Below are 144,179 nucleotides of genomic sequence, written 5' to 3' on the forward strand. Positions count from 1 at the left end.
AATGTCCCTCTCTTATCACCTTTTATCTTCTTCAAGTTATCATTTAGTTCATCCTTCAACAATTCACACACATCTATTTTTGCATCATTATTGGCCATTTCATAAGCATTATTAATGCAAAGACTAGAAATTGAACTAAGTCTATTTGCATGTGTAGTCATGTAACCTAAAATCATACTTATGAATCTCACATTGATGTCCTTCATGTCATTCACTCTCAGAGATCTACTATCAAATGTTTCTCCGGTTAAGGTCATGACTTTATTATTAGGAACCTTCTTAGTTTTGTCAGGTCTGCTCCTAGTTGAGGGTAAACCTATCACTGCTCTAATTGCTTGCCGAGTGAATTTGTAGACTGAATCTAACCAAAGAAATTATCCATGTGCCCTACTTAGGAAAATTCTCACTACTTCCTCCCGAAATTGAGGGATGTTCAAGATTTCCATAAAACCTAAAGTTTCACTAACTTTATGCTCGGGTTTGACATTTCCATTTTCATCACAAATTAAGGTTTTAAACATCTTTAAAACTTCCTCAGAACCTAATTCTTCAATATTGTAGTGAATATATATCCTAGGGTCTTCAACATAAGCTACACCTTTAAGAATCTTTGAAAATGCACCTATGGAATCATCTTGCTTAGCTATCTCGAGAATAATTTTGTAGGTCCCAGGGACAACTGAGAGGAGGGGGGTGAATCATTTGTCTAGTAAATTCAAACCAAAATCTTATTAACCAACTTAATGCTTAATACCGGTAAGATAGTTAATTCTGTCGGTAAACAGTGTTAACAAGGAATGTTGTACCGGAAAGAATTAATGCATGAAACATAAGCACAAAGTCAACCACAACACATGACACAAATATTTGTATGTGGAAACCCTGTAAGGGGAAAAAACATGGTGGGAAACCTTACCCACAATCAGATGATACTACTGCAGATAGTAAGTGTACAAAGAGGGGTCTGCACATGCAGAAAGGCCAACAGCCTAGAGCTCACTGCCCAAACACAAATGGGAGTCACACTAACTACAGTTGGATGGTTAAATCCAATGAGAATGTACTGCACAAAATAGCATCTTCATATGCTTGATTCAGTACCGGTGTAATGCTGATATGCTTCTACAAAAACCTAACTTCACCTTCAAATGATGTCTTCATGTATATCTCTGCTTGATCTCACATATATCCTTCCTTAAATCTTTTTTGCATTCCACATTTGATCTTACAAATAAGATATTATATTTATACCATACCCTAAGACCAATTTTAGTAGGTCGGCTCTACAAGATATTACAATAAAACATTTTAGAAATAATACAATATCCAATGCAATAACCGATTGAACATGTCAGCTTAATGCTTTTATAACAATAATAAATCATCTCCATAGCATGCCATGCTGATTTGGAAAAGATAAACCTGCCGATGTAACCCTAGATAACCTTGACCTATTTGCCAGTAAAAGTAAATATGCAAATAAGAATATACCAATGATATTACTTCAAGGAAAAGTGTCCACATGATGTCTTCGACATTACCAAGTGTCTTCCATGTCATTGCAAGTACCGATGAACATTATATCCTGCCGGTTAACCATATACCAGTGATTGTTTGAACAGTTTACTGATTGCCGGTGAATGTTGCTGGATCTCCAAAGTAGGTGTATTTAGCAGGTGTTGACATCAATGACAAAACCATACCAAAATACCAACAATCTCTCCCTTTGGCATTGATGGCAACACAAGATGGAAAAACCATCAAAGTGCCAAAATAGAAATGCCAAGTACAAAAACCAATTCTCCCCTTGGGAGTAATATGTGTTTATACAAAGATTTATTTACAATACCAATCTCTCCTCAAAAAGATAATGCATTTTTCCATATATTTTTCCTTAATGTTTTTCCATATATCTGTCCCCCTTTGACATCAAATGCCAAAGTCACAAAAAGGTCAAGTTCATACAAAATACCAACCAATTCAATATAACAACTACTCCCCCTGAGAAGTAGCTTCCTCATCAAATACCAGAATAAAAGATTTGTCCATTTAATTCTGCCGGTTGATGACAATCATCAACTATCTAAGTCTTTACCGGTGGAGGTAAGACTCTGAGCTGATCTCTGAGATACTCAAAAGTTTCCTTAGGGAAAGGTTTTGTAAAAATATCTACAAGTTGTTCTTTAGTATTCACATAAACCAGTTTTATTTCCTTTTCTTCAACTTTTTCCCTTAGAAAATTCAGTTTGATAGAAACATGTTTTGTTTTAGAATGTAGTACTAGATTCTTAGATATATCAATTGCTACAGTGTTATCACAATATATAGTAATAGGTTCCTTGCATTTTACCTTTATGTCTTTCAACATTTGCTTAAGCCAAAGTACCTGTGTACAGTTTGTTGTTGCTGCAACATATTTTGATTCTGCTGTTGATAAAGATGTACAACTCTGTTTCTTACTTAACCAAGAAACTAATCTCTTTCCAAGAAATAATTCTCCTCCAGTGGTGCTCTTTCTATCATCCACATCTCCTACCCAATTTGCATCTGTGTATGCATATAGATCAAAAATTTTGTTTTTAGGATACCATAATCCAAGATTTGTTATGCCTTGTAAGTACCGGAAAATCCTTTTTGCTGCTGATTCATGATTTTCCTTGGGATTACTCTGAAATCTAGAAACTATACATACTGCATTCATAATATCAGGTCTGGTTTGTGTCAAATATAGTAAACCTCCTATCATAGATTTGTATCTAGTTGGATTAACAGTTGTAGATTCATCCCTTTGAGATAATTTGTCATTTGTAGTCATAGGTGTGCTTACCAGTTTAGAGTTCTCCATCCCAAATTTCTTGAGTAGTTCTTTCAAGTACTTAGATTGACTCAAAAATATGCCTTTATCAGTCTGTAAAATCTGCAATCCTAAAAAGAATTTTATTTCTCCAATCATAGACATTTCAAATTCATGCTACATTTTAAGAGAAAATTCTTTGCATAATCCATCTTCTCCTCCAAAGATTATATCATCAACAAATACTTCCATAATCAAAATGTCATCATTAGTTACTTTGTAATATAAATTGCTATCTGCATTTCCTTTAGTAAAACCAATTTTTAAAAGATACTTCTCCAATCTTGCATACCAGGCTCTTGGAGCTTGTTTTAGTCCATACAGAGCTTTTCTTAATCTGCAAACTATATCATTGTTATCTGTCAAAGAAAATCCACCAAGTTGTTCAATATAGACTTCCTCTTCAAGATCTCCATTCAAAAATGCACATTTAATATCCATTCGATAAACTTTGTAATCCTTGTGAGCTGCAAAGGCCAAGAATAATCTAACTGCCTCAACTCTAGCTACCAGTGCAAAGGTTTCATTGTAATCAACTCCTTTATGAGAATATCCCTTACACACTAGTCTTGCTTTATTCCTGACAACCTTACCATCTTCATTGAGTTTGTTTCTAAATACCCATTTGGTTCCAATTACATTTTTATTTTCAGGTCGGGGAACTAATGTCCAAGTACTATTTTTCTCAATTTGTCCTAATTCTTCTTCCATAGCTTTAATCCAAAATTTATCTTCACACGCCTCATTGATAGATAATGGTTCAATTTGAGAAATAAGACATACTTCTTCATTTTCCAATCTTCCTCTTGTCATGACTCCTTTAAATTTGCTTCCAATTATCTGATCTTCAGAATGATTCAGTCTTACATATCAGGGTGTCTTAGTCTATTGTTGTTCTTCAATTACTATAGTATCCTTTGATGATACCGGAGTAACTGGATCATCATTCTGTACCAGTGGATTTACTGTTGGTTCATTTGTCATAATTTCTGTTACCGGTTCAGAGTCTATATACCTTGAAGTTCCTCTGAACTGTTCATCAATCTTTACATTTGTACTCTCAACAATTTTCTGTAATCTTTTATTAAAGCATCTATAAGCTTTACTCTTAGATGAATAACCAAGAAATATTCCTTCATCACTTCTAGGATCAAACTTGCCAATATACTCATCTCTTCTAATATAACATTTACTTCCAAAAATTCTGAAATACTTAAGAGTAGGAGTATTACCAAACCATAGTTCATGAGGGGTCTTACTGGTTTCACCTTTGATGTGATCTTTGTTGAATGTATAGATAGTAGTGCTTACTGCCTCTCTCCAATACACATGTGGTAGATTTGCTTCTGATAACATACTTCTTGCTGCATCCAAAATAGTTCTATTTTTCCTTTCAACAACTCCATTCTGTTGTGGTGTCCGAGGTGCTGATAACTGTCTTTTGATTCCATTTACTTCATAGAATGTATTAAAATCTCTAGATGTGAATTCTCCTCCTTGATCTGATCTTCAACATTTAATTTTTTTACTGGTTTCATTTTCAACCATTTCTTTGAATAGTTTGAACTTCACAAGTGCTTCTGATTTTTCCCTGAGAAAAGTAACCCAACACATTCTAGAATAATCATCAATAATTAGCATGAAATATCTATCACCTTGTAAGCTTTTAGTTCTAGCCGGACCACATAAATCAATGTGAATTAAATCAAGAGCATTATTGGATTTTTCTGGAATACTTTTGAAACTAGTTCTAACTTGTTTTCCAAATTGACATTCCTTGCAAATTGTATTATGAGGTTTCATAATTTTAGGTAGATCTCTAACTGCCTTAGAAGTATTGATTTTTACCATGCAATCAAAATTTACATGACATAGTCTTTTATGCCATAGCCAACTTTCATCTATATGTGCAATTAAGCATGCCTTTTCACTGTTATTCAAATGAAAGATATTACCTCTAGTCTGATTACCGGTTGCAATTTCCAAACCAGATCTATTCATGATTTTGCATTTTCCATTTTTAAATTGTAACTGAAAACCTTTCTCAACTAATTGACCAACACTTAAAAGATTATGTTTTAATCTTTCAACATAGTAAACATTGTCAGTGTTATGTTTACCATCAAGAGATATTGAACCCTTACCTTTGATTGAACAGGCTTTGTCATCTCCGAATCTTACTAAACCTCCATTGTATTCTTGAAAGTTCAAGAATTTGCCTTTGTCTCCAGTCATGTGATGTGAGCATCCTGAGTCAATTATCCATTCATCCTTTGATTCAACTTTAGCTACTAGGGCTTGTTCTATCGGTTGAGCAATAGGTACCGATTGATCTTTTGTTATAGCAACAAAGACCCATCCGTTGTCTGCTCGATCCTCATCAGAATCATCAATCACACCTTCATCAACAATGTAACAAGATTTATCTTTGTTTTCCTTAAATCTATATCTCTGATATTCAGGATTAGGTTTGTATGTCCTTCTAGCTTCTTCTCTTAGTATAGCATGTCTATCAGGGCATCTTGAAGCCATATGACCAATCTTATTGCAGTTGAAACATTTAAAGGGTGCTTTACCTTCATACTTACTTCCAATTGGACCTTTTGGCATTTTTCTTGCAAATAGTGCATCAAGTTCTTCAAGCTCTTCATTCTCCTTCCTGGTTTCTTCAAGTTCTCTTGCATAGAAGGCTCTCCAGTCTGATTTATCAAAATATGGAGCAGATGATGCTGATGCTTTGAAGGCCAAATTAGTTTTTATAGTAGCAACAAGACCAAATTCCTCAATTTCAAAAGCTGAAAGTTTTCCAATCAATATATCCCTAGTTACTAATGTATTAGGCATTGTTCTCAACTCATTAATAGCAATAACCTTCATTTTATATGCCAGTGGCAAACCTCTTAAGATTTTTGAAACAATCTCATCTTCACTCAAGGTTCCTCCACAACATTTGATACTTAAAACAATTTCATTTACTCTTTCCATAAAAGCAGAAATTCTTTCATCTTCCATTTTCAGATGTTCATACCTGACTCGGAAGCTTTCAAGTTTTGCAATTTTGACTGTGGAATCCCCTTCATTTAGTGTTTCCAAATGATCCCAAATATCTTTTGTAGTAGATCTATCTGATAATCCCATGATTTGTTGATCTGATAATGCGCTCAAAAGTGCTTCTCTTGCTTTGCAATCATTTTTTTCGTCTTTAGCTAAAGTAATAGGAGCAGGCTGACTAGCTACAGCAGCAGTATAACCATTCTTAGTAACTTCCCAGATGTCTTTACCAATGCAATTCAGATGTGTCTCCATTCTCATTTTCCATATTCCATAGTTGGTTCCATCAAGTTTAGGACTATCCTTTCTGAAATAATTAGTAGACATTGGATCTCCTCAAGTTGTTAAACTTCTGCAAAAAAAGAGGACTAGGCTCTAATACCAATTGTAGGTCTCGAAGACAACTGAGAGGGGGGAGGTGAATTAGTTGTCTAATAAATTCAAACCAAAATCTTATTAACCAACTTAATGCTTAATACCGATAAGATAGTTAATTGTGCCGGTAAACAATGTTAACAGGAAATGCTGTACCGGTAAGAATTAATGCATGAAACATAAGCACAAAGTCAACCACAACACATGACACAAATATTTGTACGTGGAAACCCTATAAGGGGAAAAACCACGGTGGGAAACCTTACCCACAATCAGATGATACTATTGCAGATAGTAAGTGTACAAAGAGGGGTCTGCACATGCAGAAAGGCCAACAGCCTAGAGCTCACTGCCCAAACACAAATGGGAGTCACACTGACTACAGTTGGATGGTTAAATCCAATGAGAATGTACTACACAAAATAGCATCTTCATATGCTGGATTCAGTATCGGTGTAATGCTGATATGCTACTACGAAAGCCTAACTTCACCTTCAAATGATGTCTTCGTGTATATCTCTACTTGATCTCACATATATCCTTCCTTAAATCTTTTTCGCATTCCACATTTGATCTTACAAATAAGATCTTACATTTATACCATACCCTAAGACCAATTTTAGTAGGTCGGCTCTACAAGATATTACAATAAAACATTTTACAAATAATACAATATCCGATGCAATAACCGATTGAACATGTTGGCTTAATGTTTTTATAACAATAATAAATCATCTCCATAGCATGCCATGCTGATCTGGAAAAGATAAACTTGCCAGTGTAACCCTAGATAACCTGGACCTATTTGCCGGGAAAAGCAAATATGCAAATAAGAATATACCAATGATATTACTTCAAGGAAAAGTGTCCACATGATGTCTTCGACATTACCAAGTGTCTTCCATGTCATTGCAGGTACTGGTGAACATTATATCCTGCCAGTTAACCATATACCTATGATTGTTTGAACAATTTACTGATTGCTGATGAATGTTGTTGGATCTCCAAAGTAGGTGTATTTAGCAGGTGTTGACATCAATGACAAAACCATACCAAAATACCAGCAAATTTTAAATACAGGCCTACGGTATTTTATATTTTCCACAATAGTAGGGTTTGCAATAAATTCAGGAGCAGAAGAGGAAGCCATATGAAAAATACCTTAAGTTGCTTGATAATGTTTGAGTGCTTGAAAGAAATTTCTTAACTTCTTTGCCTTGAATGCCTTCGCTCAGATTTTGTGCTCTCTACTAATTTGAATGTTTGGTGAATCAAAAATTAAAGAAAACCGATGATTTATAATGAAATTTCTTTCAACAACTGCATTAAATGCTCGCTAGTTGAATTGAAAACTTAACACATCTGCCAGTAAAGAAGAAATCTATCTTCTCACCATCAACCGAAGGTAATCTACATATTATTCAACTTGCTACAATACCTCCAAAGGGTTACTTCTCAGTGGGATGAAGAATCTCCTACCGGTGGAGTAATACTATGTTCTACCGGTGAAGGAATAGTCTCATCAACATTGTGATCTATCTTTCTAATCTATTGTTTTGAAAATTCTTGCTTTACCTCATCAACCTTTTCTTTTCCTTTCAAACTCGGCCCTTTATTATTTGCGGGTGAAGTCTTGCTTCTACAAAATGTTGCAATATGTCCAATTTTGTTACAATCATAACAAGTCACATTATTCTTCTAAATAGCCTTTCCATATCCTATACCGGTTTGTGCTCTGTATTGATTAGATAAGTGCCCAAATCTTCCACAAACTTAACATCCTACATTCATTCTATAGTTTTCTGAATTATGACCAACTTTGTTGCATTTGGAACGTTGACCGGTGGGTGCATTAATGTTATGGTTATTTTTAGATCTACACTAATTTTCTCTATGACCATACTTGTTACAGTTAAAGAATTTCTAATTAAAATTGTAAGCATTAGGTTGTCTTACCGGTTTACTGTGATCATGATTGTTTACAGTATCAAAAATTTCACCAACTTCAAATCCAAGTCCATTAGTATCTCCATTAGGTTTCTGACTTTTTCAGCATATCATCAATTTCTTCTGAACTTTTCTTGAATTTCTCTTTGTGCTGATTTGCAGTAGCCAACTCATTTTCTAGAATTCCCATTTGTCTCGTAAGTTTAGTTTTATCACGTTGCATGTGAATCTGATATATCTTTAACATATCATTTTCATGATTGAGTTTTAGATTTTCATTTCTAGCATCATTGAGTCTTCTAGTCAAATCATCTTCATTCTTCTTCTTGTCTTCAATGTCTTTACAAAATCTCATACTCATATCTTGCATTTCATTCCTCATAGTAAGGTTTTCTTGTCTCATCTTGTTCACAAGTTCATTAAGAGTTTCCTTTTCATCATTATCATTATGTATCTTCTCATGAAGTTCTTTTCTTTTATTTCGAGCAATAGTAAGATTCTCTTGAAGTCCTTGAATGAATTCCTATGTAGTCCTTAGATCATTTTCAAGTTTGATATTCTTTAACTTCTCTGAATCATAGTCTACAAGAGCTCTTTCCAATTGCTTTCTTAAGTTCTCCATCTGTACCACTGTCAGAATCTTCCTCAAGCTGTTAGGCTTTTGAAAATAGAGGACCAGACTCTGATACCAATTGTTAGGGTTAATGATAGTCCCAAAGATACTAAGAGGGGGGTGTATTAGTATCTAACTAGTTAGCATAATATTTAACCTTATTAAGTATTTTGCATTCCAAAACAGTGTACCGGTAAATAAGAATTAATGCAATAAATGTGAACAATAAAGACAACATAGAAAACACACCATAACACAAGATGTTTAACGATAAAACCTGGTGTGGGAAAAACCTCAGTGGGATTTGTGACCCATAATATTTACTCACTGGCCAATGAATAAATATTACTTACAATGAGGGGCTTGCACATGCAGGAAGGCCAACTGCCTAGAGCTCACTACTCAATCTACAAAATAGAAGTCTCACTGACTTATAAAATGGATTTATAAAAATTCAATACAATGTATTGCTTCAAATCAACATCAACTATGTCAGGTTTAGTACTGGTTTAAGCTATCCTTCTACCATTCTTACACACACACACACACACACAAAATGACCTATAAGATCTGATACATATATATGAGTCTTTTATAATATGCCTTGTCGGATTTACAAAAGATAATTATAATTAAATACAACAATCAAAATTGTATTCCCTATCGGCTAGAGTGTCGGTATGCATTGTAGTCATTGCCGGTAAAGTGTCTATCGGTGTATGTAGATGTCTATGTCAGTGTTGGTGCCTACCGGTGGCTTTACCAGATGAATGCCACGTGGTTGCCAGAAGGTTGTCATTAATGACAACACCATCATTTCTCATTAGAGTATAGAATGCCAACAACATACAGGAATGAACTTTCTCTAATACCACTGATCTAAATTATGGATTTGGATGAAAATACCTAAGTGAGAACCAATGGTATTGTGGATTCACTTACACAAACAAGATAAACACATAATTGAAGCGAGCCAAAAAGTAGTTAATTCTATTTGAAAATCCAACATATAACAATTTATGGGATTCCAAGGGTCACCAAAACCCCTTGAGAATTGAAACTCAACATTCATATTTGTTTATTACATAATAAAACAAAAAACTACGAAATTTTCAAAAAATTATATCAAATTTTGTCCTAACTTTTACTAGACCTAACTTTCTACTCAGGGATCAAAATTGCAAGCCGTTTAACTCGTTGGAAAGGTCTCCAAGAGTTGGAGGTGAAGTCCTATAAGATTTTTCTTATGGAAACACTCTAAAGGACTGACCAAAGTTTCAAGGGCTGAAAATGCCCCGAAGGCCTTAAAAAATCCCAATTACTAACATGTAGAAAAACTAGAAAAAAATATGAAAGTATTTTTTCAATATTTCAAAATTATTTCTGATCAACAAGCTAGGAAGTTCTCAACTTCAAAGTACAAGTCTGACACAAATTTGGTAGCACTTCATTGCAAATATTCATGGATACCAAAACAAGAGCCTAACACTCTTATTTATAACCTTGGTGTCTCCAAATTCTAATTCACATTTTCCCCAAATGGATGCCAAACCCAAGTGCAAGATCATTTTACATTAATTTGAAATTTGCATTTCATTTCCTCTTTCTTCCCAAATCGACCTTCATAAAGTAGAAAATATACATTATTAAAAATGTCAATAAAATATAATGGGGCATCCAAGATGAATAAGAGAAGTATATTATAAAATTAACTTATTTCTCCATAAGGTGTCCATCTTGCCTAATTAATATTTCACTTTATAAAATATTTTTCCTCAACAATAAATCGTCTGAACCTTGTGACATAAAATAATACTTTATCACCTCAAGTCATCCCCTTAAGTAATAACTATAAATACATAAGTCTTAAGCCTAGGCCAAGTGGAGCATTAAAAAAAATATTAAAAAATACTTTTCAAAAGTGTTGAACAACTTCCATAGTAAGCTAAAGGCCAGAAATATTGAAAACTGCATTGCCATAAATAGCCTTTGAACTAGACCACTGAAACTTGGAAAAAATATCACTACCAAAAATAGTACTTGCTAAAAATAACATACTAATAAAAATAGTAAGTGTGTCCAAATATATTTTAACCACATTCTGAGTAGTCGTCACAACTTACTAAAAATAGTATGTCTGGAAAAGCCTTTAGATCCAGTTGCATGTCACACCATCTCAAAGCTCTCTGAAAAACCCACAAGAATGAGCTATCATCGCCTCCACTTACTAAATATAGTAATTATACCAAACTCCATTGATTGCTACACATGTACCATCATTGTGAATCTTTTCTGAAAACCTAGAAGGAATTCAAAATCAAAACTATAAAACTCCAACATGCAAGCCACCAAAATTACCAAAACATCCTCCTAGAAAAATAGGAAGCCCAAATTTTGCCCCTGACTGACCAATGGGTCTTGGGATTGGCCAATAATCCCCAAAACAAACTAGAGTGGAAAAGGGGACATTACAATTTGCTCTTCCCAAAATTGCTTGTCCTCAAGCAATGCCACCACAAATCTAAAAAAATGTAAATTGATCCACACCAACACAAATATGATCGCAGGGTCCCATGTTTATCTTAGGAAGAACCCACCATGCCGATGGTGTGCCACTCTGATCACATTAGTGAAAACATCATGCTAAAACTACATTAACATCCCTTATAACTCCAAAATGTTACCATCCATGTTACTCAAACTGAAAAATCTTGAAGGGCTAATATCAATATTATGTAGCATCTCATGCCCATAAATCTCTTTCTAATCAATATCAACAATGCCACTATCTATCACAAGCCTAGGAAATAGGAAATAAAGTCTACTCAACTTACAATCAAACTCCACAACATATCTCCTGAAGGTATCAAGTAGAGCCATGACTGTAAATGTGACTTCTCCAAATCTCCTTGCAAGGAGGAGAACAATCCTTTGCAAGAGCTCAACAAAATCATCCCCATAACTCCATATGAATCTACTAGGCCTCAATTTAATTATTCTAATAAAACCATGGAGACTTCTTAAAACTCTTACAATTCCCACTCCAAGCATTTCAGAATGATGAACCAAAGAAAGAAAAGGTTTGTTGTCTCAATCATAAGTAGAAGAGAGGTGATAAGGATAGCCACTAGTTAGAGCTTGAACACTTCCCATACACAGATACTGATTACCCCAACTCTCCATACCTCTCATCTAAGACCTTAAACCTATCCTACTAGGAGATTGTGAAGTCTAAATAAGAGTACACTAGCAGCCCACCAAATCTGAAATGATTGACTTGAGATCTGATCCTAGAAAAATCAACATCCAAGAAGATGAACAGTTGCTGCAACATAGGAAATCATCATCCAAAACAACACATCTTCTTACATCCAAGGTTGGAAATATCCTCTCTAGTGACTCCAAATCCACACAGAACCATCCTTTTCTTAGAATATCTTTCCACTCCACTAGTTGATGAGAAAATGAAAACATCAAATGGCTGGTATACAAGGGAACAACACCATCAAGACTTAAAATTTGTTCCTTATCCCTCCAAAGATCCTTCTTTCCACATGTAATAGGTTATCAAGCATGCAATCACCATGTTCTGGTCCTTCTTTCTCCCCTACTTCATGAATAACAAGTCTGAAATGTTCACTCCTTGTTGTTGCAATGAAACCATGGACAACTACTAAACTATGTTTAGACAACACCTTGATACCAAAGATGTTGAAATTTTTCTGATTCAATACTTCCCAAGTGGAGTCTTCATCCTCAAACCCACTTATGCATTTAGTCTCAAGTAGCCTCAGAAGATTACTATTCAGAAAACCTGACACATCCTCATGGTCTGACATCACATCATCCATACACTAGAAACCATAGTCAGTCTCATGTTCGATCACTTCACCACATGTTTTTGTTGGCAACAATGCAACAAACTGAGGGGGTGGGGTGAATCAGTTTGCACAAAAACTTACTACAACTTAAGCCTCAAAGCAAATTTGATAATTAATAGTTAAAGCTTGAAACAAGACCACATTAATAACACACATAACACTAAGATTTTTGACGTGGAAAACCCAGTTAAGGAAAAAAACATGGTGGGAACCTACCCACAATGATAGAATACCTTGTTAGGAGTAAATGTGAATATTACGATGGGGAATGCACATGCATTCAGGCACACTACCTAGAGCTCACTGCTCAAAATAAGAAACTGAGAAAGACAACAACCTTAAAGGAAGGCTCACTACCTTAAAATAAGTCTCACTGGCTTACAAAAATATTTGGACTACAATCTAGATCACATGAATTGTGAAAATAGCATCTCCATATGCTTGAGTACAATTTTGGTTAAGCACACGGTCTTCCCTACAACATTTATCTTCTCCTTCACACTTTTGAAAGATCAAATCACTTGTTTGCACATAAAACTTGATCAGACACTTGCAGCTATAATGCAAACACTCACAGACATACATCTTCCATGATTATTACATTTATTTATACAAACCCTCAACCCATGAAATTGAGGTCAGCTAAACCCTCAATACAAATAACAAAATAATATCCTCACATGCTACAATAATACATGTGGACCAAAACAATATCGGCTAAGACATAGTCTGGACCCAAATGAATACCGCAAACACGCAACACCTCCAACGATTATACCTCAATCATCCACAACACGCTACAACCACCAAGAATATCATATAACACAAAGAACATCACCAGACAAGGAAAATATTCAATAACGCACACAATAATCAATGTGTACCACCAATACACATAGAACATGATCTAAAGACATTCACAAGCAACGTGGATTGCATCACAACAACCACAACAATTCAGATTACAAGAATCATCATCATCTCTCTACCAGAGCTCAAGAACATCATAACATAATTGACTATCAACCTGAAAGATTTTCTTGTGGATTTCCAAATCATTAACCAATCAAGCTAAGGACACGCATCAATGTTCAGAGCACATCCCACACATCCACAACTAAAGATATAGCAATTTCGGAGCAATACAGAGTACAAAACAAAATACCGAATAACACGAACAAACATCCCCAATACTAGATCTCATATCTCAATCATAACATCATGTGGACCTTTGCAAATGGGAATGAACCATCTATAGACAACATACCAGAAACCTTTAAACCACATCAGCTCAACTACAATACACAAGCTAAACCAACTCATCCAATCAAACTGCAATACTGGAATACACAGAAGAATATATTAACAAAACTTTCTAACAATCTCCTCATCAACAATCTCTACATATGTTGACATCAATGACAACATATCAACCAATACCCAACAATATCCCCCTTTGGCATTGCTGACAACATACGAATGTAAAAAACAATAAATGCAAAGGATCATCTCCCCCTAAGATAAATAAGTGAAATCATAGATCTCTGATACACTACTTCTCTCCCCTAAAATTGCTTCAAGGTTTTTCACATGCTTCTCTCTCCCTTTGACATCAATGACAAAGGCTCAGAAATCAGAATTCTGAACTCTAAACCACCAACATTGACACTGACTACTCCCTCTAAGTAGTAGTTGCACTCACCAATCCAGAGCATAAAATATCTATGTGAAGTTCACCAGACTTATGCAAATCCATGCACCTTAGTTCTCATCAGGAGGGGAAATTACCCCTAACTTATCTCTGAGATAATCAAAAGTATTTTTAGGTAAAGGCTTCGTAAAGATATCTACGATCCATTCCTTTGTAGATACATACTCCAATATGACTTCTTTCTCATTCACCTTCTCTCTCAAGAAATGAAACTTGATTGATATATGCTTTGTCTTGGAATGAAACATCAGATTCTTTGAGATATTGATAGCACTTAAATTATCATAGTATATACCAATAGGGTCATCATAAATAACTCTTATATCTTTCAACATCTTCTTCATCTAAATTACTTGAGTACAATTGCAAGCAACAACAATGTATTCAACTTCTACAATAGACAAGGAAAGAGAATTCTACTTCTTACTTTACCAAGAGACCAACTTATTTCCCAAAAAGAATGCACCACCTCTAGTAATTTTCTAATCATCAACACTACTTGCCCAATTAACATCTATAAAGGCACTCAAAGTAAAGTCATCATTCTTACAATACCATAAACCAAAATCAACTGTCCTTTTCAAATATCTGAAGACCCTTTTTATAGCAGTAACATGAGATTCTAATGTATTTTTCTTTGGAATTTTTTTCATCCCAATGATGAATCATGGAATCTGATTCGAAATGTTGATGGAAAAAAAAACACACAATCGAATCCAGAAAAATACATTAGAATACAAAATGGATTGTGGAAATCTAATAGCTTTAAACATGAGATTCCTTAGAATCAACTTAAAATCTAGCAACATGACACACAACAGTCATTATATCAAGTCTAGTCTAAGTCAAATACAACAAACCACCAATCATAAATTTATATCTAGTCTAATTAGCTTTCGAAGAATCATCATCTTTTTTAGCTTACATTCGGTCACCATAGGTGTACCAGTAGATTTAAAATCTTCAAGACGAAATTTCTTTAACAATTCCTTCACATATTTAGACTGAGATATGACAATACCTTTTTCCAACTTAGTAATTTGCAATCCTGGAAAGAATTTAATTTTACCAATCATAGACATCTCAAATTCATTCTGCATTTCTTTAGCAAATTTCTTACATAGACAATCATTTCCTCCAAATATAGTGTCATCAAAAAAAACTTCAATAATCAAAATGTTATCCTGACCAATCTTGAAAAAAAAATTACTGTCAGCAGTACCTTTATTGAATCCAAGCTTCATCAAATATTTATCCAATCTCTCGTACCAAGCTCTAAGGGCTTTCTTCAATCAACACAATGCTTTCTTCAACTGGCAAACCATGTCCTTACCGTCAGTCAGCTGAAATCCATCCGGTTGCTCAATGTAGACTTCTTCTTCCAATTCACCATTAAGAAACGTTGATTTGACATCCATCTGATAAACCTTGTGTATATGGTGAAAATGGATAACAATGATAATCAATATTGAAAGACTAAAATGGATTCAACCACTAAACCCTAGCCTAACAATGAACAAAGATCCACCATAACATATGAAGATAACCTAAAACAATGCAAAATAACTCTAAATCATAAAGATTATACCATCACATGTCCAATAGGGTTTTGATCTCCATTCTTCCTATCTCCATTGATCTTGCTTGATATACTTGCTCTCAGATTTTTTTGTATGCACAAGAGCTCAACAAAGAACGGAATGTGGTTGCAAGTGGAATTGTAGTGTAGTCAATTGATCAAGTAGTTAGGCATGTCTCATTAGGGTTTGACAATGAAGAAAGCATCTCCTTAAATAGAAGACACAATAAGAAATGTAGGGTTAAGATTGAGAGGTGTAAAAAGAGAGGTCGGCTAGGATTAGAGGGTAGGTAAAAGAAATACCAAAATAATGAAAGAGGTAGGTAGTGTATGAATTAAGAGATGAATGACATGTGTCATGTGTAGAAAAAGATAATGAATTAATTAAATAAATAAAGATTTATTTAATTAATAGAAGAAGTAGGATAATTAAATAAATAAAATATTTATTTAATTTAGGAAAGGGATAATTTAAATAAATAAATGTATTTATTTAAATGAGAAACAAGGCTAGAAGAGGATAAATGAATTAATTAAATAAATAAATAATTATTTAATTAATAGAGGAATTAGGCTTAGATAATTAAATAAATAAAATATTTATTTAATTAGACATGACAATTTTGAGTGTCTACATTTTGCCCCTCTTTGAGACAATGCGGCTTGTCGCGTTGTTTCAAAGAAGATAAGATGAACTGATACAAAGTTGCCCCAGTATGGGAATGATATGCCCCCTCGAGAGATTGGATGAAAAAGTCTGGAAAGAATGCAAACAATCTCTCGATAAGAAAGAAAGGCCAGAATGGAATGACAGGATAAAGTGACAAAGTCACGGGATGAGAAAGACTGACTCGGGAAATGAAGGCCAGGGCTAGGATAGGCTATAAGATAGACCACGGGGGAAAAGACATCCTCATTGTCATCCACACCCTTAGAAGATCACAGTGCAGAGCGAGAAAAGAGCAGCAGCAGTCAGCAGCGATGGCATTCATTCATAGATTCGACCGTGTCCGCCGATTCCAGAGGCCAGCAGATGCAGGAGAGCCGGTAAGTACCCGAAAACCTCCTCGTACTTTCACGCATTTCGAGTTTTGTCATAAATGCATGTTTAGGAGCAATAAATGCGCTAGGAATAGGATATTTAAAAAGTGCAAAAATGCGCAACCGCATCTGTGTCAGCGCCAGGCGCGTCTGTGTCCAACAGGCGCGTCTGTGTCGAGTCCAGGCGCGTCTGTGCCTGGAACCGCGTTTGTGCTGAATGCGGACGCATTTGTGAAATGTAGCAGCGTCTGTGCTTTTTAGTAGCGTTTATGTCATGTAGGGACGTCTGTGTTCCCTGGTCACGTTTGTGCATGGCATAGGCACGTTTGTGTTCATAAAACACGTCTGGGTTGCAGAAGCACGTTTGTGCAGTCTATAAGCGCGTTTATGAGTTAAAAGCGCGTGTGTGTTGTAAAAGTGCGTTTGTGTGTTTAAATGCATGGTTGTAGTCTTTTAGGTCAAATCGGCAGTTCTGTGATGAACATACGCTGTCGATTGGATAAGCTGCTGAGAGGATACACTCAAGCAGGTCCTCAAGGAAGATTAGGATAGATCCAGGCACTTTGTGATGAACAGGGAGCACCAAGATAGGCAGCACTTTGTGATGAACAGGGAGTGCGAATGTGAGTGACACTTTGTGATGAACAGGGAATGTCACACACCTAGTACTTTGTGATGAACAGGGAGCACTACTAGGATAGATAGCAACACTTTGTGATGAACAGTGAGTGTCACTAGGATAGATAACCAGATGCATTTAGGTAGCAAGTAGCATTTTGTGATAAACAGTGAATGCCACAATAACTGACATGATTTGATTTGCTTGACTGCAAGAGTATTTGCCGATGTTAGAGTCACGGAAGAGATTCCCGTCTACTCAGAGACTGCGACCAGAGTTGTCTATTCAGGACCGGATTTCTATTGAGGAGATGGGTCTGACACATGTTCTCTATGTGCCTGAGTTTCGGGCAAACATGGGGCTGCTGACTGCATTAGCGGAGAGATGGCACTCGGAGACGTGCACGTTTCACCTACCGATGGGTGAGATGACAGTGACATTAGAGGATGTATATAGGATTTTGCGGATCCCTATTGATGGAGAGCTGATTCCTTATGACCGAGATGGTGACAGGGAGGCATTACGACGGGTTTTCCAGGATCCTGAGTTGGAGATGCGAGCAGGTCATGTAGCCTGGGACACCATGACTGCCATAGGTTTAGCATTGCCGGCAGTGATTGGAGGAGCGATCAGTGGTTACTTGTGTCCAGACAGGGCCACCCGAGGATTGGCAGTGGGCTGGGGAGGGGCCTTGGAGACGCTGATGGCAGAGCACACTAGGTATGCATGGGGGCCATGTGTCTTGGCACATTTGTATTATGAGCTGCATCAGTTTGTGTACCACGGATCAGTGGGTTTGGGCTGCGGCGTGACTCTCTTGCAGGTGTGGGCTTATGAGCACCTTCCCATCACACGGCCCATTCATTTCAGAGGCAGAGGACAGGGATAGAGTTTCGTGCACCTTTATGACATGATCACATCCCAGCCTCGGATTGGGAGATTGGAGCATTGGAGGCGAGTCATTGATGATATAGACATGGTCATCTGGAGGCCGTACCTGGGGTGCGAGGAGTGGGAGGACGATGCCTTGGAGCTACCATATGTGTTTAGGAGCAGGTATCTGATGGGGCAGACGCCCTATATTCTAGAGAGGCAGCTAGTAGACAGGGTGTACGGGCAGTTCGGGCGGATTCAGCGGATGCCACGAGGCTTGGGCATGTATGCCCGGACGGTCAGAGATTAGGTGCAGTTTGGCCCACTGTTATCATATGATCAGGCAGTGACGCAGCTAGCAAAGATGATGCCGATGCCATGGGACATGTGGCCAGAGGTAGATGATGCAGGGATGGACGCAGAGTACTCTGCGTATTGGGCAGAGCATCCATTTCCCAGATTGACAGATCCGGCAGAGCCACTGGATGGAGAGGGTGGAGGAGATGATGATGATGGAGGAGGGGATGGAGGTAGGGGTCGGCGGAGGCGGAGGGGAGTGGTAGGAGAGAGGTGAGTGGCACCTCGGAGGGAGGGAGGACAGGAGAGAGTAGCTCCGGTGGTGAGAGGATGGGGTGGACTGCCCCTACAGGTGCCAGCAGCACAGGGTCCTAGACAGGGACCGAGATAGGTGCAGGCAGAGGGACAGAGACAGGTGCAGCCACAGGTACCTATACAGGCACAGGGACAGGTGCAGGCAGAGGTTGAGGGACAGGCACCTGTAGGGGAGGAGCCACAGGCGGAGGTAGAGAGCGGAGACTCTGAGGAGGATGAGGTGGTGAGGCTGCGGGAGATCTGCCAGGGCCAGGCAGATGAGATTGAGGATTTGGTGCGGGAGAGGAACCACCTCAGGATCAGGGTCTGAGACACAGAGCGGGAGAGGGATCAGGCCATCCAGAGATACACAGAGGCCGAGACAGCTCTGAGGGCAGGTAGGCAGGCAGCAGAGGATGCAGGGGCAGGCTACGCATATGTTTTGCGAGCCGGAGAGGAGATCGCCTACTGGAGGGATCTATACTATGCAGCCGTGCCAGCAGATCAGCGGGCTAGGAGCTTCCATAGATCGTCGCGCACAGCGACGGCTACGGGAGGGAGTCGCAGGAGACAGGCATCCAGCGGTGGGGTCATGGGGCCTCCACCACCACCAGAGAGACAGGGGGATCCCGGGGCGGGTCCTTCTATAGCTCAGACTCCGTCGAGGCTAGGCGGCTCCGAGGGAGGGAGTTCCTCATAGCTATAGTGGGCTCCCATTGTATCAGTATATGTATCATTGTTGTATTGTAGACACCTGCGGGTGATTCTTTTGTAGCCATATGATTCTTTTGACATCATTGTATCATGACACTTTTTTGATTATATATGAGAGATGATCCATTTTTTTGCGGCAGCTATATGCATGTGTACCTTATGTGATGAAATGTTCGTATGTGATACATGTTTTATGATATGGATGTTTATATGATGCAATGCAATATATTTTTGTTCTTTTATGTTTTATATGTGATGCATGATGCAAATGTGAATGTATGTAATGCAAATGAATATGATAATGCAAATGATTATTTACATAATGAAAATGTGAGATGTGCTAACATGTGTTGTATGCAGGATGTGATGCAATTGTGATATCTATATGTATGTATGAAATGCTTATATGTGGTGATGCAGGTGTAACTACATGAAATGCACATGTTTTTGGTGTGTCATTATACTCAGTCATGTGATAGCGGGCTACACGGACTTGAGAAGGATGATGGAAGTCAATCAAGAAAGGGGGATGGAAGACAGAAGATATGAACGTGAAAGAGCTTCTTGTGCGTTATCATCATTGAGCTTTATTATGGCAAGATAGATTATGACAATCGAGGCATATGTTCGACCCAGAAAGTCATTGTACCTGTTTGCATGGAGATAAGATAGTCACAAACAAGGAATGCCCCGGTTCATACTAGACTCACAGTGTCCTCATATCCTTGGACAAGTCATAGCATTACTAAAAGACAATCCACAGATAGCAAATGCAAATAGGTGACGATACCCCATCCTCGCCTTTCTAGTCAAAGACATCCTGGAAAAGCTAAAAGACATATCACCAAAAAGATAAAATCAAAAGAAAACTAAGACTCGACACCAACATCCACTGTAGTCCTCAAGTTTAGTGTCTCTTGTCACTTGTATAAGTCTTATTTTGATTGTGGTCACAATGTTCACTTTCACAAAAAGGATAGATAGCACTGAACCATAATGTTGTCTGAGTCTGTTGAAAGATTTGATTTTGTTGAAGCTCATTGTTGCTGCTGTGTCTCCTTTGAAACTGACTAAACACATGAAACTGATATTTTATTGCGGAGAAGATGGAACTTTATTGCGGATCTGTGATGCAAATGCTGCTTTATTGCGGATTGTGCGTGGATAGACTGAAGAAAGCTGGAAGAAACTGTACTCCTCGAATCATGTGATGTTCTCAGTTCCACACCCATTACTAGACGTAGGAATTGGCCGTAGTCACAGATAGGATCTGATTTATTATGGATGGAAAAGGGAGTGAAAAGGGAGGGTTATGGATGGCTAACCAATCTTAGGTAGATCAATAACAAGCCATGATGGGAATGGGTAAGTTTATTGTGAGTGAATAGGTTGTGAGTGTGTGCAAAGTGAAAGGATGAAAGAGAATCCTGAAGGAGGGAGGAGCAAAGTCTCTACGCATGGCGCTGGTGACCCAGTTTTCACCATGGTACTTGCCCAGGGTGCCACCGAAGTGGTTTTCACCGTTGGACGAAATTATTTCTCTTTACTTTTTTCGATTTTTCAATTTTTTTGTGTCACAAGGCGCCTGTTTGCCAGGTTTTCACCAAGTAACGATTTTTTTGTTTTATAATTTTTTTTTGTATTTTTGAAAATTTTTGATTTTTTTTTTTTTTTGAATTAGGATGCTCTGAAAATCTTATGTGTAGAACCTGCGAAGGTGCATGTTGTTGATAGGATCCTCCAAGGGTTCACCTTCTGTAGTTGAGAGCTGATATGCCCCAGATCCATATGCTGCTGTGATGATGTAAGGACCAAGCCAGTTGGGTTCAAATTTGCCCTTCTTATCTCTGTCTTGTTGATTCTTGGGGTTCTCTCTGAGGACTAAGTCACCTACCTCAAATGTGCGAGGCTTGACCTTGTGATTGTAACTGCGACTCATTCGTTGTTGGTAAGCCTTGAAATGATTAAAAGCAGTGTGTCTTCGTTCCTCCAGCAGTTCTAGTTCTTGTAAGCGAGAGACCCTGTAGTCTTCCTCGTTGATTATGTTTCTCAAGGAGACCCGTAAAGAAGGTAGCTCGACCTCAATAGGCAAGATGGCTTCAGCGCCGTAGACAAGTGAGTAGGGTGTAGCTCCTATAGGTGTGCGGACACTGGTACGATAGACCCAAAGTGCGGGATTGAGTTGGACATGCCAGTTACGGCCAGCGTCGTCGACTGTCTTTTTAAGGATTTTGAGAATTGTTTTATTAGACGCCTCAGCTTGGCCATTACCTTGGGGGTAGTATGGTGTGGAGAAATGGTGAGAGATATGGAAGCGCTCACAGAGTTCGCAAACATCCTGGTTCTTGAAAGGACGCCCGTTATCGGTGATAATGGAAGTAGGAATCCCGTATCGGCAAATGATGTAGTTCAGGATGAAAGTAGCGATTTGTTTCCCAGTAACTTGTGTGAGAGGCACAGCTTCAATCCACTTTGTGAAATACTCTGTGGCTGTGATAATGAATTTATGTCCATTGGAAGAAGGAGGGTGAATCTTGCCTATGAGATCGAGTCCCCACTGACAAAAGGGCCAAGGAGATGCAAGTGGCTGTAGTTCTTGTGCTGGTGCATGTATAAGGTCTCCATGAATTTGACACTGCTTACACTTCTTGACAAACTGATATGCATCTTTTTCCATAGTAGGCCAGTAGTATCCAGTTCTGATGAGTTTCTTGGCCAAGTTAGGACCACTAGTATGCGGACCACATATCCCTTCGTGCACTTCTCGTAACGCAATCTGAGCTTCGTCACTCTCTAAACATCTAAGGAGGGTGCCATCTAGACCTCGTCGGTATAGGATATCAGCTAGGATAACGTATCGGGAGGATTGGCGAATGAAAGTGTGGCGTTGGTTGTTCGATAGATTGGGAGGTAAGATATTGTCGCGAAGGTATGTGAATATGGAACCATATAACTGGGATTCAGGACCAACAACACATATCATTTCCATAGGAGTGATCTCATATGACGGAATCAGCAGGTTGTCAACCAGGAACTCATAGCAGGTCTCATTTTGCGGTAGATCAATGAGCGAAGCAATTGTAGCCATGGCATCAGCAGTGCGATTCTGTTCTCTTGGTATCTGCTCAAACTCTATCTTTGCAAAGTGCTATTTTAGATCATCTACCAGTTGTTTAAAGGCATTAGCTTTTCATCTTTTGTTTGATAATCATCAGTTGCTTGACGGATGACAAGTTGAGAATCCCCAAAAACACGAAGTTCTTGGATCTTCCACTGAACTGCAATTCTTAGCCCCGTTGTTAATGCCTCATATTCCGCTATATTGTTGGTGCAAGGAAATGATAAGCGGTATGACTTTGGTATAGAATCGCCTTGAGGATTTATAAAGAGTATACCCGCTCCTGCTCCATGCTGTGTGTATGAGCCATCAAAGTATAGTTGCCATGGCTTTGCAGGTGATATCGTTAGAATGGACTCATCTGGAAATTCTGACTGTAGAGGAACATCATCTATCATGGGAGCATCTGCCAGTTGATCTGCGATGGCTTGTCCTTTTATGGCTTTTCTGTCCACGTATTCAATGTCGAATTCACTCAAAATCATTACCCACTTGGCCAGTCGCCCAGTAAGTGTAGCTTTGTTGAGAAGATATTTTAGTGGATCAATTCTGGCAATCAACTTAGTCTTGTGAGTGAGCATGTAATGTCATAATTTTTGTGAAGCAAAGACCACAGCGAGACATGCACGCTCAATAGGTGTGTAGTTCAGCTCATATCCCACCAATGTGCGACTGATATAGTAAACTACTTTTTCCTTGCCGTCAGGTATTTGTTGTGCTAGGAGTGCCCCCAGTGCTGTTGGAGTAGCTGATATGTAAAGTAGCAATGGTTGATCTGGAATTGGTGGCATCAAAACTGGCAGGTTCAAAAGATAGTCCTTGAGTGCCTGAAAAGCCTGTTGACAGTTCTCGTCCCATTTGAACTTAATGTTTTTGTGTAGCAGGTGCTGGAAAGGATTGCACTTATCTGCAAGTTGTGCTATAAATCTTCGTATGGACTGGAGTCTCCCTTGTAAAGACCGAAGTTGACTGATATTCTTGGGTGGCGGCATGTCCAAGATAGCCTTGACTTTTGCTGGATCAGCTTCTATTCCTCTTTTAGACACAATGAATCCTAGGAGCTTCCCGGAGGTTACTCCAAAGACACATTTCTTTGGGTTTAATCTTACCTTGTATTTTTCCAGCCTATCAAAAGCAACTGAAAGTATGTCCAAGTGTGTATTTCTGTCTATTGATTTAACCAAAAGGTCGTCAACATAATCTTCCACCGTTACATGCATGAGATCATGGAAGATAGTAGTCATAGCTCGTTGATACGTGGCACCTGCATTTTTCAGCCCAAAGGGCATGACATTCCAGCAGAAGGTTCCCCATGGACAAGTAAATGATGTTTTATGTTGATCTTCAGGTGCAATCCTGATCTGATTATATCCAGAGAATCCGTCCATTAAAGATAACATCTCATGGCCTGCTGTGAGATCAACAATTAAATCAATGTTTGGTAATGGGAAATCGTCCTTCGGACAAGCCTTGTTGATATCCCTGAAGTCTGTACATATTCGGATGCTGCGATCTGGTTTGCTAACAGGTACTAAGTTGGAAATCCATTCGGGATAATCAATTGGGCGTATGAATCCAACATCCAGTAATTTCTCCAGCTCTGCCTTGACTAATAATGCCACTTGTGGGTGCATTTTCCTCAATTTCTGTTTTACTGGTTTTGCCCCAGGTTTGACTGTTAAATGATGCATTACTAAATCCGGATCCAGTCCAGGCATATCAGCATAAGACCATGCGAAGTTGATTTGTCATTCCTTAAAGAAGCCTATGAATTTTGCTCTCTCGGCCTCTGTCAATGATTGAGCCAAAAATATGTTGTGTGGAACCTCTGCTGTACCAATGTTTGTCTTTATAGTCTCCTCTACCAACATGGATGATTTTTCCTCGTATGATGCTGGGAGAATGTCAAGCCTTCCATCTTCGGGCGCCTCAGAGAGGTTTTCACCCTCAGATACATCCTTTCTTTTTACTTTTTTAGAGTCAGATAGCGCCACAATGTGGTTTTCGCCATAAGACCCTTGTTTTGTTTTTATTTTCACATTTTTGCGACTAGAAGGCCCGACACCCTCACCAAAGTATGCCATGTTATTCAGCTCTATGGCGTATCCTGCTTTATGGTCTCCAAGAGGAAAATCATCGCGAATGCCAAGATAATCGACAATAGCTTTGTCATTTTGAAATGTATCAAGCTGTGCTGGTCCATCTTGATCCCAGTCAATGAGTTGGGGGTGAACGAGGGGGAGGTCTTTAGTGTTTTCAGAGTTCACAAGGCTAATAGTGAAGATGTGGTTGTATTCAGGTATGTCAAGATAGTCATCGAGGTCGTCAATGGCACTCTCCTCATCAGTTTCGATCGTGAGTGAGTCCAAATTATCATCACTAGTAGCACCCTCAGGGACAGGTGTCCTCATCCTATGTGATCTTGACCTAGGGCCTTGAAACGAAGCTTGTGCGGGATCCTTATGGGTCGGTTCTTGACCAACTCTGAATTTCTTGTAAAACTCCTCCTCCTCTGTAGGTTCCTCGGGCTCTCTAAATGTCTCGTTGAGCTCATAGTCGCTGGAGGATTTGTCTGAACCCCATTCCCATTCGTTGGAATCTGTAGAATAGTCATCTTCTTGTTGAACTTCAGCCACTTTGACTCGCCATATCTATTTTGTTCTTTTATTGTGAATCTTGGGATTTAGAAAACCAAGCCCCTTGGAGCGTTCCCTTCGTGTAGTTAGCTCAGGTTGTAAAGGCTCCATGACACCTTCTTTGCGTAGTCCAAGAGGGCTTTTTCCATCATACCCAAATCTTTGTAGAATTTTGAAACCTTTGCCATAGTTCTCACAAGGTATTATAATTTGATCATGTGTATCCTCTTCAGCGTCCTTATATAGCATTTTATATAAATTTTCTTCCTCTAGTTCACCCCATTTTTGAAAGACGGTAGGATCCCATTTGAGTAGCATGATGGAGATTTGTTTATTAGGATGTGGCCTCCCATATTCCTTGGGGGAATTCATGACTTGTCGTAAGAACATTGTTTGATTCAGAGTGTATTCTCCCATGCCTTTGTCTTGAAACTTGGCTCTAAGTTCACCTTGTTTGGATGTCGAGGGCTTTAATGACTCAGGATCAATATATGCTGAAGAAGGAGTAGCCTCACGATTGCTGGGAATGATAGTCTCAGTATGTGATCTCAAGTTATTGCAATATATGAATGGATTTGGATCACCATTGACCGTTACCTCGACTCCATTATGAGGAAATTTAATGCATTGGTGGTATGTTGATGGGACTGCCCTCATTTCATGAATCCACGGACGTCCTAGCAATATGTTATACGTGAGGTCTAGATCCAGGACTTGACAAACCACATCCTTTGTGACTGGTCCTATTCTTAATGGTAAGATGACCGTGCCCTTGGACGAACGCTCTTCACCATCATAAGCCTTAATAGTGATTTGGTTTGTAGAATTTACAGCTTTGTCAGAATATCCCAATTGTCTGATGGTGCTCAATGTACAAACATTGAGACTTGCTCCTCCATCTATCAGGACTCGTTTTATTCAGTGTTTATGTATGCAGGCTTCAATATGTAGAGGTGCATTATGAGGCTGACTTATGGAGGCGTCATCGGCTTCTGTGAATGTGAGGGAGTGTGGAACGGATAGGTATCCCACCATGGCTTGAAACTGGTCCACGTTTAGATCAGTAGGGACAACAGTGTCTCTCAAGATTTTGTCAAGGATGGCTTTATGTGCAAGGGATATACGTAAGAGCTCAAGAATAGAGATGAGTGCAGGTGTCTTCCCTAGTTGTTCTACAAGATCGTACTCAGGCTTGGTAGATAAAGGATTGGTATTCTTAGTGGAGGCACCTGGCAATGTAATCTTACCTCGACGGGTTGTAACATGACATTCGGAGGTAGCTTCGGATGAAGATCCCACACCCTTTAGGACAATTTTAGGTCGCTGAGGAGGATTCTCAAGATTTTTATTTTTGATAGTAATGGTAGAGATATGATTGTCCATTGAGATGTGATTGATGGTAGAATCATAATTGTAAGGTGCTCTAGTGTAATTGGCTTGATCATCTGTGACTTTGCCTTTTCCTTTGTCATGTTTTGGGAATGGTTCCTTAAACACCTCATGCTCTTGATTAGATGAATGTCCCTCAATCTCAATATCTCCTCTGTCAATGAGATCTTGTACAATGTTTTTCAATCGATGGCAATTACTTGTCTTATGACCCTTGCTCTTATGAAATTCGCAAAACTCATCATCATTCCACCAATTCGGTTTGACCTTTGGTTCATATGGAGGAAAATCTGGGACCGTGATCACTTTGTTTGCTACAAGCTTTTTGAATACTGATTCAAGTGGTTCTCCCAATGGAGTGTACTTCCTTCGTGGTTTAGCAGCCGTTTGATTGTTCACTTGATTGTTGGTAGAACTTGATCCAGAAAAGATGAACTTTGGTCTTACTGTGTTGGCATCAACAACACCATCATTAACCGTGTTCTTGTTCTTGTTCCAAAATTTTGGTTTGTCCTTTCCTTTGAAGTCCTCTTTGTTTTCTTTGAATAGCTTGATAACTCCTTGTTCAATTAAGACCTTTTCTGTTGCTAGGCCCTTTTCAATAACATCCTTGAATGTAGACAAACAAGCTTTTCTGAGATCATAGCCAATAGCCTTGTTAACATTTTGTGTGAACATCTCCACCATTTGTTTTTGCGGGATTTCGCAAGAGCATCTGCTAGCTAAGTTTCTCCATCTTTGTAAAAATGTTGCGAAAGATTCTCCTTCCTTTTGTTTAGTATTGCACAAGGTAGTAACTAAGACATCTGTTTCAATGTTGTAAGAGAAATGCTGAATGAATGCTTCTGCCAAGTCGCCCCATGACTTAATACCGGGAGGTAATTGAGAAAACCATTCCATAGCTTGATCACCTAAGCTCTGTGGGAACAACCTCATCAAGTATGTTTCTTCTGCCGCTACCTCAATGCAAGCTGTGAAGAATTGTCTTATGTGTGCTTTGGGGTCTCCTCTCCCTCTATATTTGTCAAATTTTGGTGTTACAAAGTGCAGAGGAAACGGAGGCATTGGAATACTCTTATCAAATGGATAAGGGCAGATATCTCTCATAGTATATGTGGGTTTTGATGTGCCCATGTCTTCCACTTTCTTTTGTAGATCTCTAATTTGTTGCTCCAAATTATTTTTGGGAGGAGATTGATTTCTTGTAGCATACCCCATGTTTGTAACACCCATTTGAGGAGGAGCTTGTTGCATGTATGGATGATACTGATCGTAAACATGTCCATATGGAGGTCTATATTGTTGCGACATGTATGGAGCACTTGGCATAACTTCTTGTTGAGGGACCCCATATCTGTTTGGTGTATATAAACCATATTCAATAGGCCTTTCATTTTCCATTGTGTTGCCCCCAATTTTGGCATGAGGTCTCCTTGTGTCAAAATTTTGAGGAAGTCCTTGAGTATCCACTTGTCTTGGTTGACCCATATCTTGAGCATGTGTTTGAGCATAGGGCCTCCATGATGGTCTTTGAGTGTAAGTATCATACATTTGAGCTTGTGTATGTGGGATTGCTGGTTTTTGAAGCAAAACTGATGGTGACTCCAGCATCATATTATTTGGTCCTCCACTATTAGGTTGAGTTTGTTGTGAAGGTCTACTTTCCATAAGTTGAGATAAGGCAAAATCATGTGGTATTTTGGTGCCACTTTGTGCCATCATGTTTAGGAAATATTGACGATCTCTCCTCATTATCTCTTCAACCAATCTATTGAATTGAGGATCCATTATAGATTCTTGTATGTCTGCTGATAGTATTGAAGAATTGTCAACTGTGTCATTGTGTGTAGCATTGTGTATAGTGTTTGCGCTTTCCATATTTGGATTGTGTCTATAAACATTCATGTCTGGTAATGTAGTGTGCTCAGGATTGTAGAAGACATCATTGTCATACTCATAAGAACTCATGTTTGCGGATTCTTGAGCTTCTTTAGCTATTCTCCTAGACTTTTGAAGGCGGGTTTCAACCATGAACTAGATGTTTGGCAATATGTGAGAGACTAGACGAAAATGACAAGAGTATGGAAGACCAAGAGTTGTATGGAGTGTAAATGAATCTGAGGTGTACTTGCAATGTCCAAAGTGTAAGACCAAGTATGTAAGTAGTAGAGTAGGTGTGACTTCCAAAGAGAGGATAGTTTCTCTTGATGAGGTAAGCTGACCTTGACTCTAAGTAAGACCAAATGAGACCCAAAGGTAAGAAACCTTGATGAGGGACCACTTAGCAAAGTGTAGTTGTATGTAGTGTGTTGACAAAGTATGATGAGGACAAGCAAGTGACCTTTTGACTCAAGTTTAGACAAGTATGAATGTAAAAGGAGATGTGAAGCAATGATGGACTATGTGAGACCTTAGAACAGGCTGAATGCTAGATGAAATCTAAAGAGACAACCTAGGAAGCTCAAGTATGCCGAAACTGATTTTCTTTGTTTGTTTGACTGTTAAAATTTTCAAATCTTGACACAGACGCCTCTGTATACTTCACATACGCGGTTTTAAGACACAGACGCCACTCTGTTTAACGCAGACGTGATTCTGAGATTATCCTGTTGATGTTTGCTGGGACTGTAATAGTTTTTGCAATTGTGGACACAGACGCGCCTGTATACTTCACAGACGCGATTCCCCGACACAGACGTGTCTCTGTTGGACACAGACGCTGATAAAAACACAGACGCTATTTTGTACTTCACAGACGCGTTCATCCGACACAGACGCGGTTTGAACAGACACAGACACGTTTCTATAACCTTCGTGCAATCTTTCCTATCTGTGAAGTTGTTTTGTTGTGACCAAATCTGATTGTTTGACTGTTTTTCGTGACAAAAGGACACAGTGTTGATGACTCAATGTTTGCTAGTGTTTAGACTCCAAAATGACTCCAAGAAAGTGTGTTGTTTGATGTAAAAAGTTCTTGCATACACTTGAAGACACAAAAGACACAATGTTTTGCTGTTTGGTCTTGATTGTTTGAATGTTTATCATAAGTCAAGCACAATTCTTATGGCTGGCCAAGACAATAGTTGTTGATCCCACATGGGGTTTTACCCCCGAGGCTACGCTATTCAGAGGGGATACTTAGATGCTTGACCTCACTGGCTCCACCCTCGGCACTCACTTCTCGGGTCAGTCAAGCATCAGTCCCCATGAAAACTCCCCATGGCGAACTTTGTATCTCTACTAAGAACCGTATGTGTGTGGGCCGCTACCAGAGGTCCGACCTCCTGCCCCAACAACTAGAAGGATTTGGGCCTCTAAAACAAAATGGTGCTAGTAAGGGCATCCGCTCGTGTGGCCATACATGCGGCACTTTCAGCTCTGTAAATACAGAAGGCTCCCAGTCGGTAGGGGTTATGCCCTACAAATGATCAAATAAATTTGATCAAACGGGTTTATGGGGAGACATAGTGTCGGTATGAACTAATCAGCACACGTTATTCATAGTTTTCACCATGAATACATTTGATTATAGTGGTTTGGATGAGGTGGGTTTTCCTTGCTACCACTTGGGTCGTTCTCTTCTCACTAGTAGTCCTAATGACCACACGGGAAGACAGGCCCTCTAAAGAGTAAACAAAAAGAGCCTATTGCTCAAGACACAAAAGACAATGATTCAATTTTAGTGCACCAATTGAAGTGTTTGCTAAGCTATAAAAACAAGGCACACAATAAAAATTACAAAACCCTAGCTAAGGCCCTGCAACAAAATTGTTAGTAGTTTGGATTGTTTCAAATGATAACCCCTTCCTGCAAGCACACAAGTTAGGTAAATTTTTAGAAAACCCAAAAAAAAGACTTTGTGAAAAGGGGCCTTCAACAAAAATGTATTTGCCTCCAAAGCAAGCTGCACAAACCAGGTTAGCTAGATCTGCAAAGGTTAGCCGAAAATCAACTAGATCTGAAACCCTAAGTACAAAATCCGAAAACCCGAATCAAAAAAATTGAAAAATTTGCAAAATAGAATGCACAGACGCTGTTATACCAGACACAGACGCGTCTGTCTGACACAGACGCGGTTCTGTGATTCACAGACGCGGCCACAGAACACAGATGCTTCTTTCTGCTACAGACGCGATAAGATGATGCACAGACGCACTTCGGAATCACAGACGCGACTTTCAGAAACCTGCAAAAATAGAAAATGACAGAAACACAGACGCGATCCAAGATATTGCAGACGCCTCTGAAATACAAAAGCGCGATCCGAACACTCGCAGACGCAGAAAAAACCTAAAATGTCGTCGAAATCGTCCGATCTGCAACTTCAAAAATGCAAAATCTGCAACAAAAATGTTAAATGCAAAGGGACAAGAGTCCCACCGGGCATGCCAAAATGTATATGGTGAAAATGGATAACAATGATAATCAATATTGAAAGACTAAAATGGATTCAACCACTAAACCCTAGCCTAACAATGAACAAAGATCCACCATAACATATGAAGATAACCTAAAACAATGCAAAATAACTCAAAATCATAAAGATTATACCATCACATGTCCAATAGGGTTTTGATCTCCATTCTTCCTATCTCCATTGATCTTACTTGATATACTTGCTCTCAGATTTTTTTGTATGCATAAGAGCTCAACAAAGAACGGAATGTGGTTGCAAGTGGAATTGTAGTGTAGTCAATTGATCAAGTAGTTAGGCATGTCTCATTAGGGTTTGACAATGAAGAAAGCATCTCCTTAAATAGAAGACACAATAAGAAATGTAGGGTTAAGATTGAGAGGTGTAAAAAGAGAGGTCGGCTAGGATTAGAGGGTAGGTAAAAGAAATACCAAAATAATGAAAGAGGTAGGTAGTGTATGAATTAAGAGATGAATGACATGTGTCATGTGTAGAAAAAGATAATGAATTAATTAAATAAATAAAGATTTATTTAATTAATAGAAGAAGTAGGATAATTAAATAAATAAAATATTTATTTAATTTAGGAAAGGGATAATTTAAATAAATAAATGTATTTATTTAAATGAGAAACAAGGCTAGAAGAGGATAAATGAATTAATTAAATAAATAAAAATTTATTTAATTAATAGAGGAATTAGGCTTAGATAATTAAATAAATAAAATATTTATTTAATTAGACATGACAATTTTGAGTGTCTACACCTTGAAATCTTTGTGAGCAACATAGGTAATAAATAAACTAACAGCTTCAATTCTAGCTATTGGAGCAAACATCTCCTCATAATCAATTTCTTCCATATGTGAATAACCCTTACAAACAAGTCTAGCTTTATTTTGGACAACTTCACCCTGTTCATTCAACTTATTCTAGAATACCCATTTAGTTCCAATTACATTTTTATAATTAGGTCTAGGAACAAGAATCCACGTATTATTTTTCTCAATTTGATTCAATTCTTCTTCCATGGCTTTGTTAAGACCCGGAGGCAACTTAGAGGGGGGGGGTGAATCAGTTGTCTATTAATATCAACCCAAATATAACTTAATCAAACTTGATGCTTAATGCTGGTTAACCAAACTTAGTGTTGGTTGACAGATTAGCAGTTAATATTAATATCGGTGAAACTCAATGCATGAAACAGAAAGAGAAACAACATCCACAACACATAACACAGAGATTTGTACATGGAAACCCTATAAGGGGAAAAACCATAGTGGGAAACCTTACCCAACATTAAATGATACTACTGCAGATAGTATGTGTATACAAATGGGGTCTGCACATACAAAAAGGCCAACCACCTAGAGCTCACTACTCAATCACAAAATAGGAGTCACACTGGCTACAATTGGATGGTTAAATCCAATGATAATGTACTACTCAAAGTAGCATCTCCAATGTTAGATTCAGTATCAGTTAAACTCTGATAATCACCTTCAAACCTTACTTAAACCTTCTCTATGGTCTGCTCATATGATCTTCAATATTCGCACATACCATGTTACAAAACCATATACCATATACCATTGTCTTCCTATTACATCATCTCACAAATGAGATATTATATATGTACCAAAACCTAAGACCAAATGTGTAGGTCAGCTTACTAAGAATATTACAATTAAATCAATTATAAATAAGTCAAGATGTGATGCATCATGTCAGCTCAATACATTGACAACAATACCCAATTAATAAATCATCTCCATAACATGTCGTGCTGATCTAGAATAGATAATGCATGTCGGTTCATAACCTAGACTAATTTGCCGGTAACAACAAATATGTTAACCTGATTAGATCAATAACCAAAATATCAAAACCAACTATCCAAACCATGTCTTCGACATAACCAAGTGATCTCCAGATGATAACAAGTCATCCTCAGTGTCGATGAACAATATAACCTGTTAGTGAACAATATAACCTGTCAATGAACAATATAACCTATCGGTGAACAATATAACCTGTTGGTGAACAATATATCGGTGGCTGTCCATAAGTCACTGAACTTTCCAGTGAACATAATATATCGGTTCAACATAACCAAAGCTCTCCAGAAGGATAAGTGTTGACATCAATGACAAAACTAATGCAACACATCCATAATACCAACAATCTCCCCATTTGGCATTGATGGCAACACAATATGGAAAAATAGAATGCCAAAAACCAAAGACCAACAATCTCCAGAATAGATCAATACCAGAAATCAAGATACAAATGCAGAGAGTATATATCTCTCCCCAATGAATAATCTCTCCCCATAGGATAATGTTTCCTAAATACAAGGTTTTTCCATAGATATCTCTCCCCCTTTGACATTAAATGCCAAAGCAATACAAATACTAGAACATACAACCAACTCAATTACAATAACCAATTGTTATAACCAACTACTTCCCCTAAGAAGTAGCTCTCCTCCATCAAAACCGGAAAAAAGGTTTCCCTGTTAATTCTATCGATTTGATGCAAATCATCAACTGTCTAAGTCTCTACTGGTGAGGGTATTACACCAAGATTCTCTCTAAGATATTCAAAAGTTTCCTTCGGCAAGGGCTTAGTAAAGATATCTTCAATCTACTCTTTAGTATTCACATAAACCAATCTCCCTTCTTTTGCTTCAACATTCTCTTTTAGAAAATTATATTTGATAGAAACATGTTTAGTTTTAGAGTGAAATACCAGATTCTTTGATATATCAATTGCTACCAAATTATCACAATAAATGATTATAGGTTCTTTGCATTTTACCTTTATGTCCTTCAACATTTGCTTAATCCATAATACCTGAGTACAATTAGTTGTTGCTGCAACATATTCTGATTCTGATGTTGATAATGATGTACAACTTTGTTTCTTGCTTAGCCATGAAATCAATCTGCTACCAGAATACCCCACTGATGGTGTTCTTTCTATCATCTACATCTACTGCCCAATTTGCATTAGTGTATGCACATAAATCAAAATTTTCATCTTTAGGATACCATAAACCAAGATTTGTTGTGCCTTGTAGATACCAGAAAATCCTTTTCACTGTCGATTCATGATTTTCTTTAGGATTACTCTGAAATCTTGAAACAATACATACTGCATTTATTTTATCAAGTCTTGTTTTTGTCAAATATAGTAAACCTCCAATCATAGATTTGTATCTTGTCAGATTAATAGGAGTTGAATCATCCTTCAATGTCAATTCATTAGTTGTAGTCATAGGAGTACTTACCGGTTTAGAGTTTTCCATACCAAATTTCTTCAATACTTCCTTCAAGTACTTTGTTTGACATATGAATATACCTTTATCAGTTTGTGAAATCTGCAATCCTAAAAAGAATTTTATCTCCCCAATCATAAACATTTCAAATTCTTCCTGCATACACAATCCATCTCCTCCTCCAAAAATGATATCGTCAACAAAAACTTCAATAACCAAGATGTCTTCATTAGCCAATTTGAAATAGAAGTTGCTGTCAGCATTACCTTTAGTGTAGCCAAGCTTCAAAAGATATTTTTCCAATCTAGCATACCAAGCTCTAGGAGCTTGCTTCAATCCATAAAAGGATTTCCTTAATTTGAAAACCATATCTTTATCATTTGTCAATGAAAATCCATCAAGTTGTTTAATGTAAACTTCCTCTTCAAGATCACCATTTAGAAATGCACATTTTATATGCATCTGATATACTTTATAGTTCTTGTGAGTTGCATATGCAAGAAATAATTTGGCTGCCTCAATTCTGGCTACCGGTGCAAAGGTTTCATTGTAGTCAATTCCCTCTTTTTGTGAATATACTTTACACACTAATATTGCTTTGTTTCTGATTACCTTACCATCTTCATTAAGTTTATTTCTGAATACCCATTTAGTTCCAATTACATTTTTGTCTTTAGGCTAGGGAACTAATATCCATGTACTGTTCTTTTCAATTTGTTTTAATTCATCTTCCATAGCTATAATCCAATGTTTGTCTTCACATGCCTCAATAACACATGCTGGTTCAATTTGAGAAATTAAACATACATCTTTATTTTTCAGTCTTCCTCTTGTCATAACACCTTGATACTTATTCCCAATTATCTGACTTTTAGAGTGATTCAGTCTTACATACTCGTGTGTGTTCACTTGCTCCTGTTTTTCAGCCACTGTGAAATTCTCTGATGATGCCGGTGTGACTAGATCCATATTCTATACCGGTGCACTTTGTATAGGTTCATTTATGATCATCTCAACTACCAGTTCAGAATCCATAGACCTTGAATTTCCTCTAAATTATTTTTTAATCTTAAGATTAACACTCTCAATGATTTTTTGCAATCTTTTATTAAAACATCTATATGCCTTGCTCTTAGATGAATAACCAAGAAATATTCCTTCATCACTTCTAGGATCAAATTTACCAACATACTCATCTCTCCTAATATAGCATTTGCTTCCAAATATTCTAAAATATTTAAGAGTAGGAGTATTACCAAACCATAGTTCATAAGGGGTCTTATCGGTTTCATCTTTGATGTTAACTCTATTGAAAGTGTAAACTACTGTATTCACTGCTTCTCTCTAGTACACATGAGGTAGATTTGCTTCCAATATCATGCTTTTAGCTGCATCCAGAATAGTTATGTTCTTCCTTTCCACAACTCCATTCTGCTGAGGTGTCCAAGGTGCTGATAGTTGTATTTTGATTCCATTCACTTCATAGAATGTATTAAACTCCTTAGATGTAAATTCACCTCCTTGATCTGATCCCAAACATTTGATTTTCTTACCAGTTTCATTCTCTACCATTGCCTTGAATAGTTTGAATTTCCCAAAAGCTTTTGATTTCTCCTTCAAAAAAGTAACCCAACACATTCTAGAATAATCATCAACGATTAGCATAAAGTATCTATCTCCCTATAGACTTCTTGTTCTTGCCGGACCACACAAGTCAGTATGGATTAAATCAAGAACATTATTGAATTTTTCATAAATACTTTTAAAAGTTGTTCTAACTTGCTTTCACATTTGACATTCCTTACATACCGGATTATGAGGTTTCACAATCTTAGGTAAATCCCGTACTGCCTTAGATGAACTAATATTTACATTGCAATCAAAATTCACACAACAAAGTCTTTTATGCCATAACCAACTTTCATCAATATGTGCAATCAAGCATGTCTTTTCATTGTTATTCAAATGAAAGATAGTATCTCTAGTCTGATTACCGGTTGCAATCTCCAAACCAGTTTTGTTCATGATTTTGCATTTACCATTCTTGAACTATAACTGAAATCCATTTTCAACTAATTGACCAACACTCAAAAGATTATGCTTCAAACCTTCAACATAATAAACATTGTCAGTATTATTCTTACCATCAAAAGATATAGTGTCTTTTCCTTTGATCAAACAAGCTTTATCATCCCCAAATCTTACTAGACCTCCACTATATTCTTGAAAAGATAAGAATTTACTTTTATCACCAGTCATATGATGTGAACATCTGAAATCTATAATCCATTCATCCTTTTCTTCAATTTTAGCTGTAGGGTCTGCTCTACCGGTGGAATAGTAGGTATCGATTGATCTTCTTTTATTGCAACAAAATCCCATCCATTGTCTGTCGATTCTTCAATAGAATCATCAGTAGCTCCTTCATCAGCATAGTAACATGATTTGTCTATATTCTTCTTAAATTTGTATCTCTGATATTCAGGGTTAGGCTTATATGTTCTTTTAGCTTCTTCCCTTAATCTTGCATGTCTATCAGAACATCTAGATGCCATATGACCAAATTTATTACAGTTAAAACATTTAAATGGTGCTTTACCTGTTGGTATTTTGGTATGGTTTTGTAATTGATGTCAATAGCTACTAAAACACTAACACTTTGGAGATCTAGCAATAGTCACCGGCAAGCAAGTAACTATTGCACAGTTACTGGTATATGGTACACCGGCAAGATATAATGATCACCGGCACCTGGAATGTTATGAAAGATACTTGGTAATGTTGAAGACATCATCTGGACATCTTGTCCTTGAGTTTTGTTCATTGGTATATTCATAGTTGCATATTTGTTGTTACCGACAAATAGGTCTAGGGTTACACTGGCAAGTTTATCTTTTCCAAATCAACATGGCACGCTATGGAGATGATTAATAATTGTTGCAAATGCATTAAGCTGACATGTTCAATCGGTTATTGCATCAGATATTATATTGTTTGTAAAATGTTTTTATTGTAATATCTTGTAGAGCTGACCTACTAAAATTGGTCTTAGGTTATGGTATAAATGTAAGATCTTATTTGTAAGATCAAACATGGAATGCGAAAAAGGATTGTGTGAAGGTATATGTGAGATTAAGTAGAGCTATACACGAAAACATCATTTGAAGGTGAAGCTAGGTTTTTGTGAAAGCATATCAGCATTACACCGGTACTGAATCTAGCATATGAAGATGCTATTTTGTGCAATACATTCTTATTGGATTTAACCATCCAACTGTAGTCAGTGTGACTCCCATTTTGTGATTGAGCAGTTAGCTCTAGGATGTTGGCCTTTTGGCATGTGCAGACCCCATTTATGTACACTTACTATCTGCAGTAGTATCATCTTATTGTGGTTAAGGTTTCCCACCATGTTTTTTCCCCTTACAGGGTTTCCACGTACAAATATTGGTGTTATGTGTTGTGGATGACTTTGTGTTTATGTTTCATGCATTAATCTTTACCGGTATAGCAATTAACTATTAACATTGTCTACCGACATACTTAAATGGTTTATCAGTATTAAGCATTAAGTTGATTAAGTTGTTTTTGGTTTGAATTTATTGGACAAATGATTCACCCCCCCCCCCTCTCAGTTGTCACCTGGACCTAACAATTGGTATTAGAGCCTAGTCCTCTTTTTGCAGAAGTTTAACAACTTGAGGAGATCTAATGTCTACTAACTATTTCAGGAAGGACAGTCCTAAAATTGATGGAACCAACTATGGCATATGGAAGATCAGAATGGAGAGACATCTAAATTGCATTGGAAAAGATATCTAGGAAGTTACAAACAATAGTTATACTGCTAATGTACCTGGTCAGCCCAATCCAGCTAACTTGACAAAAGATGAGGAAAATGATTGCAAAGCAAGAGAAGCACTTTTGAGCACATTATCAGATAACCAAATCATGGGATTATCATATAGGTCTACTTCTAAAGCTATTTGGGATCATTTGGAAACACTGGATGAATGAGATTCCATAGTCAAAATTGCAAAACTTGAAAGCTTCCGAGTCAAGTATGAACATCTAAAAATGGAAGAAGATGAAAGGATTTCTGCTTTTATGGAACGAGTAAATGAAATTGTTTTGGGTATTAAATGTTGTGGAGGAACCTTAAGTGAGGATGAAATTGTTTCAAAATTTTTAAGAGGATTGCCACCGGCATAGAAAATGAAGGTTATTGCTATAAATGAGTTAAGAACAATGCCTAATACATTAGTTACTAGGGATACATTGATTGGAAAACTTTCCAACTTTTGAAATTGAAGAATTTGGTCCTATTGCTACTATAAAGACAGATTTGGCCTTTAAAGCATCAACATCATCTGCTCCATCATTTGAAAAATCTGATTGGAAAGCCTTTTATGCAAGAGAACTTGAAGAAAGTAGGAAGGAGAATGAAGAACTTGAAGAACTTGAAGCACTATTTGCAAGGAAAATGCCTAAAGGTCCAGTTGGAAGTAAGTATGAAGGTAAAGCACCCTTTAAATGTTTTATCTGCAATAAGATTGGTCATATGGATTCAAGATGCCCTGAAAGACATGCTAGACTGAGAGAAGAAGCTAGAAGAACATACAAGCCTAACCCTGAATATTAGAGATATAGATTTAAGAAGAATAAAGACAAATCTTGTTACATTGCTCATGAAGGTGTGACTGATGATTCTGATGAGGATCTGGCAGACAATGCATGGGTTTTTGTTGCTATAACAGAAGATCAACCGAAACCTACTGCTCAACTGGTAGTACAGGCCCTGGCAGCTAAAGTTGAAGTAAAGGATGAATAGATCATTGATTCAGGATGCTCACATCATATGACAGGAGACAAAGGTAAATTCTTGAACTTTCAAGAATACAATGGAGGCTTAGTGAGATTTGGAGATGACAAAGCTTGTTCAATCAAACGTAAGGGTACAATATCTTTTGATGGTAAGCATAACATTGACAATGTTTACTATGTTGAAGGATTAAAGCATAATCTTTTGAGTGTTGGTCAATTAGTTGAGAAAGGATTTTAGTTACAATTTAAAAATGGAAAATGCAAAATAATGAATAGAACTAGTTTGGAAATTGCAACCAGTAATCTGACTAGAGGTAATATCTTTCATTTGAATAACAATGAAAAGATATTCTTAATTGCACATATAGATGAAATTTGGTTATGGCATAAGAGACTTTGTCATGTAAACTTTTATTGCATCGTAAAGATCAGTACTACTAAGGCAGTTAGAGATATACCTAAAATTGTCAAACCTCAGAATACAGTATCTAAGGAATGTCAATTTGGAAAACTAGTTAGAGCTAGTTTCAAAAGTATTCCAGAAAAATCAAATAATTCTCTTGATTTGATTCACACTAATTTATGTGGTCCAGCTAGAACTAAAAGCTTACAAGGTGATAGATTTTTCATGCTAATCATTGATGACTATTCTAGAATGTGTTGGGCTACCTTTCTCAGAGAAAAATCAGAAGCACTTGGAAAGTTCAAACTATTCAAAGCAACGGTAGAAAATGAAACTAGTAAGAAAATCAAATGTTTAAGATCAGATCAAGGAGGTGAATTTACATTTAGGGATTTTAATACATTCTGTGAAGTGAATGGAATCAAAAGACAGCTATTAGCACCTCAGACACCACAATAGATTGGAGTTGTTGAAAGGAAAAACAAAACTATCTTGGATGCAGCAAGAAGTATGCTATCAGAAACAAACCTACCACATGTGTATTGGAGAGAAGCAGGCAGCACAGTGGTCTATACATTTAACAAAGTTCACATCAAAGGTGAAACCGGTAAGACCCCTCATGAACTATGGTTTGGTAATACTCCTACTCTTAAGTATTTCAGAATTTTTGGAAGTAAATGTTATATCAGAAGAGATGAGTATATTGGCAAATTTGATCCTAGAAGTGATGAAGCAATATTTCTTGGTTATTCATCTAAGAGCAAAGCATACAGATGTTTTAACAAGAGATTGCAGAAAATTGTTGAGAGTACAAATGTAAAGATTGATGAACAATTCAGAGGAACTTCAAGGTATATAGACTCTAAATCGGGAACAAAAATTTTGACAAATGAACCTACTCTAAATCCACCAGTACAGAATGAAGATCCAGTTACCCTAGTACCATCTAAGGATTCCACAGTAATTGAAGAACAACAACAAACTAAGACACCCTGGTATTTAAGACTGAATCATTCTGAAGATCAGATAATTGGAAGCAAGTTTAAAGGAGTTATGACAAGAGGAATATTGGTAAATGAAGAGGTATGTCTTATTTCTGAAATTGAACCATCATCTATTATTGAGGCATGAGAAGATAAATTTTGGATTAAAGCTATGGAAGAAGAATTAGAACAAACTGAGAAAAACAACACTTGGACATTAGTTCCCCAACCTAAAGATAAAAATGTAATTGGAACCAAATGGGTATTTAGAAACAAACTTAATGAAGATGGTAAGGTTGTCAGAAATAAAGCAAGAATAGTGTGTAAGGGATATTCTTAGAAAGAACAAGTTGATTACAATGAAACCATGCATCGGTAGGTAGAATTGAGGCAGTCAAATTATTCTTGGCTTTTGCAGCTCACAAGAACTACAATGTTTATCAAATGGATATTAAATGTGCATTTTTGAATGGAGATCTTGAAGAGGAAGTATAAATTGAACAACCTGATGGGTTTTCTTTGACAAATGACAATGATATGGTATGCAGGTTAAGGAAAGCTCTGTATGGACTAAAACAAGCTCCAAGAGCTTGATATGCAAGATTGGATAAGTATCTTTTGAAGATTGTTTTCACTAAAGGAAATGCAGACAACAATTTATATTCCAAAATAACTAATGATGACATCTTGATTATAGAAGTATTTGTTGATGATATAATATTTGGAGGAGAAGATGGTTTATGTAAGGAATTTTCTATTAAAATGCAGGAAGAATTTGAAATGTTTATGATTGGAGAAATAAAATTCTTTTTAGGATTGCAGATTTCACAGACTGATAAAGGTATATTCTTGAGTCAATCCAAATACTTAAAAGAGTTACTAAAGAAATTTGGGGTGGAGAACTCTAAACCGGTAAGCACACCTATGACAACAAATGACAAATTATCACAAAGGGATGAATCTACACCTGTTAATCCAACTAGATACAAATCTATGATAGGAGGTTTACTTTATTTGACACAAACTAAACCTGATATTATGAATGGAGTAGGTATTATTTCAATATTTCAAAGTAATCCTAGAGAAAATCATGAATCAGCAGTAAAAAGGATTTTTCGATACTTACAAGGCACTTTAAATCTTTGATTATGGTATCCTAGAGATGAACACTTTGAATTATGTGCATACACAGATGCAAATTGGGTAGGAGATGTGGATGATAGGAAAAGCACCACTGGCGGAGCATTCTTTCTTAGAAACAAATTAGTTTCTTGGTTGAGTAAGAAACAAAGTTGTACATCTTTATCAACAACAGAATCAGAATATGCTGCAGCAGTAACTAACTATACACAGGTACTATGGCTTAAGCAAATGTTGAAAGACATAAAGGTAAAATGCAAGGAACCTATTACTATCTATTGTGATAACACTGCAGCAATTGATATATCTAAGAATCCAGTATTACATTCTAAAACCAAACATGTTTCTATCAAACTAAATTTTCTAAGGAAAAAAGTTGAAGCAAAGGAGATAAAACTGGTTTATGGGAACACTAAAGAGTACATTGCAGATATTTTCACGAAACCTTTTCCTAAGGAAACTTTTGAATATCTCAGAGATCAGCTTGGATTCATACCACCACTGGTAGAGACTTAGACAGTTGATGATTGTCATCAACCAACAGAATTAACAAAGAAATCTTTTATTCCGGTCTTTGATGAGGAAGCTACTTCTTAGGGGGAGTAGTTGGTATATTGAATTGATTGGTATTTTGTATATGACTTTGGCATTTGATGTCAAAGGGGGAGATATATCTATGGAAAAACACATTATCTTTTAGGAGAGATTGGTATTAAAAAACTTTGGAAAACACATGTTGCTCCCAGGGAGAGAGATTGTTGTTTAGAAGAAATTATTTTCTGGTTATGATCTTTTTGGAGATTGTTGGTTTTTGATACTTGGCATTTCTGTTTTGGCACTTTGATGGTTTTTCCATCTTGTGTTGCCATCAATGCCAAAGGGGGAGATTGTTGGTATTTTGGTATGGTTTTGTCATTGATGTCAACACCTACGAAAACACTAGCACTTTGGAGATCCAGCAACATTCACCGGCAAGCAAGTAACTATTGCACAGTTACTGGTATATGGTACACCGACAAGATATAATGATCACTGGAACCTAGAATGGTATGAAAGACACTTGGTAATGTCGAAGACATCATCTGGACATCTTATCCTGGAGTTTTGTTCATTGGTATATTCATAGTTGCATATTTGCTGTTACTGGAAAATAGGTCTAGGGTCACACCGGCAAGTTTATCTTTTCTAGATCAACATGGCACGCTATGGAGATGATTAATTATTGTTGTAAATGCATTAAGCCAACATGTTCAATTGGTTATTGCATTGGATATTATATTGTTTGTAAAATGTTTTTATTGTAATATCTTGTAGAGTCGACCTACTAAAATTGGTCTTAGGTTATGGTATAAATGTAAGAACTTATTTGTAAGATCAAATGTGGAATGCGAAAAAGGATTGTGTGAAGGTATATACAAGATTAAGCAGAGCTATACATGAAGACATCATTTCAAGGTGAAGCTAGGTTTTTGTGAAAGCATATCAGCATTACACCGGTACTGAAACCAACATATGAAGATGCTATTTTGTGCAATACATTCTTATTGGATTTAACCATCCAACTGTAGTTAGTGTGACTCCCATTTTGTGATTGAGCAGTGAGCTCTAGGCTGTTGGCCTTTCTGCATGTGCAGACCCCATTTATGTACACTTACTATCTGCAGTAGTATCATATGATTGTGGGTAAGGTTTCCCACAGTGGTTTTGCCCCTTACAGGGTTTCCACGTACACATATTGGTGTTATGTGTTGTGGATGACTTTGTGTTTATGTTTCATGCATTAATATTTATCGGTATAGCAATTAATTGTTAACACTATCTACCGACATACTGAACTAGTTTACCGGTATTAAGTATTAAGTGATTAAGTTGTTTTGGGTTTGAATTTATTGGACAACTGATTCACACCCCCCCCCTCTCAGTTGTCACCAAGACCTAACATTACCTTCATACTTAATTCCAATAGGACCTTTAGGCATTTTCCTTGCAAATAGTACTTCAAGTTCTTCCAGTTCTTCCTTTTCCTTCCTAAAATCTTCAATTTCCCTTGCATAAAGTGCTTTCCAATCAAATTTGTCAGATGATGATGTTGTAGATGATGATGCTTTGAAGGCTAAATCTATCTTAATTGTAGCAATAGGACCAAATTCCTAAAGCTCAAATGCTCAAAGTTTTCCAACCAAGGTATCTCTAGATATTGATGTATTAGGCATTGTTCTCAACTTATTAATAGCAGTTACTTTCATTTTGTATGCCGGTGGCAATGCTCTTAAAACTTAAGAAACAATGTCATCTTCACTTAAGGATCCTCCACAACATTGTATTCCCAAAACAATTTCATTTACCCTTTCCATAAAAGAAAAAATTCTTTCATCTTCTTCCATTTTTAGATTTTCATACCTGACTCGAAAGCATTCCAGTTTTGCAATTTTGACAGTGGCATCTCCTTCATTCAATGTCTCTAATTTATCCCAAATAGCTTTAGTAGTATATTGGTCTGATAATCCCATGATTTCTGATCTGACAAGGCGCTTAAGAGTGCTTCTCTTGCTTTGCAATCATTTTCTTGATCCTTACCCAATGTTGGTGGATTAGGTTGATTCGATGTAGGACCAACATAGCCATTCTTTGTAACATCCCATTATGTCTCTTCCAATGCAATTCAAATGTGTCTCCATTCTAATCTTCCATATACCATAGTTAGTTCCATCAAGTTTCAGACTGTCCTTCCTAAAAAAGTTTGTTGCCATAGAATCTTCTCAAGTTGTTAAACTTCTACAAAAAGAGGACTTGGCTCTGATACCAATTGTTAGGACTAGGAGGCAACTGAGAGAGGTGGGGGTGAATCATTTGTCTATTAATTTCACCTCAAATATAACTTAATCAAACTTGATGCTTAATACCTGTTAACCAAACTTAATGTTGATTGACAGATTAGCAGTTAATATTAATACCAGTGAAACTCAATGCATAAAACAAAAAGAGAAACAACATCCACAACACATAACATAGAGATTTGTACGTGGAAAGCCTGTAAGGGGAAAAACCACAGTGGGAAAACTTACCCACAATCAGACGATACTACTGCAGATAGTATGTGTATACAAATGGGGTCTACACATGTAGAAAAGTCAACTGCCTAGAGCTCACTGCTCAATCACAAAATAGGAGTCACACTGATTACAATTGGATGGTTAAATCTTATGATAATGTACTGCTCAAAGTAGCATCTCCAATGCTGGATTCAGTACTGGATAAACTATGATAATCACATTCAAACCTTCCTTGAACCTTCTCTATGGTCTTCTCATATGATCTTCAATATTCACACATACCATGTTACAAAACCATATACCATATACCATTGTCTTCCTATTACATCATCTCACAAATGAGATCTTATATATATACCAAAACCTAAGACCAAATGTGTAGGTCAACTTACTAAGAATATTACAATTAAATCAATTACAAATAAGTGAAGATATTATGCATCATGATGGCTCAATACATTTACAACAATATCCAATTAATAAATCATCTCCATAACATGTCGTGCTGATCTAGAATAGATAATGCATGTCGATTCATAACCTAGACCAATTTGTCAGTAACAACAAATATGTTAACCTGATTAGATCAATAACCAAAATACCAAAACCAAGTATCCAAACCATGTCTACAACATAACCAAGTGATCTGTAGATGATAATAAGTCATCCACAGTGTCAGTGAACAATATAACCTACCAGTGAACAATATAACCTGCTAGTGAACAATATACCGATGACTGTGCATAAGTAAATAAAATTGTCGGTGAACATAATGATCTAGTTCAACATAACCAAATCTCTCTAGAAGGATAAGTGTTGACATCAATGACAAAACTAATGCAACACATCCATAATACCAATAGGCTTTAATCCAATTTTCATCTTTGCATGCTTCATCAATTAAATCTTATAAATCAAACAAATTTCTTCAACAAGTCTTCTCCTAGTCATAACACATTTATTCTTATCACCAATAATATAGTTTTTTGAATGATTCAACCTCACATACCTAGGGGTTTTAGGATTTTCTTGAATTTCAGGTTCTTGAACTCTTTCTTTTGCACTAGCATCTACACCTTCATTCTAAGACTTTTCCAGAGCAATTTGAACTTGACTTTGGGTTTGTATTTTCTTTCCTTTATCTAAACTTGCATCCTGATCATCAGTTCATATCTGCAAGATCTAATTTGTCTCACATTTCCTTCATCAATATTTATATTATCACTTTCAACCATCTTTACCAATCTCTTATTATAACACTAGTGGGCCTTACTTTTAGTAGAATAACCAAGAAACATTCCTTCATCACATCTACCATCGAAATTTCCAAGATCTTCATCTCTTTTGATATAGCATTTACTACCAAAAATTATGAAATATCTAATAGTAGGAGCATGACCAAACCATAACTCATAAGAAGTCTTACCAGTATCACCTACCCAATTAAGAGTGTATACTGCATTACTCGCAGCTTCTCTCCAAAATACATGCAAAACATTTCCTTCAATCATTATGGTCCTAGAAGCTTCTTGAACTATTTTATTCTTTCTCTCCACAACACCATTCCATTGTGGTGTCCTAGGAGTAGATAACTGTCTCTTAACTCCATGTTCTTCACAATATGAATTAAACTCACCAAAAGTGAATTCTCCACCTCCATCAAATCTCAGACACTTCAGCTACAACCCAGTCTCAATTTCAACTCTGGTCTTGAAAATCTTGAACTTCTCCAATGCTTTAGACTTATCCCTTAAGAAGGTAACCCACATCATCCTTTAATAATCATCAATCAACAACATGAAATACCCATCACCCTGCAAGCTTCTCACTCAATAAGGACCACACAGATCAGTATGCACAAGATCCAACAATCCATTAGAATTATATTGTTTTCTTTTATAATTAATTCTTATCTTCTTTTCTAATTGACATTCCTTACATACTGGATTAGAAGGCTTTATTAACTTCAGTGGATCTCTCACTACCTGAGTAGAACTTATCTTAACCATGAAATAAAAATTTACAAGACACATCCTTTTATACCATAACTAAATTTCATCAATTTGAGCAATCAAACAACTTTTACCACTAACATTCAAGTGAAAGATATTATCTTTAGTCTTTTTCCCTAATACAATCTCAGTTTGAGATCTACTCAAGGCCTCACATTTGTCATTCTTGAATTGTAAGTTATATCCCATATCAACCATCTAACCAAAACTTAGAAGATTATGCTTTAAACTTTCAACATACAACACATCATTAGTATTATGCTTACCATCAATATAAATAGAACCTCTACCATGGATTACGCAAGATTTGTTGTCACCAAATATTACTATACCACCATTATACCTTTCCAAGTTTACAAATTTATCTTATCACCTGTCATATGATGAGAGCAACCACTATCAATTACCCATTCATCTTTCTCCTCAACTTTAGCAACTAAAGCTTGTTGGCATTACACACTCCAATGAGAATTGTAGGTGATTGAAGGTATTGTCATTGATGGCAACCTTGCAATCTTATGGCACTAGTAGACACTAGCACCGGTAGACTCTACATTGGTAGATAGTTCATAGACATCGACAATAACGTTTACTGGCATCCTAGCCGATGAGATTTTGATTATTGTATTTTGTATTTAATTGTAATATCTTTTTGTAAGATGACATGGCATATTGTAATAAGAATCATATATAAGTATGAGATCTTGTAGATCATTTTGTGCAACAACATAGAGGATAAATATGATGGATATGTAGAGAGAATATTAAGGCAGATTTTGTAGAAGGGTTTATGGTTGTATGAGCTTACACCGGTACTGAATCTGGCATTGCATATGTTGTTTTGTAGCAGTAAACTATATTGGATTTTCATAATCCATTTTGTAAGTCAGTGAGACTTCCTTTTGTAATTAAGTAGTGAGTTTTAGGCAGTTTCCCTTCTTGCATGTGCAGGCCCCTCTTGTAAGTAATATCCATTCATTGACCAGTGAGTGAATATTGTGGGTCACAAATCCCACCGAGGTTTTTCCCACACCGGGTTTACTCATTAAACATCTTGTGTTATGGTGTGCTTTCTATGTTGTCTTTACTGTTCTTATTTACTGCATTAATTCTTGTTTACTGGTACATTATTTTGGAATGCAAAATATTTAATAAGGTCAGAAAATTTGTTAACCGATTAGATATTGATTCAACCCCCCCTCTCAGTATCTTTGGGAATCCTAATAATTGGTATCCGAGAATGGTCCTCTATTTTCAAAATTCTAACAGCTTGAGGGAGATCCTAACACCGATAGAGATGGTAAACTTGAGAAAGCAATTGGAAACAACTCTTGCAGACTTTGATGCAGAAAAGTTGAAGAATATCAAACTTGAAGATGACTTGAAGACTGCATAGGAATTCATTCAAGGACTTTAGGAGAATCTTACTATTGCTAGAAAAAAAAGAAGAGAACTTCATGAGAAGATACAGAATGATGATGATGTAAAGAAAACTCTTAATGATCTGGTAAACAAGATGTGGCAAGAAAACATGACCTTGAGGAATGAGATGCAAGACATGACTATGAGATTTTGTAAAGACATTGAAGACATAAAGAAGAATGAAGATGACTTGACTAGGAGACTCAATGATGCTGGAAATGAAAATCTAAGACTCAGTCATGAAAATGATATGTTGAAGACATATCTGATTTACATGGAACATGATAAAACTAAACTTATGAGACAGAAGGACTTTTTTGAAAATGAGTTGGCTACTGTAAATCAACACAAAGAGAAATTCAAGAAAAGTTCAGAAGAACTTGATGATATGCTGGAAAGTCAGAAACCTAATGGAGACACTAATGGACTTGGATTTGAAGTTGGTGAAAGCTCTTGTACTGCAAACAATCATGATCACAGTAAACCAGTAAGACAACCTAATGCCTACAAATTTAATGGGAAATGCTTTAACTATAACAAGTATGGTCATAGAGAAAATTAGTGTAGATCTAGAAACTATCAGAACACTAATGCACCCACCGGTCAATGTTCTAAATGCAACAAAATTGGTCACAATTAAGAAAATTGTAGAATGAATGTAAGATACTATATTTGTGGAAGATTTGGACACTTATCTAATCAATGCAGAACACAAACCGGCATAGGATATATAAAGGCTATTCAGAAAAAAAATGTGACTTATTATACTTGTAACAAGATTGGACATATTGGAAAATTTTGTAGAAGAAAGAAGTCACCAGCAAATAACAAAGAACCTAGTTTGAAAGGCAAAGAGAAGGTTGATGAGGTAAAGAAAGAATTTTCAAAATAATGGATTAGAAAGAGAGATCAGAATGTTGATGAGACTATTTCTTCTTCGGTAGAACAGAGTATCACTCCACTGGCAGGAGATTCTTCATCCAACTGAAAAGAAACCTTTTGGGGGCATTGCAACAAATTCAAAATCATGGAAGTTTACCCTCGGTTTATGGTGAGAAGATGAACTTCTTCTTTACCAGCAGATGTGTTAAGTTTCACTTAACGAGGAGGTATTTATGGTGGTTGTTGAAGGAAAAGGTATTATAAATCAATTTTTTTCACTCTTTTTCATTCACTGAGCATTCAAATTTCCTAAGAGCATAAAAAACCCGAGCAAAGTAGTGAGAAGTGAAGCAAAATATTTCAAGCATCCAAACCTAAAAGGCAGATTAAAGTATTTATCAATGGCTTCTGCCTCTGCTCCTAAATTCATTGCAAACCCTATTGTTATTGAAGTGGTTAAATGCCCTAGGCCCGTATTCAAGATTATTCCCGAAGTAGTAAAATAGGATGATACCCTAGGTGCATTTTCTAAAATCCCTAAAGGAGTTTCATATGTAGAAGACCCAAGAATTTACATACATTGTCATATTGAGGAACTAGGTTCAGATGAAATCGTGATAATGTATAAGAATGTTATCTGTGATGAAAGTGGAATTGTAAAACCCGAGCATAAGGTTATAGAAACCCTAGGTTTTGTGGAAATCCTTGACATTCTGGAATTTCCTAAGGAAGTTGTAAGGATTGTGCTTAGCAAAGTTCATGGTTAATTCTTTTGGTTAGACTCTATCCATAAGATCACTAGAGAAGTAGTTAAGGCTGTGACTGGCTTACCTTCCACTGGTAGTAGGCCAGATAAGACCAAGAAAGTTTCAAACAACACAGTGATGACTTTAACTCGTGTGACCTATGACAGCAAATCCCTAAGAGTTAATGATGTGACAGATGACAATGTTAGATTCATCAACATGATATTAGGATATAGAACCACACATGCTAACTGACTGAACTTAGTTTCCAGTCTATGTATCAAGAGTGCATATGATATGGTCAACAATGATGCTAAAATAGATGTATTTGAATGGTTGAAGGATGAATTGGTTAATAATTTGAAGAAAATAAAGGAGATAATAAAGGTACTTTCAGATTTGGAAATCTTCTTGTATACCTAATGCTATATATTACAAAAGAAGTTCTCGACATAGGCAGAAAAGACTTTGGTTATGACATATCGGTAGGGAAACTACTGTTAGATATCTTCACTGGCATGGGAACTGATAAGGACAACAAAAGAATTGAGTATTTCCAAGCCTTTAAAGCAAAAATGAAGACAAGGGAAAGGTTACCTCAGAGTATTGTTGACAAATATCAAAATAAAATTTGTTTTGTGATTAAGAGGATGGGATCTGGATGGAAGCAATTCTTCCTAGTGTTGGTATTTTGGTATGGTTTTGTCATTGATGTCAACACCTACTAAATTCACCTACTTTGGAGATCTAGCAACATTCACCGGCAATCATTAAACTGTTCAAACAGTCACCGGTATATGGTCAACCGGCAGGATATAATGTTCATCACTACCTGCATTGACATGGAAGTCACTTGGTAATGTCGAAGGCATCATGTGGACACTTTACTTTGAAGTAATAATCATTGGTATATTCTTATTTGCATATTTGCTTTTACCAACAAATAGGTCCAGGTTATCTAGGGTTACACCGGTAGGTTTATCTTTTCCAAATCAGCATGGCACGCTATGGAGATGATTTATTATTGTTGTAAATGCATTAAGCCGACATGTTCAATTAGTTATTGCATCAGATGTTGTATTATTTGTAAAATGTTTTTATTGTAATATCTTGTAGAGCCGACCTACTAAAATTGGTCTTAGGGTATGGTATAAATGTAAGATCTTATTTGTAAGATCAAGTGTGCAATGCGAAAAAAGATTTAAGGAAGGATATATGAGAGATCAAGCAGAGATATACACAAAGACATCATTTGAAGGTGAAGCTAGGTTTTCATAGAAGCATATTAGCATTACACCAGTACCGAATCCAGCATATGAAGATGCTATTTTGTGTAGTACATTCTCATTGAATTTAACCATCAAAATGTAGTCAGTGTGACTCCCATCTGTAATTGAGCAGTGAGCTCTAGGCTGTTGGCCTTTTTGCATGTGCAGACCCCTCTTTGTACACTTACTATCTGTAGTAGTATCATGTGATTGTGGGTAAGGCTTCCCACCATGTTTTTTCCCCTTACAGGGTTTCCACGTACAAATATTTGTGTCATGTGTTGTGGATGACTTTATGTTTATGTTTCATGCATTAATTCTTACCGGTATAGCAATTTTCTGTTAACACTGTTTACCGACATACTTAACTATCTTACCAGTACTAAGCATTAAGTTGGTTGATAAGATTTTGGTTTGAATTTATTAGACAACTGGTTCACCCCCCCCCCTCTTAGTTGTCACCGGGACCTACAATTGGTATTAGAGCCTAGTCCTCTTTTTGTAGAAGTTTAACAACTTGAGGAGATCCAATGTCTACTAACTATTTTAGAAAGGATAGTCCTAAACTTGATGGAACCAACTATGGAATATGGAAAATCATAATGGAGACACATCTGAATTGCATTGGTAAAGACATTTGGGAAGTTACTAAGAATGGTTATACTGCTGCTGTAGCTGGTCAGACTACTCCCATTAGTCTAGCTAAAGATGAAGAAAATGATTGCAAAGCAAGAGTAGCACCTTCTAATGCATTATCAGATCAACAAATCATGGGGTTATCAGATAGATCTACTGCAAAAGCTATTTGGGATCATTTGGAAACACTAAATGAAGGGGATTCCATAGTCAAAATTGCAAAACTTGAAAGCTTCCGAGTCAGGTATGAACATCTGAAAATGGAAGAAGATGAAAGAATTTCTACTTTTATGGAAAGAGTAAATGAAATTGTTTTAGGTATCAAATGTTGTGGAGCAACCTTGAGTGAAGATGAGATTGTTTCAAAAATATTAAGAGGTTTGCCACCGGCATATAAGATGAAGGTTACTGCTATTAATGAGTTAAGAACAATGCCTAATACATTAGTAACTAGGGATACATTGATTGGAAAACTTTCAGCTTTTGAAATTGAGGAATTTGGTCCTGTTGCTACTATAAAAACTGATTTGGCCTTCAAAGCATCAACATCATCTGCTCCATATTTTGATAAATCAGACTGGAGAGCCTTCTATGCAAGAGAATTTGAAGAAACCAGGAAGGAGAATGAAGAGCTTGAAGAACTTGATGCACTACTTGCAAGAAAAATGCCAAAAGGTCCAATTGGAAGTAAGTATGAAGGTAAAGCACCCTTTAAATGTTTCAACTGCAATAAGATTGGTCATATGGCTTCAAGATGCCCTGATAGACATGCTAGACTAAGAGAAGAAGCTAGAAGGACATACAAACCTAATCCTAAATATCAGAGATATAGATTTAAGAAAAACAAAGATAAATCTTGTTACATTGCTGATGAAGGTGTGACTGATGATTCTGATGAGGATCCAGCAGACAATGGATGGGTCTTTGTTGCTATAATAGAAGATCAATCGGTACCTATTGCTCAATCGATAGAACAAGCCCTAGCAGCTAAAGTTGAATCAAAGGATGAATGGATTATTGACTCAGGATGCTCACATCACATGATTGGAGACAAAGGTAAATTCTTGAACTTTCAAGAATACAATGGAGGTTTAGTAAGATTTAGAGATGACAAAGCCTGTTCAATCAAAGGTAAGGGTTCAATATCTCTTGATGGTAAACATAACACTGACAATGTCTACTATGTTGAAGGATTAAAACATAATCTTTTAAATGTTGGTCAATTAGTTGAGAAAGGTTTTTAGTTACAATTTAAGAATGGAAAATGCAAAATCATGAATAGAACTGGTTTGGAAATTGCAACCGGTAATCAGACTAGAGGTAATATTTTTCATTTGAATAACAGTGAAAAGGCATGCTTAATTGCTCATATAGATGAAAGTTGGCTATGGCATAAAAGACTATGTCATGTAAATTTTGATTGCATGGTAAAAATCAGTACTTCTAAGGCAGTTAGAGATCTACCTAAAATTATGAAACCTTAGAATACAATTTGCAAGGAATGTCAATTTGGAAAACAAGTTAGAGCTAGTTTCAAAAGTATTCCAGAAAAATCCAATAATGCTCTTGATTTAATTCACACTGATTTATGTGGTCCAACTAGAACTAAAAGCTTACAAGGTGATAGATATTTCATGCTAATTATTGATGATTATTCTAGAATGTGTTGGGTTACTTTTCTTAGAGAAAAATCAGAAGCACTTGGGAAGTTCAAGCTATTCAAAGCAATGGTTGAAAATGAAACCGGTAAGAAAATTAAATGTTTAAGATCAGATCAAGGAGGAGAATTCACATCTAGAGATTTTAATACATTCTGTGAAGTAAATAAAATCAAAAGATAGTTATCAGTACCTCGGACACCACAATAGAATGGAGTTGTTGAAAGGAAGAACAAAACTATTTTGGATGCAGCAAGAAGTATGTTATCAGAAGCAAATCTACCACATGTGTACTGGAGAGAGGTAGTAAGCACTGTTGTCTATACATTCAACAAAGTGCACATCAAAGGTGAAACCGGTAAGACCCCTCATGAACTATGGTTTGGTAATACTCCTACTCTTAAGTATTTCAGAATTTTTGGAAGTAAATGTTATATTAGAAGAGATGAGTATATTGGCAAGTTTGATCCTAGAAGTGATGAAGGAATATTTCTTGGTTATTCATCTAAGAGTAAAGCTTATAGATGTTTTAATAAAAGATTACAAAAAATTGTTGAGAGTACAAATGTAAAGATTGATGAACAATTCAAAGGAACTTCAAGGTATATAGACTCTAAACTAGTAACAAAAATTATGACAAATAAACCAACAGTAAATCCACCAGTACAGAATGATGATCCAGTTACTCCGGTATCATTAGAGGATTCCATAGTAATTGAAGAACAACAACAGACTACGACACCCCGGTATGTAAGACTAAATCATTCTAAAGATCAGATAATTGGAAGCAAATTTAAAGGAGTCATGACAAGAGGAAGATTGGCAAATGAAGAGGTATGTCTTATTTCTCAAATTGAACCATTATCTATCAATGAGGCATGTGAAGATAAATTTTGGATTAAAGCTATGGAAGAAGAATTAGGACAAATTGAGAAAAATAATACTTGGACATTAGTTCCTCGGCCTGAAAATAAAAATGTAATTGGAACCAAATGGGTATTTAGAAATAAACTCAATGAAGATGGTAAGGTTGTCAAGAATAAAGCAAGACTAGTGTGTAAGGGATATTCTTAGAAAGGAGTTGATTACAATGAAACCTTTGCACCGGTAGCCAGAATTGAGGCAGTTAGATTATTCTTGGCCTTTGCAGCTCACAAGGATTACAAAGTTTATCAAATGGATATTAAATGTGCATTTTTGAATGGAGATCTTGAAGAGGAAGTCTATATTGAACAACCTGATGGATTTTCTTTGACAGATGACAATGATATGGTTTGTAGATTAAGAAAAGCTCTGTATGGACTAAAACAAGCTCCAAGAGCCTGGTATGCAAGATTGGATAAGTATCTTTTAAAAATTGGTTTTACTAAAGGAAATGCAGATAGCAATTTATATTACAAAGTAACTAATGATGACATCTTGATTATGGAAGTATTTGTTGATGATATAATCTTTGGAGGAGAAGATGGATTATGCAAAGAATTTTCTCTTAAAATGCAACATGAATTTGAAATGTCTATGATTGGAGAAATAAAATTCTTTTTAGGATTACAGATTTTACAGACTGATAAAGGCATATTTTTAAGTCAATCTAAGTACTTGAAAGAACTACTTAAGAAATTTGGGATGGAAAACTCTAAACTGGTAAGCACACCTATGACTACAAATGACAAATTATCTCAAAGGGATGAATCTACACCTGTCAATCCAACTAGATACAAATCTATGATAGGAGGTTTACTGTATTTAACACAAACCAGACCTGATATTATGATTGTAGTATGTATAGTTTCTAGATTCCAGAGTAATCCTAGGGAAAATCATGAATCAGCAGTAAAAAGGATTTTCCAGTACTTACAAGGCACAACAAATCTTGGATTATGGTATCCTAGAGATGAACACTTTGAATTATGTGCATACACAGATGCAAATTGGGTAGGAGATGTGGATGATAGGAAAAGCACCACTGGCGGAGCATTCTTTCTTAGAAACAAATTAGTTTCTTGGTTGAGTAAGAAACAAAGTTGTACATCTTTATCAACAGCAGAATCAGAATATGTTGCAGTAGTAACTAACTATACACAGGTACTATGGCTTAAGCAAATGTTGAAAGACATAAAGGTAAAATGCAAGGAACCTATTACTATATATTGTGATAACACTGCAGCAATTGACATATCTAAGAATCCAGTATTACATTCTAAAACAAAACATGTTTCTATCAAACTGAATTTTCTAAGGGAAAAAGTTGAAGAAAAGGAGATAAAACTGGTTTATGTGAATACTAAAGAATAGCTTGCAGATATTTTCACAAAACCTTTGCCTAAGGAAACTTTTGAGTATCTCAGAGATCAACTCAAAGTCTTACCTCCACCTGTAGAGACTTAGGCAGTTGATGATTGTCATCAACTGGCAGAATTAAATGGACAAATCTTTTATTCTGGTATTTGAAGAGGAAGCTACTTCTCAGGGGGAGTAGTTGGTATATTGAATTGGTTGGTATTTTGTATGAACTTGACTTTTTGTGACTTTGGCATTTGATGTCAAAGGGGGAGAGATATATGGAAAAATGCATTACCTTTTTGAGAAGAGATTGGTATGAGAGATTAGTGTGAACACATATTACTCCCAGGGGGAGAAATGGAGATTGTTAATTTTTGTACTTGGCATTTCTGTTTTGGCACTTTGATGGTTTTTCCATCTTGTGTTGCCATCAATGCCAAAGGGGGAGATTGTTGGTATTTTGGTATGGTTTTGTCATTGATGTCAACACCTACTAAATTCACCTACTTTGGAGATCCAGCAACACTCACTGGCTATCATTAAACTATTCAAACAGTCACCAATATATGGTCAACTAGTAGGATATAATGTTCACCGATACGTGCATTGACATGGAAGTCACTTGGTAACGTCAAAGACATCATGTGGACACTTTACTTTGAAGTAATAATAATTGGTATATTCTTATTTGCATATTTGCTTTTACCGACAAATAGGTCCAGGTTATCTAGGGTTACACCGGCAGGTTTATCTTTTTCAGATCAACATGGCACGCTATGGAGATGATTTATTATTGTTGTAAATGCATTAAGCCGACATGTTCAATCGGTTATTGCATCGGATATTGTATTATTTGCAAAATGCTTTTATTGTAATATCTTGTAGAGCCGACCTGCTAAAATTGGTCTTAGGGTATGGTATAAATGTAAGATCCTATTTGTAAGATCAAGTGTGAAATACAAAAAAAGATTTAAGGATATATGCAAGATCAAGGAGAGATATACACGAAGACATCATTTGAAGGTGAAGCTAGGTTTTTGTAGAAGCATATCAGCATTACACCGGTACTAAATCCAACATATGAAGATGCTATTTTGTGCAATACATTCTCATTGGATTTAACCATCCAACTGTAGTCAGTGTGACTCCCATCTGTAATTGAGTAGTGAGCTCTAGGCTGTTGGCCTTTCTGCATGTGCAAACCCCTCTTTGTACACTTACTATCTGCAGTAGTATCATCTGATTGTGGGTAAGGTTTCCCACCATGGTTTTTCCCCTTACAAGGTTTCCATGTACAAATATTTATGTCATGTGTTGTGGATGACTTTATGTTTATGTTTCATGCATTAATTCTTACCGGTATAGCAATTTTATGTTAACATTGTTTACCGGCATACTTAACTATCTTACCGGTACTAAGCATTAAGTTGGTTAATAAGATTTTGGTTTGAATTAATTAGACAACTGATTCACCCCCCTTCCTCTCAGTTGTCACTGGGACCTACACCTAGAACTATTTGGGTGATAGAGATGGGATATGAGGCAGATGTGAACATTATTGAAACATATGCCAAAGCCCTACTTGAAGCCCCTAGAGAACCGGAAGAAAAAGTTTTTGGAAGTGCACAATCAATTGAAAGTGATGTACAAACTCTGAAACAGAGGAAGAGAAGAGAAAAATATATCAGGAGTGCATCTAAGAAGATTAAAAAGATAAAGGAAAATGTAATGAATATCACTGGTATCAAAGAAAGTGATTTGGAAGGTCTACAACCGTAAGCTCACATTTCACCGGTTGGAACTTCATCAGAAAGTGAAATCTCAACTGAGTTTAAAAGAGTAGATAGGAAGAGAAAACCTTCACCGATACCCTCTCCTCCTCCAAAGTAAACTAGGACAACAAGGCAGAAACAACAGGCAGTAAGGCCCCCAGCTAAACAGGTGACACTAAGAAAGAGAAAGGAAAAACAGGTTATCCCTCCTCTTGACAATCTATTGAATGAAATAACAGATGATGGAAACTTGTCTAATGTTAGTAAATTGTATGATACATTTACCAATGAGGAAAAGGAAAGCATGGAAAATAGTATCATTTTATGCCTTGACATCTATAAGAAAGTTTTGATAGAGGTTGTAGATGATTTACCTAGTGACCTATATAGGCAGCTTGATGCTAAAAGGCTAGCCATTATGGAACTAGACAAGAAAATAAAGATTGAGAAACTGTTAGTTGTTCACCGTGTTAAATCAGTTGAAGAAATTGATGAGTTGATCAACAAAGCTAACAGAACAGTATTTTCTAGTGGTCACCAGCATGTAAGTCTAATGGCTAGTAGAGTTAATGAGATATCAGAAGAGACAATAGATAAATGGGATATTTTATTTATGGAGAAAGAGAAACAAGAAGAGCTCAAAAGACCTAAGGCTTTTAAGGTATACCAAAAGGATAAAGATAAGGGAAAAGGCAAGGTAGGTGGACTACCAAATATAAAAGTGACAGACAATTTTCCACCTCCTTCTGTTACTCTAGTAATTCAAACAGATGCAACACCAACTACTAAGGATGTGGAGACTCCACATGAGGATACAAATCCTGAATTAGAAATCCTATACATAATGAGCATTGATACTCAAGAGGTCAATATTGTGGTTGATAAGGAGACCATTGATGAGAAGAAATATGTGGCTACTGAGCCATCGACTGAAAATATTGAGGTAGAGACACATGCAGAACAAACAGTAGAACATATTGAGATTGGAATGGTGACTGATACCATTGATGCAAACATTGAAAAACCAACAGAGACAGAGTTACCAGCTACATAAAATACAGAGAAACCTACGAAGTCACTGGTAGTGGACAGTGTAGAGGTGCAGACAGAGAAACCAACAGTAGAAAGCATAGTGAAACCCACTAAGAAATAGGCAGAGAAAAAGGTTGAGTCATAGGTACATACAGAGACAGTGCCACCGACAACTACTAGAGAAACCTAAACCTTTGCTAGTTGAAATGCAGACACAAAATGACCTACCAGAGGTTGAAACAAGAAAAATGGTTACTCACACCGGCAGCATGGAGATTGTTAAGGTAGTTGGACAGTCATCTGGTACTTCCATGACTGAATTCAGACCAACAAATGTAACTGAGGTACTTTTGGATTCCATTAAGATGATTACTGATTGTAATGCACTAGCATATAAGGCTATAGATGATACCATCTCCATTCTTAAATTGATTGCACCCAAGTGCAATGTAGACAATAAAGATTCTTTGAGTCAATTAGAGACATTGTCTAAGTATATCACCGATAACATATTGACTATTGATCAAATAAATGAAGAGACATTTAAAGAGAAAATGGATAAGGAAAAAGAAAAATCCTTTGAAGAGACAATAAAAAAGTGCATGGGACACATTGACACCCTCTTACCGGCATTGAGTAAAACCATTATGGAGTTTAAGGAACTATACAAAGATACTTGTAAGACTAGTCTTTTGACAGTGGATATCGATAAGGAGATCAGCAAAGTACAAAAGGAAATTGATAACATAGCTGATAATATCATTGGCTCACCTGAACCAATATTAGTTATTGAGTAGGAAATTGCTGAATTTGAGGAGAAACTTGAGAAATTGGAGAAAGAAAAGGAAAGAATAAAAGGAAAGGCAAAAGATCTTAAATGCAGACTGAGTCCTAAATTGGTTATCCTCATCTCTTTGAGGAAAGAGATCTCAAAGGAACTTATTTAGGGATAGAAGACACCGGAAGAGAAAATGCATCACCTCACCAATACAATTCAAAGAATAGAGGCAACATTAAAGGAGAACAACAGGTTCACTCAGAGCTTGAATTTGGTATTAGCAGACCTATTTCAGATTGGAACCAACTGGTTACAAGGTTCTAGCTGAGCACTGTACTCATTTGACAATTTTGACAACCTTTGTCATTGATGTCATAGGGCGAGTAGTAGAGAAGAGAAAAATCCAATGAATTAGAAATCATCTGCTCAAGGGGAGCACACAGTTTTGGTAAGATTTTTGGACTTCAATTTTTGGATACAATTTTGAATTTTTCTCACGAGTGTTGCCATCAATGCCAAAGGGGGAGATTGTTGGCATTACACACTCCAATGAGAATTGTAGGTGATTGAAGGTATTGTCATTGATGGCAACCTTGGAATCTTATGGCACCGGCACTGGCAGACTCTACACCGGAGATAGTTCACCGGCAACGACAATAATGTTTACCGACATCCTAGCCGGCAGGATTTTGATTATTGTATTTTGTATTTAATTGTAATATCGTTTTCTAAGCCGACATGGCATATTGTAATAAAACTCATATATAATTATGAGATCTTGTAGATCATTTTGTGCGACAACATAGAGGATAAATATGATGGATATGTAGAGTGAATATTAAGGCAGATTTTGTAGAAGGGTTTATGGTTGTTGTATGAGCTTACACTGATACTGAATCTAGCATTGCAGATGCTATTTTGTAGCAGTACACTATATTGGATTTTCATAATCCATTTTGTAATTCAGTGAGACTTCCTTTTGTAATTAAGTAGTGAGCTTTAGGTAGTTGGCCTTTCTACATGTGTAGGCCCCTCTTGTAAGTAATATCCATTCATTGGCCAGTGAGTGAATATTGTGGGTCATAAATTCTAGTGAGCTTTTTCCCACACCAGGTTTCCTCATTAAACATCTTGTGTTATGGTGTACTTTCTATGTTGTCTTTATTGTTCTTATTTACTACATTAATTCTTGTTTATAGATACATTGTTTTGAAATGCAAAATATTTAATAAAGTCAGAAAATTTGTTAACCGGTTAGATACTGATTCGCCCCCCCCCCCTCTAAGTATCTTTGGGAATCCTAATAAAGCTTTATCCTCATTAGCACAGATTGTAGAATATGTAGTTATATAGGATCATCTTCCTTGATAGAAATGAGCACAAATTCATCTCCTGAATTACCCTTATCTGACTCTTCATCTGTCACACCTTCATCAACAACATAATAACACTTATTCTGATATTTAGGTTTATATGGCTTGAATGGATTCTTAGGATTTCTATCTCTTTCTGAACACGTTGATGGAAAATGCCCTATCTTATTACATGAAAAATATTTAAGCGGTAACTATAAGGCCCTCCCCAACCAAGCTTTGATTAACTTAGTTGACCATGTTTGACCCTACTAATAAATGCTATAATTCAATAGGATGGGCTATGTTAGACAAATAGATTGGTGAGAAAAGTAATTGAACCAGGTTACAGAATTTTTTCACCTTGAGGTGTACATTTTTATGCATTATGGATTTAGAACTTATAAGATTCCATGATTTGGATAACATTGATGTATGTTGATGCTTCATTTATATGCGTTATGATATAGAACTCTATATGATTCTAGAATAGGATAAATTTGAGATGATATATGTCATTATTTGGATTTGTAGGACTTCACTATGATGATAGAATTAGGATGTATTTTTTATGTATGGATTAAAATTATGAGGATTATGATAATTGCTTATGTGGATTTATTTGGATGTAAGATGTATTGATTTGTTTAAATGTATATTGTATGCAGAGTGTTGATGTGTGTTCTTATTCATGTGTTTTATATTATATGAGGTTATTTGGAATTACTAATGTGTAATTGAGATGCACAGGAAAATTATCCATGTGACCATGGAAATATTATGGAGAACCAAACCTAGACCTATGTACGTTCGTAAAACCAGGGTTTTTCTATTTGGAGAGACAACACCCTGTTTGTATCATATTTTATTTGTGAAAGTAAATGTTGCATGTGTGTTAGATTGAATTTATTTATTTGTGTAAATCCAACAAGAGACAAAATTTCATGTGTAATGTTGTAAAATATTTTATTGTGTCACTTGACACATGTGATTGATTTATGTCTTGATTTTGAATTTGTCTCTTGGAGGGAGTTGTTTCAACCATAGCTTTTTCAAATAATTTAATGTGGTTTTATATTTTCTTTGGGTAGAGAATCTTTGGGGTGGTCAACTTAGGTTTGACCCGAAAGTTAACTTTAGATGGGTTTAAAAGGGTTTAAATGGACTCCTAGGGGTAGTTTAAAGGTGTTTCCTAAAGCCCATAAGGTATACCTAAGGGTTAGGAGTAATTTTAGGAATGTGAAAACTCCCATGTGGTTGTTTAGTCACCCTAAAAAGTGGATTTTCTAATATGTGCGAAAATTGAATTTAGAAGGCATCATCTAGGTTAATTAACTTTCCTTTTTGATGAGAGATCCCTTTTGATCTTTTTTGGAATTTTTCCTTTTTCAATTTTAGAAACCTGTGGGAACTCTCACTAAGGTCTTCTTAGGCAAGAATGAGAGATTTTGTAGGTAATCACCCACTCTCCATTTTTGGAGAGAATGCAATTTTGAAAAGAAAAAGATAGATTTGGTATAGGATTTTGGCTAAGTGTAGAGAAACAAATATTGTGGAATTGGGTTGCTCATCCTCAACTAGACTAGCATACCTTTGGGCAGTTGAAGGTTGGTTGAACTTCCCTTTCTATTGTTTTCTTTCATGTTACATGTTATTTTGGAAAGGTTGTTTGTGTGGAAAAATTTGTTCTCTTGCATTTTAGTTTGTGAAAATTATTACGCGTTATGTCTTTATTTTCTTGTATGCATTCTGTGTTTTGGGAGTAACCAAGACCTCCTACTCTTGGGAGAGAGGATGTTCTTGTGGGTGGTAGAAGTATGACAGCCCTCGAGTGAGAGGCTCTTGTTATGAGAGTGATCTCAAGGGATATTTATGTGACCCTTGTAGCATGGCTTGTTTATGCATTTTGGGGGTCATAAGGAGGGAAATAAGGCATGAATGCCTTGGGGGGCATAAGGATGTGGGGTTGTTATACTTATGATATATCATTATTTGCCATGAGGTGGCTTTGTGTTTTACCATACTTGCAATCTCCTTAGGGTATTTGGTCCACTACCACCCATGTAAAATCATCACATTGTGTGGTGCAGTGTAGCCTTGGTTAGGAGTATGTTTGTGATTGTTTTCCCCTGCTTGTTGTGTTTGCATGTGTGTAACCTATCTAGGGCTTGGTTCTCCAAGCTCGGGGGTGGCTACTAGTTAGCCTAGGCTGGGAGGTGAGCACTCCATGGTCATAGCCTATGATTTATTTGCAGGTTGTTGAAAGAAAAGATACGGACAAGCAAAAGTTGCTGGACTTATGTGTTGTAGGAAAAAAATCGGAAATAGAATAGTTTATATTTTAAAGTGGCAATAGTATGAATGGAAAACTATATGTTGTAAATACTTGGGAAAGAAAATGTTTTTATTTTAATTAAAGGTCATCATTTAATAGAAATGAGAGATTCCATTGTATTGATGGCTATAATGTATTTTAAATGTACTCTAAATAAAATGCATTACTTTTGTTAAGTATTAATTGTTGCAAAAAAAATATGTTTATCTTGGATTAAGTTCCCTATAGTTACTGAAATTATATTGTAGTATGCATGTCAGTTTTGAAAATGAAAATTTATTTTGCATGTTAATTCTGAAAATAAATGTTCAGACTATTTCCTTATTGCACATCTCTAAGGTTAAATTCTCATGAATCTAGATAAATAAAGTTGTTGTTTAGAATTATTAAATTCTATCATTTTACTTGTTTGCAGAAATTAAAATCTAGAATTAAATGGTCTATCTATTTAAAAAAAATATAACATATTTATATAGTCGCTACTCATATTTATTTATCTCTGATTTTTATTTATTTGTAGAAATTAAACCTACAGTTAATTAGGCTATCTCAGATATATGGTATTTAATTAACAGAAAAAAAATACATTGAATTAAATCAGATTATTATAGTCATACTGTTTAAAAGTTTCAAAAAGAAAATATAATAACTATATTTTTGCACAGTTGAGTTAGCCTGAGTTTCAAATGCATATATATATATATATATATTCATTTTAATATATATATATATAGATATAAAAAACTACATTTAAATATTTAAAAAGAAGTGGTTATATATGCCAGATATTTATATCTATATATATTAAACTATATATATAATAAACAAATTTAAAATTTACAAAAAAAAATTAAACCCATGGGAAGGGCTCACCCCCCCCCCCCACACAGTGGGCGGCAGACCCCCCAGCTGCGGTCGTAGCCGCCACTATGGACCGCAACCCACAGTGGTAGGCTTCGGCCACCACAGCGACGGCGCTGCCGGGGTTGCATGCCATCTCCCACAGTGGCAGCCTAGGCTGCCTCTGTGGACCGCGGCCCGTAGGCTCGGCAGTGGCCGCCCCTGCGGGGAGCCCCCTCCATGGCTGCCGCATGGCTCCCTCTACAAAAAAAACTTCGGCCGCCTCTCCACTGCCATTTGCTCGGCCCCCTGCAAGCTAAAGAAAACTAAAAAATAAAATGAAACCCTAACCCAGTCTGGGTTAGGGTATTCGTAAAATAGAGATTAAAAAAAGGGAAATGAAAGTAAAGGAAGGGCATCTTCTAATTTATATATTATAGTTAGGGTTTTCGTGGTAGATAGTTAATTATAGTTGTTTAAGAAGAATATATATAATTTATTATATATATTAAAGAATTTTATAATTTATTATGTGTAGTAAGGTTTATTATAATTTAAACATATAATAATAAATGTGTTTAAGGGCAAATTGTAGAATTATTTATTTTACTAGGTGTTTACATTTTATATATGTTTTTATAAACATATGGGTTTATTAAAAAAAAAATTAACATGTTTAAATTTAAATTACTTATAAAGTTTAATCTTTTAGAATTTTTATAACAGATTGGGTAAGTTATTTTGGCTAGGAGGAATTATTATTTTTAGTCCACCTAAATATAGGTATTTGATGAGATTAAACTTTATAGAACATATTTCCATCATGAATTTAATTGACCCTTTAGTCGATTTAGTTTAACCTTATTATTGTTAAAATAAAATATGGACGTTTATAAACTAAGAGCTAGGACTAATTTAATTAGTTCAAAAAAAATATACCATTAATGGTTATTGGAGATTAATTTTATCTACGTCAATTAAATGACTAAATTAATTTATTGATTAAAAACGATGAGATAATAAATAATCATTTTAGTGTTCCACATTTGATTTAAATTAATATCACTTACTTGCGTTAGTGGCTAGGGTTAACCCACACTTAGTTAAGACAAACTTGCTAGTGCATTACATGTTAGCAAATTTAATGTTTTAAGTTGTGATTTTTAAAAAAAATTATCTTGTTTGTGCCCAAAAGTTTGGGCATGACAGTAACTTCCCTTCATAGTGCTTCAAGCTCCTCATGCTCTCTTTCTTCATCTTCCATCTATTTCATCTCTTACTTATATCTAGATACTATTGTAGAACTTTCTCCCAGATCATATCTTTGCTTCCCAGAAATAGTAGCTTTGAATACATATTCAGTCTTAGGAAGAGAGTCTCTGAAGCCACTCAGCTCAAAAGCATCAAGTTTACCAATAAGAATGTCTCTTGTCACATTTGTCACAATCCTAATATCATCAATGGAAGCAAATTTATGTTTGTAAGAAAGAGTAAAGGATTTCAACACTTTAGCAACAATCTCAGATTCTTCTAAAATTCCACTGGCACATCTGATTCCATACACAAGCTCATTCAATTTCTGCATAAAAGAAGTAATGTTCTAATCTTCACTCATCTTCAGGTTCTCATATTTACCCTTTAGGCTTTGCAACTTAGCGATCTTCACATGACTATCACCTTCATGCAAGGTCTCCAATTTTACCCAAATCTCATGAGCAGACTCTAAGTCCATCATGTTAGTCATCTCAAAATCTGACAACACACTCAACAATGCTTCCTTGGCTCTAATATTTAATTCTCCTTCCTTTATCTCATCCGAAGTAGTAGGACCATTTTACGAAACATTATATACATTCTTAGTAATCTTGCAGTACTCTTCTCCAATGCATCTCAAATGACATTGCATCGGACTCTTCCAGAGAGTGTAGTTTGTTCCATCAAATCTTGAACTATCCTTCTTAAAAGAAAATATTTCCATGTTGGATCTCCTCAAGAAGTCAATATTCTTTCAGAGGACCTGGCTAATACCAATTGTTGGCAACAATGCAACAAACTGAGAGCGGGGGATGAATCAGTTTGCACAAAATATTACTGCAACTTAAACCTCAAAACATATCTGATAATTAATAGTTAAAGAATGAAACAACATGGCATCAATAACGCACATAACACCAATATTTTTTAAGTGGAAAACCCAGCTAAGGGGAAAACAACGATAGGAACCTACCCACAATGAGATAATACCCTGTTAGGAGTAAATGTGAATATTACAATGGGGAATGCACATGCATTCAAGCACACTGCCTAGAGCTCATTGCTCAAAATAAGAAACCTAGAAAGGCTACAACCTTAAGGGAAGGCTTGGCACCTTACAACAAGTCTCACTGACTTACAAAAACATTCTAACTACAATCCAGATCATACGAACTATGAAAATCAAATCTCCATATGCCTAAGTATAGTGTTGGTTAAGAATATAATCTGCCCTACAACAATTCTCTTCTCCTTCACACTTCTGAAAGATCAAATCACTTGTTCACACATACAACTCGATCATACACTCATAGATACAATGCAAATACTCGTAGACATACATCTTGCATGATTTTTACATTTATTTATACAAACCCTCAACTCATGAAATTTACGTTAGCTAACCCCTCAATACAAATAACAAAATAATATCCTCACATGCAAAAATACATGCAGACCAAAATGATGTTGAGTAAGACATAGTCTAGACCAAAATCAATACAACAAGCACACGACACCTCCAATGATTGTGCCTCGTGTTGGGTGAATATTTTATCACTAGCATACCAATGACAAAATATATGATTCACTCATAGCTATATTGAGAAATTAATCTCTCCTCTCATCAAGGTGAGGTTCCCTTTGAAATTTCTTCTCTAATTAATAAGAAATTTAAATCAATGGGTTAGTGTTGGGCATATAACTCTCTTTTTTCAGAGTTAATGTATTTTGCCTTAACTTTGTTACAACTTCCCTATCACTTTGATACTTAAGGAAATTAACAAATCTATCCAACAAACTATATCAAGATTTTATTAACAAGAAACACAAAGTCTTTCTCGAATATAACACCAACTAAACTAATTATCACAATGAAAAGGAATTCAAGTTGCAGCTCAAAGTCCTCAAGTATAATTCCTTAATCCTAAAAACTACAAGAAATAGTAGCAATACAAAGCCTACTACTAATTACTTAACAATAGAAAATTTCTCAAATATTCAAGGAGCACAAAGTCTACTTTCATAATTCAAGAGCTCTTTAATCCGCTTAACAATACTTTCTATATCAAGAAATTCAAGAACATATATAAGTCATGAAAGTAATAATTAACTCATATAAGTAATTATTTTTAAACACAACACAAAGTTTGGGATCAAATAAAATCTCTTTCTTTATTTGCTTGATCATTTTTTTACAACAAAGCTCAAAGTCTTAGTTGAGGCAAAAATTTGGCAAAGTTTTGTTTAGCATAATCCAAGATAAAAATATACAAATGAGGGTCCCCCTTATATATAAGAAAATTGGTGAAAAATATGGGCACAGTTGACTAATTCAACTGCAGAGTCCCACTTGACTACAACTACAATAGAAAGAAAGTATGCAGCTACAAGAAAACTTGCAACATTTAACAATGCAACTACTTGGAAAGAAAATGCCAAAAAGGGACACTTTATTCATTTTTCTCCTTCTCGTTTGATTTGTGGAATTCCTCAAACCTAATCAAGAAGGCCTCCATCTCTGCTTGGTTCAACATCTACGTAGAATCTATGATCACATGAACACGACAGATCATATCCTCAGCCTCTACAAATTTCTTTTTCCCATCCTTCAGCATGGATGCGAGGACCTCAAAACTGACTTGGATTTCTAGTAACTTATCGAATGCACCAAGTGAGAAGTCATGTCCAGTGCAGTGATCCATTAAGGACATAAATTCCTATGTGATGGAATCACCAGTAATGAGATTGTGATTGTCATCATACAGATAACAAGGAAGGTCAATAATCCTGGCAGAAATGAGATCAATCTCATCATCACCTTCCTTCCATTCTCGATCCAGCTCTACTATCATCAACTTTATTGTCTCTTTCCTGTAAGACAGTAGCGACAAGATTTGGATATATTTTTCCCTTGAAGGAACCACTCTATTTTCAACAAGGATGTCTACTCTAAAGTCCTCCATTTTGCTCCATAGGGTTGTACTTTTTTCAATATTTTCAATCTCCTGAGATAATAAAGTTTTGACACTTTGTATCTGACTTTGGATCACTTCAAAATCTGTCAATAACCCAACTGTTGAACTTAGGAGATGAGACCCTTATGACTTTAGCTATTCTATCCACTTGTCCACCACTCGACCCTTGGCTCCTACCTGTTCATTTTTATTGAGAGCTTCAGTGTCCATTGAGGATCCTATGGGATCAACTTCTTGGGAGGATTGGGTAACTTTCAGAAGAACATTAGTCAATTGCTCACATTTCTGTTTTAATTCATTCTTCTCATCCCTCTCTTGGTCAAGTCTTCATAACAAAGAGTTTAGAGCCATTTGAGAATCCATCTTAACACTCTCATGCATCTCCTCCCCAAGCTCTACAGTTTTCATGATGTAATCCTCAGGTCGTATATCATCTTTATTCTTATCCAATGATGGTACCATGACCTCAACATACTTCCTTTTAGAGGTTGGGTCTACTAAAACCCGGGAAATAGTTTTTGGCTTCTTTGTTCCCTTGGGCTTTGGAGGAACCAATTGCTCAAAGTCAAACTCATCAGGAAAAATCACATGTTTCTTCCTATTAGGTGCTACTACCTCCATCCAAGGTGGTAGTTCAGGATTGGATGGTGGAGTAGTAGCTTCTTTGTGAGTCTCACTTGGTATTTGAGGAGCATACTGGCTTGAACTGGTAGTGGTTGTAGATGTTTTGATTGGTATTAATGCTAAAGTATCCAATCATATACCTAATGATATAGCAACAACTGCTAATGCTGACCCTTCTTTAGTTATGGCCATAGAGGAGAAAGTGGAAAGTGCAGTTGAAACAACTTGAGTAGTAACCCGAGGTGGAATTTCAGTTATAACTATCATAGTAGAAATAACTTGAGTGCTTACCTGAGATGGAATCTTTGTTATGACCATCGTAGAAGGTAAAGTCATTATTTGTTGTTCCGCAAATGCTTGCTCCATAGTTTCAGGAAACTCCAATATTGAAGATTCACTAGTGGTTGAAGGAATATAATCCAGGCTGGAAAAGTTGGATAGTGCGAAGAATTGTTGAGCAGTTCTTGATTGAGTCATGCGCATTCCCAGGTCTTGATCATCAAATTCCTCTTCCTCTTCATTAGAATTAGAATCAATGGAATGGATAATCACTTGTCAATGATTTGGTGCCTGTGAAGTGGCTGGAACATTAACTTCACCAAGATGTGACATTTGTTCAACCTATGCTTCCTCTTGTTGAGGAATTTCACCTTCTTCCGTCTCTGTTTCTTTTCTAGTATCTCTAGTAGTCTATTGTTCTGGTTCCTTCATGGTTGTCTCCTATACTGGTGAAGATGATTCATCTTTATTGGACCCTTTAATTGTGAACTTGATTTTGGGTTCTTTCCCTTGAATTGCATTACAGGAGCTGAGGATAATGCTTGTGAATCTGCTTTGGCCTTGGTTCTTGTTTCAGTTGTAGTTGTCTTACCAACCGAGCCATCACTATTATTGTCATCTCTAGAACTAGCCGGAAGTTGTTTCATTGTAAGATTCTTTTTTAGCAACCATGCATTGGTGTTTTCCAAACTAGGAGAGATTCTTTGAGTGATAGATTTACTTTCCTTTTTTGACCATTGCACCGGTGGGAACGGAGAGTCAGCAATCTTGTTTTTATAATAAACAGGGTCTATTATGTCATCAATGTCTTCCATGGTCATTAGGATCTTTGCCAAATCCAACTTTTCAAACTGTTCCAAGGTAAGATGACTAAAATCCATCCTTCTTATATTTTCTTCATTTTGACAGTTTGCCCATACATCTTCAAACCTATAGACATGGGTGTAACTCCTCTTGAGCTCAAGTTCTTCATGCCACAAAAATAAAAATTGTTTCATGCCTTGAATCTTCTCATAGTATTCCATTGTATTTCTTCCTCCATGTTTTTGGCTTTGGGGTTAGTTGGAACTGAGTACCTGCCAATTGATTCTAGGAACTTCAACCCGGTTTTGTGTGCTTGTGATTGCTTTTCATGCACATAGATTAGTTGTTGACACAACTCCATGAGAATGATCTTGTCAAAAGGATACCTTGGTAGAATGAAGGGTTCACCTAAGAAACATCTGATCCGGATGTAAGTGAATGCTGGGAACTGAAGGAAAACACATCCAAAATGAGACACCCTATTATATGCAGCCTCTGATAATCTTTTCTTATGGAAGCTATTATCAAACATGCACTTCCACAAGCAAAGAAGGCATCATTAACTCTTCTAAAGTGGGTACCTTGATTCTTGATCGTGAGTTGATCATAGTATTCCCAGACAAGAACTAATCTCCTGTCACCTTTAGAATACAAACCTAGATATTGCCTCATGGAAGCAGGAGCATAAACCAGGTAAGAAGTCATATAGAATTTCAATGTCACTTTAACTTCTTTCAACTATGTGTAGAGTGCATCACTGATCTGCTCACCCCAATCAATCCTAGCGGCCCCTTTTCTGATTATATTTATGTAATAACACATCCAGCTTTTAAAGTAGTGAGAGTCCTTTAAACCCTTCACTCTTGATAACATGGTGATCATATCATTGTACTCCTCATTGAAGTCAAACCTGTAAAAAAACTTGGGCCATCGTGAGGTGGTAGAATTTTTGGCAGCAGAGAGGTACATAGTATTGATCACTTTCTTGAATTTGACCTCATTTTTCTCATAGTACTCTTGATCACTTTCTTGAGAAATGTCAGCTACTTCCTCAACTGGAGAACCTTTGAAAACACTGTTGAAGAAAACACTATCCAAAGTCATGATGACATTTTGGTCAGCATCCCTAACCTGTCTTGTATTCAGATTGAAGTGATCCGCTACTGCAAGTACCAAATCTAGATCATGACCTGCAACTGGGAAGGAAGCATATTTATGCAACTGGGATTTGATTAGGTTCGTTAGGTGGGCAGGAGCTTTCTACACTCAATCAATAAACTCCTGCATATTGACATGTCCAATTTATGTGTCTTTGATCTCCTAGATGTTTGAGTCTACATAACTTTCCGGGTACAAATTCAAGTACTTATCATACTTGTACTTCATCTTTTTTGTTGATGTTTTACCACGAGAAGATTCCAACTCACTTGAAGAAGGATCTCATTTGTCATGAGAGGGCTTCAACATATGCAAATGACTACATTCAACACTAAGGATAAGCTTCTTTGATAGTTATCATCATCAATAAAATCAAATTTTATCAATCGGATCAAAAAAATCAGACTTAGAACAGGCTTGGGAGAAAAACTGTCAAAAATAGCAAGTCAGGGAAAAAAGTCTGATATACACCTTAGGAGTCAAAATTTGCACATCGAACTTTAAAGTTTGATGTGCAAAGATAAAACATCTTTGCTTGCATATCAGACTTTAAAGTCCAATATCCAAGTTGGGGAAATATCATCGGCACATCAGAATTTAAAGTCCGATGTGCAAGTTGGGCAAAAAATCATTAGCACGTCGAACTTTAAAGTCCAATGTGTAGGTATAGAATATTGCAAAAATACCAGCACATTAGACTTTAAAGTCTAATGTGCTGGGGAAGAACAACTAATTAACATGTTGGGTTTTAAAGCCCAACATGTCAATCTAAAAATATCCCCTCGTATATCGGACTTTAAAGTCTAATACGCGAGGTTTACCCTCCTACATATAGGACTTTAAAGTCTGATATGCGAAGGGATCTCTGCACATAGCCTATGGATTAGGTTTTAAAACCCATCATGTTGGCAAGGGAAAAGAAGGATTAAAAGGGGAATGACAAAACAAAACAAAAAATGAAGGCGAAAAAGAAAGGAAAAACGTGGACAACAAATAAAAACCCCACCTGAATATGAGCGGCCGAAGATGAAAATATGTTGAAAACCCAACAAATCCGCAAGGACGACGAGCAAAATCGGAGGAGGAAGGAAGAGGGCATGCGTAGAGGAGAATTTGCAAAACAAAAATGAAGAAAAAAACTCCCAAACTTAATAAATAACCCCTGATTTAGCAATAATGTGGCTATTAATTACTAATCATGTAGTGCATGTCAGACTTTAAAGTCTGACATGTAGGAATAAAACCTTTACAAGTCGGACTTTAAAGTCTGACATGAAACTTTGGCCAAACAGTCTGCAGATCAGACTTTAAAGTTCGAACTACAGGAGAAGGATTACCTGCAAGTCGGACTTTAAAGTCCGATCTGCAATTGAAAAACAAACCTTTGCACATCGGACTTTAAAATCCGATGTGCAATTACCTTCGAAAAATAACTGCAAATCTAAAGAACTTAGAAAACAATAAAAAGAAAAGTGAAAAGCAAAAATGAGCTAACTGACGGAGTTGATCAAGCTCTCCTGGAAGTCGTAAGGTACGAAACGGATCAGTTTCATAGGGTTGCCTCATGATTTTGGCCTTGCTGAAATCGAGGAAAATAGTTGGCTCTAACTAGGGAACAAGCTACACCACTTGAAGCTTGTAGAATCCAGAACTCTGAGTGCTTGTATCCATTGGGCTATAGAGTCAGGCAACGAAAAGACTAAAAAAAGAAAAGACTATAAAATTTTTACAATAAGAACAACTCCCTTTACATTGCTCTTTATTGAGTAAAGAGCTTCAAATGTTCTCCACTATGAGGTAGCGAGAATGAGGTACCATCTGTATATGCAAGTAAATAGCTATGCTCGCCACATACTTCATGAATAGTGAAGGGACCTCTCCATAAGGAGTCAAACTTTCCATGCAAACCCTTTGGTTCCCTCCTCTTGTCCCACAACAAGACTTGATCACCAACTGAGAACTGACAAGAAGTTGTTTTCTTATTAAACAACACCTTCACTTGGATTTGGTGTGCAGCAATCCTATCAACCACTTCTGCTCTTATTTCTTCCAACTGAGAAAGAAACATAATCCTCTTATCCAGTGAATCTTTATAGGTTTTATCTTCAATGGTCTTGGCGAGATTTAATGTTGGAAGTTCCACAGTGATTGGAATCTCAGCATTCAACCCATACAGAAGTTGAAAAGGTGACATATCGATTGCTCTTTTTGGAGTTATACAATCTACCCATAACATATCATAAAGAGTTTTATGCCAAGTTCGTTGTCTCTCATCAACAAGATTCCTCATAATAGTAACCAGATTCTTGTTTCTTGACTCGAGCTGACAATTTCCTTATGGATAATAGTCAGATGAGTGTGAAAGAGTAATACCATGATCAAAGAAAAATTCAATAATCTCATAAGATGAAAAACATGAAGCATTATCGGCTACTATCTTATGAGGAACATCAAACCTTGAAACGATGTTTTCCTTCAAAAATTGACAAACCACCGCTGATGTAGATTACTTAGTTGGGATTTCCTCCACCCACTTGGTGAAGTAATCTGTTGCTGTGAGAATGTATATGTGACCTACAGTAGATGTTGGATTGACAGGGCTGATGAAGTCCAATCCCCACTGTTTAAAGGGCTCTTCAATCACAACTGGTTTAAGAGGGAGTGTAGCTAATTTTAGCTTACCCACAAATTGTTGACATTGCTCACATTTGTGAACCCAACTATATGTATCCTTAAACAATGTCGACCAATAGTATCTAGCATATAAGATTTTGCGTGCAGTAATAGGGGCAGAAAAATGTCCACCACAAGCAAGATCATGAAAACTTGAAGTAATCTTACTTCTTGTTGTTTGTCCATGCAATGCAAGAAATTTCTGTCTAGACCTTTCTTATACAAACCATTGTTCCATAGGAAAAAAATTACCTCTTTAAGCTTCAGTGTTCACCTTTCATTACATGTCAGGTGTGCAGGATAGTCTCCATATGTTAAGAGATATGCCAAGTCGGAATACCACTCATCAATGGTGCTGGCAAATAGAACCTTGGGAAGATCTTGATTCATACCTTCATTTTCCAGCACCACTTCATCAATTGTTTTTTTACTAGCTATCAATTGACATAGAACTTTTCCACGAACCAACTTAGTGGGCTTGATTTTTATATCATATTCCTGAATCTTGGCAACCTAGTTGCCCCTTTTAGTTCCAAACTCTTGTTGCATCAAAATTGACTTGACAATAGCATTAGGAACAAGAGCGATGACATGTGAATTCTAAATATAAAACCTAAAATGTTTCACCTTTTACCATGGCAAAAGAATGCTTCTCCATTTCTGAGTACTTCAACTCATGATCCTTTAGTGGATAACTCATGAATGCAATAGGATATTCTACGCCTTCATGATTTTTCTGGATTAGTATGGCCGAGCAGGTATGATCTGATGCATAGCTATACATGATAAACTCTTTTGTATAATTAGGGCATACCAAGATTGGGGCGTTCACCATGGCCTCCTTGATTTGATGGAAAGCTTTCTTTCCTTCGGGATTCCACTTGAAAAGAGAATTTCCTTTCATCATGTTAACTATATGATGTGTTTGTTCAGCAAAGTCGGGAATAAATCTTCACAAGAAATTTACTTTGCCAAAGAAAGAATGAACAACAGTCTTACTTGTTGGCATGGAAAGATCACGAATAGCTTTCACTCTTTCAGCATCAATTTTTATACCTTCTTTTGAAACAATATGCCCAAGTAACTTACCTTCGGTAACCCCAAAAATAGATTTCTTGGGATTGAGGGAAATTCCATGCTGACGACACTTACTTAAAACTTGTTGTAAGTGATAGAAATGATCTTGACGTTTCTTAGAATAAATAGTCAAATCATCCAAATAGACTACAATGAACTTACCAAGGAAACTTTGGAAGGCCAAGTCCATTGTGTGTTGAAAAGTTGCTCTTGTGTTTATTAACCCAAAAGGCATTCTGTGATATGCAAAAGTGCCCCAAGGTGTGGTAGATGCAGTTTTATGTTGATCTTTTTCAAGAACCCCCACTTGATTGTAACCTGAAAACCCGTCCAACATGGACATCATCTCTGATCCAGTAATAGTTTGTAGGACATGATCCATGATAGGTAAAGGGTAGTTATCTTTTATGGATGCCTAACTCAAATTCCAAAAATCAACACATATCCGGATCTCACCATTCTTCTTACGTACAGGTAAAATATTGGCTATCCAATAAGAATGATGAATGAGGAAGATTATCCTTGATTTCAACATCTTTTGAACTTTAGCAAAGATAGTATCAGAGATCTTTGGGTTGTATTGCCTTTGCTTCTAATGGAAAGGCGTAAGACCTAGTTTTAAGGAATGTCATGACAAAGTTCTTCGGGACAAAAAGACTTTAGATCTTCATAGGAGTAGGCCAAGACGTCAACATATTGCTGCAACAATGCAACAAATTTCTGCCTTTCTTCTTGTGAACACTTTCCAATGTTGATCATTTTTGGATTGTCTTCAGTCCCGATGTTTACTTGTTTATATTCCATTGATCCTACAACTGATCTTTGTTGCTTTTTAATATAATGGTCATGTTTATCAAAAAGCTTTTCTAAAGAAACTAGACCCTTAGGGATCTTGTTCCCTTTTAATTGCAAATTTTTTTCTCCTATTTATGCAACAATACTTTCAATTGCATCCTTTGAAGGGAAGTGACTACCTTTAAAACACAGATCATCAAAATTGTCAGTCATCTATAAAAAAATAATTACATGATGATTGTCATTAAACACTTGCCAATGATCAGAGTTGTCAAGAACACTTGGTTGAAAGACCAATTCAACAATGTATGTTGATCCCAAAAAATCTTTGTGAGGAACCAAAGAGGTTGTTGATACTGCTAATGAGTATGCCCTATCATTAAATTCATGGGAAACCACATATATATCAAAAGCATCAAATGCCTCTATTAGATCCCATACAAGGTTATGATAGTGTCATAACCTGTTGCTCCTCGTTTGATATATGTTCCTGACCTGACAAACTATCAAATCGGCATCTCCTTGAGCATGTAAATTTTAATCCCCTTCCTCTGGGCAGCATTCATCCCCAAAAGAAGAGATTCATACTCAGCAGTCTTATTTGTGTTGCCAAACTGTAATTTGAAGAAGAAAGGGAAGGAATTTCCATTAGGAGAAACTAACACAACGCCAGTTTCTAATCTAGTAGAGGAACAACTACCATCAAATTCTAGCGTCCAAACATAATATGGACTACCAATGCTAACAGTATCAAAATCAAGAATTTATTGTTGTGAAGTTGAAGATCTTTCTGATTCCATAACAATACTTTCATAATCAACTGGAACATCATTGAGAGGAATGGCATCTTCACTCTTAGGAACTACCTCCAAACTGTTATTAGCATGCAGGAAATAATTACCCATACCTGACGATTCAAAAGAATCTGTGCCCGCTGATCATCAGACTTGACAACGGTGTATTTTGATTCTTTTTCTAGAAGCAACTTTTGGATAACTCCTTTAACAAGAATACGAGCCTCAGTCATATCCATGTTTAACTTACCCCCCAAATCTATATAGAAATTTCTTCCTGACAATAGACCATAGGAAGCCAACACATCGACTACCAATATTCTCATCTTAATCTTCTTTTATGAGAATGAAGCAAAAGCAAACTGTGCATCCTCGATTTGAACTATCAAGGGGACTTGCTTGTTATCCATAGAGAAACATCTTCCTAATGTTTTGGTAAAAGTTAAGCCAAGGGCATTGGCAACTTTTGACGGCATAACATTATCAGATTCCCCAAAATCGATTACACAGTTACTAAGCTTATAACCATTTATCAACAAAGAGATATAAAATGGTTCTATGTTCTCTACAGGAGAAGGGGAAATTACTAATTTATTTTGAAGTAAGTTAGACCTAGGAAGATTACTAGGGGTAGTATCTTTTTCTTTAACAAAATTGACCAAACAGTCAAATTGATCTGGATTAGATCTCAAAAATTTAACCTCAGACATTTGTATTTTGGTTTTCTTAGCATGGTCTAAAATATCAAATGACTGGAAGGAATTCAACAAAGATTGATTTGGGATCTCATTTTGAGAACTTAAAATATTAGGTACATTAGTCATTGATGCAGGTGTAGAAGAATTGACAAGTACAGAAAAATTAATAGCATTCGAAGAATCACTTACACTTTTATCTTTCACGGCATCCATTGAGATAACATTGTCTTTTGTAGGATTTGGTATGGGAGTCCCATGATTCGCAATGGAAATTGGCAAACATTGAGAATCCTTGATTTGAATAGGATCATCACTCTTCATAATGACAGATGGCTGGGCTGCCTATGCTTTGCGAATGGGTGAATACTGCAAAGACATCCCCATCACTTGTGTTTGGCGTATCATCTTCTTGATATTGCATAAACCTGATATTAGAGTCCAGCCAACTCTGCATCATCTTCTTGATGCAAATTGGCATCTTCTTCACCAAAAGGGGGAAGATCATTTTGTTCAGCTTCATAATATCATGTAGCTGAATTTTGGGGTGGTGCTTCCAACACAAGCCTCTCTGGAGTAGGAGGCAATTTATTTTGATTACGCATGCAATAATTAGAAGCATTATTTGGATAAGTCCTTCTTGGAACATCATGATAAGAAGTATTTCCTTGTGAGGAAATTTGCTTCTTAAGTGCTAACAACTCATTTGCTAACTTTTGTATCATGGGATCAACAAAATTCATTGAAGGAATAGGTGAATTAGCAATTTGATTATTCCTAACCTTGTTAGGATCTCTCCTTATCTTACTAGCGAGGATAAGATCATCTTCGACCAATATAGCCAATTGTTGTGCAGTGGCCAAATTTGTAGGATTATTCCTTCCCAAAAGAAAGCTCACCTCTGACAATTGAGCGTTGATAAAGAAGCATTTCAAGTTTCCCACAGTTGGTTGTGAAGCAACTGGAATGCAATTGTGCAATCTGTTGAACTTTGCTACAAATTTACGCATAGCTTCCTGAGGTTCTTTCTTCATTTGAGTTAACTGATCCAGCTATGCATGATCGTCTTTGACAGACTTGAACCTTGCTTCAAACAGTGTTCTAAGAGTTGCTCAATTCTTGATGCAAGCATTCAGAAGATGATAGAACCAATCAGCCACAGCTCCATGCAAAGTCTCAATGAACAATCTCACTGAAACATCTTCATTCTCAACACCTAGGACTCCACATGCGATGTAGAAGGTAGCAATGTGTTCGTTCGGGTGTTGAGACCCATCCCCCAAAAAATTGGGTAAATTTTTTCACGTGCCTTTGGGAAGTTCATGCAAAGGTGCGGTCAGGTTCAAGGGACCAAAAGTGGTACCCCAAGGGCCAACAACAACCATCCTTAACGGATTGTATGATGGTATTACAAAACAACTTGCAAGTAGAAAAAATTGTTAGGACCCAGAGGCAACTGAGAGGGGGGCGTGAATCAGTTGTCTATTAATTTCAACCCAAATATAACTTAACCAAACTTAATGCATAATACCGGTAAACCAAATTTTATGTCGATTGACAGTTTAATAGTTAATTACAATACTGGTAAAGTTTAATGCATGAAATAGAAAGACAAATAACATCCACAACAAATAACATAGATATTTGTACGTGGAAATCCTATAAGGGGAAAAACCATAGTGGGAAACCTTACCCACAATCAGATGATACTACTACAGATAGTATGTGTGTAAAATATGGGGTCTGGACATGCAGAAAGGCTAGCTTCCTAGAGCTCACTACTCAATCACAAAATGGGAGTCACACTGACTATAATTGGATGGTTAAATTCAATGATAATGTACTGCTCAAAATAGCATCTTCATATGTTGGATTCAGTATCGGTTAAGCTCTTATTGCCTTCTCCAAACCTTCCTTGAATCTTCAAATGGTGTCTATGTGTATAGCTCTACTTATATTCACATATATCTTATTACAATCCTCTACCACACTTTCTACTTAATCTCACAAATGAGATCTTACATATATACCAAAACCTAAGACCAAATGTGTAGGTCGGCTTAAAAAGAATATTACAATTAAATCAATTATAAATTAATCAATATGTGATTAATTATGTTGGCTCAATGCATTTACAATAATAACAAATCATCTCCATAATGTGTCGTGCTGATCTGGAATAGATAATGCTTGCCGGTCCATAACCTTGACCTATTTGTCGGTAACAACAAATATGCAAACTCGATTAGACCAATAACCAAATCACCAAAACAAAGTGTCCAAACAATGTCTTTGACATAACCAAGTAATCTCCAGATGATAACAGATCATCCTTAGTGCTGGTGAAGAATATAACCTATCAGTGAACCAGATACCGGTGACTGTGCATAAGTCACTGAACATGCCGGTGAACATAACAAAAGATCTCCAAGTGCTGATAGGTGTTGACAAGTGTTGACATCAATGACAAAACCAGTGCAACACATCCAAAATACCAACACAAATAAGACTTGCAAACTTGACACCTCACTTAGTATAGGAGATCGTCGTGCAAAAGGAGGAAAACTCCATGTCCGCTGTAAAGGACAATGCGTTCATGGAGGTGTCACAAAAGGAGAACTATGTTGCTGCAAAAACTCAAAAGTAGGATCAACAACTCTCATTAATCGTTGCCCACGAGTCTAACTTCGATCAGCTAGATTATGATTTTTAAGAAAATCAGCAAAATGGATATTACAATGAAAAGAGGTCTGCAACCCAAAGGGAAAAATACCGGTTGCATGTCGCTCCCCAGCAGAGTCGCCAAAAAACTGTTGGGTGAATATTTTGTCACTAGCATACCAATGACAAAATATATGATTCACTCATAGCTATATTGAGAAATTAATCTCTCCTCTCATCAAGGGGAGGTTCCCTTTGAAATCTCTTCTCTAATTAATAAGAAATTTAAATATGTGGGTTAGTGTTGGGCATATAACTCTCTTTTTTCAAAGATAATATATTCTCCCTTCACTTTGTTACAATTTCCCTCACTTTGATACTTAAGGAAATTAACGAATTTGTCCAACCAACTATATCAAGATTTTATAAACAAGAAGCACAAAGTCTTTCTCGAATATAACACCAACTAAACTAATTATCACAATGAAAAGGAATTCAAGTTGCAGCTCAAAGTCCTCAAGTATAATTCCTTAATCCTAAAAACTACAAGCAATAGTAGAAATACAAAGCCTACTACTAATTACTTAACAATAGAAAAATTCTCAAATATTCAAGGAGCACAAAGTCTACTTTCATAATTCAAGAGCTCTTTAATCCGCTTAACAATACTTCCTATATCAAGAAATTCAAGAACATATATAAGTCATGAACATAAGAACATTAAATTATATAAGAAATTATTTTTAAATACAACACAAAGTTTGGGATCAAATAAAATTGGTTTCTTTATTTGCTTGATCAAATTTTCACTACAAAGCTCAAAGTCTTAGTTAAGGCAAAAATTTGGCAGAGTTCTGTTTAGCAAAATCCAAGATAAAAATATACAAATGAGGGTCCCCCTTATATATAAGAAAATTGGAGAAAAATGTGGGCACAATTGACTAATTCAACTACATAGTCCCACTTGACTACAACTATAGCAAAAAGAAATGCAGCTATGGGAAAACTTGCATTACTTAACAATGCAACTACTTGGAAAGAAAATGCCTAAAAGGGACACTTTATTTATTTTTCTTCTCCTCATTTGATTTGTGGAATTCCTCGAACCTAGTCAGGATGACCTCCATCTCTTCTTGGTTCGACATCTACGTAGAATCTGTGATCACACAAACATGGGAGATCATATCCTCGGCCTCTACAAATTTCTTTTTCCCATCCTTTAACATGGATGCAAGGACCTCAAAAGTGACTTGGATTTCCAGTGACTTATCGAATGCACCAAGTGAGAAGTCATGTCCAGTGCAGTGATCCATTAAGGACATAAATTCCTATGTGATGACATCACTAGTAACAAGATTCTGATTATCATCATATAGATAACAAGGAAGGTCAACAATCCTGGCAGAAATGAGATCAATCTCATCATCACCTTCCTTCCATTCTTGATCCAGCTTTGCTATCATCAACTTTATTGTCTCTTTCTTGTAAGACAATAGCGACAAGATTTGGATATACTTTTCCCTTGAAGGAGCCACTTTATTTCCAACGAGGATGTCTATTATGAAGTCCTCCATTTTGCTCCAAAGGGTTGTACTTTTTTCAATATTTTCAATCTCCTAAGATAATGAAGTTTTGACACTTTGCATCTAACATTGGATCACTTCAAAATCTGTCAATAGCCCAACTATTGAACTTAGGAGATGAGACCCTTCTAACTTCAGCCGTGCTATCCACTCATCCACCACTCATCCCTTGGCTCCAACCTGTTCAATTTTATTGAGAGCTTCAGTGTCCATTGAGGATCCTATGGGCTCAACTTCCTGAGAGGATTGGGTAACTTTTAGAAGAACATTAGTCAATTGCTCACATTTCTATTTTAATTCATTCTTCTCATCCCTCTCTTGGTCGATTCTTCATAACAAAGAATTTAAAGCTATCTGAAAATCCAGCTTAACACTCTCATGCGTCTCCTCCCCAAGTTCTACAATTTGCATGATGTAATCCTTAGGTCATATATCATCTTTATTCTTATCCGATGATGGGACCATGACCTCAGCATACTTCCTTTTAGAGGTCGGGTCTACTTACACTTGGGAAATAGTTTTCGACTTCTCTGTTCCCTTGGGCTTTGGAGGAACCAACTACTCAAAGTCAAACTCATCAGGCAAAATCGCATGTTTATTCCTCTTAGGTGTTATTACCTCCATCCAAGGTGGTAATTCAGGATTGGCCAATGGAGTAGTAGCTTCTTGTTGTGTCTCACTTGGTATTTCAGAAGCATACTAGCTTGAACTGGTAGCGGTTGTAGATGTTGTGATTGGTATTAATGCTGAAGTATCAAGCGATATACCTACTGATGTAGCAATAACTATTGATGCTGACCCTTCTTTAGTTATGGCCACAGAGGAGAAAGTGGAAAGTGCAGTTGAAACAACTTGCATAGTAACCAGAGGTGGAATTTCTGTTATAACTATCATAGTAGAAATAACTTGAGTGCTTACCTAAGATGGAATCTCTATTATGACCACCATAGAAGGTAAATTCATCATTTGTTGTTTCATGAACACTTGCTTCATAGCTTTAGGAAACTCCAATATTGAAGATTCAATAGTGATTGAAGGAATATCATACAGGCTGGAAAAGTTGGATAGTGTGAAGAATTGTTGAGCAGTTTCTGATTGAGTCATACCCATGCCCAGGTCCTCCTCATTGAATTCCTCTTCCTCTTTCTTACAATTAGAATCAATGGAATGGTTAATCACTTGTGAATGAATTGGTGTCTGCGAAGTGGCTGGAACATTAGGGTAAACGCATAAAGTTGGGTCCCAATCCCGCGGAAGTCTGTGCGTTGGGAAAAGAACCCGCTAGAAACGGGTGCTCAATTTTTAAAAATTGGGCACCCGTTTAGCTTCAGCTTCCCGAGCCATTAAAAAATAAGAGTCTGTTTAGCAATGGGTGCCTGAAGCTAAACAGGCACCTGTTTCTTTCAAATCTGGTGCCCGATTTGAAAAAAATGGGTGCTCGTTTTGAAAAAAATGGGTGCTCGTTTTGAAAAAAATGGATGCCCGTTTTTGAAATGTATTTTTTTTTTAAAACCATTTTCCATCATTTTCACTGTTTCAAAAATGGGTAGACATTTAAAAGGAGCACGGGTACCCATTTTTTTCACCCCAGCTGACCCACCAGACCATTTTTACCTCCTTCCAGGTATTTAGTTTTATTTTTTATATTCTGTTTTATTTATTTTTATTATTTTTCATAAAAAAATATTAATTTATTGTTATTTTTTAGTTTTAATGTTTTAAAGTTTGAAAATCATCTTTTATTTTATTTATTTCATGTTTAAAATAGTTTTTAGTTTTTAAATATTGCAAAAAACATGAATAGTAAAAACTGTAGGAAAAAAACAAAAAACAAAAACGTAAATGAACAATAAACATTAGACACAAAAAATAGACAATAAACCTTGAACAGAAAAATGAACACTAAACCCTAAATAGAGAAAAATGAATGATAAACCATAGAAAATAAATGAACAACAAACCCTAAAAAATTAACAAACAATAAACCCTAGATGAAAATCAACAATAAACCCCCCTTCTCTCTCACACACACACGTACACATTACCATCTCTGTCATTACGCTCTCTCTCTCTCAATCTCTCATTATCCCCTCTCTTTCTCACACACACACACATTACCCCCCCTCTCTCTCTCTCGTACACACACACACATTACCCCCCTCTCTTTCTTTCACACGTTATGCTCTCTCTATCATTACCTACTCTCTATCTCTCAAATTATCTATTCTCTCTCTAACTCATTTTATCTCAAATTACCTACCCTCCCTCTCTCTCTCTCTATGTTTTAATCATGCGTAAAAGTCTGAATGTTTAAATTTATATTTCTAAATGTTATATTTAATTATAGTATTCTTTTGTAAAAGTTAGATGTTTAATTTATGTTTAAATTGAACTTTAAAATGATAATGAATATGAATGTGTTTTTTTGTGTGTGTGAAAAATAGGGTTCTTAAATTTGATAATACTCTAGTTATCACTATTAATCCTCACTACTTCCTAACTTAGCCCAATCATGAAAGAGGATATCAATATCCTCAAAATAATATTTAACATATGTAATTCTAAACTCCTCAAACAAGGATAATATATTCAAAAGATATGAATCCCAAGTGGTCATGTTTAGAAGGTGATTAATGCCATGTAAACTAAATCAATTGGGTTTATGGAATTGGTGATAATAATCTAAAATAATAAAAAATATTTAAGATGGATATTAGGTCTTGATAGGATGAGTACTCGAAGAATGAGACAAGCCTCTAAATTGTCAAAACATGCAAGACCTGTGATATAATAAATTTCCTCTAAAGTATCACCATCGAAGGGTATGTGATCTTCATCTACAAAGGGAATGAAACAATCTACAATAGGATCCTCTAGGAATGGAGAGATATAAGGGTCTCCATGGATCTCCTAAAGTCTATTCCAAAGTGTGTGGGGGAAATCAATATCCAATGCAATACACATAGAATCATGATCTTGATACTAGATCAAATCACTCATACATGGTCAATGATGTTACACCAAGATTATATAATATCTAGTGTTTCTAGTTTAGGTATGACTCCATACATAAAAGGAAAATGATTACACCACCTAAAACTTATCAAGATATCATTTTACAAAAGAATCATAGTTATCCCTTTCTAATTTTACCACAAAAGGATGAATAGAGAAACCTATGATACCTCCTCAAATAAAAACTTAAAAGATCAATAAAATCAATACATATCAAACATATCAAACAAATTCATCTCATGTAAGATGGTCATTTTCAAGTGCCAAGATGTCCAAGTAAATGACTAGAATGTGAAATCACAAAAAATAAAATATAAAATACGAGGGAATGTTCTAGAAAATAATTGTGGGATCTATAAAGATTTATGAACCACCTTTTCAATGCCACATGAAGCATGAAAAAATATGTTCTCTATCAAAAGTTATGAGGCTTTAAATATACATAGCTTGATTTAAGTTAAGAGGACAATAAATCACACTAGTGGCAGATTTAATAAAAATAAGAATCAAATATGGATCAATATTGGAATCACATTTTGTGGGTTGCGACTTTGAACAAGAAAATACCAATATAAAATTGAATATAAAAAAATAGAGTTTTTGTTTTGTTTTAACTCCTCCAAGAGTAGAGAACCTACTATTATTCAAGCTTCAACTTAGTGTAGTACTACTAGTTGCAATCACTAAATCATCCAATGATTCTAGCAAAGAACACAATAAAGTAGTACATGTATTGACAAGTTCATAGATATAATGTATGACTTTAATGAATTTAGTTAATTTAACCAAAAGAGAGTAGTTGAATCAAATCCTATCAAGTTGAAAATATAAAGTGGTAGCCCAATTGACGATAATGGTTAAATATTGCAAGGGTACTAAATTGTAATTCCATGGAAGTTACCTTCATTATCTAAATCAATGGAGTCATTTATTCATTATCTATTCTCTCTCTCTCTCTCTCATGATTATTTTTATGATTTTGATGGAACTTATACTAATTCATCTTTAGATGTTAAAAATTATTGTTTGAGTTGCATGGGAATTATGATGTTTTATTTTGTAGAATATTTCTTATACTTTGATTAAGTGGATAATATTTCTTAAATGATGCTTATTATTACCCACCTATTAATAATATTATAGATCTATGTGAGTTTCCTTTTTTTATATTTAAGTTGCTAAATTGTATTTAATTATAAGTTTTTTTGGAAGGTGAAATGTAAATTAAATAGTTTGTAATTGTAAATTTTCATGTTTGTAATTGTAATTGTAAATTTTCATGTTTGTATATATATGCAGATTATTTTCACATATTGGATAAGTTTGAGATAGATGAGTTGTTAGGTCTAGCACCACCTCCACCTCCACCTCCACCTCCACCTCCACCTCCACCCACCTCCACTTGATTAGTTGAGGCAGACAATTAGGATGAATATTGATTCTTTGATTAGAGATATCCATACCATTAGACATGAGCCTCATCCACCTCCATAGTTGTTAAACCTTGTAGATAGTATGCAAGGCATTGTACAGTCTATGCAGGCTTTAGATAGTGAGCTAGATAGCTATCATAGTTGGCAGGAGGGATTGCGTGCATTTTATGCTAATGGCCTCACATACAAACAAGTCAATGAATAAAAAATAACAAAAATGGATTTGAAACAATGTTTTGTGAACCTTAAGACAGGTGAAGAGATAGATCTGAAGAAGCCACAGATCTCTATTCGATGGTGTAGACACCCAGGCATCGCTAGAAAATTTTGGGAGCGATGGTGGATGGTCTTGACCATCCACCACACTCCAATCATGAGGTCCTGATGTATTTTTTGAAGAAATTATGGGCCAAATTTGAATTGGGCAAAAAGCATAATTACTTTGATATTAAATCATTTTAGGGGGTTGGGAGAGGCATGCCCCAGAATAGGCCAGGAGAAAAATTAAGCGACAGGGTTAGAAACAATGTGCGTGATGATTCATTGGTTCCTCTTCCATCACCAGTTATTCCAGCACCTACCCATCATCGAGTAGTGGATTCTGCTCTAGGTTCATTGAGTGCCCTATCGGGCAATTTGGTACAGCACTTGCATGAGGTGAGGGTTGCCCCTAGCTTTGCACATGTTTGCATGAGCTATGGGGATATATGTATGGGTCCACAAAGTGAGGTTGTCCCTAGAGGAGATGGTGATTTTGATGATGCTGATGCTACCCATGGTGGTTATGATGATGTCAAGGAGGTTGCACATGCTGATGTCGTCTCTTCATATGTTGATCTCCTGTGGGCAGACGATGATTAGCTTGATAACTCAATGATGAGCAGATAGTACCAAAATGGTACTGAGAGGGGGGTGAATTAGTACAGGCAAAAAAAAAAATAGTCTTAAATCGGTTTGACAGTAAACACTTCAAAAGACTGGCAGACAGAGATACCGGTTTGAAACAGAGTGCAACCAGTAAAGCTAAGAATGTCTGAGACAAGCATTAATCGGTTACTCACTTAGCCTTTCACCCAACTTGATACTACACTGCCATTTCATCCTTATGCATAAATAGGTGATCTATCATCAGATCATAATAACAGCTAGTTCAACATGTTTTATTGATAGGCATAAAACACAGAATCATCATATGCTTAACAAACAATAGCAAAGCATCACAAAATAAAAGCATCACACATGACACACAAATTTTTCACGTGGAAACCCAACTGGGAAAAACCATGAATGGGGATGAATACCCACAAGCTATTTTTGAACTCTTTGAAAGTCCGCTCTGTTAGGAGCCTTGTCCAGTTAGAGACATTACAATAGTGTGTAGGGGAAAAAGCGAGACTAGGCTAATATGTCCTAATCCTACCTTTTGACACACATTGCGGAATACGAAAGAGCCTAGAGGTATCGCACAATTGACTACTTCTTTTTGGTGAAAGAGAGAGCCACGGGCTACCTATTAGGGTTTCTATTCCTTTGTTGTAATTGAAAGGTAAGATTATGCAAGTTCAATTCCTAACCCCAAAATGCAAGTATGAACTAATAACAAGATTGCAAAATTGAACTTAAACAATGGAAAGCTGCAAACACAAGGACAAGACAAGAATACAGATGCGTACCCAGAGTCAAAATCTGAGTGAAAATGTTCAGGATGGGGGTGCGGGCGCCACTGTCCTGATTCTATTCCTGAAACTACACCTAAAACTGCCACTTTGCAACCTGGAAAACTGTCGAAACTGCCAAAACTTGCTGTCTGTCAGGAGGACCAGGGTGCCCAGCGCCCCTGTCCCAGGGACCAGGGCACCTAGCGCCCCTGTCCTGGCAAGACCAGGGCACCCCACGCCCCTGTCCTGGTCTTCTGCTCTGAAACTTGGTGTATGGTTCAGTCTCCGTCCACTTCTTTCAGATCTGCAACTTGCAACATCGTCTGAATCCTGAAATCTGTACTTATATCTGAAAAGGTGTTTGGGCAGCTATATAGGGTTTTGCCTTAGTCAAACCCCCACTTCGGTGATTTCCACCTCCATGAATAGCCAAGTTGTATTGTAAAAGTAGTGTGTGTGCAGACCTTGTGTGTGTGCAAGATCTAAAATGCAAGTAAGCAAACTAGAGCAACCTAGAAAGTAAACCCTAATTGCTTGTAAATGACAATGTAAATGCTCCAAATCAAGATGTAGAGTGATCTAAAGCATGAATACAAATGTTGTAAGGAAGCTTATGCAAAGATATGAAAACAACATGAAATCATACCCAACCCCAAAGGGGGGGGGATACAAGCCAATCTTCAGTCGGTGATCCCTTATTGCTCTTCAATGCATTCAAAGCCCTAAATGAATGAAATTGATGGATGCTTGATGGAGGGATGTTGAGTGTTGCTGAAGTCTTCAAAGATCTGCTCTTTTGTTGCATAGAAGGTTCCCTGGAAAACAAAAATCGGATCCTTTCCAATGAAGAAAGAGAGCTCTTATGTATGAAACCCTAGGTCTTAATTCCAACTTTTGGCCGACCTAGAGATTGAATATCCCACCAATTTCTTAGGGTTAAGCTTTATTTTATGATTGGATTGCGCTCCTAAAATTTCAGGAAAAATGTCCGGGATCGTGTGCACTCGGGGCGCCATGGTCCTGGCAACTTTTCACCAAATTTTTAGGGCCATCGGATATGATGATTTTAGAGAGAATCCCGAAGTTACAGGTGATTTCGAGATGTTTTGACCCCTGAAATCAAGCCCCCAAAATAGGACCTAATTAGGGTTTTTGATTAAATGATGTAGTGGAGGAATAAAATGAAAGGGGCACACTTTAATGAAAGGGCCCAACTTTATGATGTGGAGGATGATGAAATAGGACCTTAGACCTAATTAATTTGATTAATTAAGTGCTAAAGGAGAAATGCAATGCAAAATGCAAATGACGCCAAGGCGGGTGCTAAACTAGGTGTGAAATTGTACTGCTTTAGCAAGTGCGTACAATTTACGACGCTACATTTAGCCCCCACTTTAGCGGTCATATGAGTACTACGTGCATATGCAAGCTAAAGTACAGGAAAGTAAACATTATTTGAAAAAGGATATATCCATAAGTTCACCGAACGAAACCCCCAGTGGTATCTACAGTACACAGTTAGGAACCGCACCCTACAAAACACATGTTAGATCACAAAATCACCTAATGCTTACTAAGGAAAGTGATGAAATTTGTGAGTAGCTATATGCCCCCCCCTGTTTCAGCTTGCTTATTAGGGAGGTGAAACAGGGTAGCATGTTTACTTACAACAAATTGTGTGAACGATTATTGATGAGAGATGTTCACTACAAAGGCTTCATCAGAGCACATTTTGGAACATCAAGGGAGTAAGGGAATGAAAATACGATTCCTACGCAACAAACGGTTCGAAAATTGCATCTCCCAAACTCAAGTTATGATGAAATGAGTGATTTAGGGAAAATTAGGGTTTTGAAAGTAAAGGTAAAGGAATGAAAGTATATACCTTGAAAGTGACTATTGCATTTGTCACTTTGTTGATTCTGAGTATTGTTCATTGTAGCGGAGCTCACATAGCCATCATCATGCCTTCACGATGACCGAGGCATCCCGCGAGGATTGAGATCATGCGACAGGCCGTGATTGACGATGAGCCACTGGACGAGGTGAGTTGACTGAACTTTGACTTTTTGCATTTCTGTTGACTCTGATTTTCTGTGATTGAATGCGGGCCTTGGAATCTGACCCTGGGTCCCACCCAAGGTGCCATGGTCCCATCAGGGCGCCATGGTCCTTTCAGGGCGCTATGGTCCCTGTGGGGTGCCATGGTCCCTTCAGGGCGCCATGGTCCTATCAGGGCGCCATGGTCCCTGTGGGACGCCATGGTCCCCTCAGGGTGCCATGGCCCCAATCAGGACTTGGCAGGGGTCAACTTTCGATGTTCGTCAATTTGCATATTTGGCATAGATGATTTTGATGATTGATTACTGATTTCACTGATGTTTTTGCATTGCAGGGTCTCCCATACATGAGAGAGCACACGACGGGGTAGATTCTTCGTAGTTTGCGAGATCAGATTCTCTGGCTAACTCAGGCAGAGAGAGATACATTGTCTATAGTAGGTTTGTGGTCTATGATTCTTATGCCGGCCATTCGATTTCATCCTGCGATGCTGATGGCACTCATGGAGCGATGGGATCCTGACACATGCACATTCCAGCTTCTAGTAGGGGAGATGATGGTGACACTTGAGGATGTGTACCGCATACTTCGCCTACTGATCAGAGGAGCTACTGTGACATATGCGACCGATCAGTCAGCAGAGGATCATCAGAGGGAGTAGGTATACTGCATAGGGAGAGTCATGCCGAGTGAGATGAGAGCTCGTATCATGGTCAGCTGGCTCTTACATCCTACAGGAGAGGTGCCCCTCATGAGACGTCTTATGATAGCCATCGTTGCACTAGCCGTCTGCCCTAATGGGCGAGGTACACACATGCATGGGGGTCTCACATGGTGCATCAGGGCTATGGAGAGACATAGGAGAGTATACGCCTGGGGTTGGAGTATGCTTGCACATCTCTATCACGACCTCGAGGAGTATGTTTTTGGACAGGGCTGCAGCTTGATGACATGCACACTTCTGCAGGTGTGGATATTTGATCACTTTACATGCACCATGCCTGTCGGCTATCTGATGAGTGCGGCTAGCGAGCGACCTAGGGTATTTGCTTATCCACTTACTAGCAAGTGGAGATTTGGGGATTTACTGTATTAGAGAGTGACATTTGACATTTTGACAGCTGAGGTGATTGTATGGAGACCATATCTGTGAATGCACAGATGGGATGGGATGGAGAGACAGTTAGCATGCTTACAGAGGAACCGCCTACTGAGAGGATGATATCCCCATATCATAGTCCCATTCTACTTTGACCGAGTATGGAGATAGTTTGGGCTAGAGCAGTGTGTTCCAGCCGATGTACCCATCTACACTCGACACTCACGAGTCCTTCCCAGACCCAGAGCAGTAGTGAGACCTATGATAGATGATATCGAGATCATAGATATAGAGGGGTCCGACCAGGATGTGGTCACTGATTATGCTGCAGACCCCGGGGCACAGCGTAGGTATCTCTCATGGTTTGTGAGGACATACCCGGGGCCTATCTATCCACCAGATCACCCAATAGGCCATCCAGGTCCATGGAGACATGGAGACTGAGATGAGGATCAGGGATCCAGATCAGAGGAGCCAGAGGAGGGAGAGGGTCATGAGCAGGCAGGAGGGCCTGATCCACCCATAGGAGATCAGCCTAGTGCCGAGGAGGAGGAAGGAGAGGAAGATGACACAAATAGAGATGATGATGAGGAGAATGAGGATGCGGATGAGGATGAGGATGACGAGGAGGAGGAGGATAGAGATGATGAGGAGGAGTCAGATGCAGCTCCCCATCATTCAGAAGATGATACCATAGCCTTAGATCCTCCCGTTATTTCCCAAAAGGGGGAACACGAGGCGATACGGAGACCTGTACCCATCGCGCACAAATCATTCGAGAGTGGGGAGCCTAGTAGTTCCCAGTCACAGATGCTACCATATCATGATCCCTACTGGCATGAGGGAGATCCAAGTATAGTAGGTTTATATTGATTGATTAATGTTTTGATGATATAAAATGGTACTAATACACAATTTTTTCTACTGCTACAGCTAATGTGCAGGAGTGGCGTTCTCTGATCCAGCAAGCAGTGACAAATATCTCCACGATGGCGCAGATCCCTAGTTCCTCACAGGTTGCTTATAGACCTCAAGGGAACGCAGGTCGGCATGATGATTTGTTTTCCCCATTTTGAGTACAGGTAGAGATATGGAGGGAGAGAGAGCAAGCTCTATCAGAGGACCTTTAGCGGGCACAACATGATCTAGAAGCAGCTCAGGCCGAGGCTACCTCGTATCGCATGATCCTTATGGATAGGGATCGTAGGAGTTCCTCTCGGAGTCACTCACAATCTATATCATGGTATACACCTATGGGTCCACCTGCATGGCCGGATCAGGAGGGAGCATCTAGTCGTCACTCTCCAGCCATCAGCCCTAGGGATAGGAGATGATCTTATGATGTAGGGTAGGTCACATTTTGGATGTATAGTGACCTACCTTTGTATATTGATCCACATATATACATGCTTCTTTGTCTCAAACGTGTTATCCTTAATACCTAAACAATGTATATATTTTGCTTTGATTAAAGCTAACACATTTGGTAGATTTATATCTATGTTCTGAATTTAATTTCCATGTGATTGATTTCTCAATGCTCCATAATTAAATTGATACATGTGTGACTTAATTAGAATATTTGATCAAGTACTACATTGATGATAGGGAAGAAAATATGTGTTAAGCCTAAGAATCATATAACTAATGTGATTTAATTTGAATTTAAACACAACATGACACGATTCAACTTAACACATAAAGACATTGTATAATATGCCAACATAATTAAAAATGTAAATCTTTTGCAATTTACATAAATGAATTCAAGACAAACCATAAAGTAAAGAACACGCTTGTCAGGAACGAAGCAATATAGATTAAACAAAACATCATTTAATTCTATTTGCTCTAACAAAGATATGCTAACATATTATCCAATTTTGAAGAAGTGAGAAAGGAAATAGATGAATGATAAGGAATGAGGAATTAAGCATAGTATCTATGCAAGTGCATGGCGTTTATAGGGTCTTTAAGAGATGTATCATCTACACCTGCTATTTTATAAGCACCTGATCCATAATCTTCAATAATGATATACGGTCCAAGCCAATTAGGACTAAATTTTCCCTTTTCTTCAGGTAAGGCATTCACATTGCATTGATTCTCATAGAGAACTAAGTCACCCACTGAGAAGGAATGTTGAATAACCTTATCATTATAGCTTCATTGTAGAGTTTTGTGATACGCTTGAATATGCTCAAGAGCATTTATACGCTGTTCATCAAGCATCTCAAGCTGTTGAAGTCTTTGTTCTCTATAAGCGTCATCATCTACTATACCTTTGAGAGAAACTCTAAGTGATGGAATCTCTAATTCTAAAGGCATAATAGCATCAGCACCATAAACAAGATTATAAGGGGTAGTTCCGGTAGCAATTCGTACACTTGTTCGGTAGGCCCAAAGAGCATAGATTAGCTGAGTACTCCAATCCTTACCATGCTTATTCACGGTTTTATGAAGAATTTGTTCAATTATCTTATTGGATGATTCGGCTTGACCATTTGATTGAGGATAGTATGGTGTAGAAAATCGATGTTTGATATGATACTTCTCGAGGAATTTCTTCATGTCCTTGTTCTTAAATGATGTCCCATTATCAGAGATTATAGTGGAAAGTATCCCAAATCGAGAAATAATGTTTTCTAGAAGAAATCGACAAATCACTTCAGCAGTAGTAGAGCGAAGGGGAATAGCTTCTACCCATTTTGTAAAGTAATCTGTTGCGGTTATAATGAAAGTATGTCCTTGAGATGAAGGAGGAGAGATTTTACCGATAAGATCTAGCCCCCATGCAGAGAAAGGCCAAGAAGCTACATGAGAACGAAGTTCTTGGGCAGGAGCATGAATCAAATTATTATGTTGTTGACATTGATGACATTTCTTAACAAATGAAAAGGAATCCTGCTACATAGTTTGCCAATAATATCCCATACAAAGCAACCTTTGAACCAAGGATTTGCCTCCAAAATGCCCCCCACAGGCACCTGAATGCGCGTCTTCAAGAGCAATAGGGATTTCCAATTTGTTAAGACATCGAAGGAGAAGACCGTTATAACCCCTTCGGTAAAGAACTTTAGAAAGAATGATATATCTAGCGGACAGCTTGCGAATTCTAGCCCTAGTGTTCCTATTGGCGGAATCAGAAAAGGTACCATCGGTCAAGTATCTTACGATATGCGAATACCATTCATCTGAGTCTATAAAGTCACAACATGTCACCAAGCTAGAATCATCTACAATAGCTGGAGAAATAAGGTTGTGAATAACAAATTTAAGATCAACCATAGGGTCCTCTAAAGATACCAGAGAAGCCACACATGCCATTGCATCCGCATGTCGATTATCTTTTCGAGGAACAGGTTCCATGGTGTAAGAATCAAATTTTTGTAACAAAGAGATAGCAAGGTCTTTATATTGTGATAATTTGTCTTGTTTCGCTTGATACAGTCCTGTTACTTGTCTTATAATCAGTTGAGAATCTCCAAAAATATGTATGTGTTTTACATTCAAAGCCAAGGCTACCTTTATTCTTGCTATAAGAGCCTCATACTCAGCAATGTTATTGGTACATAGGAAATTAAGACGATAAGATAAGGGAATGGACTTCTTTGTAGGAGAAATCAGAACAACACCTGCCCCCGATCCCGTACGACACTTAGAGCCATCAAAGTATAACTCCCAAGTTTCATCTTTCTCTGTACAAAGAATGAAGTCATCAGGAAAAGACTCAGGGTTAGGGAAGGAGAAAGGTGAAGGGGCCTCAACTAGGTGATCGGTCAACGCTTGCCCTTTAATTGCTCTTTGTGAAACAAATTTAAGGTCAAATTCAGTTAACATCATAACCAACTTAGCTAGGCGTCCTGATAAATCAGTTTTAGAGAAAAGATGCTTCAACGGATCAAACTTTACCATGATGTGGACTTCTGAATTTAAAAGATAATGTCTCAATTTATGAGTCTCAAACACCAAGGCCAAGCATTGTCTTTCTATCGCAGAATATCGGGTCTCATAATCGAGTAAGGTATGACTTATATAATAAACCGGACACTCCTTACCATCTTTATCATGTTGTGCCAATAATGCTGCAAGAGCATGAGAGGAAGCAGCTGTATAAAGAAGAAAGGGTTTAGAAGGTTCGGCAGGTTGAAGGATAGGAGGATTAGCCAAATACACTTTTAAATCTGTAAATGCTTGCTGACAATCTTCATTCCATTGAAAAGTGTTATTCTTTTTGAGAAGTTGAGTAAAAGAAAAAGTATGATCCGCAAGTTGAGATACAAACCTACGAATAGCTTGAATCTTTCCTTGTAAGCTTTTGAGTTGAGACACATTTCTAGGAGGTGGCATGTTGACAATAGCATCTATTTTCTTAGTATCCACCTCAATCCCACGATGCGAAACTATGAATCCTAATAGTTTTCCACTATCCACACCAAAAACACATTTTCGGGGATTCAAGCGCATGTGATATTTACGAATCCTTTCAAAGATTTGATGAAGGATCTTAATATGATCTATGCGGAGAATGGATTTGGCTAAAACATCATCAACATAATCTTCTAAAATCTTATGCATGTAATCGTGAAAGATAAGGGTCATTGCTCGTTGATAAGTTGCGCCGGCATTTTTAAGTTCGAAAGGCATCATTACCCAACAAAACGTACCCCAAGGAGTGGTGAAAGTAGTCTTGAATTGATCTTGAGGATTAATGAAAATTTGATTGTATCCTGAAAAACCATCCATGAAGGATAACAAAGCATGTCCTGCTGTAGAATCAACTATCATGTCAATGTTTGGGAGGGGAAAATCATCTTTCAAAGAAGCTTTATTTAAATCTTGAAAGTCAGTACACATTCTTATTTTATTATCTGATTTAGCCACAGTGACAATATTTGAAATCCATGGGGAATAATCAATAAGGCGGATAAATCCAGCCTCCAATAATTTTTCAATCTCAGCCTTAACAAGCAAAGCTACCTTAGGATTCATTTTTTGAATCTTTTGTTTCACAGGCTTAGCATCAGGAACTAAGACAATATTATGAGTGACAATCTTAGGATCTATACCAGGCATGTCAGAATATGTCCAAGCAAAGATCTCAGGGAATTCACGCAATAAATCGTCATATTGTTTTTGTTCCTCTTCGTCCAGACATTTTCCAATTTTAATAACTTTTTCTTCATTGCCAGAATCCATCTTAACATCAATGGTGTCGCTTATAAGAAGATTACTTTGTTGAGGAGTATCCTTTAACTGAGGAAATTCTTTCACAATCTCATCGCTATCAGTCTCTTTTCCAAAATAGGCTTCAGTGTTCAAACAATAAGGGAATCCCCTATTGTGATGATAATGAGGAAGAGTATCATATGCTCCTAAAAACTCAGCTAAAGCATCATCGGTAGGAAAAACATCCAAAGCACAGGCATACGAAGGATCAATATACTCAGGGTGTCTCATTGGTAGAGATGTAGAAATAACATTAACACTAATACATGGTCTTCTAGAAGCTTTAGTGTGCTTGCACGGATTATAACCAAGTCCAAAGGCATAATCATAAAGATTATTCTCTAGAGGAACCTTTATTCCTTGTCCGTGAGCGCCACAACCATTTCCATTATACCCATGCTTAGCTAGAATATGAAAACCATGACCATAATGATCAACCATTTTAGAAAGAGAAGGTGGTTTTTCATAAGACAAAGAATCAAACCCTTCAGAGTTAGAAGTGTGAGGAGAAGAAGTTTGAGAAGCGGCCACGAAGTTATTGCTCATAGGCTCAGGTAATGTTGATTGATTTTTAGCTTCTTCCTTCTTTTTAGCTTTAAGCTCTCTAGAAGGAACCTTATATTACCTACAAAGGTGGGATTAAAATCAAGAGATCCCCAATCGTCTTCTACGAGAACCTTCTCCGGATCAAAATCCTTCTTATGTGTAGATTCAAGTCGAGAAGAATCTTGTTCAGGAGCTCCAGACTCATCCAAAGAATTTTGATCATCAGAGAGAGAGGATTCATCGATATGTATCTTGTTTAAAGAGTCATCACTAGACAAGGAAGGCTTAGAAGAACCCCCTTTGGAAGTAGATGTTTGTAAACAAGCTTGGAAATTAGTATCACCTATCAAGGTATATGTCTTATTATTATAAATAAATTTAACTTGTCTATGCAATGTAGAGGGGACAGCTTGCATACTATGAATCCAAGGTCTCCCTAATAGCAAGTTGTATGTTAGATTTCCCGACATAACATGGATAGGAGTAGGCAAAGTAACAGGCCCCACTGTGATGGGTAAGGTGATAATACCTAATGAAGTTTTAGCCACATTATCAAAGCCTCAAATAGGATGAGAGTTAGGCTCAATTAGAGACGTATCCACATTCATCTTATGCAAAAGATTAATGCTACACACATTAAGACCAAAGCCATTATCTACTAGTGTTTGTCTTATAGTAGTATCATTTATGATAACCACAATCATCAAGGGATCATATTGATGTTGAATTTCACTAGTGGGCAACTCATCTTGAGTAAACATAATATGAGCTTTAGGATTCATCACAGAGTTAACCAAAGACACTATATTACTAGATGTATTCGGTGGAGGAACATTCAAATCTTTCAAAGCATCTTGTAACATTCTGTGATGAGCAGAAGAAGTTTGAATCAAATCCCAAAGGGATATCTTAGTAGGGGTAGCTTTAAGTTGTTCTATGAGATCATATTCCTTACTAAGAACTTGTGAAATACGTGGAGCTTGCGGAAGAATTGGTTGAGGATTAGGAAGAGAAACTGGAGTAACTGGAGGAGGATTAGGCTGCCTATTATTTCTAGTATGATAAGTATGGGCAACTGCATGATAACTCTCTCTAGTTAATTGCTTGGCATAATTATAAGGACTTATAGGTTTTCTTCCTTGCACAGTGATGATAGGTTTATTTGGAGTAAGAAAGGAATCATACCCTCCTTGGACAGTAAGGAGAGGTGATTTAGGAACTTGAAAGGTGGTAGAAGGACAAGCACCTTGGACTTCAAAGAGAGGCTTATTATGCTCATTCAGGTTTATCATGTTAACTAATTTAGAAGTTTTGTTCTTGTTTAGAGATTTCGATAAAGCCACAAAGTCATCAAGAGCATCATCCAACAAAGCATGATCATATCTATTAAAAGGTTTATCTTTTGATTCAAAAGGAGACATCTCCTCATAGAGGGGATTATTGAAAACAACCATGTTACTAGATTCAATGGAAGAGTTGATAGAAATGTACCCTTGAGAGGAATCATTCAACTTATCTTTCTCATCACAACGAAATGGCATAGTAACAAGGTTTATGAGTTTTTGGTAAAATGAAGGTTTGGCCTCTTTAGGATTCAAAAACTCATCTAAAGCTTCATCTAATTCATCTTGGCTATACTCATAATCGGCATAATTGCATACATCATCATAAATATGAACATCTTGCAAATAAAAATCCGACATTTTGAAATAAAAGTTGCATAAAACTTAGACACACAATGCAAAGAAACAAAGAAACACACTCTTTTTTTTTTTTTCTCTTTTTTTTTTTTTTTTGAAAATGAAACTTAAATGAAACACACTAAATCTAGATCTAGATCTAACAAATGCAATACGAGAGAAAGAAATAATTCATTTCACGTCGGGTTCACCAAAATGTGTAGGGGAAAAAGTGAGACTAGGCTAACATGTCCTAATCCTACCTTTTGACACACATTGCGGAATACAAAAGAGCCTAGAGGTATCGCACAATTGGCTACTTCTTTTTGGTGAAAGAGAGAGCCACAGGCTACCTATTAGGGTTTCTATTCCTTTGTTGTAATTGAAAGGTAAGATTATGCAAGTTCAATTCCTAACCCCAAAATGCAAGTATGAACTAATAACAAGATTGCAGAATTGAACTTAAACAATGGAAAGCTGCAAACACAAGGACAAGATAAGAATGCAGATGCGTACCCAGAGTCAAAATCTGAGTGAAAATATTTAGGACGGGGGCGCAGGCGCCACTGTCCTGATTCTGTTCCTGAAACTGCACCTGAAACTGCCACTTTGCAACCTGGAAAACTATCGGAACTGCCAAAACTTGCTATCTGTCAGGAGGACCAGGGTGCCCAGCGCCCCTGTCCCAGGGACCAGGGTGCCTAGCACCCCTGTCCTGGCAGGAACAGGGCACCCCACACCCCTATCCTGGTCTTCTGCTCTGAAACTTGGTGTATGGTTCAATCTCCGTCTGCTTCTTTCGGATCTGCAACTTGCGGCGTCGTCTGAATCCCGAAATCTGCACTTATATCTAAAAAGGTGTTTGGGCGGCTATATAGGGTTTTGCCTTAGTCAAACCCCTGCTTTGGTGATTTCCACCTCCACGAATAGCCAAGTTGTATTGTAAAAGTAGTGTGTGTGCAGACCTTGTGTGTGTGCAAGATCTAAAATGCAAGTAAGCAAACTAGAGCAACCTAGAAAGTAAACCCTAATTGCTTGTAAATGACAATGTAAATGCTCCAAATCAAGATGTAGAGTGATCTAAAGCATGAATACAAATGATGTAAGGAAGCTTATGCAAAGACATGAAAAAAACATGAAATCATACCCAACCCCAAAGGGGGGGGGGATACAAGCCAATCTTCAGTCGGTGATCCCTTATTTCTCTTCAATGCCTTCAAAGCCCTAAATGAATGAAATTGATGGATGCTTGATGGATGGATGTTGAGTGTTGCTAAAGTCTTCAAAGATCTGCTCTTTCATTGCATAGAAGGTTCCCTGGAAAACAAAAATTGGATCCTTTCCAATGAAGAAAGAGAGCTCTTATGTATGAAACCCTAGGTCTTAATTCCAACTTTTGGCTGACCTAGAGATTGAATATCCTACCAATTTCTTGGGTTAAGCTTTATTTTATGATTGGATCGCGCTCCTAAAATTTTGGGAAAAATGTCCGGGACCGTGTGCACTCCAAGCGCCATGGTCCCGACAACTTTTCACCAAATTTTCAGGGCCGTCAGATATGATGATTTTAGAGAGAATCCTAAAGTTACAGGTGATTTCGAGATGTTTTGACCCCCGAAATCAAGCCCCCAAAATAGGACCTAATTAGGGTTTTTGATTAAATGATGTAGTGGAGGAATAAAATGAAAGGGGCACACTTTAATGAAAGGGCCCAACTTTATGATGTGGAGGACGATGAAATAGGACCTTAGACCTAATTAATTTGATTATTAAGTGCTAAAGGAGAAATGCAATTCAAAATGCAAACGATGCCAAGGCGGGTGCTAAACTAGGTGTGAAATTGTACTGCTTTAGCAAGTGCATACAATCTACGACGCTACAAATAGGTTTTGCTAGGAACTGATCCTGCTAGAGATCACCTGGTTAAGGGATGGCTACAATACCCGATTAAGGGTTAAACCTTGTTAAAGGTTACCTTGTTAGAGGATTTCAAGAACTCAATAGCTTAGAGTTACCCTGTTAAAGGATTTTCAGCAAGCCGGTTAAAGCTACCCTGTTAAGGGATTTTCCAACTGTTGAGGTGGTTAGAGATCAATAGGTATTACAATGATCTAGTAACAGCACTCAATGCCAATGCAGATCCACTTAAGTTCCTCTTTTCCTTCTTCACTTACACTCTGTCGGTATCACTTCTCTCCTTTTGGTCTGGCAAGAATCACATATCCCTTCTCTTGGATCCTCTCACACAACTTTTGCCAACAACCCTAGAAAGAGTCACAACATCGACCTTGTAGAAAATAGTTAGGTCGGTAGCATAAACCCTAAACCCTAAACCTAATAGGTTAAGGAATTCAAACAGTTCAATCCTGACCGTTGAGCATGCTGCATTAATCTCCATCGTTCATTTTCTGTCGTTTTCATGGCGGTTGATAACCCATCACACGTTACCACCATTTTATAGTCTTCTCATATTCTTGAGGTAGATAGGCAAGATCTTCTTCATGCACGATCCTTCATGTACATAGGGCTTACGTGGCAACATGATCTTGTTCTTTGTTTTCATGCTAACTCATCGCACAAAGTCACCGGTTGAGCCACACAGGCTTGAAGCACTTCAACCGAAAACCCTAAAGTTGAGACTACGAATCGGTAGTCATTCAACACTTCCATGTGCCGGTTCCCATAACCATATGTCGATTCACCTTTGAACAAGCACACCACTTCACTTTGGCACAAATGTCGGTTCGCAGTGTTATACCGGTTCTCACATATGTCGGCTCACACCTCTGCAACATATTGACATCAATGACAACATACAATGTCATTATGTCCTCATACCGGTTCACATAATGCCAACACAACCTACAGAGGCACAAATTTATTTATATAATTTACAGTGCAATATTAAATTCCTTGTATATACACATATGAACCATAACATGAGTCATTTTTTTCTGAATAGAGGATGGATCATACCACGTCTTTGAGGAACCGACATCATGTTACCTCAATACCTAGAGATGTTGGTGCTCCATTTATGGTATGCACTTTCATCTAGATACATTGTATTGATATGTACATTTAAAATAAACAATAAAATTTTTAATGTAATGATGTGTATGATATGTTTTTTCAATTTTGTAGGGTACTTCATGTAGCACCGAGGTGGGTAGTTCTTCACGAGATCCATGCATCGCTGAGGCTCAACCTCATATACCACTAGTATGTTTTTCATCCATTAATTTGAAATATTTATATGCTTACTAATTTATGTACAACTTTGATTCATGTTCATTATTTTTTTCAATTGTAGGCTTTTGGATTGTTTGATGGTGCATCACATTTACACCCTCACCCATCAGTTACTTTGCCTACATCACATGTATGCTTTTCTGTGATAATCTTGTAGTCTATATATATACTTTATAATTTATGTATATATACAACTTTGATTCATGCTTTATATATGTTGTTCAGATCGATACCACTACCAGTATTGGTATGGCTATGGGATTGAGCTAGATGCAACCATCGACATTGTCATTTGTGGTGATGATTAGACAAATAATTTCTAATTTGTTTATACTGTGTACCTGGCTTTTATAGGGATTATCAAAATTGATGTACAATGTTTTTTTTTGTAGGACTTGACTACAACCACTTTTCTTGTACAGGAGGAAGGAGACACTGATACTGCACAGGAGGGTGGAGTCACTGATACTGCACAGGAGGGTGGAGACACTGATATTGCACACAATAGGATGGTGCATCTCAGGACCACGTGCAGTAGGATGATTCATCTCAGCCACCTTCACGTGGAGTGAAGAGGGATGTAGATGAGATGCACTTGAGTTCTTAGATTATATATTTTAGATCATGTCATGTTATTGTATTATGGACTTTTTATGATGACACTTGTTATGTTATCTCGGGACATGTTATTATGTGATTATATATAGGACTTGTTGTTATGTGATTATATATAGGATTTTTTATTATGTCATTTTGTTGCTATTATGATATCAGGTCGTGTTATGTGATTTGGCACACTCTAGTGATTAGATATGTGATGTTGTTTTGTTATTATGTTATTTGGACTTGTTTTAATGTCATTTCCTTATTATTATTTTTCAAGACTTGTTATTATGTCACTAGGAATTGTTATGTGATTGTATATAGGACTTTTTTATTTATGATTTGTTATGTTATTGTATATAGGAGTTTTTATTTATGACTTGTTATGTGATCTATTTATGACTTTATATTTTAACATTGTGATTGATCATCTTATAGTGCAACAATTTATAATTCAATAAAATAATTATCCCAATTTACAATAACATACTATTCTTAAAATAATAATAAAATCAAGAACTTACGATTAATCTATGAAGAGATTACGATAAAATAAATATATCATAAAAAAAATAGAATTCAATTGTAACACAATTACAATGTGCACAAAATAACATTAAGAAGAAGATAACTAATGCAATGTTGTTTATGAAACCAAAATTATATCAAATGTAGACAAATACAATGTTAAAGGGACAAAAAAGAAACAATTATCATGGTTAAATATAAAAGAGTTCACACAAATAACACAAACTTACATGCATATAAATTTGATATGAAAATTATAAAAGGATTATTAATTATAAATTAATCTCATAGAGGAATCCAATAGATTGATGGAGCTAAGGCTAACCAAATTATTAGGAAGGTTTGAAGAACATTATTCAATGATTTTCTAAGCTTTGTAAATTTATATAGCTATAACAAAGCCATTGGGCAATGAGTGTGTAACAACCTCGAATGCAAAATGTGTAATAAAGTAAGAGCTACAAACATAGTATCCACTTTCCTCTTAAGTTGACCACACTACTTTACTAGTGTATTGAAGGTTTATAAGTGCAGATAGTAGTGGTATGAAAAGCATGGATAGAATGGAGGATGGCTAAAGAGAGTGAGAGATAGGAGGAAATAGAATGGTAGTAAAATAAAAAATCACACTATAAACTAGACATGATACTTAAACTAGACATGATGAAGGCTTATGATAGAGCAGAGTGGGGGGCTTTATGTGTTGTTCTTGAGAAGTTAGGTTTTTCCAAGGCCTAGGTCAAATGGATTCATTCATGTATTTCTTCTGCAAGATTCTTGGTTTTAATTAATGGTTCTCCTTGTGGTTTTTCCACTTCCTCTAGGGGTTTGAGACAGGGGGATCCCCTTTCTCCCTTTTTGTTTATTCTCCTAACTGAAACCTTTAGTTGGGCTATTAGGGCTGCTAAAGTGGGGGGGCTTTGAAAAGGTATAAGGATTTAGAATATTCCCCAAAGTATTTTTCATTATCTCTTTGTAGATGATACTCTGTTATTTGGACATGCTTCGTTAGTAGAGGCAAAAGTGATTAAAGGAATAATACAAAATTATGCATTGTTTTCTGGTCAGAAAGTGAATGGGGATAAATCAAAGATTTTTTTCCTTAATAGATCACAACTGGTTCAACATAGGTTGCAATCCTTCTGGGGATTTGAGAATAGAAATATTCCATGTACTTACCATGGGATTCCTTTCTTTGTTAAACAAGATAAGATTGGCTTTTGGGATAAGATTATTTTGGTCATTTCTAAAAGAATTCTCTCATGGACTCATAGATGGTTAACTTTGGCGGGTAAAATTATTCTCATCAAGTCTGTTTTGAATGTTGTTCCCATATATCTCATGTTTGTTTTAAAGTCTCCAAAAGAAACTATTGTTAGTTTATAGGATACTCTTAGAGATTTTCTTTGGAATAATAATAAAGATGGTAAGAAGAAACTCCCTTTAGTTGCATGGGATAAGGTATGTTTGCCTAAGGAACTTGGAGGAACAGGAATTCGGAGTCTAGAAAATCAGAATTTAGCCTTGGGTGCTAAATTGGTTTGGAAATTATATGACAAGCCTAGCTCCTTATGGGCACAGATTATGTTTGCCAAATATTTAAATAATGGACTGAGAGAGTACATTTTTAAAGTCTCAAATTTGTCTTTGGGTTCTGCTATTTGGAATTTCCTTTGTAAATGTAGATCAGTTATTTTGCGTCATCTCTCATGGATTGTTCATAATGGTAGAAAGGTCAGATTTTGGGATGAAGTATGGAATGGACACAAACCTTTGGTGAATATTAGGGATTGGTCTCCTTTGATCACTATTCTTTCCTCCCTTTGGGGTGTTTTTGTAGCAGATTATTTTGAAATTGTGACTAGTGGACCCCTTAAGCTAGCTAGATGGAAGTCAATTGATTTCTTAGATGTTGATCAAAGCATGAAATTATATTTTGAGAGGATTTTGGGGGATAGAATTGTATTTCTTTCTCATTCTGAGGATGAACTTATTTGGACAAAGAATATTTCTGGTAAGTACACTATTAAAGATGGTTACAACTCTCTTATGGTTGCTAAAGATTTCTCATCTTGGCCTTATAAGTTGTTTTGGCATTCGGCTTGTCTTCCTAAAGCTAGATCCTTTGCTTAGTTGGTAGTTTAGGACAGAGTCCTTACAGGTATGAGACTAGACAGGCTTGGTATTACTGTTGTTTTCCCTTGTGTCCTTTGTAACAAAAATTTGGAATCTTCTTCACACCTGTTCCTACATTGTGATTATGCTTATGAATGTTGGCAGTGGTTGTTTGAGAATTTAAATATATCCTTTCTTATTGGTAAGGATCTCATTTCCCATTTTATATCTTTTCCCTTTATGTTTGCCTCATCTTTTTATGCATGCCTTTGGATCATATCTCCATCTATTGTGATTTGGAATGTTTGGCTAGAGAGAAACAACAGGATATTTAAAAAAACAAGGTCTCCTATGTCTGAGGTTCTATTAAAAATTGAGTCTTCAATCTTTGAGGTTGATTTGTCATTTATTTATAAGAATTTGGAAAATCTTACTTCTTTTTCGCACTGGGATAGTAGAGTTACTAGAGTTTGGAAGATGCTGTCAGTTTTACCCTCTCATGGTTCAATTTTAAAAAAGAATGATGCAATAGGTAAGAGATGCTCTGCTAGATGGAAATCTCCTCTGTAGGGGCACTTTAAACTGAATTTTGATGGGGCCTCTCATAGTAACCCTGGGCCGGTTGGGGTAGGCATGGTAATTTATGATCACAATGCAAATTTTATTCATGCTAAGTGTCATGCTATTGGTTTTAAAACTAACAATTATGCGGAATTTCATGCTTTGTCTTTTGGATTGGATATGGAAATCTCTTTGGGAATTAAGGACTTAATAATTGAAGGTGATTCTATGGTGATTATTCAATGTGTTATGAAAAAGAAATCAAATTGTTGGAATTTGCAGTATATACTTGATCCCATTTTACAAAAAATAGAATTGTTTGAATCTTTCTTGGTATCCCATTATTACAGCTAAGTTAATAAGATTGTGGATTAGTTGGCAAATTTAGCCATTGATAGCAATGCTAATCAATGAGAGGTGGGTTTTGAGGAAATTCCTTCTAGGGTATGGGAAGGTTTGCATCAATAGTTATATGATTTTCTTGAGTAATGTTGATGTAAAATTTTATGATGATAATTATTCCCACTTTCCCCTTTCATTTCAAGTATTCATGTTCATTGTCTAGAGGACAGTTTGAGCTCATGGTATTTGATACAATAGTGTTTTTCCAGAGGTTTTTTTATACTTTCTTTTTTGATAGGAAGGTTTTTGGCTCATGGGATTTGGCACAGGGCTTTGGAAAATTTTGTCTTCTTCCATTGATAGTAGCTGTGGAGTCTACATTTAAAAATTATCTGATGGATTTTTTTGGCAAATTGTCATATGGGTTCTATGCAAAACTGATATTATATGTGTTGTGACCGCATTTTGTATGTGGTTTTGGGGGGGGTGCATAAACTGATCTGTTAGATACTATAGGTTTATTTTATGAGCTGTGACCCAAGGTTTTCTTCCCAGGGTTTTTTCCTCTGGTATGCTCTTTGAATCCTATGTAAAAAATAAAAAATATTAATAAAAAAGTTTAGTGGAATAATCCACTTTTATTGAAAAAAAATATAAAAATATAGAGTTGTCATATTTTAGACATAATTCTATCTTTGAACTTACAATTAATCTATGAAGAGATTACGATAAAATAAATATATCATAAAAAATTAGAATTCAATTGTAACACAATTACAATGTGCACAAAATAAAATTAAGAAGAAGATAACTAATACAATGTTGTTTATGAAACCAAAATTGTATCAAATGTAGACAACTACAATGTTAAAGGGACAAAGAAAAATAATTATCATGATTAAATATAAAAGAGTTCACACAAGTAACACAAACTTACATGCATATAAATTTGATTCAACCTAATGTACCATCTGCATCCTCTCTCTTTTGCAATGCATCTATGATTACCTCATGCTCTTCTACTAAAAGTGTCTACAATACCTTATTAGCAGCTCTACCTTTGTATCTTTTTAATTTGATGTTTGTTGCCACCACCAAATGAGAATAGTGTATAATCTTCTTTTCTGATTGGTAGTCTTCATAAGCTGGTAAGCCATTCCTTCTTGTTAAGTATTTGTGTAGCCATGTGCCAACTCCCACAACAAACCCAACTCGATACTGAAAACCATCATCATCTACTTGATCACATATCAACTTTTTCTTAGGTTATACACATCTAGCTAGCCAATACTCAACCTACTAATCATTATCCTCAGGTGCAACAACAACATACACGTGTCCTAGAAAAAAAATTTAAGTACATGTAGAAATAAAACTTGTTAGAATTTATAGTTCAAATATGTAATCATAAATTATATGACAATACATAAAAATATATAATTTAAAGTTATAAAAAAATAAATTGAATTAAATTACTAGGTTATATGAGGTCTGAAACAAGATCATAATCTTCTGATGCAAATGCATGATCTGGGTCTTCATTTCTTCTAACATCTTCATATTGTGTCTCACTAGGTGTTAAGGATTTGTGTTGCCATTCTTCGACCCATTCCATATTCTCGCATTCTTCCCATTCACCTACAACACAAATTGACAAAAACATGCAAGCTCTCTAGTCCATATAGTCCAAGTGTTAGAATTAGAACTCTTAAATGAATGCCATCTAGCTGACCCATTGATTATCTCACAATCATATCTTGGAAGGATATTCTCCTCTTTAACTAGCGAGAAGAAATGTCTAATTGTAGAGTTTTGACTTGATCCAATGGATAAATTTGCACTATACCAATCCACAATTGCACTTGCATTTTTAAATTTAGCCTTTTCCTCAAATTTGAGTTGCTCTCTACAAAGGGCTCTCTTAACACATGCACGGACACCATCATGTTCTCGTTTCCCATGTCCAGCCTCAAAAAAACTCCACATGTGTTCAATATTAGTTTTCTTATGAATCCTACTCAACCAATAAAACATTCTAGCATTCTTGAATTGCCCTGTGCAATTATCAGACCATATTAGATGTTGTGTCATCTGAATTTCTCTCTCCCTTAAATTTTGAAAAAGGTCTTGAAGCAATACTAGACAAACTCATATGAGTGTAATTTATTATCATTCATATAGAAATGGTACTCTATCAAAATTTTGTGATCCTCTTCTGTACTATCTGGTTCATGCATATAGACAATATGGACAAAAATCAATACTTGCACTGAATTGTAGTATTGTGATTGGACCTCATCTTTTGGTGCAAGCATGTAGTTCTTTGCAAAGTCAACAACCGAAAGTATACTACCAACAGGAAATGCATCCTTACATATTCGAAACTGACCATCAAGCCATCTAGCATTTTTTAGTGTGTTTAACATATGTAGGTACGATGTTACTCTTGAATTCATTCATAAATGCATGAACACTAACTTTTAAGTGATTAGATCACATCATTTTTCAGCCTTTCCATCCTTCAGTGGATACTCAACAGTTTTAAATCTTTTAACATCAACTAATTGTTGTCCAAAATCATTTGAAAGATTTTCATGAAAACATTCATCCAACAATGCAAGATTGCCAAATATATCACATACACCAGAAACACATGCATTGAAAAGAAAATTTTGTTCATTTAGTGGCTTGAAAAATAAAATTGAAATAAACTCCTTTATAGTTTCAGGTGGTATATTTATACAACATTCTTGGAACATTCCATTACTATGCATGGTAACATGTATATATCGAAATACATCATAATGGTAGCGAAATTGAACATGATTTTTGCAACATGTGACTCTTTCCTTGTTAATTCGAACATACCAAGGTTTACACTTTTCAAAAGACCTTTGACAAATGCTAATAGCCAACACCTTATCATCCAAATTTTTTTTATGCAATTCAGTTTGAGTCATGTCCAATAGGTGTTTTGGATGTGGATCACGAATTTTTGGCCCAACTCTTAATTTAAGAACATCTCTAACATTAGGTGATACTCTTGTATTATCGTGCCATAATTTTTTGATCAAATATTTGACTTCACCAATAAGTTTCATATCAGACCTTGGTAGTCTACCACTAAAAGTCCACAATTTGTTTGCCGGATCACTTTCAAAATTAACTCTTCTTTTTATAGCTCTTGACAAATTTTTGTGGTGAATATTAAGATATCCGCTTATGTTAAACATCATTCTTTTATTAGAAGTTGTTTGTCTTACTAAAGCTGTTGTTATTACCCGTCGTGCCACATTTTTATCTTTAGAACAACTTTTCTTTCCAATTGTATCAAAGGCGCTAGCAACAGTCGATACAACTTGTTTTAAAGACTCGTCCTTCTTCTTGGGTTTGACATAAAAGCCTAACTTCTTCATCACTTTTCGCATTTTACTCATTTTAATTAGTTGTACCATTAATTGACATTGAAACCCAAATTTCTTATTATAAAAAAAAATGTCTAAACAATCTATTTGCATGTGTCCTAATCTGTCTCCATGAAACCAAGCCAGGAAGGTTGTCTAGTACATCACTTTTAATTTCAAAATTTTCATTCATTTGATTATCATTCAAATATGTTTCATTTTCAATTAGTGTTTCCATGTCTACATACACATTATTGGTTTTAGTTGCAGGTGGATTTTCAATTTCATTTGGAGTTTCAAATTCGGTTTCAATTTCAGTTTCAAGTTGAGATCTAGTTTCATTTGGGGTTTCGATTTGGATTTCAATTTCAGTTTCAACTTGAGTTCAAATTTCATTTGGGGTTTGATTTTCAATTAGAATTTCATTTAATTAGTAGTCTGCTTCTACTAAATCACCAATTTCTTCATGAGAAAAAACATAGGGCTATGAAGACATACATGTATCCAATAGTGGATTAGAAGATGCACCTAAATTAAATGGTTCTATTATGTTTCCTTCATCAGCATTTATGGTCTCATTGATGTTCTCCTCTTCTGAAACGATTGTGGAACTTGAAGCTCCTTGTCTCATTCTTGATCTTCTCTCTCGTTGACGCATTGCCTCCTTCTCCCTATTTGTTGCAATCTCGTCAATTGTCAAAACCTTCATTTGCCTCCTCCTACATTGATTTGATCCCATGGCTACACCAAAATTTGAATTCGAATCGATCTCCTTACCAAATCGACAATAAGACAAACAAAGAGAATGATTAATCAAAATAGTCTCTTTGCAGGTCGTACCTATCAGGCAATGATTGAAAATTCATTCAATCATTGGGATTTGTGCTTGTGGACCAGATTCTAGCCCAATAGATCTTTTTAGAAATGGGCGTCCATTATTTAATGAAACGGGTGCCCTTTTTTTATAATCGGGTGCCCGTTTTTAAAAATGGGTGTTCGTTTCTCTTTCAACGGTACAAAGCGAAACGGGCACTCGTTTGTTGAAATTAGGGGTGGGAAACAACCCTTAGCAATGTTTTTTTCTTTGGGATAGGCTTGGTCCCACCAAGCCTATGCTTGTATCTCCAAAAAAATGACTAAGGTAAAACGACATTAGATTTCTACCTTGGCCTAATTTTTTGAGGGCCTTTCTGATTGAATTTTTTGACGAAATGAAAACCCATTAGAGTTTTCAGTGTTCTGATTTCAGAAATGTAAATTTCATAGTGATAAGATTATTTTGACTATTTTTGTATTATTTATTAATCAAAAGTGGAACCTAAACCTAAAATACCAAGGTTCACTAAAACTTTAATAATTTTTTTGGTTTTAGGATTTTAGAAAAATAAATTATATGACATCAATCTACATACAAATCTTTTGAATATTAAAAAAAAAATTGAAAAATATGAAATTTTTATCAAATTATGGTGGTCATACACCCGTTTTGAAAATATACTTTATTGTCAGTTAAAATTTAATAAAAAAAATATTCAATAAAAAAACAAGCAAAAATATATTCTCAACAATATTTGGTGTCTTAGGTATCATTTCCCAGAAGGATTTCCAAAAATTCATTTATTTTCATAAAAAAAGGGTGGTCGTACATGTGTGTTATGGTCCTGAAACAGGCATTTTGAAAAACTGGTTTTTAAACATACCTACTAAAAAGGGATTTATAGCATGTAGGTATTAAAATAAATTACATATTTGAAAAGTAGACTCTAAGGGCTACATTTTCTATTACTGAAGTTTTTGAGATTCAATCTCCAAGTGCATCAAATTTTGACATCAATTGACAGAAAATTTGAAAAACAGAGAAAACATTTCCGCTTTTTGCCCAAAAGTGGGACTCAACTTCTTGCAGCCACCCATTAGCTTCACCAAGATGTGACATTTCTTCAACTTGTGCTTCCTTTTGTTGAGGAATTTCACCTTCTTTTGTCTCTTTCTCTTTTCCAATATCTCTTGTAGTCTGTTGTTCTGGTTCCTTCATGGTTGTCTCCTATACTACTAAATATGATTCAACTTTCTTGGACCCTTTAATTGTGAACTTGATTTTGGGTCCTTTCCCCTTGGATTGCATTGCGGGAGCTGAGGATAATGCTTGTGAATTTGCTTTAGCCTTGGTTCTTATTTTAGTCATAGCTATCTTACCAACCGAGCCATCACTATTATCGTCATCTCCAGAACTAGCCAGAAGTTGTTTCATTCTAAGATTCTTTTTTAGCAACCATGCACTGGTGTTTGCCAAAATAGAAAAGATTCTTTGAGTGATAGATTTACTTTCCTTTTTTTACCATTGCACCGGTGGGAGCAGAGAGTCAACAATCTTCTTTTCATAATAGACAGGGTCTATTATGTCATCAGTGTCTTTCATGGTCATTGGGATCTTTGCCAAATCCAAGTTTTCAATATGTTCCAAGGTAAGATGACTGAAATCCATCCTTCTTATATCTTCTTCATTTTGACGGTTTGCCCATACATCTTCAAACCTATAGACATGGGTGTAACTCCTCTTGAGCTTGATCTTCATGCCATGAAAATCAAAATTGTTTCGTGCCTTGAATCTTCTCATAGTATTCCATTGCATTTCTTCCATTGTTTTTGGCTTTGGGGTTAGTTAGAACTGAGTACCTACAAATTGATTCTGGGAACTTCAACTCGGTCTTGTGTGCTTGTGATTGCTTTTCATGCACATAGATTAGTTGTCGACACAACTCCATGAGAATGATCTTGTCAGAAGGATACCTTGGTAGAATGAAGGGATCACCTAAGAAACATCTAATCCAAATGTAAGTGAATGTTGGGAACTAAAGGAAAATGCATCCAAAATGAGACAACCTGTTATATACAGCCTCTGATAATGTTTTCTTCTACAAGATCTTATCAAACATGTACTTCCATACAACAAAGAAGGCATCATTAACTCTTCTAAAGTGGCTACCTTGATTCTTGATCGTGAGTTGATCATAGTATTCCCAGATAGGCACTAATATCCTATCACCTTTAGTAGACAAACCTTGATATTGCCTCATGGAAGCTGCTGTATAAACCAAGTAAGAAGTCATAAAAAATTTCAATGTCACTTTGACTTCTTTCAACTGTGCGCAGAGTGCATCACTAATTTTCTCACCCCAATCAATCCTGGCGGCCCCTTTTCTGATTATATTTATGTAATAACATATCCAGCTTTGAGAGTAGTGAGAGTCCTTTAAACCCTCCACTCTTGATAACATGGTGACCATATCATTGTACTCCTCATTGAAGTCACTCCTATGAAAAAACTTGGGCCATCGCGAGGTGGTAGAATTTCTGGCAGCAGAGAGGTACACAATATTAATCACTTTCTTGCATTTGACCTCATTTTTCTCATAGTACTCTTGAGCACTTTCTTGAGAAATGTTAGCTACTTCCTCAACTGGAGAACGAAAACACTATCCAGAGTCATGATGAAATTTTGGTCAGCATCCCTAACATGTCTTGTATTCAAATCGAAGTGATCTGCTACTGCAAGTAAAAAATCCGGATCATGAGCTGCAACTAGGAAGGAAGCATATTTATGCAACTTAGATTTGATCAGGTTCGTTAGGTGGGAAGGAGCTTTCTCAACTCGATCAATAAACTCCTGCATACTGACATGTCCATTTTTTGTATCTTTGATCTCCTTGATGTTTGAGTCTACAAAACTTTCCTGGTACAAATTCAAGTACTTATCATACTTGTACTTCATCTTTTTTGGTGATTTTTACCCAGACAAGATTCCAACTGACTCCAAGAAGGCTCTTATTTGTCGTGAGAGGGCTTTGACATTTGCAAATGACTGCATTCAACACTAAGGATTACCTTCTTTGATAGTTATCATCATCAATAAAATCAAATTTTATCAATCAGATCAAAAAATCAGACTCAGAACAGGCTTGGGAGCAAAACTGTCAAAAATAGTAGGTCGAGGAAAAAAGTCCGATCTGCACCTTAGGAGTCAAAATTTGCATATCGGACTTTAAAGTTTGATGTGCAAATATAAAACATCTTTTCTTGCATATCGGACTTTAAAGTTCGATATACAAGCTGGGGAAAGATCATCGGCACATCGGACTTTAAAGTCCGATGTGCAAGTTGGGAAAAAAATCATTAGCACATCGGACTTTAAAGTCCGATGTGCAAGTGTAGAACATTGTAAAAAGACTAGTACATCAGATTTTAAAGTTCGATGTGTTGGGGAAGAACAATAGATTGACATGTCGGGTTTTAAAGCCCGACATGTCAATCTAAAAATCTCCCCTCGCATATTGGACTTTAAAATCTGATACATGAGGTTTACCCTCTTGCATATAGGACTTTAAAGTCTCATATGTGAAGGGATCTTTGCATACAACCTATGGATTAGGTTTTAAAACCCGTCGTGCAGGTGAGGGAAAAGAAATATTGAAAGAGAAATGACAAAACAAAAACAAAAAATGAAGGTGAAAAGAAAAGGAAAAACACAGACAACAAATAAAAACCCTACCTGAATCCAAGCGGTCGAAGATGAAAATATGATGAAAACCCAACAAATCTGCAAGGACGGCAAGCAAAATCAGAGGAGGAAGGAAGACGACATGTGCAAAGGAGAATTTACAAAACAAAAATGAAGGAAGAAACTCCAAAATTTAATAAATAAACCCTAATTTAGCAATTAATGCGGCTATTAATTACTAATCACACAGTGCATGTCACACTTTAAAGTTCGACATGTAGGAATAAAACCCTTGCAAGCTGGAATTTAAAGTCCGACATGCAACTTTGGCCAAACAGCCTACATATCAGACTTTAAAGTCCGAACTGCAGGGGAAGGATTACCTGCAGGTCAGACTTTAAAGTCCGATCTACAGGGGAAAAACAAACCTTTGCACATTGCACTTTGAAGTTCGATGTGCAATTACCTTCAAAAAGAAGAAATCCTGTAGGTCAGACTTTAAAGTCCGACCTGTAGGAATAACTGTAAATCTAAATATCTTAGAAAACAATAAAAAGAAAAGCGAAAATAAAAAACGAACTAATCGACAGAGTTGATCAAGCTCTCCTGGAGGTCCTAAGGTATGAAAGGGACCAATTTTATAGGGTTGCCTCATGATTTTGGCTGCATTGAAATCAAGGACAACACCTCGATCATCCACAACATGCTACAACCACCAAGAATGTTGTATAACACAAAGAACATCACCAAACAAGGAAAATCTTCAATAACTCACACAATAATCAATGTGGACCACCAATATGCATAGAACATGATCTAGAGACATTCACAAGCAATGTGAATTGCATCATAACAACCGCAACAACTTGAATTATTAGAATCATCATCATCTCTCTATTAGAGCTCAGGAACATCAACATAACTGACTATCAACTTCATCCTTAACTCCTTTCTGTATCTCTTGAATTTGAGCCTTCCAATAGAGTTCTTCTATCAAACTATGTACAACCAAACCTAGATAGAACTCATACCTCATTCTCAAAGGACCTCATGGATTTATCCTTCCTCTTGTGAACATGCAAAGATGGTGTATTGGTGATTGGTTGCAACTGAAAATAAAAACTTTATTTCTTGTCTTTGCTTCCCTCAAAGTTGCTCCAAGACTTCCTTTCTTCACAACCCACTAGCTGCAATTGCTCAATATTATAAAGAGGATCAGATTCTACTAAATCTTCAAGTTTTTTCTTACCACCAACTTCATGAATAGGTAAACAAAATTTTTATTTTAGAGCCTCTTTAAACTTTCCATAATCAAGAACCATGTGGTCCTCTAGCTCTACATCCTCCTCAATGTCCTCTTGATCAAAGGATGTGGTAGCTCCCAGCTTGATCAATGAGTCATTGTTGATCATTGTTCTTAAAGTTTCTATAGAAACATATTCTTCTTTAGTAGTTGCAACCATATCAAAGGGATCATTATGGAATTTTGTTAAGAAAATTATTTTCCCAAAGAAACCTTCTCCTCTAATGTCTTCTTCATAGCTTACAACACAGTATGTTTTTTGAGCCTCATCGGGATCAAAGGGAAATTCATCCCACATGGTTTCCTCTCCATTCTTACTTACCTTCACACCTAGATCCCAAATTCTAAAGGGTTAATTACTTTGTTCAATTAAAAAGTGCTCACTATAACTCCAAGTATTATCCAAATCCGGAGGTCTACCATGAGGGTAACCAGTTATTTCATAATGTGAAGATAGATCATCAATAGGCTAAAAACTAGACTCCAACTTAGACCTTGAATGTTCTCTTAGTTTCCAAACATTGCTATTATTGTTGGCATTATGTGAACCGGTATGAGGACATAATGACATTGTGTGTTGTCATTGATGTCAATATGCTGAAGAGGTGTGAACCGACATATGTGAGAACTGGTATAACACTGTGAACTGGCATTTGTGCCAAAGTGAAGCAGTATGTTTGTTCAAGATGAACTGGCATATGGTTATGGGAACCGGCACATGGAAGCATTGTATGACTACCGGTTGGTAGTCTCAACTTCAAGGTTTTCGATTGAAGTGCTTCACGCCTGTGTGACTCAACTGGTGACTTTGTGTGATGAGTTAGCATGATAATGAAGAACAGATCATGTTGCCACATAAGCCTTGTGCATGTGAAGGATCTTGCATGAAGGAGATTGTTCCTATCTACCTCAGGAATGTGCGAAGTCTATAAAACAGTGATAATGTGTGATGGGTTATCAACTGCCATGAAATCGGTGAAAATGGACGATGGAGAATGTCTTGAGATTGGATCAAGACTATTGCATTTAATGCAGTGTGCTCAATGGTCAGGATTGAACCATTTTAATTCCTTAACCTAACAGGTTTATGGTTTAGGGTTTATGCTATTGACCTATCTATTTTCCTAGAAGGTCGATGTTGTGATTCTTTCAGAGGTTGTTGGCAAAAGTTGTGTGTGTGTATCCAAGAGAAGGGATACATGATTCTTGCCAAACCAGAGGAGAGAAGTGATACTTCTAGAGTGTAAGTGAAAAAGGTGAAGAGGAGCTTAAGCAGATCTGCATTGGCATTGAGTGTTGTTACCAAATCATTGTAATACCTATTGATCTCTAACCACCTCAACAGTTGGAAAATCCCTTAACAGGGTAGCCTTAACTGGCTTGCTGTAAATCCTTTAATAGGGTGACTCAAAACCATTGAGTTCTTGAAATCCTCTAACAAGGTAACCTTTAACAGGGTTTAACCCTTAACCGGGTATTCTAGCCATCCCTTAACCAGGTGATCCCTAGCAAGATCGGTTCCTAACAGAACCTATTGTATTAGTCTTTAACCGGACAAGGCTCCTAACAGAGCAGACTTCTAAAGGGTTCAAAAACAATCTTGTGGGTATTCATCCCTACCATGGTTTTTCCCAGTTGGGTTTCCACGTGAAAAAAATGTGTGTCATGTGTGATGTCTTCTTCATGTGATGGTTTGTTGTTTTCTATCAAGTGGTGAATCATGTTGATCTAGTTGCTTATATGCATATCTTTGATGGTATATTACCTATTCATCCATAAGGGTGAAATGGAAATGAAGTGTTAGATTGTATGAGAATATAAGTGTCAACCGGTTTATGCTTGTCTCAGTTATTCTAGGTTTTGCCGATTGTACTCTATTTAAGGACCGGTGTTACTATTTGTCTGTCAATGCACAGTGTCTGCTGACAAATCGATTTAAGAGTGTGTTTTTGTCTATACTGATTCACCCCCCCCCTTCTCAGTACTGGTTTGGTACTATTCATTCATCATTGAGTTATCAATTGGTATTGGAGCTTCCTACAGGTCCTCTGTGTTATAAGCTTAACTGCTTGAGGTAAAGATCCCAGTCAAATGATGAGGAGGGAAGGTCCAAAGTTTAACAAAGAAAATTTCAGTAAATGGAAAGATAGAATGAAGATATACATCAGAAGCATGGGGGTTCAACACTGGTGCTATGTTGAGAATGCCTATGTTGCCCCTATTGGTACTCTCATGGATGACCAAAAGAGAGAGATGCAGGAGAATGGGCAAGTCATGGAAGCCCTAATTAGTAGTTTATCTGACATTGAGTTTATTGATGTCCAAGATAAGGTAAATCCCAAAGAGGTATGGGATACTCTTGAAAATATCTATGGCAGTGATGAGCATGTAAAACAGGCTAAGGAAGAAAGCCTTGGAGGGAAGTTTGAAGACATGCGGATGGTTGAAGGTGAGACAATTCAACAATATGGAATAAGAATCAAAACCGTTGTTGGAGATATCAAGAGTGTAGGTGGTAAAATAGAAGATTCCACTGTGGTAAACAAATTCCTAAGATCCCTATTGTCGGTCTATGCAATAAGGGTTGCTGCTATTTAGGAGCTGAGATCAATAGACAAGACTAAGGTATCCCTAGACTCCATCATTGCAAATTTGATAGCCTATGAGCTAAATAGTTTTGTTGGCAGTTTTCAAAAGACTGAATTAGCTTTTAAAGCTTCTATTGTACCATCCAGAAAAGGAAAAGAAGCTAGCACTAGTGGTGAACCAAGACAGAGTAGAGAAATGGATGATGAGGAGATTCTGATGGCATTTGAAGCTCTCCTTGCCAAGAAACTTCCTAAAGGAACCAGCAAATACAGAGGTAAGCTACCTTTGAAATGCTTTTATTGTAACCGGATAGGACATATTGCTGTAAACTATCCTAATGGCGACAACAAGGACAAACTAGAAAGGTTCAAGAAATTCAAAGGAGGAAACCGAAGAAACTATTTTGTGGCAGTTGATGAAGGTGTCACAGATGAGGAATCAGAGGATGAAGAAAATGAAGATATTGTGTTTGTTGCTGTCAAGGAAGATGTGTCAGACAAGAAGGCTCTTGTCTCCCGGTTTGATAATTCCAATGAGTGGATCATTGACAGTGGTTGTTCTCACCATATGACTGGTGACCGGAGCAAGTTTCTATCCTTGGAAGAGTATGATGGTGGTGTGGCTCTCTTTGGAAATGATGCACCATGCATGGTCAAAGGCAGAGGGTCCATCTCTCTGAATGGAAAGAGTAGTGCTGACAATGTGTATTGGGTTAATGGTCTCAGACACAATCTTCTGAGTGTTGCCCAGATGAATGGTAGTGGTCTCACTCTAGAATTCAAGAATGGAGTGTGCAGAATCAAAGGAAAGAATGGTGAATTGGTGGCCACTGGCATGCAAACCAAAGGTAACCTATTTCAGCTAAATGCAAATATAAGTACATGTCTTATAGCTAAATTTGATGATAGCTGGATATGGCATAGGAGACTCTACCATGTAAAATTTGATAACATTGTGAAGGATAGTAAGATCAAGGAAGTTAGAGGGTTGCCAATGCTAAGAAAACTAGATAATAACTTGTGCAGAGAGTGTCAATTGGAGAAAATGTCTTCCTCAACCTTTAAAGGTAAATCTTTCACTGCTGACAATTTGCTTGATCTTGTGCATATTGATTTGTGTGGTCCTATGAAAACTAGAAGTGTGCAGGGTGATAGGTACTTCATGATTCTCACTGATGACTTCTCAAGAATGATGTGGGTCACATTCTTGAAAGACAAGTCTGAAGCCTTTGTAAAGTTCAAAGCTTTTAGAGCATTAGTGGAGAAGGAAAGCGGTAAAAGGATCAAGTGCCTGAGAACTGATCAAGGAGGGGAATTCACTTCCGGTGAATTCAACAAGTACTGCAAAGAACATGCCATCAAGAGGCAACTATCTGCCCCCCGGACTCCACAGCAGAATGGCCTAGCAGAGAGGAATAACCAGACTATGGTTGAAGCAGTTAGAACCATGTTGATTCAAGGAAAGGTAGCCCACACCTTTTGGAGAGAAGTGGTGAGCACTACAGTCTACACAATGAACTGGGTACTCATCAAGAAAGGTAAGGATAAAACTCCTTATGAGTATTGGACCAGTAAGACACCTGTGGTTAGCTACTTTAGAGTGTTTGGTAGAAAATGTTACATCAAGAGGAGTGAACACTAGAGCAAATTTGATGCAAAATGTGATGAGGGAATATTCCTAGGGTATTCCACCAAGAGAAAAGCTCTCAAGTGTTTCAACAATAGGACTCAGAGAATTATGGAAAGCATCAATGTAAGAGTTGATGAAACCTCTGAGAAAACTGAGGAAACTGACAGTAAGCAAGTGGTAAATGAACCAATTGTAACCTTCTAGGAACTAGTTGTCAGTCAACCAAGTACCAGTAACAGTGTTCCTACACCGGTAGATGTAGATGTTGATACTGATGGAGATGAGGATGAAGAAGAAAAGCAAGAGGAATCCATCAAAACCATTCCTCGGTATGTCAAACTGAATCATGATCCTAAGTAGATCATAGGAGATAAGGATGCAGGAATCCTTACAAGAAGAAAGGTCAGAGAAAACTCATGTATGATCTCTGAATTTGAGCCTAAATCATTCAAAGAGGCGCATAAAGATGAATATTAGATCAAGGCAATGGAATAGGAACTTGACCAGATAGAGAAAAATGGTACATGGTCTTTGGTACCCAAACGGGAGCATAAAAATGTCATTGGTACCAAATGGGTTTTCAGAAATAAGCTAAATGAGGATGGCACAGTGATCAAGAACAAAGCCAAATTGGTGTGCAAAGGATATGCTCAAGAAGAAGGAGAAGACTATGGAGAAACCTTTGCTCCTGTAGCCAAATTGGAAGGAGTTTGTATGCTTCTTGCATATGCAGCTTTTAAAGGTTTCAAAGTATATCAAATGGTTGTAAAATCCGCATTCCTAAATGGTGTACTTGAAGAGGATGTGTATATTGAGCAACCAGATGGGTTTTCCCTATCTAAAGATAGTGACATGGTATGTAGGCTACATAAAGCCTTATATGGTCTAAAGCAGGCACCAAGAGCATGGTATGAACGTCTGCATTCCCCTCTTGTGAAGATTGGATTTGAGAGAACAAGTGAAGATAGCAATATCTACTTGAAGTCTGAAGGAGATCAGATTTTGATCTATGAGGTATTTGTTGATGACATTATCTTTGGTGGAGATGACAAGATGAGTCATGAGTTTGCAGATGAGATGAAGAAAGAGTTTGAAATGTCACTCATAGGGGAGATTAAATTCTTCATTGGACTGCAGATCCAGTAGATGAAAGATGGAATCTTTATCACTCAGTCCAAGTATGTCAAAGAGGTGTTGAAGACCTTTGGCATGGAAGATAGCAAACCGGTTGGTACTCCGATGGTGACCGTTTGTAAACTATCCAAAGAAGATGACTCAGCATTGGTTGATGAGAAGGAATACCGATCAAAGATTGGTAAGTTGCATTATGTAGTGCATAGCAGACCAGATATTGCACATGTAGTTGACATTACTGCAAGGTTCCAAAAAAGCCCAAGAGAATCCCACTTGGTTGCAGTCAAGCGGATTCTTAGGTATCTGAAGGGAACTGTTGACTATGGATTATCCATATAGAAAGGACTTCAACATGAAAGTATACACAGATGCTGATTGGGTAGGTAATGTAGATGACCGAAAAAGCACAATCGGTGGTGCATTCTTTCTCGATGGTAGACTGGTCTCATGGATGAGTAAGAAGTAGAGTTGTATCTCTCAGTGTACAGTGGAAGTAGAGTATGTTGCAGCTTTCATGAACTGCACTCAGACAATTTGGATGAAGCATGTATTAAATGGCTTGAAAGTTCCTATATCTGAACTGGTAAGTATATTTTGTGACAATACTAGTGCAATCAATATCTCCAAGAATCCGGTTTTACATTTTAGAACCAAGCACTTTGAGCTTAAGTATCATTTCTTGAGGAAAAAGGTTCAGAACAAAGAGATTGCACTGGAACATGTTTCCAGTAAGGAGTAGTTAGCAGACATATTCACCAAGCCTCTCTCAAAGGCTACATTTATGTACTTAAGAGGTGAATTAGGGGTGTTGCCCCTTCAGGAGGTAAACTAAAGGCATATGCTCCACATCAGTCAGGTATTGCATATTCAAATTTTTCTTCAGGATTGATGTGTTGAAGGTTGCTACTCCTCAAGGGGAGCAGCATAATGGAATAGGGAAGCTTGTGCCTCCAGTTTGGCATTGTTGTCAAAGGGGGAGAAGATGTGAAGTGGAGATGACATCTGCAAAAATTGGGGGAGAAGATGTGAAGCAGAGATGATATCTATAGAAATTGGGGGAAAAGATGTGAAGCGGAGAGATATCTTTGTATATTGCCATCAATGCCAAAGGGGGAGATTGTTGGCATTATGTGAACCGGTATGAGGACATAATGACATTGTGTGTTGTCATTGATGTCAATATGTTGAAGAGGTGTGAACCAGCATATGTGAGAACCGGTATAACACTATGAACTGACATTTGTGCCAAAGTGAAGTGGTGTGTTTGTTCAAGATGAACTGGCATATGGTTATGGGAACCGACACATGGAAGCATTGTATGACTACCGATTGGTAGTCTCAACTTCAGGGTTTCCGGTTGAACTGCTTCACACCTGTGTGACTCAACTAGTGACTTTGTGTGATGAGTTAGCATGATAACAAAGAATAGATCGTGTTGCCACGTAAGCCTTGTGCGTGTGAAGGATCTTGCATGAAGGAGATTGTTCCTATCTACCCCAAGAATGTGTGAAGTCTATAAAATGGTGATAACATGTGATGGGTTATCAGCCACCATGAAATAGGTGAAAATGGATGATGGAGAATGTCTTGAGATTGGATCAAGACTATTGCATTTAATGTAGTGTGCTCAACGGTCAGGATTGAACCGTTTGAATTCCTTAACCTAACAGGTTTAGGGTTTAGGGTTTATGCTATCAACCTATCTATTTTCCTATAAGGTTGATGTTGTGATTCTTTCAGAGGTTGTTGGAAAAAGTTGTGTGTGTGTATCCAAGAGAAGGGATACGTGATTCTTGCCAGACCAGAAGAGAGAAGTGATACCTGCAGAGTGTAAGTGAAAAATGTGAAGAGGAGCTTAAGCGGATCTGCATTGGCATTGAGTGTTGTTATGAGATCATTGTAATACCTGTTGATCTCTAACCACCTCAATAGTTGGAAAATCCCTTAACAGGGTAGCCTTAACCGGCTTGCTATAAATCCTTTAACAGGGTGACTCAAAACCTTTGAGTTCTTGAAATCCTCTAACAAGGTAACCTTTAACAGGGTTTAACCCTTAACTAGGTATTCTAGCCATCCTTTAACCGGGTGATCCCTAACAGGATTGGTTCCTAACAGAACCTATTGTATTAGTCTTTAACCGGACAAGGCTCCTAACAGAGTGGACTTCTAAAGAGTTCAAAAACAAGCTTGTGGTTATTCATCCCCACCGTGGTTTTTCCCAGTTGGGTTTCCATGTGAAAAATATGTGTGTCATGTGTGATGTCTTCTTCATGTGATGCTTTGTTGTTTTCTATCAAGTGGTGAATCATGTTGATCTAGTTGCTTATATGCATATCTTTGATGGTATATTACATATTCATGCATAAGGGTGAAATGGAAATGAAGTGTTAGATTGTATGAGAATATAAGTGTCAACCGGTTTATGCTTGTCTCAGTTATTATGGGTTTTGTCAGTTGTACTCTGTTTAAGGACTGGTTTTACTATTTGTCTGTCAATGCACAATGTCTACTGACAAACTGGTTTAAGAGTGTTTTTTTGTCTGTACTGATTCACCCCCACCTCTCAGTACCAGTTTGGTACTATTCATTCATCATTGAGTTATCAATTCTCACCAAGAGAAATGCTAGAACCAAGTGATGTTCCATCTTCTTGTAATGTTAAAAATGTTATCCCTTGTGATTAAAGTGACAAATGGCACCTTCCTCCATGTCATTGAAGGTCGAGCTTCACCATCCTATTCTTTTGTCTACTTAAACCATCCTTGTCAGCTTTAGTCGAAGTATTACCAACTTCGCCAACCTATCACCTTCGGGGACACAGGTGCAAAACAAAGATATCCACGTGGCGCACTAGTGTTTCATGAATTTGACAGTCTATAGGTAGCCATTTGAGCATTATGCCTATACCAGGAAGTAATCATAGCACCTCTGTATGCATCCACTGACATCTGGTTTCCTTCCAAGGCCTTTTTATATCAATTTTGAAGGCATTTTGAGGGATTCTCTTGGCAAGTTGATAATATTTTGTAGGTTAAAGCTCTTGGAGGTTATTTTTGGATTGCATTCTACAAGAATCACCATTATTGTAGCATCTCAAGCACTCTACGCCAACATTTCCAACAATCATGGAAGGGGAGTTTCCTTAATCTCTCTTTTATTTTTCAATATCTTTTACCAATATTTTGTCGCATCTTTTCAATTATCTTTATCACTTTATTATTCATGTGGCTTCTTGGGTTGTCCGTGGAGGTGGAAACACCAAAATAGGGGTCTGACTTAGGTAGGCTCCAAAATAGAACCCCCAACATTTTCTCTCTTGCATGTGTGTAGGTACATTATCGTGAGGAAGATATTATCTTGCGGCAAGCTTCATAGTTTGGTTACTTTGTAACTTTTCCCTACTTTCTTCTTATTTTCTTTATTATGTTTCATAATCCACACATTTTATTCATTTTGATATTATTTAGTTCTTTTGCAAGTTTTGTCAATGCGTCTGAAGCTTTTTTCTTGGAATCTATTCTTTGTTTGTACAAGATGACAACGTGTCATGCTAGTGTCCCAATGTGGCGTCCTTGTCCCGATGACAAAGGCTCTTTAGAGCCATCCAGAGATGTCTTGCAGGTGTCATACATCCTAGCATAACTTTGTTATCCCCTGGCTCATCTTAGCGTGAATTCGAGGAGGAAATAGAGGGATAGTTTGTTCTCAAAGATCCATCATCCTTGAGGTAGAAAATTTATTCTATTACATTTTGGTGAACTTGACATGAACCGAGATTTTCTTTGTATTATATACTTTCTTTTAAATTTTTCACGAAGCTTAAAAATTTGAAAACAATCTAAAATCTAGAAAGAATCTTAAAAAAAAGTATTCGCATTTAGTGTAATTTCATGCATTTTCTTTTAGCATTAGCGTTTAATTTAAACCAACTTTATCATTCCAACTTTTCCATGTCCCTTTAGTGTGGTCTTGAATGTCATGTAGCTTGTCTATGAAATTTATGACTCAGACTACAACAGGAGATGTGGTTAGGAGGTCTTCTAGGAGGAGCTTTCCCCTTGATTTTTATAGTCCTCCTCTACTCGACATGATGAACAAGGATCCTTCTTCTGATCTGAATAATTTTCTCACTTCCCATGCTCTTAGGATCCCTTTCATGGGTGGTTCTTTAGCTTCTAGTTCCCGAAATAATTCCCTAACAAACTCTCTGCCACCTTCTCCTCTTGTTGTTGACCATGATTTCCCTGTCACTATCAACTTTGACCGGATCCAGTCTTTAGAGGAGAACCTAAGGGATTTTGAAGGGTTTCTTAATCAAGAGAATGTTCTCCCCCAAGAAGGGAATGTAGTTAATACCCTGAGGGATATGATTATCTCAAATAAGAGAGGTCTAGAGATGTTAAGAGTGTTGTCCATGATTGTGAAGAGTCATGTACCTCTAGCAGATTTTTCTCTTCAGGATGGTTAGTCCAATGTCTGTGGCTCTCAATTGATTGTCAACATACCTGGTTTGATAGTACATATGGTCGACCCTAGGACCACTATTCATGGTATCAATGACTCTACTACTCTGCTAGGTTATATGGGTATGTTTAGTGGCTCAACCTTAGCATCCACTACGGCTCAAATATCTACGATTAGTGCCAACACTACTTTCATCAGTGGCACTGGTCCTTCTGGAGGTTCCAATGGAGGTGGCAGTGGATCTAGACCACCTCCACCTCCTCTACCTTCTAATCCTATCCTGAATACAATCTTGCAGAATATAGGACAGTTGTAGTTGCAGCTGATGAACTTAGCCTTTACTTTTGGTCAATCATATGTACCTATGTATTATAGGAAGAGTCCCCTTGATATAACCATTTTGAACACTATCCTTCCTATTGTTGCTGAGTCTTTGAAGTTTGATAGGTTCAATGGTGATGGGGATCCAAATGTGCATATAGATTCCTTCATGACTATGTGCAGTGATTACCATACTCTGGATTTTATTCTGGTTAAGTTGTTCTCGCATTCCCTCAAGGGGACATCATTAGAATGGTATAGCTCTCTACCTGATCATTCCATTCGTACCTTTGATCAGCTTATGGATCTATTTCTAAAGCATTTTTAGACAAACATTGGTAGCATGGTCACTATTACTGACCTTGTTGATTGTCAATAAAATCCTAATGAGAAGATCACATACTTCATTTTGAGGTATCAAGCTATCTCCACTAAGATCCCCTTTTCCCTTCCAGATAGTGATTTGTAGACGATGTTTATCCATAATCTACATCCAACATTAAGGGAGAAATTGTCCCTTCAACACCAAAACTTTGCTGACATGTTCTCTACTCTCACTAACTACTAGCACACTGTGTCATAGTTTAGAGATGCCTCTTCGAACCCTCGCGGTGGGTCCTTTGTAGGAACATCCATGGATGGGTCTTGAAAGAATAGAGTTGTTGCTAATGTTGTAGCTATTCCTTCGATGGCTACTGCACAAATCCCACAACAAAATAGAGTCTTCACCAAGTTGAATGACTCTTACTTGAGCATAATTCAGCGGTTGTTAAAAGACAACCTCATCACCCTTCCAAAAATTAAACCATTGTTTGATAGTTGACCCTACCCCCATTGGTATGATGGATCAAAGTTCTACCATTATAACTATGTGCCTGGTCATGACATTGAGTGATGTTATCATCTTTGACATGTTGTCCAAGACCACATCAATAGTGGTGCAATCAAGGTGGATGTGCAGAAGCACAAATCAAAAAAGTTTGTTGATTAAACCAACAATGACTTGCAAATTTATACTAATCCTTTCCCTCTGCATTTTGTAAACTTTATCTCTACATCGAATCCTCCTTTGGATGATGGTCCATATATGAGCATGGTCACCATCACCCCCATTAACACACCTCCAACCCAGAAGCAAAAGGTATCTAATATGTCCCTATCATTTACCACTTTGGATGCCCCATATTGTAGAGAGTCTGCTCCTCTTTATGTACCTATCAAGCTAAATGGTCAAATTGTCATAGGTGTGATGGTTGACCCATCAAGAAGAGTCGACATTATCATAGAGGAGACTATCTTTGTGAACAGTTGGCATAGGCTAATGTATGATGACTATCGCACAACCTCGAGGATGCATGATGGGTTTTCTATCTACCCCTTGGGTAGTGTCACCTTGACGGTCCTCGTAGGGCCTAAGTGGTGTCCTTTGTGTCTATGATCATCCCCAAATTGGACCTCTTCCAAGTTAAGCTCAACATTACTTGGTTGATGGCCATGGAGGTAGTCCCTTCAGTTGTCCAAAAATGTCTTAAGTTCCCCCATGAGGGCATGATGCATGTCATCCGGGACACTAGATATCAACCCCTGATCACTCATGAGGATTTTTAGTTGGACCACTTTTGCCTTGCTCTGGTGGGGCCCATGCTTCCCTATGGTAATCTAATGTATCGTGCTTACTATCAATATAAGATGAGGGAGTCAGCCCCTACATCTATGTAGCCTAGTATTTTGTTGTCGCCTCCTACATCGACCCCTCCTCCATCGATTTTGATCTTTGAGCAGGTAGTGCCTCATGTCCCCTCATCGTCGGGCACCGAGGATAATCCTGCTCCCTCGAATAGATCTTCACATCTACTTAGGACTACACAACCTCCAACAGTGTCTACTATTCCTATGACTATGTCTATCATAGCTAAGAGAAGGGTACCCATGCTGTTGAAGTCCACGGCCCACCCTCCCTTTGAGCTCTTGACCATGGCCTATGTTCCTCAACCCTCTCGTTATGAGAAATGGAAGCACTCTTCTCGTGTTTCTTCATCTTCACTTGCACCATCCTTACAGCCCACATTGGTACCCTCTATTCCTCTGACCACTACTCAAGCAAAATGAGGTCAAGTCGTTATTGTGCATGTGGTGTCTCTCCAGGATGCACCTCCTGTTTCATTAGCTGGACCTTCTCCCATCCTTGACATAATTTTGGATGCCTCTCTTATGGAACATGATGCTCTTGAATCCTCTTCAACTTTGATTGGTGTTCCTCACCTCCATCAGAACCAGCATGCATGTGAGCGTAAATGATTTCACTGGGCCCAAGCTTGAGAACATGACGCTGCCTTGCAGTCTACTAGTGTGACCTCAACACCCAACACTATTGTTTCGGAGCCTACCCCTTCGGTTTCTCCCATCTCTACATTTGTTTCGGTCTCACTCACTGCCACTTCAAGGGCTTTCAATCAACCTCCCCCTAAGAGGGTGCAAGCCTTCATCGCTCCTTTCTTGGAGCCTCCTCTTATCACTTCTTTGTTGGACATGCCTCCCTTGTCCCGACCACTTAATATGTTTCACACGCAAGTGGTTCCTAGTGAAGATTTGTCTACTCTGCCTGTTTCACCACCACTCCAGAATCCGATTTTTCCTAGGGTCCTTTAGCCTGCTACGATTCATAGGAGGCCTAACACTCCTATCCCATGTAAGTGCAAGTTTGAGAAAGGCCCTGTCCCGAAGTTTTGATGATGCAAGTCTTTGTAGGTATGTTCCTCACCCCTTCCTCTTCCTATCTCAATACCTTCTATTTTTCCTATCTCTGTGTGCATGATCGAGAGGGCCCGACCTTCTCTAGAGTTTGTTACTACCTCTCTTCTAGAGGCCAATAGTCCCATTCTTGTTTCCTATACTTTGAGCGAGTCGCCTACTTCCTCCACAGAGGCCTGCATGTTCAACTCCCTAGAGGACATCCCGATTTTGTCCATGATCTTTTCACAATCATTGGCCCTCACCTCCTCCAAGCTTGCAAATGTTGACATTGATGTGGCCCCGTCCCTCACTCTTGTTGCATGCAAGGTGCCTAGTGCCACTCTTACCATTGTTCCTCTCTGGTCTCTTCCGCCTTCTCCTTATGATCTAGATTGGGAGGACAAGGCTCTCCTTGAGGATGATGATCTCCTACAGTTCGATCCCCTGAAAGGGCTATTAGTTAGGATTTTTATCTTTCCTCTACATCTACTTTCATGTGCATGTGATTTTTCTCCCTCGTGCTTTCTTTATCTGTTTGTTCCCTCTCGAAGGACCCAGGTTACTCCGTAGGTAGTTGGATATGGGAGTTTGACTATATTTATCCATTGTGCTCCCCTAAAGGACTCGAGTTACTCCATAGGTTCATGGATACAAGGGATTTTCTATCATACACATTCCTCTATTTGTCTACCTCCTTCTTCTATTTGTTGTATCTTGCTTTTCAAAATTTGGGAATGATGTCTTTGTCTTCATGTGCTCTTCTTTAGATCTAATAAATTTGGCACTATGATGATATACCCATCTCACAGTGATACTATATATCCTTTTGACACTACTATGGGTTTTGATGCTGGACTATCAGATCCCCCTATCCTCTTGCCTTGCATTTTTTTGATGTTGTGGATATCTATGTGCCACTTTCTCTTTGTGGAATTTCATGAAAACATCTTGCTATGTTGATATGCCACAACTAATCTTCTCCTTTAAATGTCATTCCTTCCATGCATATCATTCTAAAGGGGGGCCATCATATCTACATTTATCCTTTTAGCCTTTGTATTAGTATCTTTTATCGATTGTTTCCCTTGTTTGCCTAGGTGGGGGACAAACCACTTGATCTTTTTCCATGATCGCCTACATGGGGGCCAAACCATTCTTGATTTTTCTCTCTTGTTTGCCTTTATAGGGGCCAATCTACTGCTTACCAAATTTATTTGCCCTATCACATGGCTATCTAGCGTGTCTCTACCCATGCCAGCAAATTTATCTCTTATTTGTCCTATCGCATGGTCATCTAGCATATCGTTATCCATGTTGGTAATCATCTCGCCCTATCATATGATTATCCATACCAACATATCACGCACTGTCATATGTCCATCTAGAATAATGCATCTTGCTACCCATACCGACGTATCTTATACCAATGACGACCACTTATCTCATATCTTTCCATAACCAAGGGCTTTCCTCCAAGGCAAGTTTTGTTTTTGTTACGTTATCTTATCCTTTCCTTTATCTTATCATCCATCATGTTGTCTACAACTAGTGTGTTTGAGATGTACCAAATCTCAACGTAATCTCGCTAGGGGCAACCTCATCTAATCAATGAAAATTTGTCTCCCTGTCACAACTTTTCTTTCTTTGTATCTTCCTCTAATTTATCTTTGCATCCCTTGGCAAAGGCATGCTCACTAAAGTGGGGGCAAAATGTAATGTCAAAAATCTTATCCCTTTCTATTAATGCGACAAATGGAGCCTTCCTCCATGTCATCGGAGGTTGGGCTTCACCATCCTATCCTTTTGTCCACTTAAACCAACCTTGTCAACTCTACTCGAAGTATTACCAACTCCACCAACCTATTACCTTCAGGGACATAGGTGCGATGTGAAGATGTCCGCGTGGCGTGCTAGTATCCCGCAAATTTGACAGTCTGTAGGTGGTCATTTGAGTATTACCTCTACACCCAGAAGGAATTGTAACACCTCTGTATGCACACGAATATCAGGTTTCCTTCCAGGGCCTTTATCTATCAATTTCAAAGGCATTTTGAGGGATTCTCTTGGCAAGCTAATAATATTTTGCAGGTTGAATCTCATGGAGGTTATTTTTGGATAGAATTCTACAAGCATCACCATTATTGTAGCATCTCAAGCACTCTATGCCAACATTTCCAACAATCATGGAAGGGGAGTTTCCTTAATCTCTCTCTTTTATTTTCCAATATCTTTTACCAATCTTGTGTTGCATCTTTTCAATTATATTTATCACTTTATTATTCTTGTGGCTTCTTGGGTTGTCCATGGAGGTGGAAACACCATAAAAGAGTTCTAACTTAGGCAGGCTCCAAAACACAACCTCCAACATTTTCTCTCTTACATGTGTGTAGGTACATTATCATGAGGAAGATATTATCTTGCGAGAAGCTTCATAGTGTGGTTACTTTGTAACTTTTCCCTACTTTCTTCTTATTTTCTTTATTCTATTTCATAATCCACAGTTTTTATTCATTTTGATATTATTTAATTATTTTGCAAGTTCTGTCAGTGCATCCAGAGATTTATGCTCGGACTTTGTGCTTCATCCATACAGGATGACAATGCATCACACTGGTGTCCCAGCTCCATGCACTCATCCCAAGGATAGAGGATCTGCAGATCCGTCCAAAGACGTCTCTCTCATGTTTGACATCCTAGCATAACTTTGTTATCCGTTGTGTCATCTTAGCACCAGTTCAAGGAGATATCGAAGGGATAGTTAATTCTCAAAGATCCATCATCCTTGAGTTATAAAATTTCCTCTGTCACACTTCCCACTCAAAAAGTGGATTGTCATATGTCTTCTCAATACCCATCTCAAACAATGGGTTATCATTGGAAACAATAAACTGGTTTTTTAAGCTACTATGATTAATACCAAAAGTAGAACATTTGTCATACCTTTTATTAGTGACTCCATGGCTGCCCCAAGTCTCATGTACCTCCTCTTCAAATTTTGTCTCATCATCATTTTTAGCTAATTGTTGAATATCATCATACTCAACAAATCCCAAACTATGGTTTGACTCCTTGCAAAGATGAGGTGAAGTTGATGAAGTAATACTAGACTCAATTAGAGGAGAATCTAGTGAATTCACACCTCCTTGTGATTGATCTATCATAGCTAGTTCTATAATCTCAATGACAGTACCTTCTTTAATCTTCATCTTATCTTCCTCTGGAATCACATGAGTGCATTCAACACCATCACTAGCTCCATACAAAACATTAAGGAACTCATCATGCACAACCTCAACTACTAATTTTTCTTCTTCTTGAATGATAACCTCATCAATGGTAGATGCATGCATGACATGGGAATCATCATCAACATTCTCAAGCTCCTCACTTAAATTTTTTCTTTCCTCTTCTTGAGAAAATGGAGCAAGAGCTATCATATGGTAACTCAGTCTTGTAGCATAATTTCAGATGGTGGTTCATGAAACTGTTGAAAGGTAATTCTTCCTTAATAACTTTAGGAAGTGTATCATATTCCTCAAACATACCAAGAATGTCTTCTCTAATCTTCTACTCATATGAACCCATTATTAAATTCTGAATTTTTGTTGAAAGCACAAAATGGTGGAAATATATAATTTCTCTATCACTCATGGAGAAATTTGTTGGAGTAAATAATTTATACATTAATTATTCACTTAATTGCGTTAATTCACTAAATAATCTATGCCTTAATTAGTAATTAATTATTGGCATTTATTATTTAGCTAATTAATTAATATTTATCTCCATGCATAATGCAAACTAGAAAAAGAAAACTATGTTTAGATTTCGAGAGTTTCATGCATTTAATTAGTCTATTATTCTATTTGTGCATACATGAGTGATTCGTGCATTTTGTTTTAACTCTCAGTCTATCTTGTAAACTCCACTATCTAGGGTTTCTATCTTTAGAGTTAGATTTATTTATAAGGATTTCATATCCTTCATTGTAACTCAAGCAATTTCAAAGCAATTCAATCAATTTCATTGTTATTGTCTTCAATTATTTTGTTGTTCAATTATATCTTTATCTGTGATGGGTATTCTTGCAGAAGATAACTGGGCTTGTGGGATTCACATTTTGTGAATTTTAACATGGTATCAAAGCTCCAGATTTGAAGATTCCTGGCCGCTTTTTTTTCAAGATTATTTGCATACATAGAAAATACTTCATATTAGGTTAATTTGGAGTGCACCATTAGTTCCAAAAGGCTCGAGAAAGTCAGAATCGCCTTTTGTTTTGGTGAAATCGAATACATGGAGTCAATTTTGCAAGGGTTTGAAGTTCAAGGGTTTTCTCTGTTCTAGAGGGTACCTAAAAATTCAGAGTGTTTTGGGCCCAAATGGACCTCGCCATTGGTTTCAAAAGGCCTTTCAAATAAATTTTGATGTATAATTTGCCTAGTTTCGGTGATAGGAGCATCAAGGGCACAAATTTGCTCTATCTCGATCGTACATAGATACCATATGCAAATATTTTACTATTTTTGTCAAAAAAATGAATAATTTGTTTTTTGTGTGGTTAAAAAAAATGTCCGACGATCTACGACACTGACTGGAGGTCAAAAAACCACCAGCCACAATGGCAGGAGTTTGCCTAGCCACTCACGGTAGCAGGCACCGAAAGTTGCTAGCGGCCATAGTACCCACCAACGACCATCCACAAACCAACACCATTGGCCCGCTCCTCTGCCACCTCTGTCGGGCTACTCTGCTAGGGAGCCACCAACCCGCCACCAAGGGGAATTTTTTTTTTCTCCAATCCCTATCAACATGGGGTTGGTTTCTTCACTCTAACTTGAGCATACAAAGGCAAAATTGGACAAGCCATATATTGTGGAAAGCTCTTTTTGAGCCCAATCTAGATATGGAGGTTTTTTGGGGGGTTTTTTTCTTTTTGCAGGCTTTTTTGCTAGTTGAAGTCAGAAGTTGTTGTTTACACTCCTGGGAGCATATCTTGTGCATCCAGACTCCGTTTTTCATAAACAAGATATCGTCGTAAAGATGATTCAAAGCTCTATACACATCTTAGGTCCATTTTTGTAGATTTATTACTAAACCATTGTCTCTTCCTTCCTAAGTCAATAGTTCTTTTTCTGGTCCTCTTCTACCTTCCTATAATTCGAGATCCACCTTTCTTGTCTCAGATCTGTACTTTTTATAGAAACATGGAGAATAGCATTTAGATTCAATGTACCTTTCATACCTCTCCCTTGTCAGCATTATGGGGGGGTTTCTACTATTGGTGTTATTACTTTCTTGGTTTCGCGTTGGAGGTTTTATGTATTTAGTACTCGTTCCTATGTACTAAGAAGATGCAGTGGCTAGTTACCTATGCATTTTGATGAGATGGAATACTTACCATATGGACACTCTTGCATTCCAATTTCTAGAGGTTCTTTTTTCAACATCTTAGCTTTCTTTCTACAATAGAGTTTGCAACTTCTTCATGCTTCAATGTTTCTTCATGCTTGTCTTTTGTTTCTCTTTTGGAGAGGAGTTTTGATCCCACTGGATTTTCTTATTTGCTTCATTTTTTAGAAACTTCCATGTTTGTTCGTGAGTACATCATCAAACTTTATGTCGGGATCCATATTGCATTCATCTTTGCATGCTTTTTTTCCTACATCTTTTTTGCCTCTCTCCCCAGTTGTGCATTCAAGGGGGTGCTGGAGTAAATAATTTATACATTAATTACTCACTTAATTGCATTAATTCACTAAATAATATATGCCTTAATTAGTAATTAATTATTGGTATTTATTATTTAGTTAATTAGTTAATTAGGGATAATTAATTAATATTTATCTCCATGCGTAATGCAAACTAGGAAAAGCAAACTATGTTTAGATTTTGAGAGTTTTATGCATTTAATTAGTCTATTATGCTATTTGTGCATACATGACTGATTCATGCATTTTGTTTTAACTCTCAGTCTATCTTGTAAAATACACCATTTAGGGTTTCTATCTTTAGAGTTAGATTTCTTTATAAGGATTTCATATCCTTGCAATTTAAAAGTAATTCAATCAATTTCATTGTTATTGTCTTCAATAATTTTGTTTTTCAATTATCTCTTTATGTGTGACAAGTATTCTTGTAGAAGATAACTGGGCTTGTTAGATTCACATTTCATGAATTCTGTAAAGATGTAACTCATTCTAAATTCAATAATAAAATAAAATGCTCTCTATTCTTAAATAAACTTTTTTTTTTTTTTATAAAAACTATGCCTAGTAAACTTTTTAATGTGACCGGTGACGCTGGCACGACACGCCCTCCGGCTCCACGTGAACGCTTTTGACCTGGAGCTATGAACCAGTGAGGCCACAAACGGGGGACCTCATCCCCACACTTCACTTGTTCAAATCCGCGAGCACAACGACCCAACGAAGGCACAAGGCCTTGCAAGCACAGTGGCCCAGCAAGGATTTGAACCTTGGTGGCCGCTTCACCAACGAAGTGTTTTAACCACGACACTACATGTCCGAAGACCTATTCTTAAATAAACTCATAATTACTATAATAAGTCTATTTTGATACACTTTTCCATTCTAAGATCTAAATGATTCTACCAATGATATCATAATAATCATGGGATTTCTATAAAGAGATAAAGATTCTTTATTCAATAAGGAAATGTTGTAGTACATCCTACTCATATCTACATACAATATTTAGGCCTTTCTAATGCCTTAAGTTCAAATTACAAAATGAAATATAAAGTAAGGGATTAGATATGTTCAATGGTCTGCAATCCAAGCTGTCTTCAATACAATCTTTAGAATGAAGACAAGAGCAAGATTCAGGTGCTTTTCCCACCCAACCTTGAAGTTTACACTTCCCCAGAATTCTCGGTCAATCAAGAATACCTGACCCTACATGAATTGCTTACCAAAAAGAATTTGATAGACAAGATGAAATCTGGTGTGTGCCTAGAATGATACATGCATTTTCAATTTTGTAATTCAATAAAGAAACAAGCAAGATCAATCAAGGATATGGTAGAGTGAATAAATAAATAAATCCATCTATTTCAGTGGTCAATTGGTTACTCAGCCGAGTATAATGCCATGCATAGAAATAAAATATAATTTGGAAAATAGAAAACTCTCTCTCTATAACCCACATTCGACACCCATCCTGGAAGGTAAATTTCCACAAACTCAAACCTATCTAGCTTTGTTCATATGAATCTAGAATAAATATATATATAAGACAATCTTTCATTTTTTAAATTATAGCTTCCTATTTCTCGCATAATAAAAATACAATGTTAAAGAAGACAATCTTTCATTGAATAGAAATAGAAAGAATCAATCTTTCGTTACAACCAATTATATCTGACAGGAAAGAAATCTTTCATTGAATAACCAAATACAATCTGAAAAGAGACAATCTTTCACTTCTATTTTGAAAAGTAAATCAAAGACAAGTATTAAAGTAAGAAGGTGTATCACATGTATGTATTTTTACATGTAAACGAATAGAATATGAGTACACATTCTAAAATTCAAATAGTATAATTCTTCATTAACTAACTCTTCGTGTTCTATGGTTCACGTGTTTTGATTATCTAGTTTCCATGTTTTCCACATAAATTGCACAATAAAACTATCTTCGTAATGCATCTACGTCTATATGACTTTCCAAGATTGCATTTTGATTCAAACCATCATGATTTTTTTTACATGCAAAAATCTAATCTACAACTTTAATTATTTTCTACAATATCATTCTAAATCAAACTATTCTAAAAACAAATCTAACTCTATTCTTTCAAATTGATGCCATAAAAGATTACTCGAATAAGTGCCTACCTGTGAATATCGAAGCCAAATCTAAGATGACCGATGTTAATTCTCCTTTCCAATTCTTCTGACTATGTTACTTTCCTTTACTTTCTTCCTAACTTTCCCAATATTCTTCTTTCTCTACGTTTCCAAGTCTGTCATTGTGTGTGTTTTACAAAATTCACAATCTTATTTATGCTAAACTCGAGCTATTTTGTCTCCTATCTTTGTGGTTGACAAGCTATATTGTTAAGGTTTCTTACGCCACCTCGCAGTATCTCTAACACTCAACTTAGCCATGAGGGACTTATTTCAACCGAAATTTCCACATACCTCCTCACACATAGTGGTGTATTACATGCAGAGTGTTTAAGTAAACAAAACTCCACATTGTGCTTTATTCCTTGGAGAGTCCTTGGTTATTTCAAACACTACAAGTTTGTTTGCTACATGGTAGATATTATTATCGACTCCTTGTTAACTCATAGCTTTCAATGAATCACAATACCATTTCCTTAGCAAGTAGTTTCCAATTCATAGTGGCATTAACTTCCACTCTCTTTGTTGTGACTACCAAGTCTTAGTGATATTTACTTTATGCCAAGTCGACTTCACTTGTCGACTCCATTTAACATGCAATAAGCTTGTCACATAATACTTGACTACAGTTCAGTCCTAACAACTATGCTTTGCATTCATCATTTGATGACAATGATGCATTGTATTTAACATGCATTCACTATTTGCAATTAAAGCATGATCTGCCACTATGTTTGGCGTTTAATTCGCTTGACATTCATATATATGTATATGTATATGTATATGTATATGCATATGTATATGTATATGTATACATATACATATACATATACATATACGTATGCATATACATATACATATACATACATATGTATATGCATACGTATATGGATATGTATATGTATATGTATATGTATACATATACATATACATATACATATATATACATATACATATAGATATACATACGCACACACACACACACACACACACACACACACACACACACATACTATTATCGTAACACAAGAGTGAACACATAAGTAGGATATTTCATCAATTACACGTATCTGCATACAAAGAACGTATAAATCTACGATCAATATCCATAGTTAATCTTCTTTTAAGAACAAATATTTCTTTAAATAAAGTATCTCATTTGCAAGCACTCATGCAATTCGAATTTTAAATAAATCACAAGATCAAATCATACAACCATCATATGTACATTTATATATTCTAATAGTGGTGTGTGAGATTCCATCTATTCTAGCGAAGTCCATGAGCTAAGACAACTCTACCTGAACCATGTTCTCGCCTTCATTCGCGTGCACTTGTTCCTATATCCACTTGCACTCAATAGCTAGAGATGACAATCCCAATTTATAATAAAAATAATGTTGACCATTCAATTGCATTTACATAAGTAAAGTAATGTAAATCATTTCATTGCATTTGAATTTCTATTTTTTTTGTCATCTCATTTCACTAAAAGAATTTTTTTTATTTTCATTTCAATTTTATTGTAAAAACGAAAAGTAAACATTATTTTCCTGGTAAAATAATTATCAATAAATATGATTCGTGACAAATTCTAACAAAATTTACCAACGGAACTCACGAGCTGGCAAGAAAACCAGCTCTGATACCACTAAAATGTCTTTTCACAATTTTTTCAATTTTTAAACACAATAATTTCACCCATTAGCGGTAGCAAGATGAAATAATGAGAGCAATACATATTGGCGGTTGGACTAGCCACTTCCACTTTTCGACGGGATAAAAAAACATTGGAAATTAACAACTACTTGGTGGTATAACTAGCCAATTACAAATCCGGGAAGACTGAAATTAAACAAGACAATCACTCAACCACTTGTTCAATGGGAGGACTAGAAGTAACAAACTATCACTCAACCACTTATTTAGTAGGAGGAAAGGTGTACAAAATAGAATAGAGATAGGCGGCAATCTAGCCTCTTCCACTTGTGCAATGGGCAATATATTTCAATACTAGTAAATATAGCCTTACAATGACAACTCTGCGAAATACTTGTCAGTACATCAAGCTCCAATCTCTAAGAGATACAAGAAAATAATCCAAGAAGCTACAAACATGAATGGAAAATACAAGCCAAAAATAACACTTTACCAAACCTAATATAACACACCAACATCACCAAAAATCAGACCAACAGCTCTGTGAAGTCCCTAACTCCATCATAACACCTCTAAATGGCTCCAAATCAGTGGCGAATGAGATCTAGGAAGGGGATGCTCAAGTTCCAACCCACCAACTAAGCCAAGCAGCCTCAAAACTTAAATGTAGGCAATCCAATGTTACTACAACATGGTACGACCTGCTAGGGAGGGGAGATCTACCTAAAAAATTGAGCTCTTCACTTTAATTCATGAAACTTAACAAGAAGGAATGCCTAGCAGACATGAATGCAAGGAGCCAATACCCAGAACGAACAGACAATCAAACAGGGAGATATGAGCAAAAAACTGCTTCAGCCTTGAACAAACCAGCAACATACAAAAACACACCAACACTCATAAAACTAAAAATGTGATAACTAAATCCATCTCAATACTATTAAAGATAGTATGCTTATCTTCTTGTGTTCATGACACCTCCCTTCAATATGCGCCTATTGTAGAAGAGAGATTATGCAAGGGTTATGTTGAACTTAATAGACTTGTGAGAGAGTGTTTCAAACTCCATTTCCAAGATGCCAAAACTGAATTATGTGACTTTCAAACTTTAGCGTCACCAATATAATTTTGTATGGTTGTGAGTTTTGGGGACTTGGACTTTGAAATACCAATTGTACTTGGGCTAACATAGTTTTTATTTCCATGCTATCTATAAACTTGGAGATAAAATTGTTAGTTCCACAAGTTATTGTCTCAACTAAACTTTTCATTCATCATCTTCAAATTTTAACTATATTTCATATGGTGATTTTAGTTCATAGATTAAGATGCATGAAAAATACAATAATTAAACATAAGATATAGTCATTCAAGTTTTTTGCAATCATCTTTCAAGTTATGGAAACAAGGGATCAAAAACACTTGGCATGCTCAATGTATGTATTTCATATAGAACATTGATATTGAGATTAATTGTAATTCTTGTAATATTTCTTCTATAAATTCTCACTATATGTTGTAAAATAGTGTTCATCAAGACTTGTTTCGTAATGAAGTCAATGGGGTCGTGCTCAAATGGCAAGGCCATAAGATTCTCATGTTGGAGATCCATGTTCAAATCCCCCAAAGTGACATCTATGTGGCTTCTATATTGACTTGAGTTGAATAAGTGGTTTATGTGGCTTCTAAGTTGAATATGTTGAATAAGGAGGATGTCCCCCTTGAGACCTTCAACGTCTTACAAAGAGAGAGAGAGAGAGAGAGAGAGAGAGAGAGAGAGAGAGAGAGAGAGAGAGAGAGAGAGAGAGAGAGAGAGAGAGAGAGAGAGAGAGAGAGGTTTAGTGATAAGATTTACAAAGTCTGCTTAAAACTAAGTCGAATAAAACACACAAAAACATTTCCAACTAATTGTATCACTATCTGAAATATTTTATTCATATAGAAGATCTACGCATTATTCCTCCCAAGTACAAATACATTATGACTAGTTTTGGTTTGAGATTTCCATTAAGCCACTTCTAGGTATGCTCTCATTGGTATTGTATGGACTCAAACTACTTTATCTTAACATCTTCATGTAATTTTAGACTTTGTAATAATGAACAAAAATTAAAAGAGCATTTTGTATTTAGATGTCTAATGTATAAAACAATCAATGTCACCCTTTAAAAAAAAAAATTAACTTATGTAAACAAACTCAATATAATTTTTATATTTTTTGGCGTGATAAAAAATAATTTTTTTTGGGTTTATACTCCTATTAACCCAATTTACAGTAATACATTAAAAAAGAAAATAGACAACTACTCGCTTTCCCTTGTTAATCTGTACTATCACCTATCAGCCTAGTAAACTATAAATTCCAACACACCCACGTGATGAATTCAGGCGGTCTGTTATCTACCAATGAGAAACAAGTAATACTTATCATTTCTATCGTCATTTTCCTTCGAAATGGACATTTTTCAAGATGAATTTGAATGAATTTTTTGTTCTTTTGAATGTATATGCTTTTGCTTTTAAGAAGTTAAAAGGTGAGAAATCTGGGTTATCTAATGGTTAGAATTGTTTCTTTATGATATATATATTTTTTTAAATATTTAAATATTTTTGTGATGGAAAATATTATCACGAGTTTTACATTCATATTTTTGTATTTATTTGATGAAATTGATTTGATAGATAATTTTTTTTGAATTCTTGAGAGTCGTTTAAATTTGATGAAATGATGCAAACTTTTTTTTTTTTTTTTAAATGATATTTTTGTGAAGGAAAAATGTTAGAACAAGTTTGATTCCCATATTATTGCATTTATTTGATGAGATGAATTTGAAAGATAAGTTTTTGTATGGGACAATGCACATCCACCCAAAGCATAACTGTTTAGTTTCCGTTTGGTTAACAGACAAGAATTGTGGGGTATTTGTTTTGTCAAAAGTTCTACAAATTCGATGGAATGATGTAAATGTGTTTATTTTTAAAATCAATTTCTAAGAACTAACAATTGCAAATTATTTATCGTTCAAAATTGTTCAGAGTATAATTATTGCCTTGTTCTTTTCAAATGTTATAAGTAATCAACCATATTTTATTTCGTTTTTTTTTTAGAATTGTCTAAAGTTGCACAAGTTTCTTGTCAAATCGATTGTATGGGACAATGCACATGCATCCAAAGTTTAATCTTTTTATTTTCTTTTTTGTAAATTACAATTGGTTTCTTTTGATTAAGTAATAAGAATTGTGGGGTAGTCATTATGCCAAAGTTGCTCTAGGTACAATCCCTATTTCATTCATTTAAAGCATAACAATATTCAATAAGATTTGAATTAAATATTTGATTTTAGAATTGCCTAAAGTTGCACAAGTTTTCTCTCCAAAATATTAAATGGGACAACACACATGCACCCTTATATATGTTTTTGTTTTCTTTAACACCAATAATCAATTTACTTTATTTAATGGTGTTAAAATATAGTCTCAGTCGTAACACACGGAAAACTAATTATGTTCTCCAATTGTCTCAGCACATAGAATAATAATTTTGTTATTTGCGATTTAATTAAGATTGGAATTTAGTTAAGAGTTAAACTAACAAATTTGTTATGCAACGTCATTAGTTTGATTAAGGTAATAACTTGTGTAGAAGGATCGTGGCTCCACACAAGGGTCACGACCCTATGTGGAACCATGTGGTTCCACATAGGATCACAACCCCCTGTGGAGGCACGATCCCATGGAAAACAAATGATATATATATATATATATATATACGCCACCCTCCCTAATGAATATACAGGGAAAATACATAGCGATCAGTGGAAGATATATTCAGTTGCTTTTCGTATCTACAGAGGCAAATCAATAAAAGACACAAATTGGTTTTACATTCCTTCAATCATATGCTAACATTCTAAACTTGGCATCACAACAAATCGGATTGCTCAGTAAATCTATAATAGTCTATTTACATTTACAAATGGTTATGAACGATGGAGTATTCATTCCACAAAGTCACCTAAGCTACATGGAAATGGACTTGATTCCTTAATATGGTTATACTTGACCTTACCTCAAGATGTCTCCATGGTGAAACATAGGGGTGGAGATCATTCCATGCATTGTCATAAGTGTGTCCCTACCTTCAAGTGTTTCATGTTCACTACAAGGGATTCCTTACTTAGTGGCATTTGAAACCACATCTATGGTATGAAACTCTTTGCTCCTCACTATTATTCCCAAACATAATAGCTAGTTAAAATTGTCCAGAATTATACAAATTTACTATAAAAAAAATTATACCTTCTTTTATTCAAAACCAAACATTAAAAAATGTCATGAATTTTTGACAAAACATCAGTGTTGAAGGGATTTAAACTTGTGTCTGGATAAATGGTAGTCTAGAGATCTAGGGAGAATATTATCATTATTCTTGACAAGGATGATAAGGGCAAGTAGGTCAGAGATGATAATGGCCCTTCTACTCTTACCTAGTAGAACCTTAAAAAGACCAAGGAGCGGGCTAAGTACGATTTGCAAGACTTGAAGAACCTGTCTCATAATTTGGACCAGATGGAAGTAGAAGTTGTTGAAGCCTTGAAAAATATTTGTTAAGTATTTGTTGTTTTTTGTTTTAGGCCTATAGTGTTAGAGGTCTCTTTTTGTGGTTTTTGTTGTTGTTTTGTTGTGGGTTGACTATGTGTTTTTTGCTAGTAGCTCTTTGTACTCAGTGTCTCAGAGTCCTTTCAAAACTTGATTTTCCATTGATAAAAACAAAACATTATTTTATTTTTCATTTTCTAAATTACCTAATGCTCCTCAAATTTATTTCTCAAAAATATTGTATAATAAGAATATCCTAAAGTTTGCATATTCTTATCATAAATATTTGGTAAACTTCATCTACAATTATAAGAAAATTAATAACATAATGTTTATTTAAAGAATCATTCAATTTTTTGAAACCCTCCTACTCTTACATTCTCTCATTCTTTAAAGAATATTTTATCCTCTTGAATTATTCAACCATTTGTGGACCTTTGATTACATGGACCCCATTAAAGACCCAACTTTAACATTCCACTAAATATATTTTGGACATAATTGTGTATTAATATATTACCCTTTTTCCTTTATACACAAACATTATATACAGTTTCCCAATTTATCAAGATTTTAGGGCCTAACCATCAATATTAAGTACATCACTCCAATAAGCCTATACAAGCTAGGATCACACATCCAATAACATCCAAACGATATTCTAATTGTTGAAACATGTTGTAATAGAAGCTTGACTATCATAATCTCCCAACCACATACATCAATTTTTCCACCCACATATACATCCACATTGATCACTTCTACATTCATCCAAAACAGTAACACAAAATCAAGTAAATACAAATAAAGAAGTTTTAGGTTTTGATAGTCAAATTAAATTACAATTTAAGAGGGTCACTAACTGTTATAATCAATGACAACCCCAAAGACACTAAGAGGGGGGGTGAATTAGTGTCTAACCAGTTAGCAGAATATTTAAACTTATTAAGAACTTTGTATCCCAAAACAGTGTACCGGTAAATAAGAATTAATGCAGCAAATAAGAATAACAGAGACAACATAGAGAACACACCATAACACAAGATATTTAATGAGGAAACCCGGTGTGGGAAAAACCTCAATGGGATTTGTGACCCACAATATTCACTCACTAGCCAATGAATAAATATTTTTTACAATGAGGGGCCAGCACATGCAGGAAGGCTAGCAACCTAGAGCTCACTGCTCAACTACAAAACAAAAGTCTCACTGACTTACAAAATGGATTATCAAAATCTAATACAATGTATTGCTTCAGATCAACATAAACTATGCCAAGTTCAATAATGGTTTAAGCTCAGTCTATAACCAAAACCTTCTCTGTCAACTATATCATCTTCTACAAAATATTATCTATATCCTCTCTCTCTCTCTCTCATATATCTTCTCTATCAAAATGACCTATAAGATCTCATACATATATGAGTCTTTTACAATATGCCATGTCGGCTTTTACAAAAGATAATTACAATACAAAACAATAAACAAAAGTTTATTACATGTCGTCTTGAGTGTCGGTATGCATTATTACCGTTGTCAATGAAGTGCCTGCCAATGAAAGTAAAAGTCTATTGTCGATGTCGGTAACTGTCGGTGGGTTGACAGATGATTGTGAGTTGGTTTCCAATTGGTTGCCAGTTGGTTGCCATCAATGACAACATCAACTATTCTCATAAGAGTGTAGAATGCCAACAATCTCCCCCTTTGGCATTGATGGCAACACTCATGAGAAAAATCCAAAAACTGTTTCCAAAAATTGAAGTCCAAAAAGATGTGCTCCCCTTGAGAAAATTATCTCCTCTGAATAAGCATTTTTCTCTCCACTACTCCCCCTTTGACATCAATGAAAAAGGTTGTCAAAAATAGTCAAATGAGTGCAAAAATTTCATGTCAAAGTTTGTAACCGATTGGTTACAATCTGAAAGATATCTGCCAAAATTAAATTTAGACTCTGCATAAACCTTTTGTTGTCATTCAAGGTTGCCTCAGTGTGTTGGATTGTGGCGGTGAGATAATGCATGTGTGCTTCCGGTGATCATTCTCCTTGAAGTAATGCATTGGATATTTCTATTCTCTAAAAAATAAGATTGTCCAACTTGGGACCAAGTTTGTTCTTAAGCTCTCTAGCATTAGACCTTATCCTTGCCTTTTTTTTCTCAAGTTTCTGTAGTTTTTCCTCAAAACCCATCATTTCCTGTTCAAAAAATGATATGTGACCGAATGAACCAATTATGTTATCAGCTATGTCATCAATTTCTTTCTGTGTTCTACTTATTTCCTTATCTATGTCCTCTATCAGAAGGTGAGGTTTGCATGTTTCCCTGTATAGCTCCCCGTATTCAAAATTGTAGACTTCAGTGCTGGTAATAATGTATTCAG

Source organism: Cryptomeria japonica, chromosome 6 (assembly GCF_030272615.1).
Source record: "Cryptomeria japonica chromosome 6, Sugi_1.0, whole genome shotgun sequence".
In the NCBI taxonomy this organism is placed as follows: Eukaryota; Viridiplantae; Streptophyta; class Pinopsida; order Cupressales; family Cupressaceae; genus Cryptomeria; species Cryptomeria japonica.